This window comes from Pantherophis guttatus, chromosome 7 (genome assembly GCF_059756535.1).
Source record: "Pantherophis guttatus breed Tessera chromosome 7, ASM5975653v1, whole genome shotgun sequence".
NCBI classification, from domain to species: domain Eukaryota; kingdom Metazoa; phylum Chordata; class Lepidosauria; order Squamata; family Colubridae; genus Pantherophis; species Pantherophis guttatus.
The window spans coordinates 91,510,812-91,648,545 of NC_142069.1; the positions used below are offsets into that span (position 1 = coordinate 91,510,812).

A 137,734-nucleotide genomic window follows, 5' to 3' on the forward strand; every position below is an offset into this window, starting at 1 on the left:
TACTACCGTCAAGGTTTATTTCATGGTTATTTCCCTCTTCCTCCTCCTCCTCTAGCCCACTGAGTTTCCTAACATATCTCTCCGAAAGGCGCGCTGTAGAAGTTGCAACCCGCCAACCTCCCTTGCTGAGATAATGCAAGTTATTATGTTTTCTTTCTGCGTTCCGGGTTTTGTAATTATTATTTTCAACAAGCGGGAAGAGTTCAGAAGTGAAAGAATGCTGATTTATTTCAAAGGTGGGAGGGGGGGAATGACTCACCCAAGCTGCCATTCATAGACGATGATTTATATGCCAGTCTTTCTGGACTGCTGTGAGTTTTTGCTAAACCTTCCATTCTCTGCAGGGATACCACCTACCCTCACACCAGAAGCTGCTTCAGAAACCAAGCATTTGGGGTTGATGGGCGTGTGCATGCATTTAAATTTAAAACCACTGCAAGATTCAAGTCAGTTGAGAGTCCAGAAGTATCCGAGAGAAGAGTAATGGAACTTCATCCAAAACTAATCCAGTTTTTTTAAAAAAATCACTACTCTATAGTAGTGGCCAAAATTATGGGAACCTTTTGGGAAAAACATATTTTTGAGGTTTGATGACTAATAACACCACTTTTTTTTTGGAAATTCAAGATAATCCTATTCCACTGCTGGAATGGTCTGGGAATAGCCCAGACCTTCACCCAATTGGAAATCTACGGAGCCGACTAAAGAAACTGGTTAGTCAGAAGCCATCCAGCAATAAAACCCAGTTAATAGAAGCCATCATTCAATCTTGGTTTCATATTAGAACAACTGAAGAATTCAAAGACTTGGTTCGCTCCATGGGAAGACGTTGTAAGGCCATAATTCATGCTAAAGGTTACCCAATTAAGGATTAACTGACATGGGGATCATTTTTGTATATCTCATTTTTTCTATGGTGATCATTTTTGCATGTCTCGTTTTTTCTACGTGTTTCACTTTCCTTCTTTATACTGTAACTGCTATTCTAAGAGCAAATCCTTCCTAAAAGTTATTGCATTACATTCTTGATTAAATTATCTTTCCATTGATATATAATTTTATGTTAGTACTCCCCAAAAAGGGGTGTAATTAGCTAGTTTTAGAAAATACACTTTTAATAGAATAGAATAGAATAGAATAGAATAGAATAGAATAGAATAGAATAGAATAGAATAGAATAGAATAGAATAGAATAGACTTTGCAAACAACGTCAGCGGGGAAGCCAGATTCACCTAACAACACTTTGACAAATTGATTCATGATTTACTTAACACCTGTGACAAGAACGGTCGTAAAACGAGACAAACTAATTGAAGAAAGGTTTCACTTAGTAACGGAAATTTGGGGCTCAATTGTGGTCGTAGGTCGACTACAATTGTGTACATCAGACAATTGTGTTCGGAAAACTTTGGAGTTCTTCTCTATATGTGAAGAATAAATGCTCCATAGTTTTTGCCACAAGTTCATACTCTGGGATCCAATTAGGAACAATTTTATCCCCATTTCTCTTGGGCATTAGTTTACTATGATGGGGCTCATTTCCTGGAGAGTTTCCCCAACATTTTTTGGCTGCCGCATATCATGTTGTGATGATGATAAAAAATACGAGACCAAATTGCAGGTTTGAAAGCGAAGCAGTTGCTGGTTTTTCCAAGAAGCACTGATTCAGCAGAAAGACAAAATTACAGTAAAACTTCTTCTTTTTTTTTTTTGTGAGAAAATGTACCAAAAATGTAGTACAGTGGACTAAAACACTGTTATTAACATCTGCTGCTTGCAATTACTGCAAGTTCAAATCTCGCCAGGCTCAAGGTTGACTCAGCCTTCCATCCTTTCAAAGGTAGGTGAAATGAGGACCCAGATTGTGGGGGCAATAAGCTGACTTTGTATAAATACACAAAAGGATGAAGGCTACTGCTTAACGCATTGTAAGCTGCCCTGAGTCTCCGGAGAAGGGCGGCATATAAATTAAAGCAAAAAAAAAAATGTACTGAGATCTGCAGAAGTCTTTAGAAAATGGACTCATTCATTGAAAAAAAAATAGGCTCTTTCTTTCACGGGGGTTATTTGAGCACTTGGTAACCTTGAAGAGATGTAATTTCAGGGTGAGGGCAATTTACAATAAAGCTGAAAAACTCGTTCTGGAGAGCATTCCAGATCGCATGAGAAATGTTTTAAGGCCAAATCAGATCGTTGCGTATCTGTTCTGAGGCTTTTATTTATTCATCAGCTTTGCACATCTATTATTTTCTCCTGTTCAGAGCTGCTTCTAACATCCAGGATACCAATATAATACGAGCAGAATGAATAATGAAGCATCTACTATAATATAAAATAGCGGAATATTTTATATAGCCTTGCTTACATGTCCTCTTTTTAAAACAGAAATATCTGGGGAGGAAATGAGGACTATCCTAAGATGACATCAACCTTCAAGTGATGCCACTTGCAATCTTCCAGTTAATGAAGGAGAGAAATTACGGTCTTCCTATTCTATATAAATTCCTTATGGAAGAAAGTCAGATTTACTTCCGGCTAAAAACACATCCAATTAAATTAGAAGAATCACACAAAGGACTGAAAAAAACACCAGACTAATAGAATAACAGAGTTGGAAGGGATCTTGGAGGACTTCTAGTCCAACCTCTTGCTCAAGTAGGCAACCTTACACCATTTCAGACAAATGGTTGTCCACTCTCTTCTTAAAAACCTCCATTGATGGAGCATTCACAACTTCTGGAGGCAAGTTGTTCCACGGGTTAATTGTTCTCATTGTCATGAAATTCCTCCTTAGTTCTAGGTTGCTTCTCTCCTTGATTAGTTTCCATCCGTTGTCTCTTGTCCTGCCTTCAGGTATTTTGGAGAACAGATTGACTCCCTCTTTTTTGTGGCAATCCCTCAAATATTGGAACGCTGCTATCATGTCAGAACTGGATTGTAGCTTTCTAAAGATGTGTGCAGAAAATCTTCAACTAACGGTGTCTCTCCTCCTAAAGGAACTTACCACATTTATATACCTGCCAATTATGTGCCACAAACAACTACTACTTCTTCTTCTTCTTCTTCTTCTTCTTCTTCTTCTTCTTCTTCTTCTTCTTCTTCTTCTTCTTCTTCTTCTTCTTCTTCTTCCTCTTCTTCTTCTCCTCCTCCTCCTCCTCCTCTTCCTCCTCCTCCTCCTCCTTCTCCTTCTCCTTCTCCTTCATCTCCTTCTTTCTCTCCTTCTCCTTCTTCTTCTTCTCCTTCTTCCTCTTCCTCTTCCTCTTCCTCTCCTTCTCCTTCTCCTTCTCCTCCTCCTCCTCCTCCTGGATTTTAACCATCTAGAACAGCATATCTAAACACTGTATATATTTTAACCATCCTGAATAGCACCAGAAGGCAAGACAAGAAATTAGGGATGAAAACTAATCAAGGAGAGAACCAAGTAAGGAGAAATTTTCTGATAGTGGGAACAATTAACTAGAGGAATGACTTGCCTTCAGAACTTGTGGTTGCTCCATCACTGGAGGTATTCAAGAAGAGATTGGACAACCATTTGTCTGGAATAGTAGGGTGCTTTGATGGACTAGAAGACCTCCAAGGTCCCCTCCAACCCTATTATTCTATTCTGTTTGATGGAAAGGCAGAGCATAAATGGACTAAAGAAAGAAAGAAGAGACCTCAATCTCCACTCTAAACATACAGAAGTAATTCATTTCAATAGCTTCACTTCTAACTTGTTCTATCCTTCTGTTCTGGAGAAAAGAGTGAAAAAAGAGGGGAAAGGGAAAGAGAGAAAGGGAAAGGGAAGGAGAGAAAAGACAAGGGAAAGAAAAGACTGGACAACCATTTGTCTGAAATGGTTGTCCAGTCTTCCTTCCTTCCTTCCTTCCTTCCTTCCTTCCTTCCTTCCTTCCTTCCTTCCTTCCTTCCTTCCTTCCTTCTCCATCACTGGAGGTTTTCAAGAAGAGACTGGACAACCAGTTGTCAGAAATGGAATAGGATCTCCTGCTTGGGCTGGGGGTTGGACTAGAAGACTTCTGAGATCCCTTCCACCTCAGTTATTCTGTTAAAGTATTGGAATAACTTCCAGATGTGTGGCCTTCAATTCCCTGAACTGTCAAGAAGGCCAGGATGAAATTCTACCCGTCTGAAGTTCCCTGGAGATAAATGAAAATTTCCCACCAGTGCAAATACATTGTTAAACATTCAGCTGTCCAGGTACAAAGAATCGCCCGTATGGATTTTTATGTTTTTACCTCAATACTCCAGAGAGATAAGATTTGTGCAAAAAAACAACAACAACCCAACAACAACAAGCCAACAACCCTCACAACAGAAACAGCAAAACAATGCTATTTCATATAGCAAAATGATGTCCTCTAAAAGATGGGCTGTAAGATACAACTCTGGTTCTCGAAGACGCAACCCTGTTCAAGTGGTACCCAGCGCTAAACATTGTCGTACAGAACAAATTGTTGCCGTTCAGCTTTTTTTTCTACCACACCAAAGTTCAAAGGACTTTAATTATTGGGTTGTGGTCCTAGAGAAGCTATGAGCAACTGAAGCGTCCTTGTCTTGTTTTAGGTCATGGTAGATGTCTCTTGGCTGAGATCTTTAATCCTACGATTGCCTGGAGAACAGAAATTTATAGCGGGCATGGTCATTTAGGACTGTAAATCAAAACTTTGGAATACCTTTTTATTTAGATCGTGGCAAATGTATTTCCTCTTTGAAGCATTAGCTCCCAGCAGAGGAGAGCATGAGTGAATCTACTCATCTGGATGTGATTTCTGGTACCCGCCCCAGCAAGTAATATGAAACCCAAGGTTTAGTTCCCTATTTTACAAGTTTTATGGGTTGATTCTATTGTCCAGAAGCCAGAAGCAGCACTGGCAAGAGTGAGCCAATTTGCCTTTTATCTGGACCATATCTGGACTGATGATATTAACTAGATGGGTCATGAGATGTCTGCAAGAAAACCATCAAGATCAGAGAGCACCAAGGACCCCTCAGTCCTCCTCCTCCCCTTTCTAGCATTGATGACGTTACCTAGATGGGTCATAAAATGTCTGCAAGAAAACCACAAAGCTCAGAGAACACCAAGGACGCCCCCCAGTCGTCGTCCTCCTCCTCCTCCTCCTCTTTGCAAATCCCTCTCCCTTCTAGCACTGATTATGTTACCCAGTTGGGTAATGAAACGTCTGCAAGAAAACCAACAAGCTCAGAGAGCACCAAGGACCCCACAGTCCTCCTCCTCCCCTTTCTAGCATTGATGACGTTACCTAGATGGGTCATAAGATGTCTGCAAGAAAACCACAAAGCTCAGAGAGCACCAAGGACCCCACAGTTCAACTCCAAGTTACAAATATTCTCCTCTATCGATTTATCGTCTTTTCTCTTGACCAAACGTGATCATGTTTTAATTATAATTGCTTCAATTTTAGAACTTGTTTTGCAGATGCTTTGTTAAACATGTTGGGAGAATACTTAAGAGCAGGATTTTGGGTTGCTGGTGCTGTTTGCGGTGAGATCCTGCTCTTTTAACTGGGGGGAAAAAAAGGCAATTACTTAGTTTAGGATAAAAATCCATTGTTACTATAAGCACTCAGCTAGCTGGAGGAGTTTTGTTTATTCCTTGTTTTGTTTTGCTTTTAAACAATCCAGATTTTAGTTAAACTGCCAAAAAGAAGGAAGATAATAAAATCAGCTTAAAGTTGGTGGTACTTTTTTTTTTTTCCCCCAACAAAACAATTTGCATCTTTCAGGCTCTCTCAACTGTAACCTTGATCCAAACTGCCTTGGTTAAAAGCATCCCCATCTCCCAGAGCTGGCTTGCTATGTGCCTTACAGCAGACATGTCTTCCAACATGCCAAGTTGCCATGGGAATGCGCTATCACTCGAATGGGGGGGGGGGTGCTGCTTTCAAGCATTTGTGCATGTTTTGTTTTGTTTTTGCAATTGTCGGGTCTGGAAATTGGAAAGCAAAAAGGGAGAGAGATTTAACAGAAGTCCCAACACGCACTCTTCAAGAAGGGTTTATGCAATGCTTGGCTGAAGAAATAAAGACAGGGAAATCCATTATGGGATTTTTCAAGTGCTCCGGCGAAGCAAACTCTGGACGATTTAAAGAATAGGAGCCCTGCGTAATTTGGATTTCCTAATCCGACACAAGAATGAATCTATACGACATTCATAGCGATGAACAGGTTGGAGGAAGTTAGCACCCACCCCTCTCCTAGGAAAATGAGATATTTTAGGAAATATTAAAAGGGCAGAATATTTCCCCTAAAAGGGAGGCAGAAACTCAGCTCCCACCCCCACCTTTGTCAATGGGCCAGTCTATTCTACATAACAAAGATCTACCTCCTTCAAGCAGAGCCATAACAGGAATTGCCCAAAGCCCCTTCATTACATCATCACCCAGCAAGGCTCAACCAAGCCTGAGACACAGACAACCTGCAAAGTTACCCCCTGCATGACCCCTTGGGAGTCTGACAACCAATCAGAATACAAGCTCAAATTCAAAAGCCCAGAGAGCAGGGGTGAAATCCAGCAGTTTCTGACAGGTTCTGGAGAACCGGTAGTGAAAATTTTGAGTAGTCTGGAGAAATCGGCAAATACCACCTCTGGCTGGCCCCAGAATAGGGTGGGAATGGAGATTTTGCAGTATCCTTCCCCTGGAGTGGGGTGGGAATGGGGATTTTGCAGTATCCTTCCCCTGGAGTGGGGAGGGAATGGGGATTTTGTAATATCCTTCCCTGGAGTGGGGTGGGAATGGGGATTTTGCAGTATCCTTCCCCCAGGAGTGGGGTGGGAATGGGGATTTTGCAATATCCTTCCCCTGGAGTGGGGAGGGAATGGAGATTTTGCAGTATCCTTCCTCTGGAGTGGGGAGGGAATGGGGATTTTGTAATATCCTTCCCCCAGGAGTGGGGAGGGAATGGGGATTTTGCAATATCCTTCCTCTGGAGTGGAGTGGGAATGGAGATTTTGCAGTATCCTTCCCCTGGAGTGGGGTGGGAATGGAAATTTTGCACTGCCACGCCCACCAAGCCACGCCCACCGAGCCACACCACACCACGCCCACCAAGCCACACCCACAGAACCCGTAGTAAAAAAAAAATTGGATTTCACCACTGCCAGAGAGGGTATAAAACTCAGGCGCTCTCAGCATCTCTCCCCCTTTTTTTTCTCTTCACCCAAGATCTTCAAGGCATGTGATCCTGTTCCACCCTTAAAACCATCATTCCAAGCAGCCACCATGTTTCCAGTGTCTTTTCCTCTACTTGGAACTGAACCCAGGTGGACATTTCTTCCCACCAGGTAACAAACTCTTGAATGGAGCTCAGTTCCTTGGGTCTACCTAGATCAGAGGTCTTCAAACTCGGCAGCTTTAAGACTTGTGGACTTCAACTCCCATAGCTGGTTGGAGAATCCTGGGAGTTGAAGTCCGCAAGTCTTAAAGCTGCCAAGTTTGAAGACCTCTGATCTAGAACAAAACCTGTGTCTTCAACTCCCAGAATTCCCCAGCCAGGGAGTTGGAAATCCAGCTGTCAACTTGACAAAAACTGGATTAGATTAAGAATGCACACTAGCTCCAAGCACCGTTGTAACTTCAAACACTGAATGAATGAACTTTTGTAAGTCGAGAACTGTCGGTAGTAAATAAAACTGTGAAGCCTTGAAAAACAAACCTGGGAAAATCCAGTAATTCTGGATCTCCGCTTAGTTTAGGGACAAAAAGAGAATCTTCTCCATTGAGGGGAAAAAAATCCCTTTTACTTGGCCATAAATAAAATGAACATTTTTTTTAATTTGCACCCAGCAAACGCCAAATGATAGCTTTGATAAAGTCTCATTCAAAACCACAGCTTGCAATTGAGAATCCTCTTAACCTATTCTACAAAGATTAGGAGCATAATTACATTACACTTTATCTTACGAAGTAATTCAATAGTAAGCTCTGCTCTCCTACTATAATGTGTGCGCAGATGAATTGAGAGGGGGCGGAAATGGGGTTTTTATACTCGCTGAATTCAGCTCCAAAACGTCTAGCGTGAAAGCTCAAAAAGCATCAATTCTGACTTGTTGGTTTCATTTCATTCAAAGTGCATTAAATGTTCTCCAGGCAACACGTCCAAAGGAGATAAAAGAAACCCATTGTGGGAAGCCCCCCACTCCACCCTCTTAGACGAATGAAATGTTTTGGGAAATATTAAAAAAGGCAGAATATTATATTTCCCTAAAGGAGAAATGGAGAAACATGTTTTTTAGAGGCAGGAAGCAGCCCCCAATCTTTGTTAATAGCCCTCAGCAGATGCCGGCACTTAAGGAGATAAAGAGCTTATTGAAAGAGGAAGAGAACTATCTAGATGGCTCCATTCATAAGCAAAGCAAATACTGCGGGCAGAAATCCATTTGAGGCAGGATATTTCTCGAAACTCCTTGCAGCAATGTTTGACAGCTAACCAAAGCAGAGTGGTAGGATTAGAACAAGCAGCCTCTCGCCCAAGATCCAACACAGGACGAGAGCCAATTAGTCACAATAGGAATTGCCCCCAATACCCTTCAGAGTACAAATCCCTTCACTGCACAATCCCCAAAACAGTTCAAACTTCAAAGTCACAGAAACCTGATGTCAGCATTCTGATGCTGCCATAAAAAGGAGGAGACGAGGCTTGACTTTTCACCTACTTATTTTCTCTGTAGATAATATCCCCTAGGAGATGGGATGGGAGGGGGGACATTCCTGTGGGTTGAGGTCAGAAGCTGGGGAGACTGACTTGGAAGATGGCCAATGAGAAGATGAGAATTGGGGAAGGAAAAGGGAAGGGTATGGGGGTCAGAGGGTTAGTATCGGCTACGACAAAGTCGGGGCCAGATCTGTCGTACTCAAATAAATGGAATATTTCAGCAAAGATTAATTGTTTGGGAGTGCAATTTATTTGAGATGACATCGAAACCTGACACCTATAAAGATCCATCCGCTCGTTCAACCATTTTGTCAGCTGCTCCAGAACCACCAAGCTCCAGAACCACCAACCACCAAGGATGGGCTGGTTCTGTTTCATCGTTAAACTTTCTTTCCAATCAGCCTCCATGTCGTTTCCAGCGTCTTTTCTCCCAGCTTGGAGTTGAAGCAGATCAGAGCTCGAATTCAGCCGGTTCGTATCGGTTCGAATATTGGAAACCCACCGCTGAACCAGATGGATTTTCCTTCCAACACCATGACAATAACACAAATGAAACAGCAAGCAAAGCAGTGTCTTTATGGGTTGGGCAGATCATTTCTATGGAAGACACCTATTTTGAGAGATTAAGATGGACCCTCTGAGCTGAAGATGGTTTTTCAAGCAGCACGCAAGAGATTAAAGGGGAGCCATTCAGAAATCCATCTATCAACTTAGCCCTGCTGGAAATGAAAACGGTTATTGCGGATGCTAAAATCGGATAGCTAATCTCATTCTAGGCTTCAAACAGCCGATAATAAATTGAACGAAGTCAACCATTTAACCATCGCCTTGACTATACGCTATTCATTTCCTTAACAGCCGCTAAATATTTTGATATTTTCAAGGTATTTCAAACATCTTATTTTAAAGAACAGAATTAATTTATGGAGCGGCTCGCTTGTTTTACCAGTTGTGGTAAAATACCACGGACTTGAGAAGTTCTACAACTTTGCTAGTTAATTCAGGGTAAACATCATTCAGAGCCATTTTTGAAAAGAAACAGGAAAATTTGAATTTTTAGGACATTATCCCCCCAGAAACCCAAATACGCAACAACATATTTTGATTTCTTTAGCGTCTCTCTAGAAAATGGCTGAAAGGGGAAACGTGGTTTTAATTATGAAGCGCAGATAAATCTCTTGCTGCCCTCAAACATGGGATATAATTAGTGTCATCTTCCATTTCACCACAAAGTTGGTGGAAATGGGACGTTAGGAACTCTTTTTGTTTTCGAACGACTTGCTAGCAAGACATGTGGTTTGTTTGTTTTTTAATTCAGTCACAATTTCTGGTATGTGTTTAGAAAGCCAATAAAAGCACAATAAAATGCTGCCTTATGCTAAGTATAATTTTGTGGTGCCACCACAAAGTGGATCTTCTTCCAGACTGATAGAACTTGAAAAGTCTAACCAGTGAAGACTTGGTGGTGGGTTACCTTATCAACACTGCAAAGAGGTACAGTTACCTGGCAGAAAAAAACCCCCATCTATATATAAAAGTAGAATAGAATGGAGTGGAGTGGAGTGGAGTGGAGTGGAGTGGAGTGGAGTGGAGTGGAGTGGAGTGGAGTGGAGTAGAGTAGAGTAGAGTAGAGTAGAGTAGAGTAGAGTAGAGTAGAGTAGAGTAGAGTAGAGTAGAATAATAGAATAGAATAGAGTAGAGTAGAGTAGAGTAGAGTAGAGTAGAGTAGAGTAGAGTAGAGTAGAGTAGAGTAGAGTAGAGTAGAATAATAGACTAGACTAGTCTAGTCTAGTCTAGACTGGACTGGACTGGACTGGACTGGACTGGACTGGACTGGACTGGACTAGAATAGAATAGAATAGAATAGAATAGAATAGAATAGAATAGAATAGAATAGAATAACAGAGTTGGAAGGGACCTCGGAGGTCTTCTAGTCCAACCCCCTGCTCAGGCAGGAGACCCTATAGCATTTCAGACAAATGGTTATCCAATATCTTCTTAAAAACTTCCAGTGTTGGAGCATACACAACTTCTGGTGGCAAGCTGTTCCACTGATTAATTGTTCTCACTTTCAGGAAATTTCTCCTTAGTTCTAGGTTGCTTCTCTCCTTGATTTCAAAGTAAATGTGGAAGATCTCAATCAGACAAAAATCTAAAGGTATGTCCAGGAAGTGAAAGAAATCAAAACATTTAAGGAAGGTTTCAGGGGAAACCAAGAGATTTCTTGCTTCTATCATCAGAATTCCCCATTTCATACCTTCGGAAATGGAGTGTAAAACATTTAAGCTTCTGCCTTTCTCTTGCATTATTTAGTCTCTTCCTGTGGTTGTTGTTTTTAAGTAGAAAAATTAGATTGACGATCGTTAACAGTTGTTGCTAAGAAAGACAAAAGAAAAGTCTGGATAGTGGACATGGCAGTACCTGGAGACAGCAGAATAAAAGAGAAAGAACTGGAGAAGATAACACAATAGAAAGACCTGCAAATAGAAATAGAACGACTGTAGCAAAATAAAGCAAAGTTGGCACCAGTTTGTAGGTGTCTTGGGTGCAATCCCAAAACTTCTGGAGCATCACTTGGACACCATCGGCATTGACAAAATCACCGTCAGTCAAGGCAGCTTGACTTCCAATAGATGACATCCAGCAATGATACCCTTATGTTGGAATACATTTTGTGGGAAAGTATTTATACACAACAACTACAATAGTATTCAGCCAGTAGATGGCAGTGTTTACAAGTTTGGGTCTATGGTATACTCTATGCTATACTCTATGCTCTTTTGTACCAAGTAGAGTTTCCTGTTTCAGTTGAGCAGTTAAGCAGTAAAGCACATGGTGACTGTGCTCTTTCATTAAGTCGTGCAATGGTAGTTTTGTTGTAAGAAGCAACCAAGAACACTTCTTTACTTGTGTCATTTTGTATGTGTGTGTGTGTGTGTGTTAAATTAAGGGGCCTTAATTGCTAAGAAAAACAACGACATGTACAGTTACTCTGAATTCAGAGATACAAATTTCAAGTATCCAAATGTATACACACACACACACAGCTGAAGGGAAGAGGTGTTCTTGGCTCTGCAAAGGAGCCGGTGAATTTCTGGAGTGAAGTCGCAGGCTTCTCTCCGAGGTGGCACAAAAAAGATCCTTCAGAAATGGAGAAGAAAAAAAGAGATCCTGAGATCATGTCGACCTTGAATGAGAGAGATTAAAAGAAGGTGACATCATTGGTTGCCAGTTTTCCAGGAACTGTTGCCAAGCAATTGTCATAATTGTGACAAAGCAATTAGGGGTGTGAATGAGTTTGGTTGGTTAGAGAATGGAGCAACAACTCTGTTTCAAAGAATTAGAAGGCACATCCTTCTGTCTGCAATGCATGACCAGGTATGTTCCTCTAAAAGGAAATATTTGGGGATATTGCTGTTTTTCCAGTGTAAATACATATTTTCTGTTTCTTGTGGGCCTTTCATGGAACATCTGAAGTTTACAAGAACCTATAAGACATTTGTTGTTGTTAGTCATGAAGTCATGTCCGATCCATCGTGACCCCATGGACAACGTTCCTCCAGGCCTTCCTGTCCACAACCATCTCTGGAGTCCATTGAAGCTCACGCCGACTGCTTCTGTGACTCCATCCAGCCACCTCCTTCTCTGCCGTCCCCTTCCTCTTTTGCCCTCAATCTTTCCCAGCATTCAGCTCTTCTCCAGGGAGTCCTTCCTTCTCATTAGGTGGCCAAAGGATTTGAGTTTCATCTTCAGGATCTGGCCTTCTAATGAGCAGCCAGGGTTCATCTCCTCTAGGACTGACATACCATATAAGACATACCATCTATTAAAAATATAGATATATAGCCAGCTGCTGGTAAACAAGACTTGCAAATTTGTCTGGAACCTTATCGTTTTCTGAGGCTTAAGGGAAATATAATCTTTCAGCTAATGCCGCGTTTAATTCTGCTTTCTGTCTTTTGACGTTTAACAGGCGGGTTGGCGGTCCCACCTTGGCATCCACGGGACAGTTGCTAATGGAAGAGGCAGACGGGACCTCTTAAAAAAAACTGGACCGCACTTTGCTGGAGGACGTTTCCAAATTCACTCCAAATAATTGCCTTTTCCTGCTCCCTTCTCCGTAAGAGCAAGCTCCACGGCTTCCTGATTTTGGCTCCTTTTCTTGTTTTTCCCAATTCTCAGCAGGTTAAAAAGGCAAAGTAAATAGTGCCAAGAATACAATAAAGTCAAACAGATGCTGTATGGTAGCCGGGATTGTGAGTCTGGCAGAATCCCAAAGGTTTCCCCCCCACAGCTACACATCTGTAATGTAGGCGATGCCTGTTGCTGTTTTGACTCTTGCATCCATCTTTCTTTTCCAAGATGTCTGCTGTTACCCAGCAGCCCACTGAAAGAATAAACAAGTGTGTGTGTTCCTTTAAATAGAGGTATAAGAAGGTCTTCCTCTTAAGTAATGTTTGGGAAATCATGCAAGTAAAATGAAAACCAGGTTTGTACAGGTTTGGCTGAACCTAGGGTTGGATTGGAAACCTATGCAAGATCGGAAGATGTGGAGAGACCTGACCCATAGCATGGTCAAGAGTTGGGCATAACTTTCTTCTTCTTCTTCTTCTTCTTCTTCTTCTTCTTCTTCTTCTTCTTCTTCTTCTTCTTCTTCTTCTTCTTCTTCTCCTCCTCCTCCTCCTCCTCCTCCTCCTCGTCCTCGTCCTCCTCCTCCTCCTTCTCCTTCATCTCCTTCTCTTTCTTCCTCTCCTTCTCCTTCTTCTTCTCCTCTTCCTTCTTCCTCTCCTTCTCCTTCTCCTTCTCCTTCTCCTTCTCTTTCTCCTCCTCCTCCTCCTCCTCCTTCATTTTCATCATCACCATCATCGGATCTTCCATTTCCATAGCCTGGTGCTAAACTACTCTAAACTAGAGTAGACTAAACTAGTCTATTCAATATGGTCTCACTCAGGACCTGTTCCAACCTGCATAAAAGTTCATTCTGGAGTAGGTCTGTGATTAGCAGAACCACAAGTAGCATCTAGAACAGTGTTTCTTGACTGTGACATGTTTAAGATGAGTAGACGTCCACATGACTGATTGGGGAATTCTGGGAATTGAAGTCCACCCATCTTAAATTTACCAAGGTTGAGAAACTTTGATAGAACATTGACAGTGCAAAAGAGACAATCAACCAGCCCAAAAGATATTCCAGCACCTCTCCAGCAATAATCAGCACCCAGATCAGCATAGATTACCTCCAAGGTCAACTCCAGACCAACTATCAAGCAAAATATACCCCAATGAAGAAACTGCCAAAGATCCATCAGTAAACAGCCCAACCAAAGAATATCTGAGACCAGCCCCACCCACACAGATAGGCAAGATAGCAGAATATAAACTGACAGCAAACTGCACTCCTTCCTAGCACTGATGTTGTTACCTAGTTGGGTCATGAAAAGTCTGCAAGAAAACGAGCAAGCTCAGAGAGCACCAAGGACCCCTCAGAACCAATTCCTCTACTAGCTACTACCAGGAAGCTGTAACCATGAGACCAAGGAGTGTTTCAGACTTTCTAAAAGCACTTTCACACGAGGCAGTGTGATGTCTCCACCATGACACTGTGTTAGGGTTCCGGAGGTATGCCCTAACTAAATCATGAGCCTCGAGCCAAGCTTCAAATGAAATCCAGTTAATTATTAGGAGCTTCATGTCAGCACATTCCAAGTGAAGCCAACTTTGACCCCACGTAATTTATGCCCCAATCATGACCCTGTTTCCCCCCTTTCCCCCCCCCAGGTGTGTCATCAATCACATTTGCCAATGGAGCAATTTCGTGGGTTGTAGAGATCACTCCTCCAGCCTGCTGTGGATAACCCTGGGAGACAGCCTTGAGAGTGATATGTCTGGAATGTGCTTTTGTTTTTGGCTGCCGTGCCCCTTCATCAGTTTTTCGTGCTTCTAGGAGCAATGTGTGTGATTGCAGCTGTTTCTTCCTTTTAACTGCCAGTGGGGGTGTGAACTGATTGGGTGGAGGTGTGTTCTGATTGGTTGGGGGTTTGGCTGTGCTCTGATTGGATGGGGGGTTGGCTGTGCTCTGGTTGGCTGGGTGTGTGTTCTGTTTAGGTGGGGGCTTGGTTGTGCTTGGGTTAGTCTGAGTAGCAGGGGGATTTGAGCTGGTGAGCTGTGTTGCTGTTGTTTGGCTTCGTGTTCGTGGCCGTGCCACCTCTTCATGGTGGGTGTCAGTCTGCTTCATGTATGGATTGGAGGGGTTTAAAGTGGCTAATGATGCAGCTGTGGTCTGGCTTCTGGTCCATGGTCGTGCCTCATCATCAGTGTGGGTTTGAGTCTGCTTTCTGCGTGGATGTGTGGTGGTTACATCCTGTGTGGCTCTCGTGAGTGTGGGTCTGGTGTCATTCTTTGTGTTCACACCCCCACTGGCAGTTAAAAGGAAGAAACAGCTGCGATCACACACATTGCTCCTAGAAGCACGAAGTCGAAAACACCAGCCTGAAGATGACGAATGAGACTTCGTCGAAACGTCGCCAAGACACCTCCAATTTTACGCGGGAGAAAACCCGAATAACCAAAGACCTACATACAAGCACCCGCAAAAACCTCAGAAAACATAGTTTAATACGTAAATCCTCAAATAGTTTCAATCACTTACAGTATGTCTTGGATCTAAACAAGTATCGAATGTGCGGCGTTCGCCTGACGGGGAATCAATCATCCGTCTGGCCAGCCTGAGCATCCCCTGCTCGCCCACCGCGGGTTTTGAAAAGGAAACCTGCTGAGACTGAATGAAATCCATCCACAGTCACTTTTCTTTTCTGTGAAGATTAGATACAGCGCAGCAGGCCAGGAGATTGTCGGCAGTGCGTTTAGCACAACAGGATTAAAGGGGATAATTACCCACGGTCTGGAGCAATAAAACAGCAGTCACCGCTGGAGAAGGAGAGCATTTCCCATAAGCCCTTCCGTAGGCCAACTGGAGCTCACAGTGGCTGTAGGACTTAACCGTTCCTTGCTGGTTTGGTAGGCTGCAGACATTACAATACAGTCTACTGTTTTCTTTATTGGCCAGGTGGGATTGGACACAGAAGGAATTTTTCTCCGCTCTCAGCGTACGTGCAAAACAACGAAGTAATAATAATAATCATAGTAACAAAAAAGAAAAAGAAAATTAAGAATGGAACGGAATGGAACAAAACAGAACAGAATGCAGAATGGAGTGGAGTAGAACAGAACAGAACAGAACAGAACAGAACAGATTTTTTTATTGGCCTAATGTGATTGGACACACAAGGAATTTGTCTGCGGCACAGAACCTCTCAGCGTACACGCAAAACAACAAAGTAATGATAATTATAGTAACAAAAATTTAAGAATGGAACGGAATGGAACAGAATGGAGTGGAGTTGAGCGGAGTGGAGTGGAGAGGAGAGGAGAGGAGGAAGGAGAAAGAATAAAAGGAAGGAGAAAGAAAGAAAGAAAGAAAGAAAGAAAGAAAGAAAGAAAGAAAGAAAGAAAGAAAGAAAGAAAGAAGGAAGGAAGGAAGGAATTTAGGAAGCACCAACAGTCCCCATGCTAATGGTTGCTGCACATCATACTTAACATGCAAGTTGGGCTTCTCTTCGTGGACGCAAGCAGCTGTTGAGGTGAATTGTATCTCACCAAGCTAGAAGACGATCAGCAGGGTTAATGCCATCAGGGAAGGTAGGAGTGAAACAGGAAGCATGTTGGGGAAAACAGATGGTGCCTCCTCTCCTGCTCCTCCCTCTTTCTCTTCTTCCTCACCTCTTAATTTTCCTCCTCCTCCTCCTTTCCCTTCTTCTTCACCTCCTCTTAATTTTCCTCCTCTTCCTCCTCCTCCTCTTCCTCCTCTTTTCTTTTCTTCCTTTCCTCTTCTTAATTTTCCTCCTCCTCCTCCTTTTTCTTCCTCTCCTCCTATTTTCCTCCACCTTTCCTTTCTCTTCTTCCTCACCTCTTAATTTTCCTCCTCCTCCTCCTTTTTCTTCCTCTCCTATTTTCCTCCGCCTCTTCCTTTCTCTTCTTCCTCACCTCTCAATTTTCCTCCTCCTCCTCCTTTCCCTTCTTCTTCACCTCCTCTTAATTTTCCTCCTCTTCCTCCTCCTCCTCTTCCTCCTCTTTTCTTTTCTTCCTTTCCTCTTCTTAATTTTCCTCCTCCTCCTCCTTTTTCTTCCTCTCCTCCTATTTTCCTCCACCTTTCCTTTCTCTTCTTCCTCACCTGTTAATTTTCCTCCTCCTCCTTTCTTTTCCTCCTCACCTCCTCTTATTTTCTTCCTCCTCCTCTTCCCTCTTCCTCTTCTTCCTCTCAATTTTCCTCCTCCTCCTCCTCCTCCTCCTTTCTCTTCTTCTTCACCTCCTCTTAATTTTCCTCCTCTTCCACTTCCTCCTCCTTCTCTTTTCTTTTCTTCCTTTCCTCCTCTTAATTTTCCTCCTCCTCCTCCTTTTTCTTCCTCTCCTATTTTCCTCCACCTCTTCCTTTCTCTTCTTCCTCACCTCTTAATTTTCCTCCACCTTTCCTTTCTCTTCTTCCTCACGTCTTAATTTTCCTCCTCCTCCTCCTCCTTCCTCTTCTTCTTCACCTCCTCTTAATTTTCCTCCTCCTCCTCCTCAACATCATCCATGCCGGGGCAGTTTAAAAGAGAAAGCTCTGTGGATTTTAGCCACCAAATCTGCTCCATAGGATGTCTTGCTGATCTTTTGGAGATGGAAATGACTCACTTTAGATCTACCCCCTTCCTAGAGATCCCTGGAGGGGGAAGGGGAAAAAAAAACAGGGTACCAATTGAAGATCCCTAGAGGAGACGTAGAATAGAAAGCCTAAAGGTGTTTCTATTGCAAGCTGGCATCCCAAACTTTCCATTTCAATCAGGAGCTCGTGAAGCACTTCAAAAGCCGTGTTTTAAATACAAAATTGGCGCCTGCAGGAATACTCTGTGACTAGACTCAACCTTGGCAATCTCCATTTATTTTAATTATCTCTCCAGGAGCAGATGGAGCTAGAAAGAAACACTGCATCCATTAAAGGATTGCTGGAAGACCAATTTGTGTGTGTGTGTGTGTGTGTGTGTGTGTCTTATGAAGACTCCAAACTTCTACCAGAGGATGTGCTGTTCCCAATTTTAAAATGTAGGCGTATCTCAGAAACCTGGTTTAGTGGAATTATGGAAGAAAGAGCAAGTGGATCCTTGGTGCTTTTTGAGCTTGGCGGTTTTCTTGTAGACATTTCATGACCCAACTAGGTAACATCTTCAGTCTAGAAGGGAGGAGGGTTTGTAGAAAGGGAAGAGGAGGAGAAGGACTGTGGGGTCCTTGGTCAGTGGTGAAATTCAAAAAAAATTACTACTGGTTCTGTGGGCGTGGCTTGGTGGGCGTGGCGTGGCTTGGTGGGTGTGGCAGGGGAAGGATACTGCAAAATCTCCATTCCCTCCCCACTCCTGGGGGAAGGATATTGCAAAATCTCCATTCCCACCCCACTCTGGGACTAGGAAGAGGTGGTATTTGCCGGTTCTCCAGACTACTCAAAATTTCCGCTACCAGTTCTCCAGAATCTGCTGGATTTCACCCCTGTCCATGGTGCTCTCTGAGGTTGGTGGTTTTCTTACAGATGTTTCATGACCCAACTAGGTAACATCATCAATGCCAGTAGGGATTCCATCGTAGCCCTGATGATGTTCCCTAGTTGGGTCAAGAAACGTCTGCAAGAAAACCATCAAGCTCAGAGAACACCAAGGACCCCTTATTTCAACCCCGAGCTACAAATATTCTCCTTTACCGACAGGTGTATCGTGGTAGGACTCTCGTACTAGCGACTTTAAACTTCATAAAATACCAGTTTACTCATGGAACTCTATATCCTTCCATCCGGCAAACATATTCCATGTTGTTTATCATGTGCATGCACAAATAATCTTTATGGTCCTTAATGGGTTTACTTCTGAGTAAACACACGCAGAATCTTCTCGGTGTCTCATCCATCCAATTAAATGATAGATGACATGCAAACAGTCGCTTACAAGTAACATCTGGAGTTTGCAATTAACATCACAGGAAGATATTTTTAATCTCCCACGGAACAGACGCATTTTCGATAACACGGCAAATTTTAAGAAGAGCAAACTAGCAAAGTTTTGCTCACAGAGGTCCTCTGGTAGCTCATGTCAATTTTTTTTTTTTTTTGGCTCTTATTCCATGAATAATTTTTGGTCTTGATGATGAGGCAAGCTGAATGATCTAAACTCGTTTACTTTGGCGACAGCCGAAGACTTCCAAACATTTCTGGGTAAGGAATGTTTTGTTTTTCCAACTTTATCTGCGGTACATTTCACTGAGTTTCTTCAGACGACAGGAAAGGAACATCTGCTGAGTTCTTAATGAAACGACTTCAGGTCTTAGAATACTTTTAATTCAGTGTTACATGGGACGCAGTGGCTCAGTGACTAAGATGCTGAGCTTGTCGATCGAAAGGTCGGCAGTTCAGCGGTTCGAATCCCTAGTGCCGCGTAACAGGGTGAGTTCCCGTGACTTGTCCCAGTTTCTGCCAACCTAGCAGTTCGAAAGCAGGTAAAAAATGCAGGTAGAAAAATAGGGACCACCTTTGGTGGGAAGGGAACAGCGTTCCGTGTGCCTTTGGCGTTGAGTCATGCCGGCCACATGACCACGGAGACGTCTTCAGACAGCGCTGGCTCTTCGGCTTTGAAACAGAGATGAGCACTGCCCCCTAGAGTCAGGAACGACTAGCACTTATGTGTTAGGGGAACCTTTGCCTTACTTTTTTTTTATTATTTTTAATTTTTTTACAAACCTATCAATGCGTGAACAGTATGGCACTTGGATGTCATACATTCTAAAACAAATAAAACTAGTAGGATTAATCATAGTTATTACATTTAACCAATTTACAGGTTGGTTCAGGTCTTAGAATACTTTTAATTCAGGGGTGGGTTGCTACCGGTTCGCCCCAGTTCGAGCAAACCGGTAGCAGCAGCAGTGGGAGGCTCCGCCCACTCATCCGGACATCATCAAATATGATCTGCACATGCGAGCGAACTGGTAGCAAAGGTAAGTGAAACCCACCCCTGTTTTAACTGGAAGGTAGGGACAATACAAGTAGTCCTTAATTTACAACAGTTCATTTAGTGGCCATTCTACGTTACAACGGCACTGAAAACAGTGAATTTTGACCATTTTTTTCACACTTATGACTATTGCAGCATTCCCTCCCCCCCATGGTCACGTGATTTATATTCAGAAGCTTGACAACTGACTCACATTTATGACAGTCGCAGGTTCTAGGAAGGTTGGCGACCTTCTGACGAGCAAAGTCAATAGATTCACTTGAATGATTGTGTCACGTATTAATTTAAGAAATGCAGCGATTCAACTTAACAAACGTGGTGAGCAAGGTCGTAAAACGGGGCAAAACTCCACTCAATAAATTGATCACTTAACAACATAAATTTTGGGGCTCGGTTGTTGACGCAGGTTGAGAGCCACCTATAAACTGGGGAAAGCTGTATTTCCTAAATAGTGGAACTAAATTAACTGTTTTTCCTTTGCTAATAAAATATTAATAATTATAACCAGTGGTGGGATTCAGCCAGTTTGCACCTATTCGGGAGAACCAGTTGTTAACTTTCTAAGCAGTTCGGAGAACCGGTTGTTGGAAGAAATCTTATTTTGTTTTTTTCTACTTTACAGGGCTAATCCTGTAAGGAAGGCAGGAAGGAAACATTCTGGTGGTGTTTCTAGCCTAATCTTTATTGCCCTGCTTACAGAAACTGCCTCTCTGGTTAACCCTTGTTACATTGTAACAGCTAAGGCGAAGCGCCCATCGGCGTGAGTGATGTTGAGTTGGCCACGCCCACACGGTCACATGACCACCGAGCCATGCCTACCCAGCTGGTCATTAGGGCAGAGAACCAGTTGTTAAATTATTTGAATCCCGCCACTGATTATAACTGAACAGTATCAAGTTCTGTACTGCATAACTCCTAACCAAAGCCACATGGTTTTAAATGAATAGCGTATTTAGAACTCCAAGATAGGAGTTTTTTTAAAAGAACAGAAGCAACCCTTGCAAATTATTAGGAACATTTTTTCCCCATTTCTTCAGAAGTGTACAGCTTGCTATTTTGCTTTGTCCCCGGACTTCTCCCCCCCCCAAAAAATCCACTTTTTGGCAGAAATTCTAGGAACTGTTTTTCCCAACTAATCCTCCCTAAATCTTTAGACAACTAAAACAACACCGTTCTTTTATAAGGGAAGAAAAAAAATCAGAAGACTTAAGAAAAGCCCAGAGTTTGCCAACAGAGAAGAAAACAGGCAGAGGAACGGAATTAATGGAAGAAAAACAGGCCTTTGACTGACGCACGGCGTTATTTATCGAATTTGTACGTTGCCAGTTTGATTCATCTCATGGCAGTTTTTAATGAAGTCCCTGGCTGACTGTATGGAAAACACAATGAAGGGAATTTGTAATTGAACGAAATGCCCTGTTAATGAAGCTGGCTGGCTGTTATCCCACCGACATAAACCCCGGGTTTTCTAAATAGCCATTTTAGATCTTACTTGCTGAACATTTGAACTGAACAACTTGGGATGCCTGAATGCAGCATTTCTTAAACTTGGCAACTTTAAGATAGGTGGATTTCAATTGCCAGGATTTTCTACCCTAGTCATGTTATAGTTCCCATTTATTCCCAGGCTAAAGCCGCTTTCAAAAACATAACACAGAATTATTTTACCTATTTGTTTATGCATTTAATATGCGTGGCCACCCAGATGTATGAAACTTGGGAAGAACAGTTGCAGAAATTAGGAATGGCTAGTCTAGAGAAAAAGAAGGACGGCGGGAGACACGATAGCAGGGTGGCAATATTTGAGGGGCTGCCACAAAGAAGAGGGGGTCAACCCAGTTGTGAAATCCAATTTTTTTTACTTTTTGTGGGCGTGGCTTGGTGGGCATGGTGTGGCTTGGTGGGCGTGGTTTGGTGAGCATGGCAGGGGAAGGATACTGCAAAATCCCCATTCCCTCCCCACTCCTGGGGGAAGGATATTGCAAAATCACCCTTCCCTTCCCATACCAGGAGAAGGATACTGCAAAATCCCCATTCCCTCCCCACTCCTGGGGGAAGGATATTGCAAAATCTCCATTCCCACCCTACTCTGGGGCCAGCTAGAGGTGATATTTGCCGGTTCTCCGAACTACTCAAAATTTCCGCTACCAGTTCTCTGAACTGCTCAAAATTTCCACTACCAGTTCTCTGAACTGCTCAAAATTTCCACTACCAGTTCTCTGAACTGCTCAAAATTTCCACTACCAGTTCTCCAAACTACTCAAAATTTCCACTACCAGTTCTCTGAACTGCTCAAAATTTCCACTACCAGTTCTCCAAACTACTCAAAATTTCCACTACCAGTTCTCCAAACTACTCAAAATTTCCACTACCAGTTCTCCAAACTACTCAAAATTTCCGCTACCAGTTCTCTGAACTGCTCAAAATTTCCACTACCAGTTCTCTGAACTGCTCAAAATTTCCACTACCGGTTCTCCAAACTACTCAAAATTTCCACTACCAGTTCTCTGAACTGCTCAAAATTTCCACTACCGGTTCTCCAAACTACTCAAAATTTCCACTACCAGTTCTCTGAACTGCTCAAAATTTCCACTACCAGTTCTCCAAACTACTCAAAATTTCCACCACCAGTTCTCTGAACTGCTCAAAATTTCCACTACCGGTTCTCCAAACTACTCAAAATTTCCACTACCAGTTCTCCAAACTACTCAAAATTTCCACCACCAGTTCTCTGAACTGCTCAAAATTTCCACTACCGGTTCTCCAAACTACTCAAAATTTCCACTACCAGTTCTCCAAACTACTCAAAATTTCCACTACCAGTTCTCCAAACTACTCAAAATTTCCGCTACCAGTTCTCTGAACTGCTCAAAATTTCCACTACCGGTTCGCCAGAACCTGCTGGATTTCACCCCTGGGTCAACCTATTCTCCAAAGCACCTGAAGTCAGGACAAGAAGCAACGGATGGAAACCAATCAAGGAAAGAAGCAACTTAGAACTAAGAAGAAATTTCCTAAGTGAGAACAATAAACCAGTGGAAGAGTTTGCCTCCAGAAATTGTGGGTGCTCCACCACTGGGGGTTTTTAAGAAGAAATTGGACAACCATTTGTCTGAAATGGTACAGGGTCTCCTGATTGAGCAGGGGGTTGGACTAGAAGACCTTCAAGGTACCTTCCAGTTCTATTCTGATTCTGATTCTCATCAAGTAACTTGAGTGGCAACCACATTTTTTTAAAAAAAATAATAAAACCAATCAAAAGACTCTCCAAATTAAAATACAAGAGTAAATCACCCATCCGAACCGCCAGATCCACCGTGAATGAGTTAACTAGAATTCCTTAAGAAACAACTCTCAGAAAGCCTAGCTTGCAAAAAGGGCCTGCGATTGGGAAAAAAGATGCGACGAATGTTTGCATATTTTAAGGAAAGATGAGCCTGAGCTAGAAGACTTGCAAATAAGTGCCAGAAAGTTCTACTTAAATATAGATCCTTAGAACTGTTACTTTACACACAGGTGCAAAAGGCCGGAGGCCCAGGACAGCTGTTTCTTCGTCTGTAAGACATTTTACTTCTCAGTTTCCAATTGTAGCACTTTAATTTTGGACAACTGCTCTTTAAAACTCGCTGGAATAGTTAATGGCCTCGGCTCGAAGGAAGCCTAAGAAAGGATCTGGGATGGAAATGAAATCCTTGCCATGGATTCTCCCTTGGGAGAAGTTTCAACAATGTCAGAGTAGCCAAGAATAGTAAACTTTAGATAGACGATACTGTGATTCTTCTTACAAAGCCAGAGTAGATAGATATTTCTGCCCAAACAGTTCCCATCACAAAGAAGTCAAGGGAAGATTGTATCCCATTAAGATTATCTCAGTTCAGAGGGTTGAAAAGAGAATTGGAGATACAGGAAGATACTCTTGAAAGGGCGATAGGAAATTTTGGAAGCTAGGCAGCGAAAGAGGGTAGAGGTGGGAGAAATATCTGCAAGAAGTAGATGCAGATAGAGATAAAAATCCAAGAAAGGAATATGGGAGGCAAGTAAAAAAAAAACACCATAGCGATTAAAGTATTGAAGCGGGCAAGAGATGATGGATAGATGACTTCTCCTTTTTGTTGGTATTCTGATTTGCTTTTCTTTTTCTCTCTCTCTCTTTGCTTTTTTTAGGTAGGTGACATGACTAGAAGTTAGGTAGGATAGAAAGAAAATGTTTTTTAAACATGATTAAAAGTTAGAATAAGAGATAGAAATAAGAGAAGGGGGAATATTAGTGTATACACTTTTATATAATAAAATAAAAGCGATAAGGAGAAAACAAGGAACAATTGGATAATGAGAGACTGCAACTTAATGTAAATGTGTATTATTAATAGAAATATGTAAGTTGATTAAATGTAATAACTATGATTAATCCTACTAGTTTTATTTGTATTAGAATGTAGGATACCCAGGTGCCATATTGTTCACGCATTGATGTGTTTGTTAAAAAAATAAATAAATAAATAAAAAACTTGGGGGGAAGGGAAGAATATCCCAGTTCAAAAAGGAAAGTGAGAAATTTGGAGTGAGTGAATTCAGACGAAAGATATCAAGCCGTCTCAGAAATAGCGAAAAGGAAATTTGGCCATCAAGGTTCTCGATTCGAGACAGGTGCAATTTATCCATTTTTTAAAAGGATTTCCCCCCCATCCTAATAATAATAATAATAAAAAGACCACAAGCTATTTATAGCAAGGGTTCCACACTGTTTTTTTTTTTTTTACAAGAAGAGACCCTTATTTTCATGCAGTGTTTGATACATCGTTATGACATGATTAAATGAATATGGGATGTATTTGGGGTGATGTATGTTAATGTAGCATCTCAGGAAGACGGTTCGGTGTTCTAATTGCTGTTTGCTTTGGTGGTAGGATTTAATGATGAATTAATCTGTTTGGATAGTACTGTTTTTTGTTTAAAAATGATTAAAAATAGCTAAAGGCGCTGGCAATAATATGCTTAGCTTATCAAAAAGACAAGTTATAAATAGTTACAAATTAGAATAGAATAGAATAACAGAGTTGGAAGGGACCTGGGAGGTCTTCTAGTCCAACCCCCAGCTCAAACAGTGGTATTAAAAAGTAGAAGAAAATGGAAGAGAACAGAACAGGACAGGACAGGACAGGAATAGGAACAGGAACAGGAACAGGAACAGGAACAGGAACAGGAACAGGAACAGGAACAGGAACAGGAACGGAACGGAACGGAACAGAACAGAACAGAACAGAACAGAACAGAATAGAATAGAATTACAGGAGTTTGTGCAAATAATCTCTCTTTGGAAACGTGGATTAAAATTGGTTAGCAATTGACACCCTCAAAGTCATAATGGTGCCAGCATAACAGGAAGGAAACCATAAAACATACAATTATGAACCCAATGCTAGATCCTTCCTTCAAACAGACACTCTGGAGAATTTCTATGATTTTGTTTTTTCAAATATACAGCTAAAAATCCCAAAGGCGCTTTTTCAAAAGGCAACCGGACTTTGTTTTTCCTTGAAGGCATTTCACTTCTCCTCCAAGAAGCTTCCTCAGTTCCCCTTGCCTTCAACGGAACTGAAGAAGCTTCCTGGATGAGAAGTGAAACGTCTTACAAGGAAAAATAAATACTTGCCTTTTGAAAAAAAAAGAAATGCCCCTTTGGGACACAACCGTGACTTGGAGGACGGAGAATCTCATACAGCTGAAAAGTAACTTGCATCCAACCATCTTCCGTTTGGTTAACTGCTTCCTGGGAAGAACACATAAACCCAGAGAGATTTACCCGGTTGTCCTCTTGGGCCTCCCAATCGCTGGAGAACATGACAGCGTGGAGCCCTTGGCTGCAGTTGGAAAATTGGAAAAGGCTTGAAAATATCCGCCGGTTTTCCTGCGTATCCGGAAATATCGCATCCTGGAAATTGACCCCATGTGGAAGGAGATTGTAATTCTCATCCATTCTGTGAAAGGAGAGGAAGGATCGAGGGTTAAAGGTGCTGCAGATTAGACTGGGGGGAAAAAATAACAGATGCAACTAGGCAACATTATCAGTGCTAGAAGGGAATGGAGTTTATGGAGAGGAGGAGGAGGAGGAGGAGGAGGAGGAGGAGGAGGAGGAGGAGGAGGAGGAGGAGGAGGAGGAGGAGTGGGGGTCATCCTTGGTGTTCTCTGAGCTTGGTAGTTTTCTTGCAGACGTTTCATGACCCATCTAGGTAACATCATCAGTGCTAGAAGGAAGAAGGAGGAGGAGGAAGAGGAGGAGGAGAAGGAGGAAAGAGGAGGAGGAGGAGGAGGAAGAGGAAGGGAAGAAGGAGGAGAACTCTGAGGTCCTTGGTGTTCTCTGAGCTTGGTAGTTTTCTTGCAGACATTTCGTGACCCATCTAGGTAACATCATCAGTGCTAGAAGGAAGAAGGAGGAAGAGGAGGAGGAGAAGGAGGAAAGAGGAGGAGAAGAAGGAGGAGGAGGAGGAAGGGAAAAAGGAGGAGGAGAACTCTGAGGTCCTTGGTGTTCTCTGAGCTTGGTAGTTTTCTTGCAGACGCTTCATGACCCAACTAGGCAACATTATCAGTGCTAGAGGGGAATGGCGTTTGTGGAAAGGAGGAGGAGGGGAAGAGGAGGAGGACTGTATGGGATCCTTGGTGCTCTCTGAACTCGGTTGTTTTCTTTCAGACATTTCATTACCTGACTAGGTAACAACATCAGTGCTAGGACAACCAAGCTCAGAATGTTATTCGTTGCTGGATCCTGGACTTTTTATTCGGATAGTCAAGCTGGATTGTTGACATTATGTAAGGATCACATGACCGTCTTGACAGCCAAATCCTAAACTCAGAAATTGGCCTGACCCACCATTTTATTACCCAGGGCAGAGAAGACCATTCATCATTCTCGTGTCTTTCTATTTCCAGAACATCCATTTAAGAAAAAACAGAGCTCTCTTAAATCTCCTTCTCGAGCGAAGGAAATCACACCAATGTCTCATGGGGACTGATGACTTCTTTTCCATGAACATGGAAGAACCTCGTCATTCCCGGGATCCCCTGGTGGTCCCCCATCCAAATGGGAAGCCCACTTAAGCATTCCAATTCAGAATCTCTTCTGAAAAATCTCTTTCCAAAGAACAAGGAGAGTCTGGATAGAGGAAAAACAAAAGATCTGCCTCAAAGATTGTCCCAAGAGACTTGAGTCAAGTGCTTAGCTCAGCTTCTTTTCTAATCGTGTCTTTCGGGCAGCTGAAAAAACTTCAACTCGGGAGGGAATTAAATGGGAGGGGGGAAGATTTGCAACAGACTTTCCCAGCTGACTGTTGTCCTTCCGATATATCTGGTCCCAATGGGGGGACTGCATGCCCAGGACACAAAGAGGAGGAAGCAGCCTAATTCATACATGGTTGAAACGATAAAAAAGACTTCCAAATTTCAGCTTAGAATCAGAATAGAGCTGGAAGGGACCTCGGAGGTCATCTAGTCCAACCCCCTGCTCAAACAGGAGACCCTGTACCATTTCATACAAAGGGTTGTCCGGTCACTTCTTAAAAACTTCCAGTCAGTGTTGGAGAATTCAGAACTTCTGGTGGCAAGCAGTTCCGCTGGTTAATTGTTCTCACTGTTGGGAAATTCCTCCTACGTTCCAGGTTGCTTCTCTCCTTGATGAGTTTCCATCCGTTGCTTCTTCTCCTGCCTTCAGGGGCTTTGGAGAATAGCTGGACTCCCTCTTCTTTGGGGCAACTTCCGATTGCTGGCAGGTAATGTGCATCTGTGCATTCATCTATTTTTAAATTTTCCTTTAAGTTACATAAATATCTTTCTGCACGCCGTCAGGAAGATTTTGGCTATCTGCCTGATGTGTCCTTTTAACTTTATAACATCCAAAGGTCCGTCTGGATGAATGGAAGGATAAATCTAATGGTTCTATCTATCCTAATGGAAGGATAAACAGAAGGCTAAATCCATTCCGTTCCCTGCCGCTTTGTCAGAGCCGAAGAAGCTTCTGGGATGAGAAGCGAAAGTCCAGTTGCCTCTTGAGAAAAAAAGCAGCATTAGAACATCCAAAGGTCTGTTTGCTTTGGGGAACACTCAGGAACATAGCACTGATGAGGTTCCCTAGTTGGGCCATGAAACGTCTGCAAGAAGACCTCCAAGCTCAGAGAGCACCAAGGACCCCTCATCTCAAGCCTGAGATACAAATATTCTCCTTTCTTGGTATACAGAATAACGGAAGGGACCCTGGAAGTCTTCCATCTAGTCTGACCCCCTGCTCAAGGAGGAGACTCTATAGTATTCCAGACAAGTAGTTGTCCATTCTCTTCTTGAAAACCTCCAGAGATGGAGAAGGAAGGAAGGAAGGAAGGAAGGAAGGAAGGAAGGAAGGAAGGAAGGAAGGAAGGAAGGAAGGATGGAAGGATGGAAGGAAGGAAGGAAGGAAAACAGAACAACAAAATTGGGAGGGACCTTGGAGGTCTTCTAGTCCAACCCCGAGCTCAAGCAGGAGACCCTATGCCATTCCAGACAAGTGGTTGTCCAATCTCTTCTTGAAAACCTCCAGAGATGGAGAAGGAAGGAAGGAAGGAAGGAAGGAAGGAAGGAAGGAAGGAAGGAAGGAAGGAAGGAAGGAACCCCCTGCTCAAGCAGGAGATCCTATCCCATGTCAGATAAGTGGCTGTCCAGTCTCTTCTTAAAAGCCTCCAGTGATGGAGCATCCACAACTTCTGGAGGCAAGTTGTTCCACTGGTTAATTGTCCTCCTTGTTAGGAAGTTTCTCCTTAGTTCTAGGGACTCAAAAACAGACGCCAGGCCCTGAAGTCTGAAATAATACCCAGAGGGCAAAACTCCGCATTCCTCCTATTATGTCTGAGGGGTTTCTCTCCATCACCACCATCCCATCCTAAACTTCCTAAAGAGCCTTTAAGCCAAAGAGACGTTTTTTTCGAGCAACAGGGATGAGCTAAAATAACCTACACACACAACCAAAAATGTTTTTCAAAAAGGCAACTGGACTCCCAAGAAAGTGAGCAGCGGGTTGGACTGGATGACCTCCAAGGGCCCTTCCAACTCTGTTACTGTTACCTTTTTGAAAGCGCCTTCGGGACAACCAGGACCCGGACGATGGAGAATCTCTGCAGATGTTCTACACACAAACACACGCAAGAGACCTGGGCACGAAATCCGTGCCATGTTTTTTTTCTTTATTACGGCAGACCAGGTTGTCTCTCTCTAAAGTTGAGCAAAGGTGACTCACCTGAGGAAGAAGAAGTAGGAATAATCTTGCATGACCGTGTGGGAATGACAGGAGAAGTAGCCCAACCCGGTCAGGTTCAAGCGAGAACCCGCTGGCACCTCCAACATGCTCCCCCAAGCTTGGTCGCACAGCATCTCGATCTCGGCAGAGTAAAACAGCCCTCCGTCCAAGGCTTCGTACTGCCAGGGCAAATAGTTGTACATACTATACGTATCCTGGTGCAGCGCTAAGACTTTGGCGTAGACAATGGTGGCTGCCAGTTCTGCCCGGCACCCTTCGCTGAGCGGCCTCCAGTCGGAAGGCAGCTGACAAGCCAGGTTGGGACTCAGCTGCTCCCCAAGGAAGAGAAGACTTAGCAACAAGCTTATTTGCTCCATGACGGATGCGGTCTGAGCTCTGGGTACTCCAGGATCCCCAGAGCTGTTTTGCAAAGCACGCAGACCGAAAGGGAGGCTAGGTTTATGACACAGGATGCCTGGGACATGCAGGACCCGATTGGCAAGAAGCTGAGAGGTGGTCCCTGGCTCCGCTTTGGCCAATGGGGACCCTCTCTCTCCAAGGGAGGGAGGGGCAGTAACTGGAGAAGTTTTTTTAGTCAGTGTTTGGCAGTGGCTGCAAAAGAAAAAAAAGGGGGGGGGCTGTGCCATGTTTCTGCCTTGAGTTGAGGACTTCTGGAGCAGAAAAAAAGGGAAGAGGGAAGGACCGAACTGCAAAAAAAGGGGGGGAAAGCACCAGAGCTGAAAAAAAAATGGCTCCTGGCCTCTTGCTTCTCATCCTCCTTTGAGTTTTGCAGCAGATTAAAGCCACACGGACGTTGCAAAGATTCAGACGGATGCATGGGGAAACTTGGAGGGAAGAAATTAGAAGAGAAGGGGTGGGAAGGCTCCAGGATAGGATAGGATAGGATAAGAGAGTAGAGAATAGAGTAGAGTAGAGTAGAGTAGGATAGGATAGGATAGGACAGGACAGGACAGGACAGGACAGGACAGGACAGGACAGGACAGGACAGGATAGGACAGGACAGGACAGAATAGAATAGAATAGAAAATATGGTGTGGAGTGGAGTGGAGTGGAGTGGAGTGGAGTGGAATGGAATAGAATAGAATAGAATAGAATAGAGTAGAGTAGAGTAGAGTAGAGTAGAGTAGAGTAGAGTAGAGTAGAGTAGAGTAGAGTAGAGTAGAGTAGAGTAGAATAGTTGGAAGGAACCTTGGAGATCTTCTAGTCTAACCCCCATCTCAGGCAGGAAACCCTACACCACTTCAGACAAATGGTTATCCAACATCTTCTTAAAAACATCCGGTGTTGGAGCATTTACAACTTCTGGTGGCAAGTCGTTCCACTGGTTAATTGTTCTCACTGTCAGGAATTTACTCCTTAGTTCTAAGTTGCTTCTCTCCTTGATTCGTTTCCACCCATTGCTTCTTGTCCTGTCCTCAGGGGCTTTGGAGAATAGCTTGACTCCCTCTTCTTTGGGGCAGCCCCTGAGATATTGGAAGGCTGCTATCATGTCTCCCCTAGTCCTTCTTTTCATCAAACTAGACATACCCAGTTCCTGCAAGCGTTCTTCATATGTTCTTTATAAGAGACTTTAAGCATCTGAGAGTTTAATAAACTCTCTTTTAAGAAAGTCAGAAGTCTAGCAGCACCTTTACTAACTAACACCTTGCATTAAAAGGCAAAAGTTGCAGCTCAGGAAAGTTGACGGGGCTTTTGAATAAAATCAGTTGGAAAAGGGGGCAAGCAGATTCCTTCAGATTTTTTGCCACCCAGACAGCTCAGCTTCTGCCGGTGTTTTCAGAAAGGAAGACGAGGAGTTAAATGCAGAGGGAGAGAGAAGAAGAAAATGGGGCAATCATGCAACAATGCCAGAGGATTAACTTCCCAAAAACCCACCTTGGAAAAGCAAAAGAAAATCTAATCTTCTCTTTTGGTTAAAGAGATTTGTTCTTCTGCGGTCCATTTCTGTTTTCCTTTTTTTAAAAAAAATCCAATCCTCTTTCGTAACTGGGTTTTTGAAATAGAATTTGGTGACGTACATTAAGAAGTGAGTGTCTTGGAATAAATAAGATTGCAAGAGTGTTGGGTGTTGATTTTGAAGGCATGTGATCCAGTGGTGGAATTCAGCCAGTTCGCACCTATTCGGGAGAACCAGTTGTTAACTTTCTAAGTAGTTTGGAGAACCGGTTGTTGGAAGAAATCTTATTTTGTTTTTTTCCCACTTTGCAGGGCTAATCCTGTAAGGAAGGCAGGAAGGAAACATTCTGGCGGTGTTTCTAGCCTCATCTTTATTGCCCTGCTTACAGAAACTGCCTCTCTGGTTAACCCTTGTTACATTGTAACAGCTAAGGCGAAGCACCCACTGACGTGAGTGATGTTGAGTTGGTCATGCCCACACGGTCACATGACCACCGAGCCACGCCTACCCAGCTGGTCATTAGGACAGAGAACCAGTTGTTAAATTATTTGAATCCCACCACTGATCCAGTCCTAATATAAAATTGTCCCACGACTGGATAGGATAGGCCAGGAGTGAGCCCATAACTGAGAAGGAAAGATACTACAGGTGGCAGTCTCGACTTACGTCCACAATCGAGCCCAAAATTTCTGTTGCTAAGCAAGGAACATTTGTTAAGTGAACTTTGCCCCATTTTTACGACCTTTCTTGCCACCGTCATTAAGTGAATCACTGCAGTTGTTGAGTTAGTCACACGGTTGTTAAGCGAATCTGGCTTCCCCGTTGACTTAACTTGTCGGAAGGTTGCAAAAGGGAATCACGTGACCCCAGGACCATCATAAATACAAGTCAGTTTGCCGAGTGTCTGAGTTTTGATCACATGACCATGGGGAGGCTGCAATGGCCGTAAGTGTGAAAAATGGTCATAAGTTACTTTTTTCAGTGCCGCTGTAACTTCAAACGGTCACTAAATGTACAGTATTTGAAGCCGAAGGATCAGTGCAGAAGACAACAAATTGCCTTAAATTACACCCTTGGTAATTTAAGGGATGCGGTGGCTCAGTGGCTAAGATGCTGAGCTTGTCAATCAAAAGGTTGGCAATTCAGCGGTTCGAATCCCTAGTGCTGCGTAACGGAGTGAGCTCCCGTGACTTGTCCCAGCTTCTGCCAACCTAGCAGTTCGAGAGCACGTAAAAAATGCAAGTAGAAAAATAGGGACCATCTTTGGTGGGAAGGGAACAGCGTTCCGTGCACCTTTGGCATTTAGTCATGCCGGCCACATGACCACGGAGACGTCTTCGGACAGCGCTGGCTCTTCGGCTTTGAAACGGAGATGAGCACCGCCCCCTAGAGTCGGGAACGACTAGCACATATGTGCGAGGGGAACCTTTACCTTTACTACACCCTTGGTAATTTCCAATCTTGGTAACTGGAAGATGTGTGGACTTCAACTCCCAGAATTCCCCAGCCAGCATGGTTTTGCATCAAGTACAGGTTTATTGGGTCATCCTATTTTTCTTTTCTGCTCTTCAACCATGCACAATTCTCAGAGATTGTCTGGAGGAGTCCCTGTGGTTTTCTTGGCAGTTTTTTTTTAGAAGTGGTTTGCCCTTGTCTCCTTCCTAGGGCTGAGAGAGAGTGACTGGCCCAAGATCACTCAGCTAGCTTTGTGCCTAAGGTGGGACTAGAACTCCCGGTCTCCTGGTTTCTAGCCTGATGCCTTTAACCACTGTGCCAAACTGGCTCTCGTCATAAATCAATGAAAAAGTCCAGTGAAAAGCATTGAGATATAGCGAAAGGCTGTCTTATCCTCATGGCTTCTGTATATTTCAGAAAGGGGGCGGAGCTTAGAAGGACTTGTCAATCCAGTGGTATATATAAAACAATGAAACCCAAGATCTGTCCAAGGTCCTGAAACGTTCTTAATGGTGGGTTCCTTGGGGCTCTCTGAGCTTGGTTGTTTTCCTACAGACGTTTCATGACCCAACTAGGGAACATCATCCATGCTGGAAGGGAGGAGGGAATTTGTGGAGAGGAGGAGGAGGAGGAGGAGGAGGAGGAGGAGGAGGAGGAGGAGGAGGAGGAGGAGGAGGAGGAGGAGGAGGAGGAGGACTGTTGGGGTTGGGTCCTTGGTGCTCTCTGTGCTTGTTTTTTTTCCTTGTAGACATTTCATGACCCAACTAGGGAACCTCATCAGTGTTACAAGGGAGGAGGGAATTTGTGGAATGGAGGAAGAGGAGGAAGAGGAAGGATGACGACGACTGTTGGGAGGCTCCTTGATGCTCACAGAGCTTAGTTGTTTTCTTGCAGACGTTTCATGACTCAACTAAGTAACATCCTCAGTACTGATCAGAAGCACTGATGATGTTACCAAGTTGGGTCATGAAACGTCTGCAAGAAAACAACTAAGCTCAGAGAGCACCAAGGACCCCACAGTTCTCTTCCACCTTCTCCTCCTCTTCTTCCACCTCCTCTTCAAACTCCCCTCTCAAACTCCACCAAGGACCCCACAATTCAACCCTGAGTTACAAATATTCTCATAAATATGCTAAATAATCCATAAGCTTCACCCACAAATGGTTGCTTAAAAGTCCTCATTGTTAGATGGTACTCCGGTATTGTTTATTGATCGTTCTTTTCTTGGTCCATGACCGGAATAAAGTTTGGTCTTTTGTCTTGCCTTGGGTGGCTTTGCCAACGTGGTACATGATGAAATGAAAAGGTCCCCCCAGTGAATTTGTTGCCCCCTACCCACCCCTCGACAACAGTTGCCAAGTTAGAAGATATCAAAGGGCTGCCTACGTTCTTAAATTTGAGGTTGGATCCAATGATTTATTGCAGGAACCGGTATCTTCTTGGCTGTTTTGACAGGAACCATTAAACACCGTGAAACAGCAGCGGTTCCAGCTGTCTTAGCATCATCTTTTTTTCCTCCTATGAAACTCTACTCCGGTTTCACAAGCAGTCCCTTGCAGGATTGACATCTGTTCCCTTTTATGCTTATCATTCTGCTGAAATTAAAATTGCAGAAGGGGAGGGCTTCACGGTGGGAGTTTTCTGCGTGTTCCTATATTTGAGGGGCTGTCACGAAGAAGAGGAGGGGGTCAACCTAGTCTCCAAACCACCTGAGGGTAGGACAAGAAGCAACGGATGGGAATTTAATCAAGGAGAGAAGCAACCTGGAACTAAGGAGGAATTTTACAAACAGTGAGGACAATTCATCAGTGGAACGGAAGTTGCCTCCAGAAGTTGTGGTTGCTCCATCACTGGAGGTCTTTAAGAAGAGGTTGGGCAGCCATTTATCTGAAATGTTATAGGGTCTCCTGTTTGAGCAGGGGGTTGGACTAGAAGACCTCCGAGGTCCCTTCCAACCTTGTTATTTTGTTTTGTGACATGGCAGCTGTGTTCCCTTACCTGAAGGGCTGCCACAAAGAGGAGGGGGTCAGCCTATTCTCCAAAGCACCTGACAAGAAGCAGGACAAGAAACAACGGATGGAAACCGATCAAGGAGAAAAGCCACCTGGAATTCAGGAGAAATTTCCTAACGGTGAGAACAATTAACCAATGGAATGGAAGTTGTGGGGGCTCCATCCAGTGGTGGGATTCAGCCAGTTCGCACCTATTCGGGAGAACCGGTTGTTAACTTTCTAAGCAGTTCGGAGAACCAGTTGTTGGAAGAAATCTTATTTTGTTTTTTCCCACTTTACAGGACTAATCCTGTAAGGAACTGAAACATTCTGGTGTTGTTTCTAGCCTAATCTTTATTGCCCTGCTTACAGAAACTGCCTCTCTGGTTAACCTTTATTACATTGTAACAGCTAAGGCGAAGCGCCCATCGGCGTGAGTGACGTTGAGTTGGCTATGCCCACATGGTCACATGACCACCGAGCCATGCCTACCCAGCTGGTCATTAGGGCAGAGAACCTATTGTTAAATTATTTGAATCCCACCACTGGCTCCATCACTGGAGGTTTTCAAGAAGAGATAGGCCTACCATTTGTCTGAAATAGCATTGGGTCTCCTGCTTGAGCAAGGGGCTGGACTAGAAGACCTCCAAGGTCCCTTCCAACTCTGTTATTCTTTAAGTCAAGCACTGACCTATTTGTTAGAGCAATTTAGAGGATGTTAGTTTGATGCTGAAAACTCAGCATCAGCTAAGAGCTATCTTAACTCAGATTTGCATCAATGGCTGCATGCAGGCTTATTATCATATAAGTAGGTGGCGATATTTAAACGACCTTGGCAACCCCAGGGTTATAAAATAATGAAATTAGCAACTGCTTTCAAAGGGTTGTTAAGAAAGTTACATGGCCCTGCCTGGCTGCAGAAATTGATGGAGTTAGCAGAGATGACTAAACGGACAGTTCTGATTAAAAGACAAAAATACAACTACTTTTGTTTGTTTGTATTTGGAAACCATTTCTGGACTTTGTGCTCGAGCTGGGCGGGAAAAATGAAACTTTGATTTTGGGTTCTACTGATGAGATAGGTTTGTTGTTATAGAAATGGCTAGTTTATACTATTATGGAAAAGTAAAAAGTTGAGGTTCGACCAGCCATGGGTTTCCAATATTCTGTTGTGGCTCCATTGCCTGAGCCTGGGCTATCGACAGATGCAGACTCTGAGACTGAGGGAGAGGAGTTGGCAAGGCCTCCCTCTCCAGGACCCTCCTCTCTGTCAATGCCTCCGGAGGACACTGAAGGCCAAGAGATAGGCCCAGAGCCAAGCACGTCCCCGCAGCCACAGGTGGACAGCGACGAAGGAGATAAGCGCTGGCTGGACCCTCGGCAGAGGCGCAGGGAGAAGCGTGTGCAGCAGAGGGGAAGGTGTGCCAGAGATTAGCTGAGTCACTGGACCACACCCCACAGGTTATAAATGTGGGTGTGGTGGCCGGTTCAGTTTGTGACGAGCAAAAACTAGAAATAATCCATGATCTCTGCGTTACTGGACTTCTGCTTGCCTTGTCGGACTGCATTTGGACTAATCCTTGTATTGCGGAAACTTTGCCTGCTTTATCGGAATGCTTGCAGTCTAATCTTTATTTTGTGTGAGTAAAGTCTGAATTGGCAGCTAGCCACTGGGTTGCTGCCAGCTTTATCTTCAAAGACTTTATCGTGTGGCTTATTAACTCCGGGCCGTCTGCAGTGGTGCGTGTGTGGGACGGGGACAGAACATCTTCTTACCACCAGTTCGTTGCATGCACGCATGCTCGCTGTGTGTGTGCGTGCACCTTCCGTGCATGCGCCCGGCCTCGAAAATGTGCCTAAATAGGAAGTCATAGAGCCAGGACACTGAATACTACCTCTGGGTTCAACATTATTATTTTATTCCACTGGGGTTCTACTTACCTTTACTACCGGTTCACAATGGGACCACGAGCGCACTCTCGCTTCGCTTACCCGCACGCACGCACTTCTGCACATGCGCAGAAGCTTCCTGATGACGTCGAGGTTGGTGGGCGGAGCCTCCTGCCAGTTTTACTACCGGTTCTATAGAACCGGTCCAAACCGGGGGCAACCCATCACTGCACTGGACGAAAGGAAGTCGGAAGTCAATGCCTTTTTTTTTTCTTTTCCCCCCACACTTTTCCCTTCCCTTTTCCCTCCGCAATCTTTCCTATTGTTTTCTTTTGTTTTTCTGTAACTTTTAGTATTAACACATCAATAAATAAAACTTTGGTTAGGGGTAAAAAACCCCGAAAGTTACATGGCCCTCTCTTTGAGGTCAAGTAGGAGTTAAACTCAACCCAAAGATGACTTTACCATAAATAGGGATGTTGGAGAGCCGAGAAAAATTGCGTCCAGCTTCCAGAGAGATGTAAGGTCATTTCGAGGGAAAAGGATGCCAAGACATTGGTAGCGTTCCTGCCCTTTTGATTTAAAAAAAAAAAATTGCATGGCTCTTGGTCTGTTTTGAAAAGGCAGGCATGCATACTAATTCAATCAGTTCCCCCTTGCACAGGGATTTGCACAGTGGGCCTCGAGGGACACCAGCCCTGCTTGTTACTAATGTCATTGAAAGCGCCTTGTTCCATCGCAAGGGAATTTTGGGAGTTGTAGTCCACTCATCTTCAAGAGGTCAAGGATGAGAAATATGGCTGGCTGAGGAATTCTGGGAATTGTAGTCCACTCATCTTCAAGAGGTCAAGGATGAGAAATATGGCTGGCTGAGGAATTCTGGGAATTGTAGTCCACTTGTCTTCAAGCAACTAAGGTTGAGAAATATGGCTGGCTGAGGAATTCTGGGAGTTATAGTCCACTCATCTTCAAGAGGTCAAGGATGAGAAATATGGCTGGCTGAGGAATTCTGGGAGTTGTAGTCCACTCATCTTCAAGAGGTCAAGGGTGACAAACATGGCTGGCTAAGGAATTTTGGGAGTTATAGTCCACTCATCTTCAAGAGGTCAAGGATGAGAAATATGGCTGGCTGAGGAATTCTGGGAATTGTAGTCCACTTGTCTTCAAGCAACCAACGTTGAGGAACACGGCTGGCTAAGGAATTTTGGGAGTTATAGTCCACTCATCTTCAAGAGGTCAAGGGTGAGAAATATGGCTGGCTGAGGAATTCTGGGAATTGTAGTCCACCCATTTTCAAGCAACCAAGGTTGAGAAACACAGCTGGCTGAGGAATTCTGGGAGTTGTAGTCCACTCATCTTCAAGTGGTCAAATCTAAGGAACATGGCTGGCTAAGGAACTCTGGGAATTGTAGTCCACTCATCTTCAAGAGGTCAAGGGTGAGAAACACATCTGGCTAAGGAATTCTGGGAGTTTTAGTCCACTTGTCTTCAAGCAACCAACGTTGAGGAACACGGCTGACTAAGGAATTTTGGGAGTTATAGTCCACTCATCTTCAAGAGGTCAAGGATGAGAAATACAGCTAGCTAAGGAATTTTGGGAGTTATAGTCCACTCATCTTCAAGTGGTCAAGGGTGAGAAATATGGCTGGCTGAGGAATTCTGGGAATTGTAGTCCACTTGTCTTCAAGCAACTAAGGTTGAGAAACATGGCTGGCTGAGGAATTCTGGGAGTTGTAGTCCACTCATCTTCAAGAGGGCAAGGATGAGAAACATGGCTGGCTAAGGAATTTTGGGAGTTATAGTCCACTCATCTTCAAGAGGTCAAGGGTGAGAAATATGGCTGGCTGAGGAATTCTGGGAATTGTAGTCCACTCATCTTCAAGTGGTCAAGAGAGAGAAACAGTGCCCCAAAGCATCTAACTTCTGTGTATTTTTCCCCGCTGTCTATATCTCAAATGCTTAAAAGAAGCTTGGTGTTTAATCTCCTGGAAACAGTCACGCTGGAATAATTTTTAAGGAGAACTCATGTTTCAATCCTTCCCCCCCCACCCCCAATTAGAAAAGATGAAATAGGACTTCTGTGTGTATTTTTCCACTCTGCCTAATTGGGGCCAATTCATTGCTTTCTTTGAGTTGAGAGAAAACTCAACCGGGTGCCTTTGTGACTTGTTCTGGGTTGTCGCCAAATAGCGGTGACTTCGTTCCCAGAGTGTCCACCGAGTTAAGGAGAGAGATTGATGGATTCTCTAGCTTGGTTTCCATCTTCTCCCATGAAATGACAGCAGCTGTCAGAAGAGAAATGACATTAGAAGAAAGAGAGTTTTGATAAAAAGCTAGTCTGGGCGGTGAGTTTAGCTGTCCTTCAAAATCTAGGACCCTTGTCCAGTAGTTAGCTGCAAGTGGTTACGTCGGCTTTTTAATTGATGATGGGCTGCATTTAAATGAGCAGACTGATAAATTAGCTTTATTTAGTTTAAAAATAATAGTTTGCCTGCTGCCCAGGCGAATCAGTCCAACATAATTCATGCTTGTGTGGATTCTAGAAGTTCATAAAAATACAGAATAACCAAAAAAGACAGAGAGGTGGGATTCCATCATTGTTTCCTGGAAATTTAACCCAGAACTTCCAAGATGTAGGAGAAGCAGAGGCAGAGCTTGGAGGTGGAGTCAAGAGAGGAACCAGTCTGGAGTCATTACATTGCCACAAATGTTCTAAACTCAACCCCTCTTGAATTCCATTGACTCTTACATAATGCCCATTTAGTGCTGATGTTAGTTGACTAGATTTTGTGTAGTAATAAATCATCTTACCTAGAACTTAACTGTGATATCCTGATTCTTCATATCTGGTACAAGATCGTTCAAGGCTCCATCTGGAGGGAATTCCCCCAGGGGTGGGCTTCAAACATTTTAGCAAGGGATTCTCTGCCCGGTTCCTGGGTGGGCGTGGCCATGGTGGGCGTGGCCCAGTTGGTCTCCTGCACCATGGCAGAGGGATGGCGTTTTTGCCCTCCCCAGGCTCTAAAGGCTTTTCTTGAGCCTCCGGGAGGGCGAAAATGGCCTCCCCAGGCTCCGGAGGCCCTCTGGGGAGGCCCTTCCAGAACTTCCAATAGGCCCATTTTTCAGCCTCTTCCAGCCTCCATGTGCACCCTGCACTTACCTGCATCCAAAATGGGCCATGTGGGGACTCCTGGGAGGGGCAGGGCAGGCTGGGCGGGGCCAGCTAGGAGTGGGATTTGAGGGTTCGCTGAACTGCTTAGCTCAGAATCTTAGCTAGAGTTTTTCCTGAACCCCCAGCAGCCCACCCCTGAATTCCACCATGGTCAGTAAATTTACTGCAAATACCTTTTACTCGTAAGAAGGTTTGTTTCCCAGCTCAGCAATTTTCCTTTGAGCCTAAACCTTCAATAACCTGTAGATCAAAGTCAGTGCTTTGATTACGGATTTGAGACTGCTATGTTTCCAGATTTTTCTTTTGCAAGCAGTCCTGGTTACACATGCAATGGGCAAAATCACCTTGTCGACAGAATTAGGGAAGATTTCCTAACGTTATTGTTTTCCCTCTACAGGGAAATACCATTTTCCTGCTTCCTGAATTGAATTTATTTCCAAGGTACGTTGAGATGAATCAGGGAATAAAATATGAATCAGATGAGGGCTTAGCAAGGAGAAGCAAGGGGGTAATTTATTTATAAAATCAACTTTGCAGAGATGTGTTATCCCTGATTTTTTTAAAAAATATATTAAACTACGATATATTGGTTCGTCCATTTTAAAAAAGAAAAGAAAACATGCTACCTGGTCCTCTAATTTGAGTTTAGTTTGGGGATGTTGTGAATTTTATTTTTAAGTTTACTGAGAAATATATAGTTAGGTGAATTGCATCCGAGCCATTTGCGAAGGGGATCAGAATGGTGATTGCGCAATCAAATTTCCTCCCCTTTTGTACGTATCAATGCATGTGAAAGGGGGCGTGGCTTAGAACATGCCCTCGTGGCTGCCATCTTGCCTTTTTTGACCCCCTCTGTGGGCATCCCTTAGATCTAAAGACCCTCCATAATACAGTTCTCTGCATTGCTTAGGAAGAAACATTAAAATAAAATTTTGAATGCAACAGATATATTGCTTCAAAGTCCTTTATTAAGGAGAGGCCAAGAAACAAATGAATGTATTGAATTAATTCTCTTTTTAAGTGTGGACCCTGGAAGCAATTTTGGAATTGCTCACACCTTCCATCATATCCTGAATCGGATTGATGGAGCCAGCTTGGTTTCACCAAAAGCTACACCAAGCCCCCTAAACAAAAATAAGCAAGTAAGAAATAAGGCTTTTTTTTAAAGCAATTAACTTTTGCTATCGTTAACAAGGAACTAACAGCTGTTTTCTCATCTAAAAATAAGGCCTTGAATACCAACACGGATGGCAAATTGTCAGCAAAGGAGGGTCTTGCGGTAATTACCTGAAGCTCTGCTTCGTTCCAGAAGGCATCAGGTGAGTGGTACGGTTTCCAAGAGACTCTTAAGAATGATGACTGCAGCAATAAGCCAGCATCGGTTTACTGGCTTATAGGTTGGAGTTTTCTGGCTTCCTTCATACTGCCACCTACTGGAAAGATGGGGAGATAGTCAGAATAGAGCTGGAAGGGATTTTGGAGGTCTTCTAATCCAGCCCCCTGCTTAAGCAGGAGACCCAGGGGTGAAATCCAGCAGGTTCTGACAGATTCTGGAGAACCGGTAGCGGAAATTTTGAGCAGTTCGGAGAACTGGCAAATGCCATCTCTGGCTGGCCCCAGAGTGGGGAGGGAATGGGGATTTTGCAATATCCTTCCCCTGGAGTGGGGTGCGAATGGGGATTTTGCAGTATCCTTCCCCTGCCACGCCCACCAAGCCACACCCAACAGAACCGGTAGTAAAAAAAATTGGATTTCACCACTGAGGAGACCCTATGCCATTTCAGACAAATCAGTTCCTCAGAAGCTTCTTGGATAACAAGCGAAACGTTTTCAAGGAAAAACAAGAAACTCCAGTTGCTTTTTGAAAAAAGCATCTTTGGCTCTTACCAGCTTCTGATGTAGCTTCAGTCCATCGATGTCCTGTTTAACACCTTGCATTTTAACTCTACCATTTCTGCCATGCTATCTTGCTTTCCTTCAACCCAGATGCTCTGACCTACAACAAATTAAGATAAGAGTCTTTGGGTATTGAGCTGCGAGATTATATATGCTGAAGGTGGAGACAATTAGGAGGACCTTCAGTGGCTAAGACGCTGAGCTTGTCGATCGAAAGGTCGGCAGTTCAGCGGTTCGAATCCCTAGTGCCGCGTAATGGGGTGAGCTCCCGTGACTTGTCCCAGCTTCTGCCAACCTAGCAGTTCAAAAGCAGGTAAAAAAAAATGCAGGTAAAAAAAAAGAAAAAGAAAAATAGGGACCACCTTTGGTGGGGAGGTAACAGCGTTCCATGCACTTTTGGCGTTGAGTCATGCCGGCCACATGACCACGGAGACGGCTTCGGACAGCGCTGGCTCTTTGGCTTTGAAACGGAGATGAGCACCGCCCCCTAGAGTCGGGAACGACTAGCACATAGGTGCAAGGGGAACTTTTACCTTTAAACTTCAGTGAAAGTGAAGTGAAAGAATGGTGCCTGGGGGGAGTGAGGACCTTTGAAAACTATGTCATTAATTAATTAATTAATTATCCCTTAGAACAGTATTTCTCAATATATGGAATTCCCCAGTCAGTTCCTGGGGAATTCTGGGAGTTGAAGTCCCAGTGGCCAACGCTGCCTTCGAACGTTGCGAGAACACAACCTTAAATCATGGGAGTTCCGAAGCTAGGACCCAAAGAGGAAAAAAAAAAGAAAACGTATTTTCTCCAAAAACTCCCATTTTGTGGCAAAATGCAAACTCCGTCCGTTTTGTTTCATCCAAAGATGGGTGCAGCTTTGACCAACATGGAGAATAATTGGGCGCCAGCTCGGAGGTGTCATTGGGCATTCTCTGGCCTTAAAAACATTACGGATGTTCTTAAGCGAACGCTCCCTCGCCTGGCCTTGGCTGGAGAATGGTTGCATAAAGCCAAATCAGTGCATTCTTTTGTGTCAAAAGCTTTTACATCGGAGCATAATACCGCCCCTACATCTCCCAGGGGAATCTTGTTTCCACCCTTCCCTTCCCACCAAAACCATTAGAACTGTCACTGGTCACCTGCTGAGATACCTTTTATGACTCGCCGCGATCCCCATGCGCCAATGTACCTTCCAGGGACATGAATTCATTCCTGCTCACGAGCAATTACCTCTTTTCGCTCTAATCCGCCAAGCAAATCTACGTCGCTGGTTGAAAAGGGCAACCGTTGTTGGAGAAGTGAACGCCGGTTTCATTCCAATGCGGATTCCCACTCGCTTTTGCAAACAATACCAAGAAAAATATCTATGGAGATTCGCAGTCCTCCAGGTCAGGGTTGTCCCAAAGGAGCTTTTTTTTTCAAGAGACAACTGGACTTTCTGGTTTTTCTTTGAAGGCGTTTCGCTTCTCATCCAAGCAGCTTCTTCAGTTCTTCCATCCTCCACCATTCACCCTGAACGGAAGAAGCTGCTTGGATGAGAAGTGAAACGTCTTCATAGAAAAACCAGAAAGTCCTCTTGAAAAGTCACCTTTGGGAATGCCAAGAAAAGCACCATAACTGAACTGTCGAACTCGGGTTGGCCATTAGAGGGGGGCAAAGAGATTCAGAAACATCTAACTCTTTGCTGCCACCTAGAGGCAACCTGAGAGAAAACATTTCCCAAAGGTGCTTTTTTTCAAGAGGCAACTGGACTTACTTTCTTTTTTTTTCTTTGAAAGACGTTTCGCTTCTCATCTAAGAAACTTCTTGAAAAAGCACCTTTGGGAAAGTCCATTTCGTATTGTTAGCATTATGATTTAAGCTTAGTTTTATTTTATTTTTTCTCCATTTATAATGAGACTAATCCTCTTATCAATAACAAGCAAGAAGTAGTATTCAATTAGTCTTTTTTGCGGTGGTATTACTTACTGGCTGTTTAGAAAAACAACTCTCTTTTTTTCATCGAGAGAAAAACAAGAGAAACTGGCACAAAACAGAGAACAACGAACACCTCGTTAATTAAATCAAGCTCAATTCAGGATCGTTATATAATGCGGTGGGCCAACTGCAGCGATCTAGAAAAAAGCTGATCTTTAGAAAATATGCTTTACCCTCGCAGGGTAAAAGACTTCTAAAGATCAGCTATTTTTCCTACATTTTAGATCCCTGCAGTTGTGACCGATGCAATATAGGGTGGTTTCAAAAAAAATAAATAAATCAATAAAACGTTGAAGTGGGCATTAGAGATGCATTTCCAGTGCCCAGAACATTGGCACATGGTTAGGCCTAGGATACTGGCAATAGAAAAGCCTTGGTAGTACAGTGGTCTAAAGCACCCTGTTATTAAGAACAGCTGCCTGCAATTATTGCAGGTTCGAATCTCGCCAAGGCTCAAGGTTGACTCAGCCTTCCATCCTTTCTAAGGTAGGTAAATTGAGGACCCAGATTGTGGGGGCAATAAGCTGACTTTGTATAAATATACAAAAGGATGAAGGCTATTGCTTAGCGCATTGTAAGCCGCCCTGAATCTCCGGAGAAGGGCGGCATATAAATCAAATTAAAAAAAAAATAGGAGTATGTGGTTCATTATGGATGCTTTTGTAAGCAATTTGCAAATCCGGTTGTTGAATAAAGCACCAAAGTCAATAAAGTGACAGATAACAACCTAGAGGCAACCTTGGAAGCCCCCGCCCCCCAAAAAAACAAGTCTGTATGAGCCAATCTCTCCTGGCACCAATTCTCTTCTGCAAACTTCTCCCAGCCTCTCTCCCTTGCCAGGTGGACGTGATTCATCTCCCAGGTGTTTGGCACTGCCAACACGCTCGGAGCAATCCGTCGGATGCCTTCGCACCGTGTGCCAAGCTGAAAGCCACGCTGTCAGATCAAATCAATCGCTATTGTGATCAGAGAGCAGGAGAAGGGGATCTGGGTGCAGCTATTAGGAAGAAACGTAAAAAGCAGAACGGGGACAAAGCTAAAAGGGGTGGCGGGGAATGCAAACCCTGAGATTTGAAAAGCAATTGCACGTAAGGGCCACGTGAAGAAGGAAGGAAGGAAGGAGGGAAGGAGGGAGGAAAGGAAGAAAGGAGGAAGGATGATAGGTATGTAGATGATAGATGAGAAAGAGAGATGATAAGATGATGGATAGATAGGTAGATTCAAAGGAAGGAAGGTAGGTAGGAGGAATGTAAATGATAGATGAGAGAGAGATGATAGATGGATAGATAGAGAAAGAAACAAAGGAAGGAGGAAAGGAAGGAAGGAAGGAAGGAAGAATGTAGATGAGAGAGGGATAATAGATGATAGATGGATAGAGTTAGGAAGGAAGGAAGGAGGTATGTAGATGATAGATGAGAGAGGGATGGTGGATGATTGATGGATAGAGTAAGGAAGGAAGGAAGGAAGGAAGGAAGGAAGGAAGGAAGGAAGGATGTAGATGATAGATGAGAGAGGAATGGTGGATGATAGATGGATAGATAGAGGAAGGAAGGAAGGAAGTAGATATGTAGATGAGAGATGCTAGGTAGGTAGGTAGATGATAGATACATACATACATAGATAGATAGAAGTGACAAGTGAAAATATAAAAAGAAAATATAAAAAGAAGAGAAAAACACTTCCACTGCAACAAACCCAGTGATTGGCAGCCCCAAGTTTTCTTTCCACCTTATTTCTTCAACTATCAACTGATCTCGCACCCTTCCGTGTTTTCCCAAAGGCTCCCAGTGGGTTTATTTATGAATCCTTCAGAACCATTTAGGGACGGGCAAAGCCTCAGGCAGGTGCTCACCTTCAGCCGATCCGCACTCAAAAAGAGGATGGGAAACGGCAGCCCACCACTATACCCGGGCACCCCGCCCCCCCCCCATTCCCCCTGTGGGCTGCCTCGGGGAAGGGCCCTCCCTTGCCCAGCCAAGACTAAGGGAGGGTTGAACAATCTGCCATCTAGAACGGGGCAAAGTTTCAAAGCCGTGGACCTTAAAACGGATGCAAAGCTTATTATCTTGAACTCGCATTATGGATTGTGGTTTTCTTGTTGTGAGCCGCCCTGAGTCCGTTGGAGATAGGGCGGCATACAAGCCTAATAAAATAAATAAAAATAAATAAATTATCGGATATTATCCAGAGGGAGGTAGATGGTTTTTGTGACAAGGACAGGCGTTGTGTCCCACTGTGATTAACCGAGTTGGAAGGGACCTTGTAGGTCATCTAGTCCAACCCCCGTGTCCAAGCAGGAGACCCTACACCATTTCTGACAAATGGCAGTTTCTTCTTGAAAGCTTCCAAGTGATGAAACTCCCACAATTTCTGAAGGCAACTTCTATTCCATGGGTTGATTGCTCTAACTGTCAGGAAACTCCTCCTTATTTCCAGGTTGAATCTCTCCTTGTTCTCTTTCCATCCATTCTTCCTTGTCTGGCCTTTGGGTGCCTTGGAGAATAGTTTGACCCCCTTCCTCCTCTCTGGGGCAGCCCCTCAAATATTGGAAGATGCTATCGTGTCTCCCCTGGTCCTTCTCTTCACTAGACTAGCCAGGCCCAGTTCCTGCAACCGTTCATCGTATGTTTTAGCCTCTAGTCCCCTCATCATGCCAGTTATCTGAACTGGCCAGAACTGTGCCAGTTTTGTGTTTACAGGACAGAATAAAATAACTGTTTTTTGTTCTCTCTCTCTCTCTCTTTTCGCTTTCACGTCCCTCAACCTGGCTCTCGTTCCCGAAGATCAAAGGGATTTTCCTTATGAAAATAAAACAGAGATGGGAAGGGGGCACCGGATGCATTTCGGGGAGCCCCGTGTTGCCAGCGCATTGACTGAACTTCCTCTGCTTTGCACAGGGTTGATATTGGGCCCTCCCGGGACTCTTATCAGGCTTTTATTTCCGCCTCTGCCCCACCTCCCCCCAAGAAGATTAGAAGTTTCCAAACAGAAACCAAACTGGGTATCTTCTTTTCTCTCGTTAAAATGGTCAGTTTTGCCTTCTCTGTCGGCCCCAGCCCTTCTTCTGTGCGGTTCTTCTTTCCATATCTGTGCAGATAGAATTCTGGCTGCAAGCCACAGATAATTCCAAATCTTGTTTTTCCCAACTCCGTATCTAGTGATCCTAAAAGAGGGGGGAAAAAAACACCTTCAGGTTTCAATTTTAGGTTAGCTTTATGAATCTTCTGCTTTATAACATGAATCGGAGGCCAATTCTCTCCTTTCCCTTCCCTTCCCTTTCTCATTTTCCTTCTTTACTTCCTTTTCCTCCTCTCCCTTCCCTTCCTTTTTTCCTTCCTTCTTTCCTTCCTCCCCTCTTCCTCCTCCCTCCCTTCCCTTTTTTCCTTCCTTCCTCCTCCCTCCCTTCCTTCCTCGCTTCCCTTTTTTCCTTCCTCCCCTCCCTCCCCTCCTCTTCCCACTTTTTCCTTCCTTCCTCCTTCCTCCCTTCCTTCCCCCTCACTTTTTTCCTTCCTTCCTTCCCTCCCTTGACTTCCCTTCAATTACCTTTCCTTTTTCCTTCCTCCCCTCCCTCTTTTCCTTCCTTGCTTCCTCCTCTCCTCTCCTCTCCTCCCCTCCCTCTCCTTTCTTTTCTTCTTCCTTCCTCCCCTCCCTCCCCTCCTCTTCCCACTTTTTCCTTCCTTCCTCCTCCCTCCCTTCCTTCCCCCTCACTTCCCTTTTTTCCTTCCTTCCTTTCCTCCCCTCCCTTCCCTTCAATTACCTTTCCTTTTCCTTCCTCCTGTCCCTCCCCTTTCCTTCCTTGCTTCCTCCTCTCCTCTCCTTCCTCTCCTTCCTTTTCTTCTTCCTTCCTCCCCTCCCCTCCCCTCCCTTCAATTACCTTTCCTTTTTCCTTCCTCCCCTCCCTCCCTTCCTTCCCCCTTGCTTCCCTTTTTTCCTTCCTTCCTTTCCTCCCCTCCCCTCCCTTCAATTACCTTTCCTTTTTCCTTCCTCCCCTCCCTCCCTTTTCCTTCCTTGCTTCCTCTCCTCTCCTCCCCTTTCCTTCCCTCGTTCTCCTTCCTTCCACCCCTCCTCTTCCCTCTTTTCCTTCCTTCCTTCCTTCCTTCCTTCCTTCCTTCCTTCCTTCCTTTCCTTCCTTCCAAAGGCTTACAGGAACAACCCAATGTTACACCAGATGTCACACTACAAGTTGCATCATCTTCAGCCCCTCTGGTCAATGATCATTTTGGCTGGATGGCGATCACAGCTGTCACCCAGCATATCTGGAAGCAAAGACTTTGCTATTTCTGTAGGCTGACCTATCTAAGCGATCCAAAGTTCTCGAATTGGGGCTGTGTGATCCTTTAAAAAAAGTAATTATCGTAAGATGATTGTGGTATTTAAGTGCTGTTGTAGAGTTGTTTAGCACACAGTGAGGAAAGGATCCACTGCTTTTAAGTGCTGTAAAGGAGAAACCGGAGTCAACAGCTTCCATAAGGCTTCTGGTAACTCCACTTATCTTCTGCCTAATCTCATATTTATGGAAGCTATCAAATTAGCAGCTGGAGAAAACTCTTCCCCCCCAAAAAAACTGGTCCTAAAGCTGTCCATCTCTGACCAATTTTTTTTCTACTGAGACCAAAACATGAACAGTGAAAGAATTGAAGACAGCCGGACAACATGGACTGGGAGTTTTCTGATCACCCCATAGCAGTGGCGAAATCCAATTTTTTTTTACTTCCAGTTCTGTGGGCGTGGCTTGGTGGGCATGGCAGGGGAAGGATACTGCAAAATCCCCATTCCCACCCCACTCCTGGGGCCACCCAGAGATGGTATTTGCCGGTTCCCTGAACTGCTCAAAATTTCCACTACCGGTTCTCCAGAACCTGTCAGAACCTGCTGGATTTCACCCCCTGCCCCGTAGGTATGTATTTTTCAAAAATCACATGTAGATTTAGAAGTTTAATGTTTACAATCTGGTTTAGGACAGACTGAGAAATGTATTTAATTTTTTTAAAAATCTATTAAAAAAAATAAAAAAATAAATAGAATGACTGTGGCAGAAGAAAGCAAAGGTAGCGCCAATATCACAGGGGCCTTGGGTGCAATCCCAAAACATCTGGACCACCTTTGAAGGCCTTTGGCATTGACACATTCGCCATCAGTCAATTGCAAAAAGTGGCTTTACTTGAAACAGCTTACATCCTGCGTTGGTATCTTTAACACCGTCAAAGAAGAACTTCTGCCTATCCCAGGTCCTTGGGAAGGATTCGGTAGCTGGACCGAAATGCCAAATCCAATCTCAACATCTGGATGACGGTGCAACCAGCCACAATAACAATGTGCAGTATCAGCTTTCTCCATTTTCCCATCTAAGTTCCCTGGCAGCCAACCACCACAAAGGCGCTACTGCCATCTGCTGGAAACACACAAAAATGACATTAAGATATTTAATTGAGCCTGTAAAGCCGATTTAGTTTTTGTTTTGTTTTGAATTGTTCCTCCTTCGCGAGCATCACTTCCTTGGAGAGTTGCCTTTGAAGGCACAAAGAGGGGTCTTTCACAGCCCTTGGGCTCAATTGCAACCTTCAGTTGAAAGTCACCAAGGCGGAACTTGAAACATTCTGTCTGCAAAGTTATGAAAGGATCTCTGTTCTTCTTAAATTTTATTAGAATAGAATAGAATGGAATGGAATGGAATGGAATGGAATGGAATGGAATGGAATGGAATGGAATGGAAGAGGAAGAGGAAGAGGAAGAGATGGAATTGAATAAAATATAGAATATTGAATATAGGAATAGAATAGAATAGAGTAGCGTAGGGTAGGGTAGGGTAGGGTAGGGTAGGGTAGGGTAGGGGAGAAGAGAAGAGAAGAGAAGAGAAGAGAAGAGAAGAGAAGAGGAATGGAATGGAATGGAATGGAATGGAATGGAATGGAATGGAATGGAATAGAATAGAATAGAATAGAATAGAATAGAATAGAATAGAATAGGGAGGGGAGGGGAGGGGAGGGGAGGGGAGGGGAGGGGAGGGGAGAAGAGACAAAGAGAAGAGAGGAGAGGAGAGGAGAGGAGAGGAGAGGAGAGGAGAGGAGAGGAGAGGAGAGGAGAGGAGAGGAGAGGAGAGGAGAATCCCAACTGGCCAAGTATGATTGGACACACAAGGACTTCGTCCCCAGTGTATAAGTTCTCAGTGTGCATACAAGCAACAAATGGCAAATCATGATCATCATCATAAAATACAATCATCATAATCATAAGATACAACACTCAGTGATAGTCATAGGATACTAAATAAGCATAGAATCAAAGTTATGGACTTTGTTATAGAATCAAAGTCTAGAATCAAAGTTATTTTATCCCTGGAAAACAAAATAGCAGGATCACTTCAGGAACCGTGGCCAGACTGACTTCCAGGTATAGTAAGCCTGTCTAACCGTCTTCCAAAGCTGGCCTTCTCCCAGCATGTTGGTGTCAACCCTGAAGCTGAGTTGACCAACAGAGTTCTGTTTGCTATGGGTGTATTACTTGGAACCCTGACACTTGGACTACAACTCCCATTATCCCCACAGACTCCCTCCTCTTCTTCCTCCTCCACTTCGCACATCCCTCCTCCCTTCAAGCACTGATGACGTTACCTAGTTGGGTAATGAAATGTCTGCAAGAAAACAGCCAAGATCAGGGAGCACCAATGAGCCCACAGTCTTTTGGACTTTCCTCCATTGCTTGAGTACCTGAAGGACAGCTCCTTTTAAAATGTGCATTTGTTACACCGCTTCCTCGTGCAACGGGGGTGACATTTATGATGTAACTCTGCTAAGTGAGGTGGAAAAAAACCTCTCCATCGTTCAGAGCTAATCTCCTCCCGGAGTTAATCTTCTTAACTTTGAAAGTGGCAGATCTTTAGGGTACTTTAAAGTCACCTGCTGTTGGAAATATGACTGAAATCAGCAAAATCTGGCCAAGACTCAGGCATTTATCTTGGCTGCAAATCAAGGGATTTGAGCTCTATCCATCTTCCTGCTGGTTCGGAGTCCTGAAGAGAGGCACAGGGGAGGAAAATGCGTTTAAAATTCTGGAAATGAGGTTGCAATGTTCAACAGCACTTGCCTTGACTGACCGAGGTCACGGCGTTGGACCAAATGCAGGGAAAATCAGAAGGGGGAAAAAAAAATTAGGAGGAAAAGAGAGGTAAGACAAATGGCCTTCCATAATAAAACAGAGGACAACTTCCTAGCTCAGACCAAGAGTCACAACGCTACAAACTGGAAGTGGTTGGACAAACGGAATGACTTTCCATGTGCAAGGACCATCCATTTCCTAAGATTGGCCCTTTGAAGGAGAAAGTGAGAAATGGAACAGAAATAGAATTCTTTATTGGCCAAGTGTGATCAGACACACAAGGAATTTGTCTGTGGTGCATAAGCTCTCAGTGTACATAAAAGCTGTAAGTGATAAATCATGACCATAGTCATCATAAAAAATACATTCATCTAATTCCTAAGATACAACACTGAGTGATAGTCCTAGGATACTAAATAAGACATCAACATAAATCGTTTTATTTAGGAAACTAAATAAAACAATATTTATTTTTATTTATTTTATTACTCATATTTCTATGCTGCCCACTCTCCGAGGACTCTGGGCGGCTTACACCAAAGACAGTATACTAAATAGCATATTGCCCCCAACAATCTGGGTCCTCATTTTACCCATCTCGGAAGGATGGAAGGCTGAGTCAACCTTGAGCCGGTGAGATTTGATCCGCTGATCTGCTGAACTAGCGGTCAGCTGAAGTAGCTGCAGTACTGCACCCTAACCACTGCGCCACCTCGCATTATAAATCGTAAAGATACAAGCAACAAAATTATAATCATAAGTAGAATAGAATAGAATAGAATAGAATAGAATAGAATAGAATAGAATAGAATAGAATAGAATAGAATAGAATAGAATAGAATTCTTTATTGGCCAAGTGTGATTGGACACACAAGGAATTTGTCTTTGGTGCATAGACTCTTGGTGTGCATAAAAGAAAAGATATGTTCATCAAGAATCATAAGGTACAACGCTTAATGATAATCATAGGGAACAAATAAGCAATCAAAATCAGTGGTGAAATCCAATATTTTTTACTACCAGTTCTGTGGGTGTGGCTTGGTAGGCATGGCAAGGGAAGGATACTGCAAAATCCCCATTCCCTCCCCACTCCTGGGGGAAAGATATTGCAAAATCTCCATTCCCTCCCCACTCTGTGGCCAGCCAGAGGTGGTATTTGCCGGTTTTCTGAACTGCTCAAAATTTCCGCTACCGGTTCTCCAGAACCTGTCAGAACCTGCTGGATTTCACCCCTGAATCAAATCATATTAGGAAACAGTCAATATAAATCTTAAGGATACCAGCAACAAGGTTACAGTCGTACAGTCATAAGTGGGAAGAGATGGGTGATAGGAAGGATGAGAAGAGGAATAGTAATGCAGACTTAGTGGATAGTTTGACAGTGTTGTGGGAATTAGTTGTTTACAGAGTGATGGCATGCAGGAAAAAAACTGTCCTTGTGTCTAGTTGTTCTGGTGTGCAATGCTCTATAACAGGGGTGTCAAACTCAATGCGGGGTGCTTAGATCTGGCCCGCAGGGCTGTCCTAGAAACAGCAAAGGACTTGTCCGCGGTGCCTGTACCAGCGAAAACGGAGCTCAGGGGGAGCCTGAGCTCCGTTTTCAATGGCAGAGGGTTGCAGGAAGCCAACACAGCCGAAAACGGAGCAAGTGAGGACTACGGGTGGCCCTCCCGAGCTCCATTTTCACTGGTAGAGGGTTGCAGGACACCGTCGCAGCCAAAAATGGAGCTTGGGAGCCCGTTTTCGCTGGCATAGCACTCAGATTGCCACAGGCACTCCCGACACGAGTGATGTCGAGCTGGCCACAGCCGTGCCAAAGTAAATCAATGTACTTTGATTGTAAACACAGATGAAAAATACAAAAAAGGGAAAAATCAACAAGTGACATGAAAAAGAAAACAAAGACTGCAAAAATATGCCTTGCTTAGAACAAAACACATCATTTCTGAAAGGCAACATTAAGCTTGATTGAGCCTAATAATAATTAATAAACCTTTCTGCTTCGTTGCCAGTTCAAAAGTAAACAGCAAACGCAGACTGCAGGTGTCCAGTTTTTTTTTCTAAAAATTAATCCTTCTTAGTTCCTTTGATCAGTAAAGATTATACTTAATCTGCTACAAAACCTCTCTAAATTAGCTATTTTTTTCTCCAAAGTCTTTCCTCTCCAATTTTCAGCTTCTAGGAGTCAACAGGTGAAAAATCCGGAAGGGGAATCTTCATCGCTGGAAGTTGTCCAAGTTAGGAAGAACTCAGCTAGGTCTTGCAACCAATTTTGGTCTGTTCTGCTTGGCAACGTATATGACCGTCTTAAAAGTGATTATTCCCATAATGATGGGGGGAAAGACCAAAAGGAGGCTAGGAGGCCCTTAAGAACATCCATACATCCCATTAATTTACTTAACCTCAGTTTCCATTTGAGGAAATCACAGGGTACGAGCAGCAACTAACGGTTCAGTTACAAGGAAATGATGTTTATGGTTAGAATGGACTTTAGTCATGGATACCCAAAGATCATTTGGATAAGCAATGGTGGAAACTAATTAAGGAGAGAAGCAACCTAGAACTAAGGAGGAATTTCCTGACAGTGAGAACAATTAACCAGTGGAACAACCTGCCTCCAGAAGTTGTGAATGCTCCAACACTGGAAGTTTTCAAGATGACAGTGGACAGCCATTTGCCTGGAATGGTAGGATGTTTGGACAGGGGGTTGGACTAGAAGACCTCCAAGGTCCCTTCCCATCCTATTATTCTATTCTATTTGCAACCTTCCCAGTTGCCTCTTGATGGAAAGGCAGAGCATAAATGGACTAAAGAAAGAAAGAAAGAGGAGACCTCAATCTCCACGCTAAACATACAGAAGTAATTCATTTCAATAGCTTCACTTCTAACTAGTTCATCCTTCTGTTCTGGAGAAAAGAGGGGGGGGGAAAGAGCCTTGGTAGTACAGTGGTCTAAGGCACCCTGTTATTAAGCTGGTTATTAAGACCAGCTGCCTGCAATTACTGCATGTTCAAATCTCGCCAAGGCTCAAGGTTGACTCAGCCTCCCATCCTTTCTAAGGTAGGTAAATTGAGGACCCAGTTGTGGGGGCAATAAGCTGACTTTGTATAAATATACAAAAGTATGAAGGCTATTGCTGAGCACATTGTAAGCTGCCCTGAGTCTCCGGAGAAGGGCGGCATATAAATCAAATAAAAAAAAAAAAAGAGGGAAAAGGGAAAGAGGGAAAATGGAGGGAAAGAGAGAAAAGACAAGGGAAAGAGAAAGAGAGAAATTAAAAGAAAAAGAGAGAAAAGAAGGGAAGGGGAAAAAGAGGGAAAAGGGAAAGACAGAAAGGGGAGGAAGGAAAGGAAAAGAGAGAAAGGGGAAAATGGAAAGAGGAGGGAAAGAGAGAAAGGAAAAGAGAGAAAAGACAAGAGAAAGAGAGGAAGGGAAAGAGAGAAATTAAAAGGAAAAGAGAGAAAAGAAGGGAAGGGGAAAAAGAGGGGAAAGGGAAAGACAGAAAGGGGAAGAAAGAAAGGGAAAGAGAGAAAGGGGAAAACAGAAAGAGGAGGGAAAGAGAGAAAGGGATAGGGGAAGAAAGAAAAACAAGGGAAAGAAAATGAGGGGAAAGGGAAAGACAGAAAGGGAAGAGAGAAAGGGAAAGAAAGGAGGAAAAAAGAGAAAGGGAAAGGGAGAAAAGAAAAGGAGGAGAAAAGGAAAGACAAAAAGGGAAAGAAAGGAGAGAAAGCTAGAAAAGACAAGAGGAAGAGGAAGAGGGGGGAAAAAGGGGAAAGAGGGAAAGAAAGGAGGGAAAGGGAGAAAAGCCCAGGAGAAAAAGAGAGGGGAAGAGGGGAAAGGACCTGGCGGCTTCCCAAGGCGCGTCCTCGCTTCTTGCCGGGGCCGCGGAGCGAGTCAACTCCCCGGAAAAGCCGGGGCGGAGGCTCTTCCTTGCGTCAGCTGACCGGAGCCAGCAGAGAGCGGGGCGAGGATTCTCCGGCCGGCCGCTCCACCGCGCCCTCCTTTGCGCTCTCCTGTTTGCGCTTTTACGCACCAGCCGGGCCGCCTTGGCACCCAACAGCCGCTGCCCGGCCGGGCCCTGCAGCGGGGGCCCCTGAGCCACTGAGCCGGGGGAAGAGCCCGCTTGGAGCCGCCGCCCCGGGGAAGCCCGCCCCGGAGCTCCTGCCCGTCCGAATGGGCCACTAAGCGGGGTCTCCTTTCCTTTCCCTCTCCGGCCCTGGAAAGGCTTCCTCTGCGCCCCGTTTCTTGCAGCCGCTTTTGCAAAAGGTAAGGAAGGTTGGGGAAGGGCCTGGCCCGATCCAAGCAAGGAGCTACGCATCCGGAGACTGCGCTCAGCCCTTGGCCAGTGCTTGCAATGCTCCTGTCTCTTCTTTGCATGCAGGGGGTCCTCGACTTGCAACAGGCTTGCTTTGCGGAATCGGTTGGCCCACAAGATATATATATATAGGGGAGGAGCTTGGATTTCTCCAAAGTGAAGACAACACAGGTAAATTCTGGACTTCGTTTAGTGACTGTTTGCAATTACAGCGACCGGTTTTTTCCACACTTACGACCTTTGCAGCGTTCCCCACGGTCACGCCATCAAAATTCGGATGCAGCGGATTCATATTTATGACTTTTATTGTGTCCCCGGGGTCACGCACAGTCCCCTTTTGCGACCTGACAAAGCAAAGTCAGTGAAGAAGACAGGTTCGCTTAATAACCGGGTTACTAACTTATCAATGGCAGCGATTCGCTTAACAACGGTGGGCAGAAAAGTCATAAAACGGGGCAAAACTCACGTCATAACAGAAATGCTGGGCCCAATTGTGATTGTAAGTCAAGGATTATACCAAGATTCAGTTTCAGCGAGAGGCCTTTCCTGGCCCTGCCACCACAGAGATCAATAAACAGAATAACAAAGAGCGGGAAGGGACCTCGGAGGTCTTGTAGCCCAACCCCCTGCTTAAGCAAGAGGCCCTCTGCCATTTTGTCCAGTCTCTTCTTAAAAACCTCCAGTGATGGAGCATTCACAACTTCTGGAGTCAAGATTTGGAGCAGGGCCCTTCCTGAAATGAGAACAGGTTTTATCCAAGCAGGAAAAGGGGTCTCTTATTGCTTTGGGGGAAATTGCTGTTTCCCCCCACTCCATCACATACTGGCATCACCGATTTACATGCATGAATGCTCAGAGCTGGAGCACCCCAAATCATGGAAAGATCAACCACTTTCCTACAAGTAGCAACAGGTAAACTGTAGGAACTTTTTTCCAAGCCATCTTTCTGCTCATGTGATTTTTCAGTTTGCAATTCAAGGGGCCTTCAGATTAGGCTCAAGGATAGAGCGATTACCAAATACGATAAAACTCCAAAAGTCTTTTTATAATCTCAGGAGTTTCTTGTGCTTCGCCAGCCAGTGCAAAGCAGCGTTTTTTCAAACTTGGAAAACTTTTAAGAGGACGTGGACTTAAAACTCCCAGAATTCTTGAGGAAAGCTGGATAAGGTGTGTGTGGACTTCAGCATCCAGAATTGTCCTGCACGCTGGCCGAGGACTTCTGGGAGTTGAAATCCACGCCTCTTCAAACTGCCAAATTTTTTTGGTCGGGGGGAACTGTTTGTAGAGGAAGATGAAGACTTTAAAAGGGTAATCCGTCCTGGCCAAAACGGTTATTTTGCACAATAACTTTGCCAAAGCCTGAAATGCTGGGAAAGAGAAAAAATACCCAACATTTTGGTCCACTGAGAAATTTGTTTTAATAATGAGCGCAAGGTTTCTTATTCCTTAAAAATAGGAAGAAGGCATCTTAAGTTTCCATCCGCAGTTACATTAAATGTTATTTTCCTTTTGTTTGTGGTTAGTAAAACACTTGAGGGTGTTTATTACTAATTTGGTTACACATTTGAGCTTTTGTTACATTTCTTTTTTTTAAATTTGGATCCCTATTCTTAGTTAAGTTTTAGGCTGCTCTTTTCTGGATTGGCTTACTTGTTGGAAATAGCATAGAAGGGTCATATGATTTGAGGTTTTATCTTGAAGAAAAGTTGTGACTTCAGGTTTTTGAAAATAATTTGGGCCCTTTAGAATGAGAGGGGAAATGTTGAGTTAAAGACACACTGGCCTGTTTGTAATTTTGCTCCAGGAGTCATGTTTTACCAAATGAAAATATTTTTTTAGGAAACTATAAAGTGTACTGTATATTAATAGAAACCGTAAAAGGCTTAGAGGCTTTATTTTGTTCAATAGGCTTACTATAATGAACGTGGAATATGAGTGCTTTGATAATGACTAGTTGTAGTCACAGTGAACAAGAAAGTACTTCGTTTCTTGTTGGGATCCGTAAATTATAACATGTTTTAATCACGAAGAGCATTTAATGATTTTGATTGTTAATTCAGCTAATTCTACTATCATCCCGATTTATTTCTGAGTTTCTTCAAAGAACTGTCCTGAAATAGATGTTTTTTCTAAGCTTTTTAATTTGAATTACAACTAATGATTGCAGAAGAGTTTAATATTGTTAAGAACTTCCGGTTGAGCAGAAAGCTCCTTTTTTTAAACAAATCATATTTAGAAAATTGGAATACATTCAAAGCATATATTCTAGAACCTGATAGATATTTGATGTTAGACTGGGAAAAAAAAAAGAATAATAAAGACATGTTCCAGTATTCTGTCTGGAGCTTTAAAACCAACTAATTTTAGATGATTTTAGAATGCTTCATTAAAAAGTTATTTATAAGTACCCTGTGGTAAGATGGGTGGCCAATAAATTTGACGAATATATTAACAAAAGAAAAAACCTTTTTAATGCAAACTCCATTAAACTTTTAACTCTTTGGGACTCTTGCAAGATATATGTTTGCTACAGCTAGGAAGAAACCTATCAATTTTAGTTTTATACATTTGGAAAAAAAATAGTTAAATATCTATCGCTGTTTTATGTCAGAAATCATATGGAGGAATCTTATAGACTAGAGCATGTATGTAAAGCTAAGGGAAAATTGGGGCAATTATATTATGAATACTGTAAGTACTTTTTTAAATGCACAGAAGAAAAATACTGTCAATTGGGTGTGAAAACTGTTGACTGAAGCAATCAAAATATCTGAATCTTATCTCTGGAATTCAGGCCAGAAACAGTCATATATTGCCATTGTATTCAGAGACACAGTCTATTAGTCACCAGGTTTTTATTTTTATGTTTATTCTCAAGTACTGCATATCAATCAGATTGAACTGCAAAACTGAATAACAGGTTTTTGGGGACGGAAATTCTCAAGTGTAATACATAAAAGCAATTTGGCATAACCATAGCTAATAACAAAAAAATAACAGATTTATAAAATGAAGGAAAGTTCCTAAAATCCCCATTGAATGTAAAATCCTTATAGGTTTATTAGCAGAAGTCATTAATGAGTTATTTAATCGTACTAAAAAAATTCCTTTTTCATTCTGTGAGGCTCCTAGTACCAGACCAAAATCAGAGGAAGATTCAGAGAAAGAATTATAGACCGATATTGATTGCTTAATGTGGATGCATAGATTCTGGATTCTGATTACAAAACATATTGCTATTTATAGTTTATCTAACTTGTCTGAAACAGACAGATCTCTGATAATATTTTAATAGTCATATAATTATATGAATATGATTTTAATGATTTGCTGTTTTGAAAATTGAAAATAGCTGTGCATAACTTATATCACTCAGGGGAAACACTTGTATAATTTTGGTGACCTCAGAAGCTTAATGGATTAAACCATAGTTTGAATTTAGATAGCAAACTCCATAACTTAAGTTAGATGGGAAGTTGCAGAAAGCATACAAAAAGCATTTTTTTAAAAAGTGTACAAAGGTTAAAATTGGAGAGTCTAGATGAGTTTTTCAAACTTGGCAATTTTAAGACGTGTAAACTTCAACTCTCACAATTCCCCAGTGGAGAATTCTTAAAATTGCCAAGTTTGAAAAACTGGTTTATCCAATTTTAACCCTCCTTTAAAAAAAAAAAAAAATCCCAGTGGGGAATTCTGGAAGTTGTAGTCCACGCGTTTTAAAACCACCCTGTTCTAGATCAGGGTCTGGTATTAAGATTGTTTTTCTTTTCTTTCTCTCCATTCCTTTTTATTTAAAAAAAAAAAAACTGAAGCTACAGGAGCCATGTCGAAGAAGCCTTTAAACATCCCTCTGGAAAACGGAAAGTCGGAGAAGTCCGAAGTGGAGAATGGACACCCCAACCTGATGCCACCCACCCTCAGCACCTCCAGTGTGGAAGAGATGGTCCAACAGATGAAAGAACTCATCACGGAGAACAACGAGCTTAAAGGTGAACGTTCAGCATCGAACATTGGCGAGCAGGTCCTTCTCGGACCTCTTATGTTCCACAGAGGATACCGCCTCTAGGTCTCTTCACCCTGTAGTAAGAATTACTACTAAACACTTAGGCTTAAGATGCCCTGGACTTACACGAGTCTAGTCCCTTTGATCTTTGGGGATATAGGCAAGTGATTAAATTCTAATTGTTTTCTATTTTCTATATTTTAATGAAGAGAAGGATCGGGTGACTCGATAGCAGTGGTCCAATATCTGGGGGGTTGCCACAAGGAGGAGGGGATCAACTTATTCTCCAAAGCACCTGAAGGCAGGACAAGAAGCAATGGCTTTCGCATGGCAGGGGAAGGATACTGCAAAATCTCCATTCCCACCCCACTCCAGGGGAAGGATACTGCAAAATCCCCATTCCCACCCCACTCCAGGGGAAGGAAACTGCAAAATCCCCATTCCCATCCCACTCGGGGGCCAGCCAGAGGTGGTATTTTCCGTTTTTCTGAACTACTCAAAATTTCCGCTACCGGTTCTCCAGAACCTGCTGGATTTTACCCCTGGTGTAAGGCCCTCCTCAAAGTATTTCTTGCAATATTGGTAGATGGTTAGTGCCAGTGGTGGTATTCATCTGGTTCGGACCGATTCGGCCGAACCGGTAGCGGGAACCGTGAGTGGGCCTGCTCACCCGGCCTGGCGCTATGCTGTCTTATTTAGTCACGTTTTCGAGGCCGGCTGCCTGTGCGGAAGACACGCGCGGTGAACCAGTTGTAAAAATATGTAAAACCCACCACTTCCCGCCCTCCCCAAAATTTTTCCTTGAACCCACGTTCAGTGTTTTTAGGGAACGGGTCATGCGAACACCTAACTGAGTATTTCTTGGGGTCAACCAGAAGCCATGAGGCAACGGAACCAAGCCATGAAGGACCGTTTCGAGGAGCTTTCCGCCTGGAAGGAGAAATTGAAAGATGAACGGGAATTTTACGAATCGAAATTCAAGGAAGCCCGGCAGTGTTTGGCAGCCAAGTGTCTGGAGAATGAAAGCCTCCACCAGAAGCTCCAAAGCCTGGAAGAAAAAGAAGGAAGGAGCACCACGGTAAGTGAAAAACAAGATTTTTGACTTTGTCTGGGGCCGAGAAGGAAGAGGGAGGGCTCCCAAATTGAAAAACCAGCCAGAAAAAAAAAAAACGTTTACAGGTAGTCCTTGACTTACAACCACAACGGAGCCCAAAACTGATAACGCTGAGTGAAAAATTTGTTTAAGTGAGTTTTGCCCCGTTCTACGACTTTTCTTGCCACCGTTATTAAGTGAATCACTTGCCATCGATAAGTTAGCAACCTGGTTATTAAGTGAATCTGGCTTCCCCCCGTAGACTTCGCTTGTCAGAAGGTCGCAAAAGGGGGATCGCGTGACCCTGGGACGCTACGACCGTCATAAGTATGAATCGGTTGCTAAGTGCCTGAATTTTGATCACGGGAATGCTACAAGGTCGTAACTATGAAAAATGTTCCTAAGTCCCCCTTTTTTCAGTGCCGTTTTCATTTAGTGACCGTTGTAACTTTGCACGGTCACTAAATGAAGCGTTGTAAGTCGAGGACTTTCTGTATTTATTGCCTTATGACAGTCGGACGGTTGGAACCTTTCACGGTTTGGCCCATAACATCTCGGCCGCTCTGGAAGGCAAGTCACACCTGGGTTTCTTCTCCTAGGAGAGTCCCGTTTTGAGGAAGGAGATGACCCAAGAGGTGGAACAACTGAAGGCTCAGGTGGCCAAGCTGCAGGCCGAAAAGGCGGACCTGGTAGCCATCATCTCGGAGCTGCAGCTGAAGCTCAACGCGGCCGCGGCCGAAGACTCCTTCGTCGAGATCAGAATGCATGTAAGCGTCCTCCGATCCTCCCTCAAGAAGGATCCGGTCATTGGCGGGCAGTTTTCTCAATCTTATGTACAGATCTTCAAACCCAAAACCTGTTTAATGGGCATTATGAACTCAGACATCATCATCATTTAACGATCCCATAATCCTCTGCAGGGTGAAGTCTGGGCAACTGAAGGGAGCTGAGTGTTTACTGGCCGGATGCCTTTCCTGTCGCCAATGCGGAGTTTTGTTCAGCAGATATATTCTCTAAAATTTTAAAAGAATTAAAATTTTATTGTACTAAGACCCAACTGGAAAATAAGCCCTAGCATGATGCTCTTATTATAAGCCCTACCCCAAAAATAAGCCCCAGTTAAGATCGTCAGCCAGAACAAACACATTGAATACAATATTTCCCTGAAAATAAGACCTACCCGGAAAATAAGCCCTAATTGCATCTTTTGGAGCAAAAAATCAATATAAGACCTGGTCTTATTTTCGGGGAAACACGGTAATTATTAATGTAATAGTGTAATACACGAAGTACTAATGTAATTACTCATGTAATTAACAATTGCAAGGATTCGCTTAACAGCGGTGGCAAGAAAGGGTTGTAAAACAGGGCAAGACTCACTTAACAACTGTCACTCTTAGTGACATAAATTTTGGGCCGTAAGGCGAGGACTACCCATAGCCTCAGAGGTGGCAACCCCGATTATTTAATCTCCGGGATGGATTTGGAAGTGGGTGAGGAGGGGCAAAGGAAAAAGAAGGGAAACCTTAAAATTGTAGAGATCCAAGGTGGATGAGAACTTTAAAAGGATTCACTTCGCTTACAGTTTGCCAGCTTTCCTTCTCCCCGCCACCACACACACCCCTCCCCAAAATCAGCTTGGCTGGTTTGTTTGCCAGAAAAAAAACTCTCATTTACTCTGCTTCTTACAACCTGTTTTTAAACTGCTGTGTAGTTACATGTATGTATCTGTATGTAAATCCCCATCCAAAGCACTTTTTTTAAAAAAAGAAAATTTTATGGTAATATGCAACAAGTCTCTCTTAACAACTTTCTCGCTTAGCAACAGAAATGTTGGACTCAGTTCTGGACTACCTGTAATTTAGACTTGGGGTGGGAGGGGAAGGGTATTCATGTGTTAATTAGGAAATCCTGTGACTCCTCTTCATAAAATGGTAATAAAGGTTTTCTTCTATGAGATTACCGTAATTTTGAGCTGGTCCCACTTCGTTTCTTAAACCAGGAAATGCTTTTAGCAAACATGTTAAAATACACTTTTGTTTGTATTTGTATTTCCTAAAAAAGACTTCTATCTGCTAACGTTCCTTAAAAGTGTGGTCGTTTTTCTAGGCTTGTGACCACTGTAGGCCACTTAACAAAAATGCAAATTGTACAAGCTGAATGTAATGTTACCCGTGAGCAGCTGGCTCACTTTTTTTTTTTGCTTTAATTTATATGCCGCCCTTCTCCGGAGACTCAGGGCGGCTTACAGTGCGTTAAGCAATAGCCTTCATACTTTTTTGTATATTTATACAAAGTCAGCTTATTGCCCCCACAAACTGGGTCTTCAATTTACCTACCTTAGAAAGGATGGAAGGCTGAGTTCAACCTTGAGCCTGGTAAGGTTCGAACTTGCAGTAATTGCAAGCAGCAGTTGTTAATAACAGTGCTTTAGTCCACTGTACTACAGGCTACATTGCCAGTCCTACCCCAAAAATAAGCCCCAGTTAAGATCATCACACAGACAGATGCACTGCGTAACATATTTTCCCCGAAAATAAGACCTACCTGGAAATTAAGTCCTATCTGGCATCTTTTGGAGCCAAAAATTAATATAAGACCAGGTCTTATTTTCAGGCAAACACAGGTAATTCCTTCTTTTGACACACCCATAAAGTGTGCTTATTCGGAGACGGGAAACCAGTCGATCGAAGTGACAAAGCCATTCGTTGTTTTCTACAGGAAGGAGAAGCGGAGGGGTCTGTGAAAGGACATCAGGATGCAGACGTGAAAAGAATAAACGGGAACGCAGCTATGTACGTGTGAGTAGATTTTCTCAGCTCTTTCGAACATCTGCTTCTGTCCTGCCCTCCTTTTCCAGGTTGGTCGACAGCTGTTTGGACAGCTGCTGAAAAGGAGAATATTCTACATCCACAGGTAGTCCTGGACTTACGAGCGTCACTGAGCCCAACATTTCTGTTGCTAAGTGAGGCATTGGTTAAGTGAGTTTTACAACTTTCCTCGCCACCGTTGTTAAGCGAATCATTGCAGTTGATAAGTTAGTAACCCAGTTGTTAAGCGAATCGGGGTTCTCCCCCATCTTAGAAGGTCACAAAAAGGACTCCAGGGATTCTGCGGCCATCATAAATATGAACCCGTTGCCAAACATCTGAATTTTTATCATTGACCATGGGGAATCCTGTAATGATTGTAAGTGTGCAAGAAGTCACTTTTTTTGGGGTGCCGTTATTAACTTTGGACAGTCACTAAATGAACTGTTGTAAGTCGAGGACTCTCTGTATCTGGAAGGGGCTGAAGACAGACCCTTCCCTAATTCACATGAGTATAAGAAGTGAGGAGGTACAGTGCAAGCAACTTGCAAGATTCTATTATGATTATTATTACTATACTTAGTAAAAGTGGCCTTAGTAAAAGTGGCCTTAGCCTTGTGGTGGAGTTGATCTCCTGGTGTGGTCTACCTGGTGGGTAGACTTAGGTCGAAATCCAAATTCAGTCGTGAATTCACTTATTGGGTGAATTGCTTGTTGGTTGAGCTCCATAACTGAATCTGGATTTCAACCTTCCTTAACTTAAGAGGAGAGGTCTTCAAACTTGGCAGCTTTAAGTCTTGTGGACTTCAACTCCCAGAATTCAACCTTCCTTGACTTAAGAGGAGAGGTCTTCAAACTTGGCAGCTTTAAGTCTTGTGGACTTCAACTCCCAGAATTCAACCTTCCTTGACTTAAGAGGAGAGGTCTTCAAACTTGGCAGCTTTAAGTCTTGTGGACTTCAACTCCCAGAATTCAACCTTCCTTGACTTAAGAGGAGAGGTCTTCAAACTTGGCAGCTTTAAGACTTGTGGACTTCAACTCCCAGAATTCAACCTTCCTTGACTTAAGAGGAGAGGTCTTCAAACTTGGCAGCTTTAAGTCTTGTGGACTTCAACTCCCAGAATTCAACCTTCCTTGACTTAAGAGGAGAGGTCTTCAAACTTGGCAGCTTTAAGTCTTGTGGACTTCAACTCCCAGAATTCAACCTTCCTTGACTTAAGAGGAGAGGTCTTCAAACTTGGCAGCTTTAAGACTTGTGGACTTCAACTCCCAAAATTCAACCTTCCTTGACTTAAGAGGAGAGGTCTTCAAACTTGGCAGCTTTAAGACTTGTGGACTTCAACTCCTAGAATTAGCTGGCTGGAGAATTCTGGGAGTTTAAATCCACAAGTCTTAAAGCTGCCAAGTTTGGAGACCCCTGACTTAAGAGTAAGGGAGTGCTCATCATTTCATCCCAAATGTGTCTTTTCTATCTTATTAAAGCCGGAATAAATCTGTGGACGAAGCCAGGAAATACTTGGAAAAAGAAGAATTAACCGTCAGCCAGCTTCTGCATTCCCTCAGGACCGAAACTCAGAAGCGGGAAGCCCTGGAAAATAAGATGCAGGAACTGAAGGACAAGTGTCAACAGTCTGTATTCTTCTAGTTGTATCCGATATCTTTGCTTCAACCTTTGTGCTTCAGCCATTCTCTCGCTTCCGTGTGTAACTCTGTAGTATCTCCATCTCGGCGTCCTTGCCCCAAACAAGGTTTTGGTGTTCTCCAGCCAATCAACACCAAAAAGGTGGAGATGGAGTTGAACTTCATCTCACCTACTTCTAGGAGACCAGAAGTAGGGAGAGCAACCCAGCTGTGGTGGGACAGATGGGAAGAAGGCAACGCAAACAAGCGTGTTAGCTTGGAGGAAGTAGGTGGAAGGCCACCAATGGTTAGCCGTCCCATTGTGCATCTCCACAGGAAGTGCTGACAATGGTTGTTGTAGCCTTTCCTGTTGGATAGGAGCCAAGCCATAGAGTTGACTCATTTTCAGTGGCTAGAAAGGTCTTCAGCTTCATGGCACGTATCTCAGATAGTCCAGTTTTTAAAAACTTTGTAAAGAGGTGATAAGAGGCCTTATCAGTGCTCAGGTCATACCACTATGGCTCTTGAGCATCCAAAAAAGCTTCAAGCATGTTCTTGGGCATTTATATGACCTTAATATAAGACGTTTATGTTATGGCTCTCGGCAATTTGAGATGCAACTTGAGTTAAACAGCTCGTCCTTCAAATCTTTTTTTAAATCTTTTTTATTTTATTCGAAAGGTTAAAATGCAAAACGAGAATAAATTAAACAGCGATAAAACCAAACCAAACAAAAAAACATTGAAAAAAATGTGAATTTAAAAAAACAAAAAAGATATATAATTATCCCCCCCTTAAACGCCAATAAATCTATTGTAACAATAGCTTGTCCCCTTTGCAAAGCAGGTCCAAAATGTTTAAGCTTGTACATCTGTTTGCATGTGCATCCATTTGCAACATCCTTCAAATTCTGCAAAAAAAATATTCAAGCTAAATACGCTTTGATCAGACGTTCTAGATGAATGTTTCACCGGAAACCTTGCTTTCCGCAGGCTGTTGAGTTTGAAAAAGAAAACAAATGACAAAGGCACTCAAACGGAACCAGAAACCAACAAGAAAGAAGAGAGAAGTGAAAGTGTAAGTACTACCCATTTACCAATAGAAGAAAATATTTGTAGCTCAGGGTTGAGATGTGGGGGTCCTTGGTGCTCTCTGAGCTTGATGATTTTCTTGCAGACATTTCATGACCCAACTAGGGAACATCATCAGTGCTGAAAGAGGAAGAGGAGGAGGAGGACTGTGGGGTCCTTGGTACTCTCTGAACTTGGGGATTTTCTTGGTGTTTGGTAATGAAACATCTGCAAGAAAACCACCAAGTTCAGAAAGCATCAAAGACCTCCACAGTCGTCTTTCTACTCCTCCTCCTCCTCTTCCTCCTCCTCTTCCTCCTCCTCTTCCTCTCCACACCCACACACACCCTGTCGAAGCGTGACTCAGCCTCGTTCCCCCCCCCCACAGGGAAACTAATGAATTAGAAGTGAAACTGTAATTAATTAGAGGTGTATGGATCTTGTTTTCCATGCTGTATGCTTTCAAAGAAGGAAAACCCGAAGTATATAGTCTAAGAAACATTTTATTATAAAGAAATAAAACAAATTTACTACATCGTTACCGGACAAAGGAAAAAGATCAAGAAGCTAGAAAAGAAAGAATGTAGACATGCGCAGTAGTCCAATGTCTCACAAGACCAGTCTTATCTCTATTGCTATAGAGACGTGATAAGGTTCCCCGGCAGACTACCGTAAATCTCAGAATAGATGCTCAGCTGACAAATACTTAACGCAATGACACACCCCTCCCTTCTAATACTGATGGTGTCACACGCACCATTTAAAAATGGGGTGCGTTTTAAACTTGGTTGCAAGTACCCCCCTTCTTTGCTGTCCCCTACTTAAACAGAAAACTCTTCCAACAATGGTGCATTTTGCAGAATCAGCCAGGCGTACACACTGGTTTTGTAGGAGCATCGGGTGTGTGTGTGTGTTATTCTTGAACTGTGCCTCAAGGGCCACAACAAGGGTTTGTTTTAAATTCTGAGCGGGTGGTTTATTTTAGAGTCAGATACCTGTTTGACTTCTGCGTGTGCTGTTAGCTGCATTCTTTCGCGCCTTGTCATGTTTTCAGCAAGACCGGATCGGGGGTTTTTTCGGTTGACCAATTCGCTCTTTTAGGTGGGCAGCGAAGTGGAAGTGCTGAACCTGCAAGTCTCTGCCCTTTTCAGAGAGCTCCAGGAGACCCACGCCAAGTTAAAAGAAGCCGAATTAATTCAGAAAAAGCTGCACGAAAAGTAAGCATCTTATGCTGTCAAAAGCCTTTTTTTAAGTCGAACTCAACTCCGGGAGAAAACATTGAACAATCCAGTAGTATTTCTTGGCCATACAAGAAGTCCTTGACTTATGACGGTTGGTTAAACGATGGTTCAAAGTTACCTCAGCCTCAGCCCATCCTTAAAGACCATTGCACATCCTCAAAGTCATGTAAAGGTAGTCCTTGACTTATGACCACAATTGAGCCCAAAATTTCTGTTGTTCAATGAGACATTTGTTAAGTGAATATTGCCCCCTTTTACGACCTTTCTAGCCACCGTTGTTAAGTGAATCACTGCAGTTCTTAAATTAGTAACCCAGTTGTTAAGAGAATCTGGCTCCCCCCTTGGCTTTGCTCAGCAGGAGGTCGCAAAAATCACGTGAGCCCGGGGACACTGCAACGGTCATAAAGCTGAGTCAGTTGCCAAGCGTCCAAATATTGATCACATGAGCACGGGGATGCTGCAACAGTCGTAAGTGTGCAAAATGGTCATAAGTCACTTTTTTTCACTTTTGTAACTTCAAAGGGTCACTAAACGAACTGTTGTAAGTCGAGGACTATCTGTATGCCGCGCCCCATAATGCTTTACAGGCCTCTCTGGGTGATCTACAATGTGGAAGTATTATTTGCGTCTTGCCCCTAACAATCTGAATCCTTATATTACCAACCTCGGAAGGATGGACGACTGAATCAAGCTTGACCCAGTCAGGATCAAACTGCTGGCAGCCGGCAGAGTCAGCCTGCAATACTGCTTTCTGACCACTGTGCCATGAGAAAGGGAATAAGAGGGAGGAAGGGAAGGGAAGGGAAGGGAAGGGAAAGAAAGAAGGAAGGAGGAAGGAAGGAAGGAAGGAAGGCTGAGTCAACCTTGAGCCGGTCAGAATCAAACTGCTGGCAATCGGCAGAGTCAGCCTGCAATACTGCATTCTGACCACTGTGCCACCAGGAAGGAGGATGAGAAAGGGAATAGGAGGGAGGGAGGAAGGAAGGAAGGCTGAGCCAACCTTGAGCTGGTCAGGATCGAACTGCTGGCAATCGGCAGAGTCAGCCTGCAATACTGCATTCTGACCACTGCGCCACCATGGCGCTCTATCCGAAAAAATACTGGCGGTTCCTTCAGATTTTTAACCCCGTTTCTTCCCTTACGATGTCTCCATTCCCCAGGTGTCAGATTCTCGAAAAGGAACAGCCCGCCAGCGTTGGAGACTTGGATGAGAAGCAACAATTGTTGTACACCATTAAGAAGCTGGAGTTGCAGGTGGAGAGCATGCAGTCCGAAATCAAGCTCGAACAGGCAAAAAACAATGATGAGAAGTGAGTGTGGCCTTGGGAACAGAGAGCAGAGGACTGGACCCCCCCGTCCCAAAGGTGCTTTTCCAAGAGGCAATTGGGCTTCCTTTGTTCGTTTGTTTTCCTTGAAGATGTTTCACTTCTCCTGCAAGAAGCTTCTTCGGTTCTGACTGAACGGTGGAGAAAGGAAGGATTTATATTTATAGAAGCTTCTTGGAAGAAAAGCAAAAACAGTTCAAGGAAAAATACCAAGGAAGTCCAGTTGCCTTTTGGAGTTTAAAAAAAAAAGCATATTTGGGAGAGTCATAGCAAATGTTTTATTTCTTATTTCCTTATCCCCTGTGTATGTTGCCAAGCAGTGTTTCCGGATGGAAAACTGGTTAAAGCTGTGCACTGCAGATTTGGCATTAAAGGTAAAGGTTCCCCTCGCACATATGTGCTAATCGTTCCCGACTCTAGGGGGCAGTGCTCATCTCCGTTTCAAAGCCGAAGAGCCAGCGCTGTCCGAAGACGTCTCCGTGGTCATGTGGCCGGCATGACTCAATGCCAAAGGCGCACGGAGCGCTGTTCCCTTCCCACCAAAGGTGGTCCCTATTTTTCCACTTGCATTTTTTACCTGCTTTCGAACTGCTAGGTTGGCAGAAGCTGGGACAAGTCACGGGAGCTCACCCCGTTACGCGGCAATCGGGATTCGAACCGCCGAACTGCCGACCTTTCGATTGACAAGCTCAGTGTCTTAGCCGCTGAGCCACCGCGTCCCTCAATTTGGCATTAACCAGGGGGAAAGGGGGAGTAGGAGAGACCCTCTGTTGGCGCTTAAATTTTCTCTTCCTCCTCCTCCACCAGAGCCAAATTTCATAGCCTCCAGGACGCCTACGGCAAGCTGGCAAAGGAACTGAACGAGGCTTTGCAGACCGTTGAAGAATTAAAGGGCCAAGAGGTGAGCTTCTCTCTAGACCAGGAGGACCGTGGGAGAAAGGGATGGAGGGGCCTTGTGGGAGAATAGCCCGGGCTTCCCCACTTGCCCCCCGGGCAGAGATTAGAAAGCACTGATCTTGGGGCGGCTGTGAAATGGCTGTGAATATTGAGCCCCACTGAGGACAGCGGGGTTGGGCTAAGGATGGGAAGCCATCTTGGACGGCTACTCCTTAAACCTACACTGGGTTTCCTCCTCTTCTTCCTTCTATCTCCTCTGCCTTTTCCTCCTTTCTGTTTCCTCCTTCTTCTATCTCTTCCTTCACCTACTACTACTACTACCTCCTCTTTTTTCTCCTTCTATCTCCTCCTATCTTCTCTTCCTTCTCCATCTTCCATCTCCTCCTGCTCTTTTTTTATCTCCTCCATCTTCCTCCTCCTCCTTCCTCTTCCTACTCTTATCTCCTCCTTCCTTTTTTCTACCTCCTCCTTCTATCTCCACGTTCTTCTATCTCCTCCTCCTCCTGTCTCCTCCTCTTCCTTCTATCTTCTCTTCCTTCTCCTCCTCCATCTTCTATCTCCTTCTGCTCTTTTTTCATCTCCTCCATCTTCCTCCTCCACTTCCTCCTCCTCCTCCTTCCTCCTCCTCCTGCTCTTATCTCCTCCTTCCTTTTTTCTACCTCCTACTCCTCCTTCTATCTCCACCTTCTCCTGTCTCCTTCTCCTGTCTCCTTCTCCTCTTCCTTCTATCTTCTCTTCCTTCTCCTCCTCCATCTTCTATTTCCTCCTATTCTTTTTCTATCTCCTCCATCTTCCTCTTCCACCTCCCCTCCTCCTATCTCTTCCTTCTCCTCCTCCTGCTCCTCATATCTCCTCTTCCTTCTCCTTCCCTTTTTTCTACCTCCTTCTCCTATCTCCACCTTCTTCTATGTCCTTCTTCTTCTGTCTCCTTCTATCTTCTCTTCCTTCTCCACCTCCATCTTCTATCTCCTCCTGCTCTTTTTTCTATCTCCTCCTCTGCCTCCTCCTCCCTCCTCCTCCTCTTCCTTCCATATGGGATGGTTTTCAACTTCCCAGTTTACATTACATTTCCTGGTAGTCTCTCATCCAAGCAGGAACCGGGTCCAACCCTGCTTAGCCATTTTTTCCCCCAAGATCGACTTGGTGACTGGACCCCTGGAATCCAACAGGTGACATCCTACTGCAGGGGCAGGAATCCAACAGGTAACATCCTGATTCATCCTACTGCAGGGGCAAAGGGCCAACCAGGCGATGTTAGACGAATTAATTCACAAACTGGATCTTGCCGAAAAGGCTCTGGCTGCCAAGCAGTTGCAGATCGACAAAATGAAGCAAACGCTTATGAAGCAAGAAGAAGAGCTGGAGACGATGGCTGTCCTGCGAGCTCAGGTATAGTTGAACAGGGTGAAACTTCCCGGGTCTGGCCTGTAGCTTGAGATTCCTTCCTGGTGGTCTTCCATCCTGATTGGGGACTGGCCCTGCTTAGTTGCGAAGTCCAGTCAGGTCCTGTCGCCTGAAAAAAAGTAGAGGAGATCTTCCTCACTTGATCTCAACTCCTGATGACTTTGTGGATATGTCTACCTAGCTTTTTTGGGGGGCATGGATGTGGTTTGAAATACCTGGGACGTTTTTCAGTTTCCCAGCCAAGGCTAGATTTCGTGGTGGTCTCCCATCCAATCCACACTGGGCCTCGAACCATTTAACTTCTCAGCCCAAACCAAGTCAGCCAGAAGCTGCCAGCCTGGTTAGATAGCAATAGCCCATAGATTTATATACTGCTTCAACTGCTTTGCAGTCCTCTCTAAGCGGTTTACAGAGTCAGCCTCTGGCCCCCAACCATCTGGGTCCTCATTTTACCCACCTCGGAAGGACGGAAGGCGGAGTCAACCTTGAGCCAGTCAGGATCGAATTCCTGGCTGTGGGCAGAGTTAGCCTGCAATACTGCACTCTAACCACTGCACCACCAGGAAGAAGGTTGAGAAAGGAAATAGAAGAGGAAGGAAGGAAGGAAGGAAGGAAGGAAGAAAGGAAGGAAAGAGAAGGAAAGGAAAGGAAAGAAGGAAAGGAAAGGAAAGGAAAGGAAAGGAAAGGAAAGGAAAGAATAGCAATAACACTTAGACATATATACTGCTTCACAGTGCTTTTATAGCCCTCTCTAAGCAGTTGACAGTCAGCCTATTGCCCCCAACCATCTGGGTCCTCATTTTACCGACCTCGGAAGGACGGAAGGCTGAGTCAGCCTTGAGCCGGTCAGGATCAAACTGCTGGCAGTGGGCAGAGTTAGCCTGCAATACTGCACTCTAACCACTGCGCCACCAGGGTTCTTAAGGTGAGCAAGGGTTGAAGATTAGACTTCAGAATGAAAATGTTGGGGACTGTTTGAAGTGAGACCGTCGTTTTCCTGAGCAGATGGAGGTCTACTGCTCCGATTTCCACGCGGAAAGAGAGGCGAGAGAGAAGATCCACGAGGAAAAAGAACAACTAGCCACACAATTGGCGTACTTCTTGGCTGAAAACCAAGAACGTGGAGATCTTGGCAGGTGAGCAACCAATGAAGGACTTCTTTTCCCTCCCTGTCTAGCAAAGAAAGTCTCATCCTTCTCCATCAAGGTTCTTGTCACCTTCTTCAGTTAATTGGACTACTGCAACGCACTCTACATGGGCCTGCCCTTGAAGAGAGTTTGCAAACTTCAGTAGGTCCAGAAGGCAGTGACATGAGCAATGTTGGGTCCACCACATGATACCTTTGTTAATTTAACAGATTAACAGAGTTGGAAGGGACCTTATAGGTCATCTAGTCCAACTCCCCACCCAAGCAGGAGACCCTACACCATTTCTGACAGATGGCAGTCCAGTCTCTTCTTGAAAGCCTCCAGTGATGGAGCTCCCACAACTTCCGAAGGCAACTTCTGTTCCATCAATTGATTGTCCTCACTATCAGAAAATTCCTCCTTATTTCTAGGTTGAATCTCTCCTTGTTCGGTTTCCATCTATTATTCCTTTAGGTGCTTTGGAAAACAGGTTGACCCCCTCCTCTCTGTGGCAGCCTCTCAAATATTGGAAGATGCTCTCCTGTCTCCCCTGGTCCTTCTCTTCACTAGACTAGCCATGCCCAGTTCCTGCAACCGTTCATCGTTTGTTTTAGCCTCCAGTCCCCTAATCATCCTGGTTGCTCTTCTCTGCACTCTTTCTAGAGTCTCAACATCTCTTTTATAGTGTGGTGACCAAAACTGGATGCAATACTCTAGGTGTGGCCTTACTAAGGTTTTACAGAGTGGTATTAGCACCTCACTTGATCTTGATTGTATCCCTCTGTTAATGCAATTTAGGATTGTATTGGCTTTTTTAGCTGCTGCTGCCACTGCTTTGTATGGTATGTTTTCTCACAGTTGACTTCTGAGTTCAGTTCAACTTGCTGGTGGCCTCCCATAAAGTCCTTCCTGGAAGAGGGTAGGGTTACTTCCTTGACTGCTTATCTCCAAGTCTTTCTGACAATTCTAGAAGAGCAGGTATCCCTTCTGTGAAACGATGTCATCTAACAGGATCCAAGAACATGTTCTCTGTCACGGAAGGACATTTCTCCTGAGGTCCAGAGGACCTTCCATCAAGCGTTAATACTGGGGTCTCCAAACCTGGCAGCTAAGATTTACGGACTTCAACTCACGGCTGGTTGAGGAATTCTGGGAATTGAAGTCCCAGAAATCTTAAAATTGGCCAAGTTTGGAGATTCCTGCCTTAAAACGTTCCCCCAAATGTCAGCCACAATAGCCAGGTTTATTATGTTGGTTTGGTTGATAGATCAGAGGTAGGTTTCGAGTCAGATGTTAGCAGCATGGCATTTTATTATTGCTTGCCACAGTTCTTATTTGATTGATCAAGTTCTTGTTCTAAAATTGTCGTTAGTCCATCCATTGTGGCGCCCTCAGATCAGCAACCAAGGAAATCTTTTTAATAAATTTTTAAAAATGAATTCCTCTCGTGGAAGTGGAGAATTGGCCTTTAACATGCACCCCCTTTCTCCTCAGGTGCTCCTTGGCAGAAATGCAAACTCGGCACGGAAGCAGGCTGTCCTCAGATCAAGGTAATTCAACTGAGTCCGTGCAGGAAGGTAGGACAAAATTTGGACAGAATGTAGTCTTTGTTTAGATCACAAATCCAGAGTGGGTTGATGAGAACCTTCCGTTTTGAGAGAAGAAGTGGTTTTACCAATAGAAGTGGATATTCGTAGCTCAGGGTTGAGCTGTGGGGTCCTTTGAGGCCTCTGAGCTTGGGGGCTTTCTTGCAGACGTTTCAGGACCCAACTAGGGAACAACATCAGTGCTAGTAGGATTGTGGGGTTTGTGGATTGGGGTCCTTGGTGCTCTCTGAGCTTGGTGGTGTATCGCTTTGAAAGGAAATGATAGAACCAGGGGGGAAAAATAAAAGGAAAATTGAATTGAATTGTATACAGCTAGTCCTCGACATGCAATAGTTCATTTAGTGACCATTCAAAGTTACAACGGCACGGGGAAAAAAGTGATTTAGGACCATTTTTCACACTTAATAACCGTTGCAACATCCCCACGTGATTTACATTCGGATGCTTGGCAACTGACTCACCTTTATGACAGTTGCCATGATCACGTCGTCCCCTTTTTGTGACCTTCTGATGAGCCAAGTCAGCGGGGAGGACGGATTCACTTAACAACCGTGTGGCTAACTTAACCACTGCAGTGATTTGCTTAACAAGTGTGTCAAGAGAAAGTCGTAACATGGGACAAAATTCATTTAACAAGTGTCTCGCTTAACAACAGAAGCTTGGGGCTCAATTGTGGTCGTAAGTCGAGGACTATGTGTATAAAGAAATAAAGGGAGACTAGTATAGATCTATTCAAGCTATTTAGCTCTCATCAGCTAGCCCTGCCCTTACTCGGATTTGAACTTGGGCTGCCTGCATATTAGGCAGTTGTATTAACCTCTGAGCCACGAGTTCTCCTCCCTTTTATCAGCTTGAGCCAGGAGAGATATTATATAGAAATAGATCTATACTAGTCTCCCTTTATTACTTTATCAGCAAATATAAATTTGGTATAAAATGGTTTGTCGTGAATGCGACTGCTTGAGGGCTCCTGGATTGGAGCTGAAAGGTGAAAGGGAAGCAGGATGCTCCCTCCCACATATTGGGGTAGACCAGGTGCTTCTATAGAAAAACACTTAATATATATATTTATATTTATTTCTTTTTTCAAAAAATGTCTGTACCTGCAGGAGCTGAAGACCAGAATCAGCAACAGCAACCAAGAGATATTCCTATACATTCTTGTCCAAAATGTGGTATAATTCTTCCGGATATAGATACGCTTCAAATTCACGTTATGGACTGTATCATCTAAACACTTTTCTCAGAAATGCTCAGAAACCTGCACTTTGTAAAAAAAAATATATGTGTCCATATGCACCTTGGTTTAGGAAGCATTGGAGACCATAACAGCTTCTTCCTAAGGATTCCCTAGGGAGGTTTAGGATTTACCGTAGTTAGGCATTCAAAATTGACCTTACAAAAACTATAACGTACATCCGTGCAATCTCTTTTCCACCTAGCCGAAGCTAAAATATGTCAGCTGCGTAATCGCTAGGAACAACCACATTTTAAAAGACGACAATGTGGGGATTATTTAACGCAGCTTGTTCAGTAGGAAGAGTGCAGACTGGAAGTCTTACAGAGGCAGCTTCAAAGCTGCGTATTTATATTTAATCGCATATTTTAAAAGGGTTTAAGAAAGATTTTGGAGGTTAAACCCTTTCTGTAGCTGTTTTGACCGGAACGATTCATTTTATAGTCTGAAGGCATCCGTTAAAACTCAAACGATTCTGATGAAATGAGAAGAGGACTTTGGAGGATTTAAACTTTTCACCCTCAACATTTTTGTGTAGCCCTCCGTGTGGTACTGAATAACAGAGGTAAATCACATGGTGAAATACATTGACCAACAGGTAAAATAAAAGTATATTGATTGCCAATTGAGAAAACATTCACACTGGGATGTATGTGATTCTACTCTAAAATAGTCTGAAAGCCGTCGCTGCTATTTGTGGCGTATCTGTAAATGATAAAAGACAGCGAGAGCAATAATAAGAATGCTGATTTTTACTTTTGATTCATTCGATTCTTGCTTAAATTGTGATTATTTCAGCGTGGATCAAAACAGATCACGAATTACTTAACTGATGAAACAGTGCAGGAGTCACTTAGTGGTGTAATTAAATAATATATTTTAAATGTTTATTTTAAAGCTTAATTTTGTACCTCTGATTGTTCCATAAGTACCTTATTAATACAAAGTTTACAGCAAAGCTAGGAAACCATTGAAGGATAATATTTGTGTGGGTCACACTCGCTCACCTGAGTTTTTACAGTGAGTGGTCTTGTTTAAGCTAAATGAAGATTAAATTAATTAACTGCCCAATAAATACTTTGTTGGTCCTTACGTTTGAAATTTCTGTTTAAAGAATCGTCTGGATGTTATACTTGAAAAAAAAAAAAAGACTTAATGGCACAAGTGATAAACGAATTGTATGAATGAAAGAAAACAATAAAGCCATGTTCTGAAATATTTTGTTTTAAAGTTTACTGACGATCCTAGAGGACCTGAATAGCTTTTTAAAAACAGTGTTTTCAAGAGTTTTCGTTGGGTGCAACTGGACAAGATCTTTTAAACACTTCAGAAATTTCTTAATCTGATCTGTTGTCCCAGAAAGCTCCTCTTAGTTTATCCATCATGCGGGCCCAATAACCATACCAGATAGGTGGAAAGGATTAGAACTTTTATTTGCAAATGAAAGCTTGTCCAGAAGCAGCTTACAAAATGGGCACACCCTGGCTTGGAGAAAAACCCCTTTTTAAAATAATTTTGAACAGTGTACATTTGTGTACATCTATGAACCAACCATAAAAATAGGCATCATGGCAAACCAATTATAAAAGATAACCTCGTGCCTACAATTATTCTTCCATAGTCATAGTAACATAGTTCAAGATTCGACTAAACTTGAATTTAAACGAAAGAGTTTATTTTTATCGTTATCGTTCCTGAACAACTTGGTACCAGGGGAAAAGTCTTCACCTTAATGAGCAAGGATTCCTAAATGTAAGGGTTTTTTTACCTATTTCTGTCCTCTTACTTAGCAAGCAGTCAAGACCCTCGTAAAGATTACAGAACACCCTTGCTATTGCTGTGTGCTACACGGATTTAAACGGTTTACAATATTTGGGTAATAAAAATGTGGATTAACATGGGCTGTCTCCGTCAGATTCAGACTCCTACATAAAAAAAAAACTATCAACAAGGAAGAATAATAGGAAGTCCCCACTCTGCCAAGGAACTTTGCAGCCACATCACAAGGAAAGGGGGGCTTCCAACTACTTTCCCACCAGAAATGCAAACCAGCAAAGCACCTTTTTTCTGTAACAACCACCCTGTCAGGCAGGTTAGGCTGAGAGAAGGGAACTGCCCCAAATATATCCAGTGAGCCTCTATATTTAGATCCTGATCTGTTCAGTACCTTCATTGCTACATTATCTTGGTTTGAGGGGTCCTTGGTGCTCTCTGAGGATGCTTGTTTTCTTGCAGACATTTCATGACCCAACTAGGGAACATCAGTGCTAGTAGGGAGTGCAAACAGCACACCTTACTAGCACTGATGATGTTACCTATTCAGGGTAATGGTAACATAAGAAAACAAGCAAGCTCAGAGAGCACCAAGGACCCCTCAGTTCAACCCTGAGCTACAAATATTCTCCTTTATTGATATCTTGGTGTGGTTAATTGCAAAGAAATGTAGATTTAGATTTAAACAAATCTTAAGCAAATTTAGATTTGTTTGCTGCCCATCTCGCTTCGAGGTGATTTTTGGCAGCTTACAAACACTGGAATAAAACCTTAAAATATTAAAAGCCAATATATAGCTTCGGCGTCTTTATCCTGTTTTAACTGAAGCCTGGAGATATGCAGAATTAATTGCTTTTTCAGCAACAACCTGTCTCCTTATACAGCAGAGTCTTAACGGCGTACATCACTATTTTCCTAAATTTTAAGAATCGTGGCTTTTGCACAAAAGTACATATGCGTACACTACACTAATGCTGTAAATGCATTTTAAATGTTTATTGAAGAAGGATGCATCAGCTACATTCACACAACTTGCTTAACCTGGGTCTTGCATTAACCCAGTTTAACCCTTGGGTGAAGTATAAATCCAGTGGGTTACTAGCACAATGCATTAAGGTACTTGGGGGATTGAGGGAGGAAATTGCATTAAGGGAAGCAAAGCACGTGTAGATGCAAACTCCACGTCTTCACGTGTCTAAACTAAGCCTCTGCCCTGCTAGTTGCACTTGGGTGATAAACCCAGCTTTAAAAAATCCCTACATTCTCGCTTCTAGCAACTGCGCATGCGGATCACGGGAGCGACTCTTAATTTTCTTATCTCTTTGGCTCGCTGGGCCGCAGAGCACGCCAATCACATCCCGCCGCGCATGCGCAGTCATGAACGCCGGAACCGCTTCGGCCTCGCTCTTTGTATCCTTCCCAATGGAGTTCCATAGAGATACTAACAAAGAAATCCCTGGTTTAATGCCCGGAACTGCGTGCAGACGCGTCGGGGGCGGGTCGGAATTGAAACTTTTGGCGGGTTTTCAGCGCTGTTTCTTTTTGGGCGGAAGAGAAAAGTTTGCAATCTAGGTAAGAAAGTCGCAGCTTCGCCAAAACAGCGAGGAACGGGCTGCAAAAAGGGAATTGCAAGCCCATGCATTGGGCAGAGAGAGGTTTGGAAGGGTCCCCGGCGCTGCAAAAGAGGGCAGATAAGCAATTTATATTGCAAAGATTTTGCACCCAAATTCCAAGCAGCTGATCCGGAAAGTGGAGTTGCAATTGCAAAAAAGTGTGCTTTTTGCAACTTCCCTTGGAATGGGGTGCAATCTCAGCCTTTGCCCCTCAACAAACTTGGGGAAAGAGTAAATTTTTTTAAAAAAATGAGTTTCAATCCCAGGAATGGGAGTTGTGCAAGGAAAGGGGGGAAAATGGCAAATTAAAATTTTAAATCTTCGTTATTGGGGTTGGTTTTCAAGCAAGGGTGGAGTTTTGCACCCATAGAGTGGATATTTTGGCTGATTGCAATGATTCTCAACCTTAACTTTAAAGATGGAGGGGGATTTCAACTCCCAGAATTCCCCAGCCAGCTGTGCTGGCTGGGGAATTCTGGGAGTTGAAGTCTTCCCCTCCCATCTTTTGCCACCTCTGCATTTTCTCTTCTCTTCGTCTCTGGATTTAGTTACAAATCAAGAATGTATTTATTCATTTCTTAAATTTATATGTCAAGACATCTCACTATCCAAAATGACTACTGGGCATCTTACATGGTAGAAAAGCATAAATAAAAAAACATTTAATTATCTGTTATGTTTTGTTAATTACCAATTATGCCTTGTTAATTATCGGTTCTCATTTGACCAAGGAAATTCTCCAAGACTGTATCAAAAATATATATATATATATCCTCAGTGGCAATTTTCAATTCCTTGAGTTATTTATATATTGCAGTTTAAAATAAAAGTTCGGCTAAGCTTAACCTTCAGCTCTTTGGACTTCAAATTCTCCCCCGGCGCTTTTCCTACTTCAAAACGCTCAGTTTTATGCATGGTTTCTCGCAACAGCTTCGAATAAATTTTTATGTTCTTCTTCCTCGCCCTTTTACTTGTATGAGAGTCCCATATTTATTAGTTTTTCCTGTTGCTTTTATGTTCCCAGAAAACAAGAATTATTTTCTGCTGAAAGAATGGACGGTGAGTACTGAATTTTCGTGGGTTTTTTTTTTTTTAATTTATCATATCCCATTTAGCACTGGGCAGGATTCTGCCGGATCATGGACTTAACCTTGTTGCTGGTATCCTTGTGATTTATATTGATATTGTTTCCTGATTGCTTATTTGTTCCCGATGACTATCATTAAGTGTTGTACCTTATGATTCTTGATGAACGTATCTTTTCTTTTATGTACACTGAGAGCGTATGCACCAAAGACAAATTCCTTGTGTGTCCAATCACACTTGGCCAATAAAGAATTCTATTCTATTCCATTCGATTCGTTATCCACTGTAGCTGAAATGGTTCATAATTTATCCATATACAAGAGTACATGATTTAGCTGGTATAGGGTTTCCTGCCTAAACAGGGGGTAGGACTAGAAGATCTCAAGGATCCCTTCCATTTCTGTTATTCTATTCTGCTCTGCTCTGCTCTGCTCTATTCTATTCCTATTATTTTCTAGCTGCTACTTTTCATTGCTTTTGAAAAATCTCCTGAGTTTCCATGAGGGCCCTGATGATGTTACCTAGTTTGGTAATGAAATGTCTGTAAGAAAACCACCAAGCTCAGAGAGCACGAAGGAGCCCAAATATGTGTTTTCCTGAGCCTCTAGGTATACTGTGCAAACCCAGGAAATAATGCTGCTCATGTTTATTTATTTATGTATTTATTCCTATTTGTCCCAGCCCTGTCCATCTTGGAGTGTAGCTTTTGGCCAAGTATATATAGATGCATGTATACAAGATAGTCTTCAACCTACAACCACGACTGAGCCCAAAATAGCTGTTGGCTATTATGTAGGCTGAGGAAAACACACATTTGGGGTCCTTGGTGCTCCCTGAGCTTGATCTTTTTCTTGCAGACATTTCATTACCAAACTAGGTAACGTCATCAGTTCCCCCATGGAAACTCAGGAGATTTTTCAAGAGCACTGAAAAGGAGCAGCTAAATCATGTAACTCTTGTAAATGGAGAATCCTGTACAGTGGTTGCTTTAATCATACGTCTGGGCATATTTCATACAAGGAGTTAATCGTTCCAACCCTAAATTGCATTAACAGAGGGGTACAATTAAGATGACGTGAGGTACTACTACCACTCTATAAAGCCTTAGTAAAACCACACCTAGAGTACTGCATCCAGTTTTGGTCACCACACTATAAAAAGGATGTTGAGACTCTAGAAAAAGTGCAGAGAAGAGCAACCAAGAGGATTAGGGGACTGGAGGCTAAAACATACGATGAACGGTTGCAGGAACTGGGCCTGGCTAGTCTAGTGAAGAGAAGGACCAGGGGAGACAGGATAGCATCTTTCAATATTTGAGAGGCTGCCACAGAGAGGAGGAAGGGGGTCAAGCTATTTTCCAAAGCACCTAAAGGAATAATAGATGGAAACCGAACAAGGAGAGATTCAACCTAGAAATAAGGAGGAATTTTCTGATAGTGAGGACAATCAATTGATGGAACAGAAGTTGCCTTCGGAAGCTGTGGGAGCTTCATCCCTGGAAGCTTTCAAGAAGAGATTGGACTGCCCTCTGTCAGAAATGGTGGAGGGTCTCTTGCTTGGTTGGACTAGATGACCTACAAGGTCCCTTCCAACTCTTTTAATCTGTTAAATCTGTTCCAAGACAGCTTTAAATTGAGCTGGCATCCCTCTGTTGATATTTAAAGAGAAAATTGGCATTGCTTTTGAACAAGAGAGGAAAACAGGAAACTTTCTCAGGGATGCAATTATACGTTAAATTATACTTACGTTTCACTTGGTTTGAATAGCTGGAGGTGGAAGTGTTTGTAAAGGCTGCTCCCTTGGATCATTGCTAACTGGGCCGTTATCCATTTCCTTCCAGGGGCTGATGACTTAGACCTGTTAGCTTCCCTCTTAGAGGAGAATGAAGCAGAAGAAGATTCGGCAGAGAAGGAAAGAGCAGCTGACCATCAGGATGAGTATGATTTACTCTTTGAGGCAGAAGACGACGAGTCTTACACCGAGGAGGTGGAAGAGGGAGAGGAGGGCTCCACTGCTAGCCAAGAAAACATGGCTGAGCTGTTTGGGGATGTGACTGACCTGTTGGAGGAAGAGAAGAAAGAAGGAAACGTTCAGAAGATGTCCCGTCCTGTAGTTCCTGATCAAGTGAAAGAACCTTCCAAGGAAGATCTTCAAGGTCTCTTGAAACCTTCTTAAATTCTGATGGTTAAAAGTGATCTAATCTGGGGGTTTTGTCTCAAAAATCTTTAGCACGTTGTGGCCTGTTGGCTGCCCAAATCAGATGAGGAGGTGTGGGAGTCAAGGTCAGCATCAAGGCAACCTGAGAGCTCTGAGGGGGAAGAGGGAATGGAGCTGTCAGAGAGAGAGAGAGAGGAGGAGTCTGGGTTGTTCATCAGTCCTCAGATGGAGAGTCAATAACCCCCAGATCTAGAGGTGGCTGAAGAGGAAGAGGAGGAACAGCTGGGTCCAGTGCCTGATGCGTGGATGCACAGAAGGCAGAGGAGAGGAGAGCAGTTGAAATCTATGGGCCGGTCCTTGAGACGGAAGAGCCACCACTGCTAGCGAAGCCTTACCCTAACTGGGGAGAAAAGGCAGGAGATGAATAGATGTGGCAGACAATTATTCATCTTCCGGCCGGCTGGACTTGTTAGCCTGCGGTGAGAGAGAAACTTTTTGCCGGGGCTGCTGGCGCTCCTAATAAAGGAATCATTGATTTCACTTCAGAGGGTTTGTCGTGTTTGGGGAGCTGGGTCAGAACAGAACAGTTTAAAGAAATGGCGTCAAAACTGCAAACTCAAAACAGTTCAGATGTTCCTGGTGCATTAAATATTGGTTTATCGGGGGACGGGAGGTGTCCCTAATTTTTAATTTACCTAACCTTGGGCTTCCAATGATATTTGTCTGTCTTCTTCTTCTCGCCTCGCAGGTGAGTTGAGAAAGCTGCAAGAGCAGATGAAAAAATTGCAGGAGCAGTTGGGAAGGACGGCGATAGGAAAGCCAGCTGATTCTGATCCCTGCAAGAAAACATCTGGTAATTGCGTTTTTTCCCTTTTTGACAATTCTCCAACGTGCGATCCCGCATTTTATCCTGTGGACATTTCATTGTAACCCCGAGCAATTTCCTAAAATTATACGAACGCCGGCATTCAATAGAATAGTTAAAATGCTTGTGATATTTTGACGTCGTGTATACATTTCAGATTCAATACAAGTGATCACATTATGGGTGCTTGCAACTGTGGGTGCTTGCAGCTGTACTTACAGCTGCTTGGAGCATCCCACGCAGTGGTGGGTTTTAATTTTTTTTACTGCAGGTTCTATGGGCGTGGTGTGGCTTTGTGGGCGTGGCAGGGGAAGGATACTGTAAAATCTCCATTCCCACCCCACTCCAGGGGAAGGTTACTGGCTGTAAAATATCTCAATTCCCTATTGTATATTTTAATAAATTCTTTTGATTTCTTTGATCAGGGAAATCAACCGCTGGTGTCATTAAGGAAAGGACTCCTTCCAAGGTTCAAAAATGCCCGTCTTTTTCAGCCCAGCTGAACAGTCCTGCTTTAGCCCTGCCAAAAAGCCAGTTCCAGAAATCAAAATCTATGATTGCAGGTATATTAAGCCATTCCTTCTGCTTGATTTCTGGCAGAGTGTTGTAAAAAGAACGGTTGCAGGAATTGGGTATGTCTAGTTGAATGAAAAGAAGGACTAGGGGTGACATGGTAGCAGTGTTCCAATATTTGAGGGGCTGCCACAAAAAAGAGGGGGTCCATATTTTCTCCGAAGGCAGGACAAGAAGGATGGAAACGATTTAATCAAGGAGAGAAGCAACCTGGAATTAAGGAGAAACTTCCTGACAGTGAGGACAATTGACCAGTGGAACAGCTTCCCACCAGAAATTGTGGGTGTTCCATCACTAGAAGCTGTAAAGAAGAGGCTGAACAGCCATTTGTCTGGGTCTCCTGCCTAAGCAGGGGGTTGGACTAGAAGACCTCCAAGGTCCCATCCTCCTCTGTTACTCTGTTATAAAATCTGCTTCTTTCATATCTTTGAAAGGGTGAAGACATGTTGTTTTAAGGCAGTGCCTTCACGGCTCGGGAGTTGATCTAGTAAAATGCAAATAGGCTCGTGCAGATTACATTCTGCATCTGGAATATAAAATGTTACCATAAATTGGAGAAGGACACAGTTTTTTTCCAGCATGATCTCTTGCTGAAAAGAGCAAAGTAAATCAGAATGACTTATGCATGCGGGGGGCGGGGGGGATATTTATCTGTGTTTTGGGGCTGCCAGCATCTTCTGTTATTTTATTTTTTAAAAAAATATTTTCTGGAAGAAAAAAATACACCTGCAGGCAGAATTGATTGTGGCTGATTTGCAATTTTATTCCCCTGGGAAAAATTACTTATTGTTAAACGGAGAAGTTTGAGAAAAAAGCTTCCATTTTTAAGTCTTTTTTTCCTCCATGTTGTTTTTTCAGTTTTCTTCTGGGATAATGGGGTATTCTTTGTCTTCTGTTTCTTAGTGAATAAGAACCACACTTCAAAAGCTATGCCTAGTCTGCTCTCTCAGCCACTTAAATCTGTGGTTGGAAACAGACCCGCTGCGGATTCCAGTAAGAAAATTCCAGTGACAAAAAATTCCGAGATCAAGAATCAAAATGTGTCTGTGGAAATCTACTCTGGCTTGAAATTAAGGTGAGCAAACTATCCGGAATAACTTAATAATTAATTATTTTTAAATGGTATGTGGACCACAAAGGGTAATTATATACATTTCTTGTTAAGAACAATTCTGTCATCGACACCAAGGGCATAGTTTTATTCTGGATGTATTACAGGCAGTCCTCGATTTACGGCCACAATTGAGTGCCCAAAATATCTGTTGCTAAGCGAGGTAGTTGTTAGGTGAATTCTGCCTCATTTTACGACCTTTCTTGCCATCGTTGTTAAGTGAATCACTTCTGTTGTTAAGTTAGTAACCCGGTTGTTAAGTGAATCTGGCTTCCCCATTGACTTTGCTTGTCAGAAGGTCGCAAAAAGGAGATTACGTGACTCCGGGACACCACGACCGTCATAAATATAAGTCAGTTCCCAAGCATCTGAATTTCGATTATTGGATTATTACAGGGATGCTGCAACCGTTGTTAAGTATGAAAAACGATCATAACTCAGTATTTTTCAGTGCCATTGTAACTTGGAACCGTCACTAAACAAATGGTTGTAAGCCAAGGACTAACTACTCACGAGAAGCATTTGAAAACCTCTCTAATACTTTTCCAGGCATGATGTTTTCAATCTTAAGGACTTGTCTGGGCTTTTTTAAAAAATTCTTCTTCAATTCCTTAAAAAAAATATTTAAGGAGTTCTTAAGGAGCCGAATTTGTTAGGCAAGACTTTTTTGGCTGAGTATTTTTGATAAATAGCAATAGCACTTAAACTTATATACCGCTTTACAGCCCTCTCTAAGCGGTTTACAGAGTCAGCCTATGGCTCTGGGGTCCTCATTTTACCAACCTCAGAAGGACGGAAGGCTGAGTCAACCTGGAGCCCGGTGAGATTCGAACCGCCAAATTGCAGGCAGCCTGCAGTCAGCAGAAGTAGCCTGCAGTACTGCGCTCTCACCACTGCGCCACCGTGAATGTTGGAAACTCCTGAGCCGAGGTGGCGCAGTGGTTAGAGTGCAGTACTGCAGATTATTTCAGCTGACTGCTAGCTGCAGTTCAGCAGATCGAATCTCACCAGCTCAAGGTTGACTCAGCCTTCCATCCTTCCGAGGTGGGTCAAATGAGGACCCAGATTGTTGGGGGCAAGAGGTTGACTCTCTAAACCGCTTAGAGAGGGCTGTAAAAGCATTATGAAGTGGTATATAAATCTAAGTGCTATTGCTATTGTCACTCAGCCTCCTGGTTGTGTCAAGCGATGGGCGGTTAAGGCAGGATGAGGATTTCTGATTTCTTTGCAGAAAACCTCGTGTCTCTTCGACCGAGATGGAGAGGAAAATGACCGGGCGGAAGCTGATTAGGCTGTCTCAGGTACAAGACAAACTCCGATCGTCAAATCTTGAAGAAATGGATTGGGTCACCTTTGGTGTCATAATAAAGAAAATGACTCCTCAAAGCATCAACAATGTAAGTGCTTGAATGTTTGCTCGGGTCTCTTCGGCCTTCTGCTGACCGTCTCCATCCCTGGCTGGCCAGAGAAAAAAGCCATATATTCCTATGAATTTCTCACTTGCTGTATTTTGTTGTGGCCTGTCAGCCGCCAGCCCCTCCAGCACCCGAATCAAAGGAGGAGGAGGCGTGGGAGTGAGGGTCAGCATCACGGCATAAGCTCCAAGGGGGAAGAGGGAATGGACCTGTCAGAGGCGGAGTCTAGGTCGTCCGTCAGCCCTCAGATGGAGAGACAACAGCCTCCAGGTCTGGAGGTGGCTGATGAGGAAGAGGAGGAACAGATGGGTCCAATGCCTGATGCCCAAATGCGCAGAAGGCAGAGGAGAGGAGAGCAGTGGAAATCTATGGGCCGGTCCTTGGGACGGAAGAGCAGCCTCTGCTAGCGAAGCCCCACCCTAGCTCTGGGGATAAAAGGCAGGGGGCGGAGATGAATAGGTGTGGCAGACAACTATTCATCTTCCGGACGGATTGTTATGCCCCCGTCGGAGTCTGAATCTGAGGGGAAAGACGAACAGCTGATAGAGAGCGGGAGAGTGGCTCCGTTGGCTGTGGAGGAAACTGGGGAAGTGCAAAGTCAGGCTGGGCAGAGCAGGGGAGAGGTAGAACAAGGTTCAGATGAAAACCAAGGCCCACTCCCTCCTCATCCTATGGCACACAGGGAAGAACGGAGAAGAGAGCAACATGGGTTGCGTGGCTTACAAGGGAGGAAAGGGCCCCAATTCCCTTCACAAGGCACACCTGGGGATGGAGTTTAAAGGAGAGGCAAACAGGAGGATCGGTTGTCGGGAACAAACACTGAGTTCATTTTGTGTTAACTGCTTTATCTGAATTCCTGGCATCCTCCAACTGGTTTGATTTACTGCCGTGCTACTTCACTCCTGGAACTCCTTATCTTGCTTGCCCTGCTGGATTGATTACTTTAGCTTGCCTTGTTGGATTTATATTTGGAAGTTTTCTGCTTATAACGCTTGGACGGGAGTATTTTCAGCCAACGGCTGTTCCAGTTTTGTGGGAGAGTTTTTCTCCAGACCGGAGAGTAAAAGGGACGTTGGAGACAAAGTTGGAGCTAATAAAAGGACTCATACTTATTCTCTGGCTGTGTTGCCTTTGTGACACGCCCCTGGTCATCACACGGATAGAGTTGTTAGCCTGTGAGAAAGAGATTTTTTGCCAGGGCTGCTGGTGCTCCTAATTAAAGGAATCTTTGCGTTCACTTCAGAGGGTTTGTCGTGCTTGGGGAGCTGCATCAGAACATATTTTTCTAGGACTGTAACAGAGGTGTTATCAAAGGTAGTGTAAACAAGACTCTTCTTTGATAAGATATTTGGGCAGAAGAAATTTTAAAAAACGATCCTTTTGTTTTCTTTTGGCCTCCTGTTGATCTTGCATGATTCTCAGAGAGGTCGCCGGAATGAAAGACATCAATCGTCCATTTTGCTTAAAACGACCGAACAATTCTGCATTAGTTGGACATCGCTCTAGTCTCTATCTGCCCTTCATTAAATGCCTCGCTTATTGTCTCCCTAAACGGGAGACAAGTATCGTACTTGAGTTACGGTCATAATCGAGCCCAAAATTTCTCGTGCTGAGAGAATCATTTTGTCAAATGAGTTTTGTCCCATTTTACGACCGTTCTCGCCACATTTGTCAAGGGGATCACTGCAGTTGGTTAAGTTAGCAACACGTCTGGCTTCCCCATTGACTTTGCTCCTCAGAAGGTCGCAAAGGGGGATCATGTGACCCCGGGATACTGAGACCGTCATAAATATGAACCAGTTGTCCAGCATCCGAATGTAAATTACCATGGGGATGATGCAATTGTCATAAGTCTGAAAAATGCCCATCACTCACTTTTTTTCAGTGCCGTTGTAACTTCAGTCACTAAATGACTGAACGGTCACTGTTGTAAGTCAAAGACATGCACAGTCTTCTATCCATATATAGAAGGTGAATGGTCCAAGGTTTAGCAATTAACCAAATATCTAACGATATCAATAACTTAGCAATAGCAATAACACTTAGACTTATAAACTGCTTCATCGTGTTTTTACGGCCCTCTCTAAGCGGTTTACAGAGTCAGCATATTTGCCCCCAACAATCTGGGTCCTCATTTTACCCACCTCGGAGGGACGGAAGGCTGAGTTAACCTTGAGCCGGTCAGGATCGAACCGCTGGCAGTGGGCAGAGTTTAGCCTGCAATCCTGCATTCTCACCACTGTGCTCAGAGGAAAGGGAAAAGGAAGGAAGGAAGGAAGGAAGGAAGGAAGGAAGGAAGGAAGGAAGGAAGGAAGGAAGGAAGGAAGGAAGAAAGGAAGGAAGGAAAATATTGCAATAGCACTTATATACCGCTTCACAGTGCTTTACAGCCCTCTCTAAGCAGTTTACAGAGTCGGCCTTTTGCCCCCAACAATCTGGGTCCTCATTTTACTGACCTTAGAAGGACGGTAGGCTGAGTCAACCTTGAACCGGTCAAGATCGAACTACTGACAGTGGGCAGAGTCAGCCTGCAATACTTCATTCTAACCACTGCGCCACCAATTCACCACGTAAACCTATTATTGCAAATTAATGTAGGAAGGCGCTTTTTTCTCTTCGTCTCTTCCAGGGCAAAACGTTCAGCATCTGGCACCTGAACGACCTGCGTGACTTCAGCAGGTCCGTCTCCCTCTTCTTGTTTGGCGACGTACACAAAGAGCACTGGAAGACAAATCAAGGCATGGTTGTAGGCCTCCTCAACGCTAACCAGATGAAACCCAAGGAAGGATCAGAGGAGGTATGGATAAAGGTTGCGGCAGAAGGCCTCTTGATCTTTACCTCAACAAACACCTCACAACCATTTTCTGTAATGTAAGGTGTGGATGGATTTTCATGGTGGGAGAAGAAAAGGAGAAATCTGTGTGAACTTCTCTTAGGTTTCTGAGGGGTTCTCAACTCGGGAACCAGTCTTGAAGTGAAATAGGAGAACTTGCTCTCCTGTTGGCTATCATCCTTGGGCTGAAGGCCAGAAGAAAGTTCTCTGAATAGTGTTGAGGAGCAATTGGGCTGTCTCTTGGGAGAGGACCTTCTTGAGAGGGCCCTTCCACTCACAAACTCTTCCATGCCCAGAACAGATTGTGATCCGGACACAATTTGAGTGTTTGGAGTTGTCTGCAGAACAAAAATAAAGTTGAATGAAGGGAAATCTATGTGTCCCAGGAAAATGCTGCAGGATCCAATCTGGGTCGAGAGGTTTTGTCTTACGGACTTCTGGAGCCCATCTTCAAGGAACTTCTCTCTAGCGGAGTGTTTGCTGTTCTGTGTGTGGTATTTATATGATGCTTTTTAGTTGTTGATTGGGGTGTTGATGGCCAACTATTAAGTTGTTGATTTAATGTTGCCAAACTCTCACCTTCTAAGTACTTGATAAGCTGGTGGTAAATCAGCACTCCTGTTGACTGACAGGGGGCCTGTTTCCATCATTTCCCTGGCTGTTTTTGTCCCTGCCCGTCCAACAATCTTACTTAGCTGCAAAATTGAATGTGTGTCCTTGTCCATTGTGCTTTGCTGAAGATGAGCTCCAACACAAATCCCAAAGCTCGGAAGATAAAACCTCTGGTCCCGGTGACCAACCCAGCTCGGATCCTGAAAAACAAAGCTGGTTTGTTCCAGATAAAGATTGAAACATGGTTGTTCTTGCACCGGCGTTTGTGGGAGAAGTGAAGAGTAGGAGAAACATCTCAGTAGCTGCTGAACATCAGAATCATTTTAGCGGAATTAAATCTTCCCCATCGGGCTGCCACGAAGCCTTTTGTGTAGGAAAATCAAAGCTCCTTTTCCCAAGAAACTAAGCCACAATATTTGCATTCCTCCCGCCACGAAAAATGTGATTAAAATGGCTGAGAAAATATCTGCTTGATAAGGGCCCTTAATCTGTAACAACGTTGGATATAAATCCGTTCAGCTTCTTGAAAGCAAAAGCTGCCTCCCTCTTTCTCCTCAGGTGTCTCTATCCGTCGATCATCCTCAAAAGATCCTGATTTTGGGGGAAGCCATGGACTTGGGGACTTGTAAAGCGAGGAAGAAAAATGGAGAGCCCTGTACTCAGATAGTTAATCAGGTAAAAAGGGTGTTTGGGCTCCCAGGTTTTCATACAGGTAGATATTAATTACCTGCAAATTACAGTTGGGGGGGGGATCATGAAATCATTTAAAAATAAATGATAACCACAGATAGCCAAGTACTGAGTTCTCTCTCACTACAAATTTCATTTATTAAAATAATCCAGGGACTCCTCGACTTAACGACCACACATTGAGCCCAGTCTTTCTGTTGCTAAGGGAGACAGTTGTTAAGTGACTTTTGCCCCATTTTATGACCTTTCTTTCCACGGTCGTTAAATGAATCGCTGCAACTGACAAGTTAGTCACCCGGTTGTTGAGCGAATCTGGCTTCCCCGTCGACTTTGCTTGTCAAAAGGTCGCAAAGGGGGATCACGTGACACCCCCCTTTTCCCCTCCCCCGGGAGACCCTACAACCGTCATAAATACGAGTCAGTGGCCAAACTTCTGAATCACGTGACTGCAGGTATGCGGTCATAAGTGTGAAAAACGGTCTTAAGTCCCTGTTTTCAGCGCTGTCGGAACTTCAAACGGTCACTGAACAAATGGTTGTAAGTTGAGAACCGCCTGTAAAAACGGGATATAAATTAATACTGAATAAATAACTTTCCTCTGCCCACTTTAAAGGGCATGTTCAACCTCTAAGGGGAATCCTGGCTAGCTGCAAATGGAGTTTATCTATTTATTTACTATTTATATTATTATATAATTAATTTATATTATATTATTTTTATACCTTACGATTCTTGAGGAATGTGTCTTTTCTTTTACAGTATGTACACTGAGAGCGCATGCACCAAAGACAAATTCCTTGTGTGTCCAATCACACTTGGCCAATAAAGAATTCTATTCATTCCATTCCATTCCATTCCATTCTCATTTTCTATATTCTACTAATCTATTCTATTCTACTCTACTCTACTCTACTCTATTTTCTATTATATTCTGTTCTATTCTGTTCTATTCTATTCTATGACTATCATTAAGTGTTGTACCTTACGATTCTTGACAAACGTATCTTTTCTTTTATGTACACTGAGAGCGTATGCACCAAAGACAAATTCCTTGTGTGTCCAATCACACTTGGCCAATAAAAAATTCTATTCTATTCTATTCTATTCCATTCCATTCCATTCTCATTTTCTATATTCTACTATTCTATTCTACTCTACTCTACTCTATTTTCTATTCTATTCTGTTCTATTCTATTCTATTCTATTCTGAGAGCGTAGGCACCAAAGACAAATTTCTTGTGTGTCCAATCACACTTGGCCAATAAAGAATTCTATTCTATTCCATTCCATTCTCATTTTCTATATTCTACTACTCTACTCTACTCTATTCTATTCTATTCTATTCTATTCTATTCTATTCTATTCTGAAAGCGTAGGCATCAAAGACAAATTCCTTGTGTGTCCAATCACACTTGGCCAATAAAGAATTCTATTCGATTCTATTCCATTCCATTCCATTCTCATTTTCTATATTCTACTATTCGATTCTATTCTATTCTATTCTATTCTATTCTATTCTATTCTATTCTATTCTATTCTGAAAGCGTAGGCACCAAAGACAAATTCCTTGTGTGTCCAATCACACTTGGCCAATAAAGAATTCCCATTCAATTCTATTTTTTTAAAAAAATATTATTTTTGATCAGCGTCTCAGTTTCACGGACTTAATTGGTGTCTCCTGTTCCAGAGCGAGTGTGAGTATTGTCAGTATCACATACAATCCGAGTATCGAAAACGGAGCTCGAAGAGGGCAGACCTGCAGTCTACTTTCTCCACCACCCGGGCACCGAAACGGTCGGCCAAGCGGAACCTCGGCTTGAAAGAGAAGCTCTGCCAAGACGGTTTTTACTACGGAGGAGTTTCCTCTGCGGCTTACGCTGCCTCCGTGTAAGAAAATGCTCCTCTGTCCTTTTTAAGGGTGATCTGATCCCCAGAGTTTGCTCATCCAGATCTTGGTTTAATTAGATTAACAGAGTCGGAAGGGACCTTGGAGGTCTTCTAGTCCAACATTTCAGACAAGTGTCTATCTAGTCTCTTTTTAAAAGCCTCCAGTGATGGAGCATCCATAACTTCTGGTGGCAAGCTGTTCCACTGGTTAATTGTCCTCACCGTTAGGGCGTTTCTTCTTAGTTCCAGGTTGCTTCTCTCCTTGATATGTTTCCATCCATTGGTTCTTGTCCTCTGGTGCTTTGGATAATAATTTGACCCCCTCTTCTTTATGGCACCCCTTCGAATACTGAAAGACAGCTATCATGTCAGAATACAAAATTACAGTGTTGGAAGGGACCTTGGAGGTCTTCTAGTCCAACCCCTTGCTCAGGCAGGAGACCTTGTACCATTTCAGTCAAATGGTTGTCCACTCTCTTCTTAAAGAACTCCAGTGATGGAGCAACCACAACTTCTGGAGGGAAGCTGTTCCACTGGTTAATTGTTCTCACTATCGGGAAATTTCTCCTTAGTTCTAGGTTGCTTCTCTCCTTGATTAGTTTCCATCCGTTGCTTCTTGTCCTGCCTTTCAGGTGCTTTGGAGAATAGGCGGACCCCTTCTTCTTGGGGCAGCTCCTCAAATATTGCAACTCTGCTACCATGTCACTCCTGGTCTTTCTTTTCATTAGATTAGACATGAAAAGAAGGACGAGGGGTAACATGTCAATATCTAAGGGACTGCCATAAAGATTAGAGTAGCTGGATGGAAACCGATCAAGGAGAGACTCAAGCTAGAACTTTTCCTTCCATAAAATCAGAATTAATTGTAATGTTTTAAACAGAGACGTGTGGGTTTGATTTCCAGGCCTTGAGTTGTGTTCTTGTGTCCCCCACTTCAGGGCCGCAGCTGCCATTCCCAAAAAGAAAGTCCAAACGACGTTGACAAATTTAGTTGTGAGAGGAGTGGATGCGATTCTGCAGGAAACCAAAGAAAAATTGGGTAACTTCTCCTTCTGTTTCCTGTCTTGGATAGGCCAGGTTCTTTCAGCCTGGTTCTTTCCCAAAGAGGTAGTCCTCGGTTTATACGACCACAGTTGAGGCCAAAATTTCCGTTGCTAAGCAGGGTGGATAAAAATCAATGATTTTTTTTTAAAAAAATCAAAAAAATCAGATTTTTTTTATTTAAATCGGATTTTTTTGATTTAAATCGGATTTTTTTTATTTTTATCGAATTTATTTTAATAAAAAACTTTTGGGGTAAAAATCTATCGTAAGATAGTTTTCTATTTAAGATACATAAACAATTTAGTTTGTTCAGCATGAAATGGAGCTTAGTTATGTAGCAGGAGGCCGTATATTCTGCAACACTGGGACTATCGGTGAGTCAACAGCGGGTCAAAGGAGTAGCAGAGATGACAGTTGCTCTTTAAAAATTATGATTTAAATCAAGTTGATTTAAATCAAGCCTTTTTACTAGCGATTTAAATCATGATTTAAATTGTGATTTAAATCAACTCGATTTAAATCAAATCCACCCTATTGCTAAGCAAGACAATTGTTAACGGAGCTTTGCCCCATTTTACAACCTTCCTTGCTGGAGTTGTTAATGAAATCTGGCGTCTCCGTAGACTTTGCTCACAAAAGGAGATCACCTGACCCAGGGACACTGCAACTGTCATAAGTACATGCCAGTGGCCAAGTCTCCATATTTGGATCACGTGGCTACGGGGGATGCTGCAACGGAAGTTTTGAAATTTCGCATTTTACAGTGCCATTGTAACTTCGGACGGTCTCTAAATGAAGTGTGGTAAGTCGAGGACTACCTGAAATTGAAGTTGAAGAGCTTCCTCCATCTCATCTGTGGTTCCGTTTTAGGTCTCGGAAAGCCACCCTGTTCAGAAGAATTCAAGGAACTCTTGGCGATGCCCTCGTCTGGAGCCCGGAACCTCAATAAACACTTCACCCAAGGTGGGGCATCAGGTACGTCGGAAAGGAACATGGGATACATGCTGGCTTGTTGGTTTGAGAAGAGCTGTCACAGATTCTCGGTTATCCAGGTCATGGTTGTCCCAAAGGGGCTTTTCTAAAAAGGACACCGTTCTTTCTTGGTTTTCTTTGAAGATATTTCACTTCTCATCCAAGAAGAAGCTGCTCCTTCTTCTTCTTCTTCTTCTTCTCCTCCTCTCCCTCCCACTTCTACCCTCCTCTCCTCTAAATCTTCTTGGATGAGAAACAAAACGTCTTCAAGGAAAATCAAAGACTAGTTGATTAGGAATAGCAACTTTCGGATGTCACATCTTCAGTTTTCTCTCTCCTTTCTTTCTTTCTATCTTCTCTCTTCTTTCTTCCTTCTTTTTCTCTCTCCTTTCTCTCTTTTCTTTCTTTCTTCCTTCCTTCTCTTTCTTCTCTCTTTCTCTCTTTTCTTTCTTTCTTTTCTTTCTTTCTTCTCTCTCTTTTTTCTTTCTATCTTCTCTCTCTTTCTTCCTTCTCTTTCTCTCTCCTTTCTCTTTCTTTTCTTTCTTCCTTCCTTCTCTCTCTCTCTCTTCTCTTTCTTTCTTCTCTTTCTCTTTCTTTCTTTCTATCTTCTCTCTCCTTTCTTCCTTTTCTTTCTCTCTCCTTTCTCTCTTTCCTTCCTTCTTTCCTTCCCTCCCTCTCTCTCTTTCTTTCTTTCTTTCATTTTCAGGATCTACAGGGAAGCCAACCTCAGTTATCCACTCCATCTCTCCTTCAGCTTTGCTGAAGCTACAGAAACAACAAATGTTGGCGGCCCGGAAACGAAGATCTGATGAAATCCAAAGAAGGTAACAACACTTTTTCCATTTTGTTCTGTAGGAACACATGGCTTAATGGTCCTATTTTTATTTTATTTTTTTAGTCCTTGACTTACAACCATTTGTTTAGTGGCGACTATTCGATGTTGCAACAGCACTGAGAAATGTGCAGCATCCCCATGATCGCTTGATCAGAATTCAGTTTTGAACAACTTTATGAAATGTTAAAGATTCCCCTCGCACATGTGTGCTAGTCATTCCTGACTCTAGGGGGGGCGATGCTCATCTCCATTTCAAAGCCGAAGAGCCGGCGCTGTCCGAAGATGTCTCCGTGGTCGAGTGGCCGGCATGACTCAACGCCAAAGTCGCACGGAACGCTGTTCCCTTCCCACCAATGGTGGTCCCATTTTTCTACTTGTATTTTTCTACGTGCTTTCGAACTGCTAGGTTGGCAGAAGCTGGGACAAGTCATGGGAGCTCCCCCCGTTATGCGGCACTAGGGATTCGAACTGCTGAACTGCCGACCTTTCGATCGACAAGCTCAGCGTCCTAGCCACTGAGCCACTGCGTCTCTAACTTTTTTATGAAATGTTAAGTCAACCTCTTTTGGGGAGATCATCAGCTATCTCTGATGGAGCCCAAAAAACATTTGGACAATATATGCCATTCTCCCCAAGGTCGTGATAATAAAACATGTTGTTTCTGTGCCAGAATGGTCTGCCTCAGGAGCATTGTGTTTTTTCCAGAAGGAGAAGTTGTGGCACATTCCAGAAAAAGAACACAATATTCCAGAATGTACCGGAATGTTCTTTCTTTCAGACTTTATATATACACAGCTAAGAAGCTTTACTGAACAAGCCCTCAGCCATTGTTTTCACAGGGGCCACATCAATGATTCTGACGTAAATTTTAAAATGTTTTGTTTTCTCTCCGGCTCGTTGAGATCAAAGTGATTTCATCAGCTCCATTAATTCGCATGTTTTATGCAGGATTTGTTTTTATTTGAGGAAAGATCTGCTGATTTTTAATTTCTAATTCGTTCCTAAATGGAGTTTTAGTTCTCCCATTTTTGCCACCACTTGAGCTGATCTTCCTTTTCTATTTTATTTTATTTTATTTTATTTTATTTTATTTTTTATTTTATTTTATTTATTTTATTGAAAAGACTGTCAGGATAACAATGCAAATAAGGCAGAGCCAGAGAGAAATCAATGGCAAATCTTAACATACAAGCTAATAACTATAACTGTGCTATGTTAAGAGTACAGTATTAATTACAGTAATACAACTAAAAAAAGAGAGAAAATAAAAGAAAACTTCAACTAAATTTCTATTTACATCAGCTTATTTACAAATGTTTCCATATTATATCCATAGTTTTATACATTTTTGTTGTACAGACATTCATAAACTTCCCTCTCATTTCTACTTCTTGTCTTTATCCATTCATAAAATTTATTCCATGTCCTTTAATATTTCAAGTCTTCTTTATCTTTAATTTTTACAGATCTGTCCATTTCAGCCCAATCCCAAATTTTCCTAATTATGTCATCCTCTGATGATCTCGGATATTGATCCATTTTCTTTGTGTTGATAGGTTTCGTTTCAAGGCTGCCTTACCTAACTAGGGGGGGAAATGCAATGTGGATTTTGTTAACAGAGGCTGGTTGCATCAGCCATTCTCAACCATGCAAACCAGAAGGGTTTATTATGTGGAGTTGCTTAGAAAATGACATCTGTGGGAAGCTTGCCAGATTCTTCTATCAAACTTAATTGTCTTTAAAATAAAATATGTACAGGCAGTTCTTGTCTTACGACCATAAGGGAACCTGCTGTCCTGGTCGTAAGCCACAACGATCATAAAATGGGTCACACATGAAATTTTACGAACCTGATTTTACAATCTTTTTTTGGCAGCCGTTGTTAAGTGAACGCCATGGTCGTTAATCAAACCAATAGTATATAAGCGCTGGTTTTCAGCAAAACCAGTGTAAAATGCAGCCACATGTTTGATAAACAGGCATCCATGCAACCCTCTACAAATGTGGAACCCTATACAAACCCCGTGCAAACGTGGTTGCTGAGTGACCCACGTTTGATCATGTGACCCCTGGGGGGGGGCAACGGTCGGATCTCTGAATCCGAGCGGTAAATAGCCTCCCTATAGGTCTGTCGTAACTTTGAACAGTTGTTAAGCAGCCAGTCATAAGTCGAGGACCCCCTGCATAGAAAACTATGTTAATGATGAAATTTGAAAAAGCTGGCTGGGTGTTGTATTTTCGTTTTGTTAAAATAATTTGCAAAAAAACAAAACAAAAAAGACTCGGAGAATAAGAAATTAATTGAAGCAGAAAATGAGGACCCTGTTTCCCCCAAAATAAGACATTCCCCTGATAATAAGCCCAATCAGGCTTTTGAGCGCATGGCAATAAGGCCAAGCGCTTATTTCAGGGTTCAAAAAAATATAAGGCAGGGGTCTTATTTTCCGGGAAACACTGTAGAATAGAATAGAATAAATATTGGAATGAAGAATAGAGTAAGAATAGGATAGGATAGGATAGAATATAGAATAGAATAGATTAGAATATAGAATATAGAAATAGAATAGAACAGAACAGAATAATACTTTGGCCAAGTGTGATTAGACAAACAAGAAATTTGTCTCCAGTGCTTACCCTCTCTGTACATACAAGTGATAAATCATGTTCATTGTCATCATAAAAATACATTCGTCATAAATCATAAGATACAATGCTTAGTGTTATAGGATGCTAAATAAGCAATCAACATAAATTGTACTGGGATACTAAATAAAACAATATAAATCTTAAGCAACAAAGTTCTAGCCATAAGAAGAAAAGGAGATAGGAAAGATGGGAAGGAGAATAGTAACAGCCTTACTACATAGTTGGACAGCATTGTGGGAATGAGTTGTTTGGGGGAGGGGGACGACGACTAAGGGTCTGATCCAGGATTTGGCAACTGTCATCAACAAACAAACCACCATCACTTCCCGAGAAATGCTCAAAACAGACATTGGAGCAGATGCTTCCTGGAGTTTATCTCCTTCACTCAAAACTATAATTTTTATTTTCACCACTTTGTTGCAGATTTCTTCAGGACCCTGCTGTTAAAAAGACCCCAGTCTCTTCTGTGGGGCAGGCTGTGCTGCAGTCCCCAACTCCAGCGTCCGAGTTTCCTAAAGCTGGACAACTGTCCAGCCCCCAGACCCCCAGACTTGGTTCGGGTCTCTCTGAAGGGGACGACGTTCTCTTCTTTGACGATTGCCCCACTCCGGCCCCCAAACTGAGCCGCTTGGCAGAAGCCAAAAAGGTAACGGAGACCCCCAACTCGTAATTCCTTTATGTGCAAAAAGGCAGGATATAAAATGAAGCCGTTTCTTTATATCTATATATCTATATATATAAACGTGAAAACCACTCACGCCGTAATCACGAAATCTCTAGAACCGTAAAGCCTACAAACTTAAAATTTGGCACATATGTTCCTCTTGGCTTCTAGGTGCTCGCTAAGAAAGGATTTTTCGAAATGACCATCAGATCATTAGTATTTCTTATATTATTATTATTATTATTATTATTATTATTATTATTATTATTATTATTAACATGCTCTGAGGGAGAGAAAGGGATAAAATAGGAGAGGCTTCTGTGGGGAAAGCCTGAGGGAAAGAAGGGGAGAGGAGAATTTTCAAGCTGTAAGTGTCGATTTATCAAGCTTGATCACATAGTTTCGTGCTCGGGTATCCAGCTAGTATGTGTCTGTGTGTGTGTTTTCTGAGGTTTTCGCGGGTGTTTGTATATAGGTCTTTGGTTATTCGGGTTTTCTCCCGCGTAAAATTGGACATTGCCAAGACACTTCCAATTTTACGTGGGAGAAGACCCGAATAACCAAAGACCTACACACACACACACACACACACACACACACACACACACACACACATATATATATATGTCTTTATTCAGTTTTGAAAACAAACATTAAAGTACAAGTTAGCATAAAGAGGAAACGGAGGAGGAGAATAACAGCTGCCAACGGCAACCAAATAATCCATCAAATATATAACAAAAGTAACCTCCAATTTATTTCAAGTAGACAAGGGGAAATACAATATATATAACAATCTTTCTTTAATTTACATAAATAATATTTAAAACCTCTGAAAATCATAAATAGTCTTTAAAAAATCAATACTTATATTCTTTGCTTAATTTTAATTATTAGAGTGAAGGATGAATTGGTTGATAGGTTAGTCCTTTTAAGATCTTGATTCCCAGCACTGCCTGCTAACCTTTTTTTTTTTTAGCCATTTTGATAAACTTTCTGCCAATTCTCCAAATTCATTTTGAATGACGTATTGGTACATATTAATTGGGGTTCCTTCTAGAATCCCCCCCAAATTTCTACTTGAAAAACGGATGGAGAATTGGATGCTAAATGGTATAAAACCTTTTTCCTCGTTTTTCTTTTTTCTTTTGTTCAGAGGGAAAAAACTTAAGATGCGTGGCACGCTTTGGGTGGTTTAAATTTCTTGTTATAACCTATGATCTCGCAGATTTAACTTGTGGGGGGAAATCTGTGAGTGTTGGACGTGTATAACATTTTAGAAATTATGGTTTCTGAAAGGCCTTGTTCCATCGGTGTTCGGGATGTAACTTCCTTTTGTCGTGCTGGCTTTTCGCACGAGATTTGACTGTGTTTCTAATGGCTTTCTTTCAGATGGCAGCGATAAAGAAACTGCGCGCAAAAGGCCAGATCCTTTCCAAAGTAGATCCCAACAGCGTCAAACGGAAACGATCAGATTTTGACGTTCCAGGGATTTTTGAAAGAGTGGAGCAAAATATCGCCGATTCAGAAGGTGCGGAAAACCCTAGATCCGATGACGGTTATCCTTTTGTTTGTCTATTTACAAGGGGGTCCTTGACTTACAGCTACAACTGTAATTCCTGTTGCTAAACGAGACATTTGTTAAGTGAGATTGATAGATAAATAGATTGATAGATAAATAGATTGATAGATAAATTGATAGATAGATAGATAGATAGATAGATAGATAGATAGATGAGAGAGAGAGAGATAAAATATGTCATAGTTTAACAAGTTAAACAGATCCTCGAAACAATTAAGACTGGCTAATTAAAGGAATCTTCTTGCCCAGCTACACTACTTGAATTTGTGTTGTGTATTTCTGCAGAGGGGGGAATATTAGAGCCCGTCGAAAAGAAACGGCGCCAGCAGCTTGAATACCTGGAATCGGAGGAGTTTCAGGAGATCCTGAATGCTCGCTCAAAACACAACGGTGTCCTTAAGGAGGTGAGCCCGTCCTACGTAAAACCGTTTGGAGAGCGGCCAAGAATCCGTCAAGGAACTGACGAAGCCAAACTGTGGCTGTGCTTACGGTCTTGGCATCCGTTTTCCTTTTGTGTTTACGGACTGACTTGCAAAAGCCATAAACGATCATCAAAGCACTTTTAAATTTGGAAGATTGGATCGTAAAGGTATTTTTTTTTTCGTCACCTTCGTAACTGGAATGGCTGTGAAAAGTTGCTAAACGAGGATGGACTCTATTGGGCAATTTGGAAGGGTACAACTCTAACTTTAAAAAAAAAAAAAACCTGGTGATCCAATTTGAATGAATTTTACAGTAGAACTTGGGGTGCTGGTTATAAAGCTATCCTTAAACCCTGGGTTGCGGGTAAAGTAGGAAGTAAGAGTCCTACCTATCAATGGGTGGAAAAAAACCATTAAAGTGATTTTAAGTATGTTAAGCTAGAAATTTTCCCAGTTTTCTTTTTGACAGACAGGACTTTCCATCCAAACTTGGCATATCTCAAGGAAATTTGCACACTGGTTTGTGTGTTTATGACCCGGTTTTGAGACAGTGATTGTACTCCAGGGTTTAAATACAGGTCCTCGTTTAGCGACTGCCTCAGCAATGCCATAATGCTGAAGCAAAAGTAACTTTCCAATGGCTTTTTACATCCAAGCAGTCCTCAAATTAAAAATCTTCCCAGGTCCGTAAAACAAAGAAAAGCTGAAAGATTTCCTGCTACATGCATCTTAAACGTTTAGGCAAAGATTTTAATAATCATGGTTTCTAAATATACTTTCTTATTCAGGTTCTTAAGCAACTCCTTGTTTGGAAAAAATAATAAAAATAACTTTCTCCCCAAGGCATTTGAGCTAGGATGTTTGGAGTCTGATGCTGGCATTTTGTTTGGGGAGTTTCCTGTTTTAACTAAGGGGTTCCGATGATGTGGGGTGGTTTTAATTTTTGTATCCTAAACAGTATCAGTGAAATGGGGAGGGAAGGAAGGAAGGAAGGAAGGAAGGAAGGAAGGAAGGAAGGAAGGAAGGAAGGAAGGGTGGGTGGGTTAAGGTAATGATGATTTAACAGGTGACCAGCTGCTGTAAGGCTGGGTTGTCTCAAACTAGCAATCACACTGTAAACACTCTGACAGGAAAGATGGAAGGAAGGAAGGAAATTTGTCTTCAGCATAACTCATGTTATTTATACCAGTTATTTTACATGGCAAGATTAAAACTTTATCATCTCCAGTTCAATCTCTCTCTCTCATTCCCATATCACAGTTTGAGGCTGAGATGCAGGAAAGGTACTTCGAGCCCTTGGTGAAAAAAGAACAAATGGAAGACAAGATGAGGAGCATCCGAGAAATGAAATGCCGTGTGGCAACTTGCAAAACGGTAGGCCAACTGGAGAGGGAAGGAGGAAAGAAGGAAAGAAAGAGAGAGAGAGAGAGAGAGAGAGAGAGAGAGAGAGAGAAAGAAAAAGGAGGAAGGGAAAAAAGAGGAAGGATTATGACTTCCACCTTTCTTCTATTGAGTAATTATCCTTTTATTCTTCCCACTTCTTCTTTGACCCTTTTTAATCCCCAGACTCATAAATAATCAGTCCCTTTTCAACAAAAAGTCCCTATATAATTGTTCCAGTCTTCTAGAAGAGTCTTTATTATTTTTTCCTTCACCAAACTGGTTAGCTTGCCTGTTTCTTCAACCCCCATACATTTTTTTCTAATCCAATCCTCTATTCTAGGTATTTCATTATTCTTCCATCTTGGCGCATACAATAATCTCGCCACAGTTGTCACATGCATCTATTTTTTTTTCCTCAAACTGCGTCTCTTCTTTTTCTCTTTTTCACCCGTGAAGTGCAACTACACCTATTTCAAACTGCTGGATTCGTGCGTGGCGGAAGGTCACGCTTACCACTGGCACAACGGGATGAAGAGATTTTTCAAGTGTGCCTGCGGGAACAGAGCCATTTCCTTGGACAAGCTCCCCAAAAAACACTGCAGGTATGCAAAGTGGGGGCGGGGGGTGTCTTCCTTTTTGTTGTGGCCCGCTGGCAGCCCGGAGAGCTGGCAGCAGAGTTGGACAATGAGGAGGTTGGAGAGGAACTTGGGCCAGCTCTGGGGGCTGGGGAAAGCTCGGACGAGGGCTCTGCATCAGAGGCAGAGAGGGAGATAGACAGTAGCGAGACAGATGAACAGCTTGAGCCCGTTCCCAGTGTGTGCATGCGCAGAGCTGCCAGAAGACAAGAACAATTAAGAAAGCAGGGTCGACTCGGGAATAAGGCCACACATAATTGGCCCCTCCCACAGGACATAAAAGAGGAGCGAACGGGACGTGGGCTTTTGCAGGAAGCGATTAGTTCATTTGGTTGATTCAAGGTTGGAAAGTTCTGTTCGTGACTCTAAGAGACTCTGTGCCAAGTTTGGCCTTGCCCTGCGTTTGGAGATTGGTTCTCTGGCAGCGTTCCAAGGGAGATGCGGTGGGTGTTGATAAGCATTCCTCTGGAAGACTGTTTGCCAAAGCCTTGTTGACTGTGAATGACCGTAATTCATAGTCGTTTAAATAAAAGAAGTTTGGGCGGAATTAAGACTTCGCTTCATGCTTCCTAAGGAAGACTAGATCAGAACAACTTCTGTTTGCAACCCCTGAAAAATAACTTATTCTGTATGGAATATTTTCCGTCAAGATAGAGGTTATCCTTGATGGAAGATTGGGGTGCCCCTTGTCCAGTCTCTTAAACTAAAACGCGATGGGGGGGAAAAAACACACCAGGGCATCGTTTTTAACACCAGACTTTCTATCAACGATCTTGGCTTTGTCCTCTTATTATTATTATTAAGACACGAAATGAATCTTGATGATCATTATTTTTTCTGCCTTCTTCCTCTTTCAGTAATTGTGGCCTCTTTAAATGGGAACGTGATGGAATGCTCAAGGTAAGAGTCAGCCAAAGGTTTGCTACCAAAATTGGATTAGAAAGGAAGTCCTGTGTAGGGTCTTCAGTATTCTCTATGAGCTTGGTGATTGTCTTGCAGGCGTTTCATTACCAAACTAGGTAGTATTGTCAGGGCTAGAACGGGTGGGATTCTAGCACTGATGATGTAGTTGGGCAATAAAATGTCTAAAAGAAAACCACCAAATTCAGAGAGCACAAGGACCCACATAGTCCTCCTCCTCTTCCTCCCCCTCCTCTTCCTCCTGTCCACACCCCTCTCCCTTCTAGCACTGATGATATTAGCTAGTTGGGTCATGAAATGTCTGCAAGAAAACCATCAAACTCAGAGAGCACCAAGGATCCCCCAGTCCTCCTTCTCCTTGCAAACTCCACCCCTTTATAGCACTGATGAAGTTACCTACTTGGGTCATGAAATGTCTGCAAGGAAACCTCCAAGCTCAGGGAGCACCAGGGACCCCACAGTCGTTGTCATCATCCTTCTCCCCCTATCTACCCCTCTCCCTTCTAGCACTGATGATGTTACCTAGTTTGGTAATAAAACATCTGCAAGAAAACCACCAAGTTCAGAGAGCACCAAGGACCCCCACAGTTCATCCCTGGGCCACAAATAGTCTCTTGTATAAGAAGCCTTAGCTTTGAAGATTATTTTATGCGCTCAGAAAAATCCAGACATTAAAAGTCTAAAGTTCGTGGCCTGAAAATTCCAAGGAAGTAACTTCAGGGAGATTTCATAAAAAAATATTTTGAATTGGAATTGCATTTGGGTGGGATTGTTGTTAGAAGCTAACTTGTCCTGAGAAGACCTGTGTGACACCATCCCTGTATCTACAGTTAATTATGGGCTAATGGATTGAATTATCCATTAAGAATAATGGATTTGAATTAAGAGCCTATAGTACAGTGGACTAAAGCACTGTTATTAACATCTTATTAACATCTGCTGCTTGCAATTACTGCAAGTTCAAATCCCACCAGGCTCAAGGTTGACTCAGCCTTCCATCCTTTCAAAGGTAGGTTAAATGAGGACCCAGATTGTGGGGGCAATAAGATGACTTTGTATAAATATACAAAAAGGATGAAGGCTATTGCTTAACGCAGTGTAAGCCACCCTGAGTCTCCGGAGAAGGGCGGCATATAAATTAAAGCCAAAAAAATAAATAAAAATTATGGGTTAATGGATTGATACTGGGACGCGGTGGCTCAGTGGCTAAGACACTGAGTTTGTCGATCGAAAGGTCGGCAGTTCAGCGGTTCGAATCCCGATTGCCGCGTAACGGGGTGAGCTCCCGTGACTTGTCCCAGCTTCTGCCAACCTAGCAGTTCGAAAGCAGGTAAAAAATGCAAGTAGAAAAATAGGGACCACCTTTGGTGGGAAGGTAACAGCGCTCCGTGCGCCTTTGGCGTTGAGTCATGCCGGCCGCATGACCACGGAGACGTCTTCGGACAGTGCCGGCTCTTCGGCTTTGAAACGGAGATGAGCACCGCCCCCTAGAGTCGGGAACGACTAGCACATATGTGCGAGGGGAACCTTTACCTTTAATGGATTGAAGCTTATTTTGATGGGAAGGATTGTGAAGCTTATTTTGATGGACAGCAATGGCAGCTAACGGGACATTTCCTTTCCTAGGAGAAGAAAGGCCCCAAAATCGGGGCAGAAACTCTCCTGCCAAGAGGAGAAGAACACGCCCAGTTTCTCAACAGCATGAAATAATGGCGGATGGATCCTGCCTTTGGCTATTGAATTTCCCCTCTGGAGAACTTCAGAACTCCGTGAAGCGTTTTCACACAGCCATCTTCCTTCTACGAACGACAGTCCGATCCGAATAACTTTTTCTGTTCCTTTGAAACGTGATAGGGATGTGGCTAATGCTCGTCCTTCATTGGATTTGGGAAGAAATGTCTTCTCGGATAGTTTGTGGCGTATTTAGAATGGAACCGTGAAGTCCATTTCTTTGGAACTTTCTCTGAGATTTTGGCAGTTCAGGATGAGGCTGAAAAAATATTGGCACTCTTGTTTTCTGAGGTTCAGTTGTAGCTGAAGAAATCCTCCGGATAGGTCTTCGCCTAAAGCAGTGTTTCTCAACCTTGGAAGCTTGAAGATGGGTGGACTTCAACTCCCAGAATCCCCCAGCCAGCAGCGCTGGCTGGGGGAATTCTGGGAATTGAAGTCCACCCATCTTCAAGCTTCCAAGGTTGAGAAACACTACCCAAAATCATTTCAGACAAACAGAAGGCATTTGATTGAGTAGACCACTCAACGAGATAGAACAATGTAGGATAGACAACACCACCAACTGATGGACAACTGATGATTCTGGGAGTTGAAGTCCACCCATCTTCAAGCTTCCAAGGTTGAGAAACACTGGCCTTGGCAATTTTAAGACTTGTAGACTTTTAACTTCCCAGAATTCATGGCTGGCTGAGGAAATTCTGGGAGTTGAAGACTTAAAAGTTGTCAAGGTTGGACACTCCTGTGGTTACGGCTTCATCATCCCTTGAAATAGGATGTTTTAAAAATCCTCCTTGCTTTAATGTTGGATCATTAACAGCACACCTGTGTGACTGTTGGATTTTAACCTTAGCAACCTTGATATATGTACCCAAGTGTTTGAAAGAAGACCCTTGTGATTTTAATAAAAGCAAGAGAGCCTGTGTTTTACGAGCTTCGCTTTTTAAATTCTGTTTTAATCCAGGAAGCTAACATCTGTTTGCTGATGATGTTTCAGAAAACACACACTACAAGTTCCAGCATCCACTGCCACTATCCGCCATACTAGTAAGGGCAGCTGAATGTTGTATTTTAACATAGTTTACAAAGTTGAATCTTCAAACCCTGAAAGAGTGCGTGGAGAGTTATGAAGGGCAAACAGGAAGGATTTTTTCTGGAAATAATGTTTCCAGAGGCACCCTGGGATGGGCAAAAAAGTCAACATGGTGCCTCTTTAAAAAAAAAGGAGACAAGGTTTTGATTATGCTGCTGAAGTTGCCCTCTTGGCTTTTTTCAACCTCTCCCTGAATGTGATAAAAGTGTGTCAAGAAATCGTGAGCTCTTCCAAATTAAGAAGAGTTGACGTATAGGAATTGGTACTGAAACTTTGCTAGTGTTTTCTATATATTGAGACTAATTCCATTGTGGAATCATTTACGTTGATCATTTGAATAGTTTGTTGGCCGTGTGTCTTTCTTTTTTTTCCAATCTGTATTTCTCCGATTAATCCCTTCACTTCCGATAAATAAAATTGCCATCGATCGGCAGATCTTAGCATATGTCTACCGGAATGTTGAAATGGGCTGCAGTGGTTGAATTTTTTTTTTTAAAAAAAATTGTAATTTTATTAGAACACATATTAGACATTTACACAACATACAACATATAAATAACTTATCATATTTAAGCATTGTTTCATAGTGGTCTTCCAGTTATTACTTTATTCTTCTTCCCCTTTATCTTAATCTATTACTCCATCTTCTTCCCCTCCTTTTCCTTTTTTTCCCCCCTCTTTTTTTTTTCCTTTTTCCCCTATAGAGAACTATCCGTTTTAGTTATCTCTTTACTATTATACATTTCTACTTTCATATTATATACATTTTTATTCCACTCCGCACATTTGATACATCTCTATTTTGTACTTCTATTTTTCTCAGTGGTTGAATTTTTAACCTGTTGTTCTTAACTATAAATGTATAAAAGTTTAAAAGGTTGGATTGGTTATCCATACCAAGACTTATTTTGCCCAATTCATTACCTGTAGCTATCAATCTTTAGAAATATATATATATATATGGACTTCAGAGCAGAGATGGGTTTCAGCAAGTTCTGACCAGTTCTGGAGAACCAGTAGTGGAAATTTTGAGTAGTTCGGAGAACTGGTAGTAAAAATTCTAACTGGCCCCGCCCCCATCTATTCTCTGCCTCCCTAGTCCCTAGCTGATTGGGAGGAAATGGGGATTTTGCAGTATCCTTCCCCTGCCATGCCACTCCCACCAAGTCATGCCACACCCACTAATCCACGCCCACAGAACTAGTAGCAAAAATTTTGAAACCCACCACAGCTTCAGAGGTGGGTTTCAGCAGGTTCTGACCAGTTCTGGAGAACCGGTAGCGGAAATTTTGAGTAGTTCGGAGAACCGGCAAATACCACCTCTGACTGGTCCCACCCCCATCTATTCTCTGCCTCCCGAGTCCCAGCTGATCGGGAGGAAATGGGGATTTTGCAGTAACCTTCCCCTGGAGTGAGGAGGGAATGGAGATTTTACAGTATCCTTCCCCTGGAGTGAGGAGGGAATGGAGATTTTACAGTATCCTTCCCCTGGAGTGAGGAGGGAATGTGGATTTTGCAGTATCCTTCCCCTGGAGTGAGGAAGGAATGGGGATTTTACAATAACCTTCCCCTGCAGTGGGGAGGGAATGGAGATTTTACAGTATCCTTCCCCTGGAGTGAGGAGGGAATGGGGATTTTGCAGTATCCTTCCCCTGGAGTGAGAAAGGAATGGAGATTTTACAGTATCCTTCCCCTGGAGTGGGGAGGGAATGGAGATTTTACAGTATCCTTCCCCTGGAGTGAGGAGGGAATGGGGATTTTACAGTATCCTTCCCCTGGAGTGGGGAGGGAATGGAGATTTTGCAGTATCCTTCCCCTGCCGCACCCACAGAACCAGTAGTAAAAAAAATTTGAATCCCACCACTGATGGACTTCCAGAATTGTTAATAAGGAGAGTTCCTGATTTCCACAAAGGCCAAACATTAAACCGACTTGCTCAACTTGATCTTATGGTGGACTCATGGTACCATCAACCATGGTCTTCTTCTAGACTGGCCTTCAAGGGTGGTGGTGTATTGTGTTAGGGCTCCTTCATAGTTCCAGTGACCAAGACAGAGGTCCTGCCCTCAGCCCAACCCTGGGGGTGCCATGGAGTTTGATGTTTTCTCCGTTCCTCTGTAACCTCTAGATGAATCTGTTGGGTAAGGCCATAGGTTGGTCACTAGGCAAGGGATGAGGTATCATCAGCATGCTGAAGATATCTTTGCTTTGTGTATCTCCTGTAGTGAAGGGATCAATGCTGTTGATATCCTGCCTTGTTTCTTGGAGGCGGTGGGGCAGAGAGGAAACAAGGACTCAATCCTGACAAGGCTGAGAAACTCTGGGTGTTGGAGCCACCCAGGATCTGGGAGTTTACCGTCTTTAAGTTATGAATTGTGTGGCACTGCCCCAAACTCAGTGTGCAACCTGGGGACCTTCAAGACTCATGACTCCTGCTCAAGGAATAAGCAGTAGTTGTGGCAAGGAGGATCTTAGTCCTTTGAGGCATGGGGCCGGGATACAGAGGGACTGCCACACCCCAAATCACACCTGCTCACCCCAGAACATCCAACAGAAAGGACATGTGAGTCCTATCTATGAAGGAATGAAAGTGGGGGGAGAGGGAAAGGAAGGAAATAAGGGAAAGCCGAAAGGGAAGGAAGGGAAAGAGGGAAGGGAGGGAAAGGAAGGAAATAGGAGAAAGGGAAGGAAGGGAAAGGAGAAAGAGGGAAGGGAGGTAGGGGAAAGTGAAAGGAAGGAAATAAGGGAAAAGAAATGGAAGGGAGGGGAAGGGAAGGAAATAGGAAGGGAAGCGAGGTAGGGGGAAGGAAGGAAATAAGGGAAAAGAGAAAGGTGGGAGGGAAAGGAGAAAGAGGGAAGGAAAGGAGGAAGGGAGAGAAAGGGAAAGGAAGGAAATAGAAAGGGAAGGGAGAGAAAGGAGAAAGAGGGAAGGGAGGGGAGGGGAAGGAAAGGAAAGGAAAGGAGGAAGTGAGGGAAAGGGAAAGGAAGGAAATAAGGAAGGGAAAGGAAAGGAGAAAGAGGGAAGGGGGGGAAAGGAAAGGTTTTGGAGCCTTCATCCTCATTTCTTTTTCATTACATAAAGCAAATAACTCAAGACAACTTGAATCTAGAGTTTTTTAAACTACCATTTTATTTTTCAAAATATTCATCTAACTTTGGCCACACAATGTCAGCTGCAAAACTACAGGAGCATTTTCAAAATGTTGCTATTTTTCAATATTAACACCTGCTAGAAAGAGAATGCCAGAAGCTAAAATACATTTCATAAACAGAGAAATGGTTACAGGCTAATAAACGATATCTTTTAGCGATATCCTAAGATTCATTTGATCAGAGATCAGAATATGATGGTTTTTCAAGCATCCCTAGCAAAACGCTAATGATTATTTGGGCATTATACCTTAACGGGTCTTCTGTGAATGGAAACATGCATATTGGCAGTCTGCAGAAATTAAAGAAACAATTTGGAAAAGGTAACTTTTGAACCACCTGGCAACATGACGTCAGCTGCATTTTGTAACTCTTTAAAGCAGCCACTTCTTTATCCACTAAGGACAAAGGCAGTTCCACCATCCTGGGCAAAGATGCAGCTGCTTTCAAGAGCTGTAGATAGATGGTGCGTTTGTGATCCTTCCAATGGAAGCATTTTTTGGCAGCTGAATCCGTAGTATCGTACAGCCTTAATCAGAGGTGGTATTGAGATGGTTCAGACCGGTTCACCTGAACCGGTAGCAGAAATTATGGGTGGACCCACCCACCACCCCGGCTCTATGCTATCCTATTTAGGCACGTTTTTGAGGCCAGGTGCATACGCGGAAGGTGCGTGCACGAGCAAAGCGCATGCACGAAAGGCTGGGTGCATGTGTGGAAAGCAGGTGCACGCACCAAGCGAGCATTCTCGCGCAGCAAACCGGTAGTAACATAATGTGAAACACACCGCTTGTCAACTTGCAAAGCTTTCAAGTTGCCAGGAACAGGAGGGAGGGAGAACTGATGGAGCTGATTGATTTCCCTAACTGAAACTACATTCCACAGATGCCTTTCTACCCCGGTCAGTCGGAGGGTGTTGGGTTTCACAGTCAGCCAAAGTGGTTAATTGGAGAATGTGATTTATGACATGGCCAAGGAGGAGGGGAGAGACAGGGTCATAGGGGAACGTAAATCTACGTGGGATTAGTTCTAACTGCATCCGAATATTGCCGAAATGGTGCTCCTAATAAATGACTGTATTTCTTTTGAAGTTTGGCTCGTGGCTCATGAATTAATTAGGGCATCTTTCGGAAACTTCACACCGCTGCTTAATATGCATGGTGGTAGATAGATAGGTACACACAAACAGACACACACACACACACACCTCTTAAAGAGGTGTGATCCTTCCCGAAGATAAGACTTGATCAGTGTTCAGGATTTTCTACATATTTGTGTTAGACAGTAAGAGGCAACTATAAGTAAAATCACGGATAATATGAAATGCATAATTGACGTCGGCGCATTAGAGAATGGCAAATAATTCTAGGCTTGCAGATAGTTGGCCGATTCAACAGGTTTGGATTCCTTTCTGCCGGCAATTCTTCCACCACATGCTAATAATATTCATCAAAATATTCATACATGGGCCCACGCCTTTCAGAACTCTCGTGCCGTCCTGTAGAATGGAAAAAAACCATAAGCGTTCAATCGTAAATATCGATACGAATATCCAGCGGGCAACCCAGTCACCTGTTTCTACCTCCTCTGCTGTGTAAACACAGCGACAAATAGGTTGCAATTAGAATACGTGATTTAATTGAAATAGCTTGAATTTGCATTTTGTTTCTCCCCCCCCTCCCCCAAGTTTGAAAGGACCTATTTGGATGATCCCGTTTTAAGCTCGGAAAAGAGCGGCTTTATCTTTCCAAAGTTTCAGAATCAGAATAGAGCTGGAAGGGACCTTGGAGGTCTTCTAGTCCACCCCACCGCTCAAACAGGAGACCCTAGACTCGTGATGGCAAACCTATGGCACGCGTGCCACAGCTACTACGCAGAGCCCTCTCTGTGGGCGTATGAGCTGTCGCCCAGCTCAGCTCTACTAAGCATGCCTCCCGCCGGCCAGCTGATTTTTGGGATGTGCGGGGGGGCAGGGCACATATGGGAGACGTGTGCATGTGCAGGGGGGGTCACACCCATGCGTGGGGGGGTCACACACACATACACAGGGGGCGGGGTGGAGCATGGGTGGGCGCCATGCCCCCCCATAGCCCCTTTTTGGCCCCAGGAGGCTGCAGGGAGGCCTGCTAGGCCCAAAACGGGGGTGGGGGAGTCGTACACGCATGTGCGGGAGGCGGGGGAGCGTGGGCGGTCTTGTGCTCATGCAGGGGGAGCGGGGGGGCATGCGGGCATGCGCAGGGGGGCGCATTGCATTATGGGTGCCGGCAGATGATAAGAAAAAGATTAGACTATTTCAGACAAATGGCTGTCCAGTTTCTTCTTAAAAACTTCCAGTGATGAAGCACCTATAAATTTTGGAGGCAAGACCTTCCGCTGGGTAATTGTTCTCCCTGTCAGGAAATTTTTATGTGTGTGGGTTTTTCTTTTGTTTTTTGCAAAGAATCCATTGTGATACGGGTTTAAAAGAATTTGTTTCCCTTCGTCTTTTTCAAACACAAACAGAAGGACCTGTTTTCCTAGTGAGGAATGTACTGATTTTATCAGTAAAGCCTCATTATTTTCAAACACCGAAAGAATGGATTGCAAAAGTAAAAAGAAAAAAAGAAAAAAGAAATAGGAAATTATCCAGTAATCATTGCTTTTTGGAATTCCTATCCATGTCCTGATATTGTTATGACGTACAGCTAGTCCTCGATATACGACAGTTTGCTTAATGAGCTTTCAAAGTTACAACGGCACTGAAAAAAGGGACTTAGGGCCGTTTTAGCCACGGATTCGCATTTATGACGGTCGTAGCATCCCTGGGGGTCATGTGATCCCCTTTTGTGACCTTCTAACGAGCCAAGTCCATGGGGAAGCCAGATTTGCTTAACGCCTGGCTGATTCACTGAACAACTGCAAGGTTTTATGCAAACAGTTGTTGAATTTTGTCTATCAAGACTCAGTGGATCCAGGAGAAATAAAAGAAGCTGATTTTGGGGAAACACTGGGAATTAAAAAAAAAAAAACACTTGTTGAATTTAATCTTATTTTGGAGCGATGATTCCACTTCAACAGGGCCAAATTAAAAGTGGCATCATCCTAATTAGCCCGTATTTAATAGGTGTCTCAAGATAGTCCCTCCGTTTCCTTTCTACAAGAAGAAGAAAAGAAGAGGAGGAGGAGGAGAAGAGGAGGAAGGAAGAAGAAGGAGAAGAAGAAGAGGAGGAGCAGAAAAGGAGGAGAAGGAGGAGGAGGAGGAGAAGAAGAGGTAGAGAGGAGGAAAGAAGGAGAAGAAGAAGAAAGAGAAAAGAAGAAGAAAGAAGGAAGGAAGGAAGGAAGGAAGGAAGGAAGGAAGGAAGGAAGGAAGGAAGGAAAGAAAGAAGAAAGAAAGAGAATTCTTTATTGGCCAAGTATGATAGGACACACAAAGGATTTGTCCTCGGTGCATAAGCTCTCAGTGTACATAAAAAATACATTAATGAAAAATCCTAAGATACAACACTTAGTGATAGTCCTAGGATACTAAATAAGCAATCAAATCATACTAAGAAACTAAATAAAACAATATAATCGTAAAGATACAAGCAACATGGTTATAGTCATAAGTAGAAAAGGAGAGAGGTAATAGGGAGGATGAGAAGAATAATAGTAACACAGCCTTACTAAATAGTTTCACAGTGTTGTGGGAATGAGTTGTTTAGCCTGCGGGGGGGGGGGGGGGACTGTATAAGTCTGTAAAACCTTTTCCAAGTTTTTGGATGAAATTCAAGGCTCAGTCGTGTTCTTTTCACAGGCGGAAAATTGTCAGCCTGAGACAAGAAGGTGCTTGTTGTGTCTCTTGTGTGCAGGCTCACATTTTAAGGACCGTACAGAAATTAGGACAGAGAACTCTTTCGCCTGAAATGGAGACTTTTAACATTTCTAGCCAAAAAGAAAAGAAAGAAAGAAAGAAAGAAAGATTTCTTTCTCGTCATCCCTTCACAAAAGTCTTTCATTCCCATTCTCCGATCACACACACAACACACACACACACACACCAGATTAGAATTTAGACTTCAGCAATCCTCGATTTACAATGATTCATTTAGTGACCGGAATTCCAACAGCACTGAAAAATGTGACTTACGACCGTTTTTCACACTGAACGACCGTCGCAGCATCCCTAGGGTGACGTGATCCAAATTCAAATGCTTAACCTCTGACTCATATTTATGACGGCTGCCGTATACTGGAATCATGTAATCCGCTTTGGCGACCTTCTGATAAGGAAAGTCAATGGAGAATCCAGATTCACTTAATAACCATGTGAGTAACTTAACATCAGCAGTGATTCGCTTAACAACCGTGGCAAGAAAAGTCACTGAATGGGACAAAATTCACTTAACAGAGTCAAGGGAGAAACCAGATTCACTTAACAACCATGTTACTAATTGAACTGCAGTGATTCATTTAACAACTGTGGCAAGAAAGGTCATACAATGGAGGAGAATTCACTTAATGAATGTCTCACTTAGCAACAGAAAGGTTGGGCTCAATTTGTGGTCGTAAGTCTTTGTCAGACATTAACTTCTCATCACCTGATACCCTCCCATCATCCCCAGCCAGTGCAGTCCCTGAAAACTGTATGTGGAAACCCGAGAAGATGGATTAGAAGATGAAAAAAAAAATGTAATGGGTCTCCTTTACAGATAGGCCTTGACTTACGACCAAAATTGGCACCGGAAATTTTGCTACTAAGAGATATGGTTGTTAAATGAGTCACACCCAATTTTAGGATTTTTTTTGCCACGGTCGTAAAGTGAATCATGTAGTCATTAAGTGAATCCCACTCACCCCCCCTTTGACTTCGCTTGTTGGAAACCACCTGGGGAGGTCAACAAACGATGATCACGTGACCCCAGGACTCTGCAACCATTCTAAGTACAAGCGGGTCCAAATTTGGTTCACACGAATGTGGGGATGCTGTTGACCATCATAACACAAGGACTGCTCACAAGCCCCTTTTTTTTCAGCGCCATCACAACTTATGATCATTTTAATCGAACGGTTGGTCAGTCACTGAACGGTGCGTCTCAAAATCTTGCAGTTCTAGAGGCAAGATGGGAAACCGCTCCAAAATGCGTGGCTTGTTCTGCATCTGTCTGTCCTTACCTTCACGGTTGTCCTCGGTGGTGTTGTCGTATTCGCGTTCCAGGTTCTCAGAGCTGTTCCTCTCTGTTGGGAAAGGGGCTTAAAGTTAGTGGGTGGGAGTCAGGAGGCGCCTCTTGTTTCTTCCTCCATTAACCATTTGCGCTTCATTGCTACGCGCTGCGTGTCTCTCTCTCTCTCTCTCTCTCTCTCTCTCTCTCTCTCCCTCTCTCTCTCTCTCTCTCTTTCTTTTTTTTTTTTCCTGAACCCAGAATGGGTCACTTCCCATTCTGTACCTATTAGCTGAGGCAACCCTAATAATAGAGTCTTCCCAGAAAAAAATGGTAGAAGGAATACCTCAGTGCAAGGAACCTTCAGGATAAAGTAAAGTAAAGTAAAGTAAAGGGAAGGGAAGGGAAGGGAAGAGGAGAAGAGAAGAGAAGAGAAGAGAAGGAGAGAAGAGAAGAGAAGAAAGAGAAGAGAAGAGAAGAGAAGAGAAGAGAAGGAGAGAAGAGAAGAGAAGAAAGAGAAGAGAAGAGAAGAGAAGGAGAGAAGAGAAGAGAAGAAAGAGAAGAGAAGAGAAGAGAAGAGAAGAGAAGGAGAGAAGAGAAGAAAGAGAAGAGAAGAGAAGAGAAGAGAAGAGAAGAGAAGAAAAAAAAGAAAAAAGGAAAGGAAAGGAAAGAAAAGAAAAAATATCTGAAGGTATTAAAAGTTGCTAGTTCAAAAACCAGCCACGTCCTCTTTTTTTAAATGTGTGTGTGTGTATGAAAGGAGGGAGAGAAGGAAGGAAATAGGGAGGGAGGAAAGGAAATTAGGAGAGGGAAGGAAAGAAGGAAGAAGGAAATGAGGGAGGGAGGGAGGAACGGAGGAAGGAAATGAGGGAGGAGCAGAGGAAAGGAAGGAAGGAAGGAAATGGAGGGAATTAGCGAGCAAGGGAGAAAGGAAGGAGAGGGAGGGAAGGAAGGAAGGAAAATAAAAAATATTTGAAGGTATTAAAAGTTTCTAGTTCAAAAAACAGCTACGTCCTCTTTTTTTAATATATATGTGTGTGTGTATGAAAGAAGAGAGAGAAGGAAGGAAATAGGGAGGAAAGGAAATGAGAGGGAAGGAAGGAAGGAGGAAATGAGGGAGGGAGGAATGGAGGAAGGAAGGAAATGAGGGAGGGGGGAACAGAGGAAAGGAAGGAAGGAAATGGAGGGAATTAGCAAGCAAAGGAGAAAGGAAGGAGAGGGAAGGAAGGAAGGAAGGAAATGAGGGAGGGAGGGAAGGAGGAAGGAAGGAAGGAAGGAAGGAAGGAAGGTAGAATTATTTGATCTGCAGTAATTTCTTTCATCTTTCAATCTCCCAACCCAACCAGGCTGGTGAGTGAACAGGCTCACTTTATGCCCTGAGAACTACAGCTAATTTAGTAAGCAAAAATAAATGACCCGGGTTTGAACTTTGGGTTCAAAGGTTGAGAAAAACCCTGTTTTAAGGGGCTTGGAGCTGCTGCCCCCAAAATAGAAAGTGAAGCATTTGGGACTCCTGAGCTTGGAATGAAAAACGGTGAGAAGGATCCTAGAAGTTCGGGGGCTCAGGGCCCACCACTACTCCTTCCCACCGTCATTAAGCGAATCCGGCTTCCCATTGACATTGCACGTCAGAAGGTCGCCAAACCTGGGACACTGCAACCGTCACAATACGAGTCAGTTGCCGAGTGAACATGTGACCTTGGAGATGGTGCAATGGTCCGTGTTAAAAAAAATGTCCCTAATTCGCCTTTTTTCAGGACCGTTGTAACTCGAAACCATGACTAAACAAACTGTTGTAAGTTGAGGTGTATCCGTAGCTCAGTGTACGCAGCAAAACAAGTGCCATAACTATCATCCCTGTATCCAAGGTTTCCCTAATATCCAAGTTAGTCAAAAGAAGAGTCGATTAAACTCTGGAATCCCTCAACATCACTGAACAACAGAGAACCATTTTTCAGAATCAATCGTACAATTTAACAATGCACCAGAGATCGATTTATCTATAGATAGATAGATAGATAGATAGATCTTCTACTGTATCGATCATCTATCTATCTATCTTATTTATCATCTATCTATCTATCTATCTATCTATCTATCTATCTATCTGTCTTCTCCTGTATCTATCTATCTATCAATTTATCATCTATCTATTTATCATCTATCTATCTATTTATCATTTATCTAATCTATCTATTTATCAATCTATCTATTTATCTAATCTACCTATTTATCTATCTATCTATCCATCCCTCCATCCATCTATCTCCCTCCCTCTCTATCATATCTCTCTCTATCATATATCTACCTCCCTTCCTCTTATCTATCTATCTATCTATCTATCTATCTATCTATCTATCTATATCTACTACTGTATCAATCATCTATCTATCTTATTTATCATCTATCTAATCTATCTATTTTATTTATCACCTATCTATCATCTATCTAATCTATCTATTTATCAATCTATCTATCCATCATATATCTAATTTATTTATGATCTATCTATCCATCTATCCATCCATCCATCCATCCATCTAGCCATCTATCTAACCATCTATCTATCTATCTATCTCCCTCTCTATCATATCTCTCTCTATCATATATCTACCTCCCTTCCTCTTATCTCTCTCTCTCTATCTATCTATCTATCTCTATCTATCTATCTATCTCTATCTATCTCTATCTATCTATCTATATCTATCTATCTATCTATCTATCTATCTATCTATCTATCTATCTATCTATTTCAGTGGTGAAATGCTCCAATGTCTGCTACTGGTTCGCTGTGCGTGTATGCACGGTGCACAGCAAACATGTACTGTGTTCACACATGCGCAATGTGCACCAAACGTGCACCAAACGTGCATGTGCACCACAGGCGCTACTGCGCAGTGCTTAAAAAGCAAGTTTAAGAAGCCTTTTCCAAGGTAAGTAGAACAGTGAGGGGGGGGTGGAGGAACAGCTGTGCCGTGCGATTTAGATTCGCTAGAAAGCAGGATTTCTTTTCACAGCTGATCATTGGAAATACCAGTTCGTCTGAACAGGTAGCATTTTTTTACCGTGTTTCCCCGAAAATAAGACATGTCCCGATAATAAGCCCAATTGGGCTTTCGAGCGCATGTCCCAAAAATAACCCCCCCCAAAGAAAACGTATACTCGTGCAGCTGCTGTGCAAACAGCATGAGGTGAGGAGGCGAGGTGAGGGGGCGAACAGTGGGGGAACATGCCCCACACGCACCTGCCATCCACCCGGAATGGCCTCATGGAGGCTGCCTCTTCTCTTAGTGGCAGCCACAAAGAGCGATCGCAAACAAACTCTTGCCAGTCCTAGCTCTGTCGACCTGGGGAGAGGGGTACTGGCGCCGGAGCTCCGAGCAGTGGCCGGTGTGGGCTGTCTGCGCAGCCATGAAGCAGGATCTGCGTGGCCGGTTCTTGCCTGCAGCATTGCCAGCGAGGATCAGGTCAGAGCTGCTGCCGCTGCCGTCCGAGATCAGCAGGTGAGCCGACGCATCGCTGCCACTCGGGAGAAGAGAGCCCATTTCTGATGCTCTTCTCTTGAGTGGCAGCAGCATGTTCAGCTCCCCAAATCAGGCTTGGTGATCTCAGCCTGGGAGGGGGAATGGCAGATGGGGAGGGGTGGGGAGGCGGAGAAGCGAGAATTCTGCCACCCACCCAAACCCCAGATCTCCTGTTTGCCGTGCAGACTCTGCAAGAGGAAGGTGATCGAGTTTTTGCAATCCAAGCCAGCGCTGCTTCTTCTGCTCCCCTTTCCTACCTCCTGGAGCCGAAGCAGAGAACAAAAGGATGGCTGGGAAGAGTTTAAAAGAGAGAATACAAGGTGCTGGTTCTCAAGTTACACACCACTGGGGGGGGCTGGGGCTTCTTCTCCTGCTCCCCTTTCCTCCCTCTCCCTCGGCTGGCAAGAGTTTGTTTGCGGCCGCCACTAAGAGAAGGGGCGCGCAAGCTACGATTTGTGGGAGCGGCCTCCGCGAGGCCATTCCAGGTGGATGGCAAGTGCGTGTGGGGCATGTTCCCCCACCGTTGCCCCCTCCCGGTCTCACCTGACCTCGTGCTGTTTGCACGGGAAGCAAATTAAAAGCTGCCACAATTGCTGGAGGCAGCGGCCTGAGCGGAACTGGCAAAGTAGCTGGTAGGCGCTCCAGCACCAGTCCCCCTGCAGTGGGCCTATGTTTAGGGGCCTCCTGCACCTAAAAAATAATAAGACCCCCTGATAATAAGGCCAAGGCCATATTTTGGAGGTCAAAATAAAATAAGACCCTGTCTTATTTTCAGGGAAACACGGTACTACCAGTTCGGGCGAACCGGTCCAAACCGGTAGCATTTCACCCCTGATCTATCTCTATCTATCTATCTATCTATCATCTATCTAGCTAGCTAGCTAGCTAGCTAGCTAGCTAGCTAGCTAGCTATCTATCTCAATCATCTAGCTAGCTCTACAGTGTCTATCTATGTCTCTATCTATATATCCATATCCATATCTCTCTATCTCTCTAACTCTCTCTAACTCTCTCTATCTCTCTATCAGATAGATGATAGATATATGAGATAGATAGATAGATAGATAATCTATCTATCATCTATCTAGCTATCTATCTACAATATCTATCATTATCTCTATCTATATATCCATATCTATCATCTCTATCTCTCTATCTATCTCCCTATCTCTCTCTATCTATCTATCAGTTAGATGATAGATGATATAGATAGAGAGATAGATAATCTATCTATCATCTATCTATCATCTATCTAGCTATCTATCTATATATCCATATCCATATCTATCTCTCTCTATCTCTCTCTATCTCTCTATCTATCAGATAGATGATAGATATATATAGATATATGATAGAGATAGATAGATAGATCTATCTATGTATCATCTATCTATCATCTATCTATATCTATCATCTATAATATATCTATCCCCCGCGCGGGTGATCACGGGAGCGACATGGCGCTCCCATATAACACCTCTCCTGCATGAGCTGCACTGGCTCCCGGTGGTCTTCCGGGTGCGCTTCAAGGTGTTGGTTCTCACCTTTAAAGGGCTCCATGGCTTAGGGCCAGGGTATTTACGAGACCGCCTGCTGCTACCGATAACCTCCCACCGGCCAATACGCTCTCACAGAGAGGGCATCCTCAGGGTGCCGGCGGTCAAGCAATGTTGGCTGGCGGCCCCCAGGGGGAGAGCCTTCTCTGTGGGAGCACCCGCCCTCTGGAACGAGCTACCTCCCGGAATACGGCTGATTCCAGATCTCCGCACTTTCCGTAAGGCCCTGAAGACGTTTTTATTTCAGCAAGCCGGCCTGGCTTGAATAGGTTTTAGGGGTTTTTAATTGTATTGCTAGGGGTTTTAAATTGGGGCGGCCGTTTAATTTAATTTATTTTTAATTATTTTAACTTTTATATTGCATGTTATTTTAATTCTCGGCTGTTCACTGCCCTGAGTCCCTTCAGGGAGAAGGGCGGGATATAAATTTAATAAATAATAATAATAATAATCTATGTATCTATCTATCTATCTATCTATCTATCTATCTATCTATCTATCTATCTATCTATCATCTATATCATCTATCTATCTACCTACCCACCTACCTACATCTATCTATCTATCTATCTATCTATCTATCTATCTATCTATCTATCTATCTATCTATCATCTATATCATCTATCTATCTACCTACCCACCTACCTACATCTATCTATCTATCTATCTATCTATCTATCTATCTATCTATCTATCTATTTTTTTTAAAAAACTGCATCCGGTCATTTTTCCATTATGATCCCGCCGAACGTCTCACCGTCAGATTCCTCACTGGAACGTGCAAATCTTTTCTTGTGCTTCTTTAAAAAGTTTGAAGCAGCCAATCTCTGCATAAAGAGTTTTTTCTTCAGATCTGGAACTAGAGGAACACGTGAATCTGACCACTCGTAAGAAAGTAGAACTGGACCTAACACTCAAAAAGGTTACATCCTTCCTCTTTTCTTTCTTTCTTTCTTTTTTTTTCTCCTATCTTTTTCTCTTTTCCTTTCCTCCCCTCCAAAAGAGAATTCACTTACTTTCTTCGCTGGAACCTCCTGTGGTGGCCTTCACAATGCTACGCTTGCCATCTAGAACTAGGCAAATAAAAAAGAAGGGAGCGTAAACTGTTTGTTGTTGTGAAAAGAAGTAGGATCCTAGGTTGATGTTTAAAATCAGGACCTCTTCCAGTTTCATCAAGGAGAGAAGCAACGTAGAACTAAGGAGAAATTTCCTGACAGTTAGAACAATTAACGGGTGGAAGAACTTGCCTCCAGAAGTTGTGAATGCTCCAATACTGGAAGTTTTTAAGAAGAGGTTGGATAACCATTTGTCTGAAGTGGTGTAGGGTTTCCTGCCTAAGCAGGGGGTTGGACTAGAAGACCTCCAAGGTCCCTTCCGACTCTGTGATTCTATTCCATTCTATTCTGTATCTTCTGCAGCGTTATCAGATGGAAGGAGCCTTCGATCTTGAACTTTACAAAAGAGTTGAAAAGAAATAGCGTCCCTCAGGAAAACGGATGGTAAATATTAACAGAATTAACAGAATAAGCGAGCTGGAAGGGGCCTCGGAGGCCTTCTTCTCCAACCTCCTGCTCAGGCAGCAGGAGACTCTGGACCATGACAGACAAAGAGTTGATTAATCTCCTCTGATGAAAAGAACAAGGGCCTTGCTTTGGCTCTTTGTTGTGTCGTGTCGTTGGAGCATTTGATAGGTTTGTTCAGGTAGAAGAGGCTGGGACGCTCAATTGATTTCAAATTTTGTCCACTGGAATATAGTCGACCAGAAATGAAATATCCCTAAGCCCTCTGGAATCTTAACACTATAAGGAAGAATACAATTATCTATCTATCTATCTATCTATCTATCTATCTATCTATCTAACTATCTATCTTCTCTCTGTCTCTCTCTATCATATATCTCCCTCCCTCCCTCCCTCCTATCTATCTATCTATCTATCTATCTATCTATCTATCTATCTATCTAACTATCTATCATCTTATCTATCTATCGTCTATCTCTAGCATCTAGCATTTAGCATCTGTTTATCTATATCATCTATCTATCTGTCTGTCTAATTAACTAACTCTCTCTTTATCTCTCTCTCTTCTTGTCTCTATCATCTCTCTTTCTTTCTCTCTCTCTTTCTCTCTCTTTCTATATCTATCTATTTCTAGCATCTAGCATTTAGCATCTCTTTATATCATCTGTCTATCTATATCATCTATCTGTCTGTCTGTCTAATTAACTCACTCTTTCTCTCTCTCTCTTTTTCTCCCTCTTTCTCTTTCTCTCACCTTCTCTCTATCATCTCTCTCTCTCTTTCTCTCTCTCTTTCTCTATCTATCTCTAGCATCTAGCATTTAGCATCTGTTTATATGTCTATCTATATCATCTATCTATCCGTCTGTCTGTCTGTCTGTCTAATTAACTAACTCTTTCTCTCGTTCTTTCTCTTTCTCTCTCCTCTCTCTCTGTCTTTTTCTCTCCTCTCTCTCTCTATCATCTCTCTATCTATCTATCTATCTCTATCTGCCTGCCTTTCTATCTATCATCTATGATTATATATATTTATTTTATTTATAAATTATATAAATATAATATATACTATATATATTCAGTGGTTGCAGTCTGATGGAATCCAAATTCTATAAGCTTTTTGCAATGACACAGGCAGTCGCCTAAGTTTGAATAAATCTCGGGGTCTTTTTTCTTAAGTCTGGGTGCCGGGCCGGCCGTACATACCAATCAGAAGCAAAAAAACCGTGATGCCCGAGAGAAACAACATGTGTCTCCAGTTCATATTTCTCCGTTTCTCAGCCACACGATAAGGAAGGTCACCGCGACTTTGAGAGCGAGACTGAGCCCAGAAACAGGAGATCTTCCCTTTAAAACAGGCGGCTGGAAAAAGTTGGCAACTCCTGACCACACTGGGCAGGACCAAGAAGGAAGGCACGAAGTGTCAACACAGACTCCGTGTGTTGTGCAAATATTCTCGGTTGTTCAGTGCGAGCTGTCGAGGTTGGGAGAAGAATTGGAAGGGGGTCACAGCCCAAAGAGAAGGGGTGGAGATGCTTTTGCAGCAGGTGTGATGATCTCTGCAGAAAACCTGTCGAAGCCTCCTTAGATGGATGGTGCCGAATAGCTTGTTGACACGTTCAGGTCCAAGAGAAGCCAATATTTGTTCAGGGAGAATGCAGTCTTCATTCAGAGCTGCTCAAAGAACGTCAGGTAAGCCATCCCAGGACTTCCTGCATCAGAGATCTTATTATTAGCTAATCGCAGGATCGTTTTTCGTCGTTTGGGACAGCAATTGGTTTACCCAGCCTTGAAAACCCAGCTACGTTCTCATCACCTCTTCCAAATTTCCCCTCCAGCTGTACACCTGAGCCCGAAAAGTAAGGAGATAGGTAGATTTCCTGAATGCATTGCCACTGGGAAATGCAGAAGTAACTTTGTAAACGGATAAGCCTACGAGGCACAAATAGACGAGATTAAGCCAGATAGCAGAATAAACAGAACTACAGAGTCGGAAGGGACCTTGGAGGACTTCAGGTCCAACCCATTGTTCAGGCAGGAGACCCCAGCCTGGAGAAACAGCTGTCCGATCCCTTCTTGAAAGCCTCCAGTGATGGAGCACGGTCTACGTCTCACAGTCAAAAGCTAGACATGGTAACACAACATTTTCTTCTTTCCCACACACGGTGTTTCCAAGCACAGATTCATAAAAGAATTCCAGACCTTATTTCCCCCAAACTTTTCTTCTTTAATGTATTTTTTTTTAAGGGTGAGAAAACAATGGATAAAAGAAATTAAAGATGTGTGACTTCCTAGCCAGGACATTTGAGATCAACTGAATCCGATTACAGTCCTAAAAATGTATCACGTCTTCCAAGCTATTCAGGTTTTTGGATTTATTTATTTTTTTTAAAAAGCCTGCATAATTAAAACTGCATTTATCTTGGGTTTTGCAGCCTGAGTGGTTTTCTGGTCCACCTTCAATCGTCTCTTCCTTTCCTGACCAATTTATCACTTAGGAGATTGAAATTTCCAAGGGCTGAGAGAAAACCCATTGTCCAATTTGATCCAAAAATAATAAATGTCGCTGATGGTTTCTGTTGTGTTCAGCCAGGGGTGAAATCTAAAATTTGTTACTACCGGTTCTGTGGATGTGGCTTGGTGGGAAGGGGGGGGGTAATGTGACTGGGTGGGCGTGGCCAACTTTTTTTTTTTTACTTTTAAAAGCATTTTTTCTACAACCTTAAGAGGTTGCAGAAAAAAATGCTTTTAGAAGCCTCTGATGAACAGGCAAGTCAGCTGGGATCGCCAGAGGCTTTTAAAGGCATTTTTTTTTCCTACAACCTCTTCGGCCGAAGAGGTTGTAGAAAAAATGCTTTTAAAAGTAAAAAAAAAAAGCCTCTGATGATTGCGTGGCTCAGCTGGGCATGGGGGAGGGGGCTCAGGGATTTTTGCTACCGGTTCTCCTAACCACCTGCCGCCATTGCTACCGGATCGGGAGATCCGGTCCGAACCGGGAGCATTCCACCTCTGTATTCAGCGCATAAAATATACAGAACAGCTGCTTTGATGTCCGTGCTGTATTCTTTTCCAGACCCCTATCCAAGGATGGTCAAAAAAGTCAACACGATAAAAGAAAACGGCTTCGTTTGAATAGAGACTGCTATCAGGACTTTCATCCTTGACTTACAACAGTTCGCTTAGTGACTGTGCAAAGTTACAACAGGAGTGAAAGAAGCGACTTATGACCGTTTCTCACAGTTACGACCTTCGCAACATCCCCACGGTTATACGATCCAAATTCAGATTTTTGGCGACTGGTTCTTATAGATGACTGTCATGGTGCCCTGGGGATCCCCTTCTCACAAGCAAAGTCAGAAGGGGGCAAACCAGATTCACTTAACAACTGTGTGCCCGTCTTAACGTCTGCGGTAAATCACTTAACAGCCGTAGCAAGAAAGTTGGTAAAATGGGGGTCAAAACTCACTTAACAAACCTCTCGCTGAAGAACAGAAACTTGGGTTTCCATTGTGCTCATCGGTTGAAGATAACCATCCTCCCATTCCAGATGGGAGCAATTGTTGTGGCCTGCCAGCACAGCTGGCGACAGACTCAGACAGTGAGGAGGTTGGGGAGGAACATGGTCCAGTCCTGGAGTCTGGGGAAGGCTCTGACGAGCGCTCTGCGTCGGTGGCAGAGAGGGAGCCAGGGCCGTCTGACAGTTGTCATCTGCCTTCGGAGTCGGACATCAGTGAGGCAGACGAACAGCTGGAGCCTGTTCCCACTGTGCACATGCACAGAGCTGCCAGGAGAAGGGAACAGCTAAGGAACAAGGGTCGACTCAGGAGTAAAGCCACAGGTGGACGATGAATGGCCCCTCCCAGGGGGAATAAAAGAGGAGCGAAGGGGGGGTGGAGTTTGCAGGAGACAATTAGTTCAATTCATTAGGGTGAAGATCTGTTCCTGACTTCTGGCCAAGTAATTGCTGCTGCTCCAGCGTGGCGTTTGGAAGATATCGGACTGGCGGCTCTCCAAGCCTGATAAAGGTCTGTAGTTGTGAAATCTCACGAAAGACGGTTTGCCGGGATTTTGCTGGAGAGGAATTTCCCTTTATCCTAAATAAAAGAGGTTTTATCGGGATGAGGCGTCGGCTTCATGTTCTTGGGAAGCCTAGGACAGAACATCAAGGGAGAAGTGTCTCAAGAAGAAATAAGGTTAGAAAAAAGAGATTTTCGGCTCACAGGTGAGTTAAAATGACGGTGACGCTTCAACAATCCCCTGTCCCCGGTTGACCAGTGATGGAATTCGGAGATAGCACGGAAAACAAGGAGCCACTGTGTTCCTGACTACAGAATGATTAGAGGGAGGGAATGGTGAGTTTCTGGTTTATATATACCTTTGTTCTTTCTGTGCTGCTGTGACAAAATGTCCCTGGGGTTTCTCAGGGAGGAACACTCGATGTTCTGCACTCACTAAAAGGGATTTAAAGCAGTGGTGGGTTCCTCCCGTTTGATCCGGTTCGGCCGAGCCGGTAGCGGTGACGATATGATGTCAAAATCTACCCCTCACCCTGGTTAGCTTAACTTCGAAAGATGTTCAAAATTCAATTTCATTGTACACATGTTGTGCATTGACCATAAAGGTTTGATTTGGTTTGAAATCCGGTGGCTATCCAATTCATTTCACTCAATGATACCTTTTGCTTATTTCTTGTAAGAAAAGTAAGATTATTCAAAACAGGGAAACCATATTTGTCCTTTATTGTTTTATTTTGGCATCACAATTATATCTCTTCATTGCTTAGGACGAGATTTTCCTTGCTCCTCCTCTTCAAAGTGTCCTTTGGAAGAAATATTTCAGAAACTTTAACTGAAGAGGAACAAGAAAAAAAAGAGAGGAAAAAACAAATCCATTTTTCATGTCGTCTTCTAATGTAAGAAAAAGCTCACATGCAGAAACTGGAAATCTGCTTTCAATCATTGCTTGATTCTTCTTCTACCTTTTCCAGTCCATGATATTCTTCTCAGCTCCTTCCAACTTTTGAAAACCGGAAAAACCGGGTTAACTATCTAAAACTCTGCACTCTGGTGAAAAAACTATGAGAAGAAATGCTTGCCATTAAAAGAAAAGATTTTCCTTCGAAGAAAAATCTAAAATCAATCTAGCTCTGAGAAATGAGGCAATTTAATTTACTTAAATTATTTAAATACATCAGTTACAATTGTTAAATTAAATATATAATTCTATGCATGTATAGTTAAAAGTCCATCTGAGCTCAGCTTGATAAGGTTTCTTATTTGTTAAACAAGACTAGGACAGCAGTTTGAGGAAGCTGACGTCGCTATGGAATGGTCGGAGTGGTGCTCGAGGATCACCACTGATAGTCCCACTGCTGGACAGTCCTTTTCGGACCTCAGTCTTGTTTTGACTGTGATAGTGGAGGGCACATCCTGACGATCCCAGGGATATTGCAAAGTCCCTGGTTGATCCAGTAGAAGCCCTTTTTCTCACAGCGGGGTGGCAGCCATTGTGGTTGCTGAAGTTGTGACAGCTCCGGAAGAGAAATAGAAGGGCAGTGAGCCAATGCGGTGAGAGAGCTTAATTTTAACTAATATAAAGAACACCCTGATGTGAAATGATAAGAGAATTGAAGACTAAAGAAATTAAGCGGCGAATCTAAGCACCTCGAAATCTGGGTGGCAGGTTTCGAGGTCGTCTCAAATAAATTGCATTTCAAATAAAGTCTTTGATGAAAAACTTCCATTTATTAAGCATGATATTCTAACTCCGACTCCATCGTAGCCAACACTGACTTCCTGACCCAAAACCCTCCTTTTCCTTTCCCCACTCCTCTGCACTCATTGGCCATCTTCCAAGTCACTCTGCTGTTATCTACTACTTCAGCTCAAAGGAATTTCCCCCCTCCCAACCCATCTCCTAGGGGATAGTATCTCCAGGGAAATTAAGTACGTGAAAAGTCTAACGTCCCTTTCCAGACTCCTCCGCTTCTCCTTCTTATGTCAGCACTAGAGTAAATGCAGCTTGAAGTGCTGACATTGGGACTTTTTTTTTTTAACCCAAACTATTTAATTTGGCAGACTTTAAAACTCTGTTTTACTATGGACCGGAACTGGATTAAAAGAGATTGATAAATTAAGAGGCTAAAATTGGTAAGCCTTTGTGCCTTTTCTTTCTAAAATAATTTTTCTTTGAGACTGAATTTTTTCTTCTTTTTTTATTTTTTTGGAATAATGTTTAAACTTTAAAATTATTATTTTACTGACAAGGAAGTTTTGGATTACAAACTGCAGAAAAGACATGAGAGTGTGTAATACTGCCATCTGCTGGAAAAGAAACTTTTTTATTTGTCTTGATATAAGTAACAAGCTGAGAATTACATTGTTATTTTAACCCAAGGACTCTGAACCTTTTGGTTAATAAGATTGTTGTGAGAGCATCTGAGGAAGTTGGAACTATCTGTATTGTTTACGCAGGTGCTCCTTGTGGATCTATAAGAAGTAGGAGTCCAGAAACATTGTAAAAGAAACTGGAACCTCTTTTGATTTTTATTATTCTTTCCAGCCTTGGTTAAGTGATAACTCTATGCTTTTTCTGCATAAATATGTTCAATTGACTTTCTTTTTCTTTTGTTAATTCTACATAATTGAATTGGATTAAGGCGCCCAAGAGCTTGAAGATTGATTTTTGATTTTTTGGCTTTTCTTTTTTTTATTCTTCTCCTTTCTTCCTTTTAATTTATTTTACTTTTTTATTTTTTTGCTTGTTAAAGTGGATTAGGGTTTCGAACAACCTGAAGAACTGTTCAATTTTTCTTTTTCTGTCATTTCTTTGGCCCAGCCTTGGTCTTTGCTGACTACTGGACAGAATGAGTAGAAAAGTAGCAACAGTGGGATCTTCTTCTACCACGCCTTCTTCGTCACCATCTGGAGGACAGCGATCAATTCAGACCATGCTTCAGCAGGAGAAAGAGAAAGAAAAGGAGAAAGACATGACGATGCAGATGATTCTTCAAACAGTCCAAAGGATGGAACAACAACTACTTTAGACAGATGAACAACTACATAAAACAGATGAAAAAGTGGCAAGCATTCAGCAAGGGATGCTGAAATATGAAGAGCAAAAGCTTGAGAAAAAGGAAGAGCAAAAGGAGGAAAAAATCAAAGACATGGATAATAGATTGGGAGAAGTTGAATGAGACAGGAGTGGACTGATTGAATGGGAGATGGACAGATCAGAATTTTATCTCAGATTTCAAAATGTGGAAGAAGAAAAGGGTGAGAACTTGGCAGGAATTATGATAGGAATATTAGCTGAAGCGCTAGAAATTACTAAGGAGAAGATGATGGATGATGTGGACGAGATATATTGAGTGTATACCAGATACGCAATGCATAACAAGTTACCACAAGAAGTACACATAAGATTTACTAAGAAATCAATTAAAGCACAGATACGTCAGATAGCTAGAGAGAAAACTAAAGTATAGTATAAGTAAAGTATAAGGAGAAAGAAATTGTGGTCTTGAGAAATGTTGGAAGTGTCATCAGACTCCAGGATCATATTACCATATGTGGTGGACATGCGTAGAAACCAAGAGATATTGGACTAAGATACACCTGTGGGTGGAAAAAATGATAAAGAAACACATTGACGTTAAACCAGAGATATTTTTATTAGGGATTTTACAGGAAACATACAATAGAGAATTGCAATATTTAATTGTGAATGTTTTAACAGCGGCTAGAATTGTATTTGCTAAAAACTGGAAAGGAGAGAAGTTACCTACAGATGATGAGGTTATTAAGAAAATTATGGAATGTGCTGAAATGAGTAAATTGACATTTGAAATTAGAGAACAGGAAGATAAACAATACTATTTGATATGGGATTTGTTTTATCAATAGATAGATAATAAATCATGGAGTTGAAGATGAAATATGGTGTTGATGTAAAGATAAAATGTGTGAAGTTTTTTTTATAAGAGATATAAGTTCCTGTTATAAATTGGTATTTTAGAAATTGAATTATGCACAAGAGAATATTAATCGTTCGACATACTGTCTGTAATTGTTGGGAATGATGATGGTTTTATATTTTGTTTTTGTTTTAAAATAAAAAATATTTTCAAAAGAAAAAGACTAGGACAGCAGTTTAAAATTCTTAGACTCTAAGTAAAATTTGTATAGAATTGCAGCTTAAATTCTAACCATTTATTTTTTTACTCAGAAAGAAATTTCACCGTAGTCATTGTAATTCACAATTTATGTGCCTAGAATTGCAGCCTTGAATTGAGTTCCAGATGCAGATAGCGCTTCAAAGTCCTATCGAGATTATTACTAACCGCATAGCCCTTCCCCCAAAAAGTAAGAAAAAATAAATGCTGAATTTTCCGAGGCTTCTTCGCTGATTGGAGAATGGATCCAAACAGAGTTTTAAATATTTTTTTTCTCCCCTTTAACCAGTCGACACCGTATTATAGCAGCGTCCTGAGAAACAAAACAGAAATAATGAGATTTATCCTGATTCACACGGGAAGACATAAAGAGGTTGAGTTTAGTTAATGCCTTGAACGTCCATTTAAAAAGATTTTTCCACGTTCGGAACACAACACAGGTAGTCCTCCACTTATGACAGTTCATTTAGTGACCTTGGAAGTGACAATGGCGTGAAAAAAAACGACTTAGGATCGGTTTTTTTCACACTTACGACCGTTGTAAGCCTCCCCGTGCTTACATGATCAAAACTCAGACAGCTTGGCAACTGACTTGGATTTATGATGAGTGTGTGTGTGTGTGTGTGTGACGTGATCCCCTTTTGTGACCTTCTGCCAAGATTCACTTAACAACGGCAAGTGATCTGCTTATCAGCTGTGGCCAGAAGGGTCATAAAATCGGGCACACTTAACGACTTCCTCATTTAGCAATGGAAATCCTAGTCCCGACTGTGGTCATAAATTGAGGACTGCCTGAACTACTAGCCTCCAAACGAATATGTATATTTGTTGGTTTTAACAGTCGCTTGGTCGATTGTCGTTGTCAGCCACCCTGAGTCCTCGGAGATAGGGCGGCATACAAATTTTATAAAATAAATAAATAAATAAATTCACTATTTATTCCAGTCTCGTGGAGAATCTTAGCCTCATCCAATCTCAGAGAAGAAATACTGATAAGCAGACAAGCGCAGCATCCAAAGATATTCTGATATAAATTCTGCAGAAATGGTGTTTTTTTTACATACTTCTTCATTAGGGAGAAGGATTTAATGCTTTATAAGAGAAGCAGAGGGCCGAACGCTTTTGAACATGGTGTTGTTGTTTTTTAACAAAAAAGAAAAAAAAAGGAAAGAAAATACTTACTTTCAAATCCACCGATGAACCAACATTAAACTTCCGCCTTGCAAACTCTTCCACTTCCTTCTCTATAGTTTCCTGGATAGTCCCTTTGACGTCAATATAGTAGCAGTCACTACTGGCATAATGGCAAGAAATAGCCTGTATTAAAAGAGAGGGAGAGAGAGGGAGGGAGAGCGAGAAAGAGGGAGGGAGAAAGGGAGGGAGTGGGAAGGAGGAGAGAGGGAGAAGGAGGGAGAGAGAGGGGGAGAAAGAGGAGAAGGAGAGAGAAGGGAGTGGGAGAGGAGGAGGGGAGGGAGGGAGGGAGAGGAGGAGAGGGAGGGAGATAGAGGGAGAGGAAGAAGGAAAGAGGGAGAAGGCGGGAAAGAGGGAGAGAGGGAGGGAGAGCAAGAAAGAGGGAGGGAGTGGGAAGGAGGGGAGAGGGAGAAGGAGGGAGAGAGGGGGAGAAGGAGGAGAGGGAGAGAGAAGGGAGTGGGAGAGGAGGAGGGGAGGGAGGGAGGAAGGAAGCAAGAGAGGGAGAGAGAAAGGAGGAGAGAGGGAGAGAGGGAGAAGGATGGAGAGAGAAGGAGAGAGAGAAAGGGAGGGAGGAAGAGAGAGGGAGGAGTGGGAGAGGGGGGGAGGGAAGGAAAGAGACAGAGAGAAGTTACACCATTTTTTATTTTCACGATTAAATGCAAATTGGCCACGTTCCAAGCCTTATTAACCAAAACCATTAAGAAAGAGGCCCAAATAAATGTTCAGGTAAGACACAGAAAGTCCTTGCTTTGAACCCCGCAGGTGAGGTCTCGGGGGATCTTCAGACACCCAGAATTATGGGTGTCTGGATTACCTTCCGAAATCCTTCCGTCCTGTTTCTTCCGGAGCCATGAATGATCAAGGGGTGGAAGAAGACGATGTCTCCTTTCTCCATGGGGAGGTAGACTCTGGGAAGACTCTTGTCGTAGTCATGGATCCCATGGTACAGCTTGTTCACACCACCCTGGGGAAAAAAAACAAGGTAGAACTGACCTTCTAAGCTTCCCGAGAGACGCAAACAGGCCAAATGAAGGAGAATCTTTGTAACTCAGGGGCTCCTTGGTGCTCTCTGAGCTTGGTGGTTTTCTTGCAGACGTTTCATGACCCAACTAGGTAACATTATCAGTGCTAGAAGCTTGCACTGTTTTCTTGCAGTTTCATCACTAGCACTGATGATGTTACCTAATTTGGGTCATGAAACATCTGCGAGAAGACACCCAGGGAGCACCGAGGACCCCTCAGAGACCAAATTTTAGATATCCATCCATTGACCAGGATTCTCCTTCCAACAATGGCCGGATGGATTGTTTATCCCTGATACAAGGTAAGACACTCAACATCTTTGGCAAATCTTTTTTCCTGGTTGTGTAACCTGAGAGCCACCTCCACATTGTCAATCAGAAATGTCGGCAGTTCGGCAGTTCGAATCCTTAGTACGGGTCTCCATCCTGAACAGGGGGTTGCACTAGATGACCTCCAGGGTCCCTTCCAACATTGGCAGCTGTGAAATCCTACTGGAGGAAGGACCTCCAGACACCATGTCTTGACTCAGTCTTCCTGTTCTGTCCCCCGTCCCCACACAGGCAAACACACAACCAGGCACGCCTGCCAAGTTTTTATTAAGCAATCAGACTAGAAACCCTTGCAGATAAGAGTTTTGGCAGTAAACTGCGAAATGCCTGCCAAGCCAGTTTTCACTCACAGTAAGCAAGAGAGAGTTTATCCTTAGTCTGGTTCAGTAGCAAAAAGTAATCCACGAAGCAAGAGTTCGCCAAGGTCCAATCCAAATATGCACAAGCCAGATTTCAGGTAACACGATGTGACTCTCAGGTTTTTAACTTTGACCGTCACAAAGCCTGAAGAGCAATCACACCCACTTTTATTCCTTGTGGGGTGTGGCTCAGTGACTCAGCTCAACCTCGGGCCCTCCCACGCCTCTTTCGTTGCTGCGCACGCTTCTCCCTCCGACGCTGTCTGGGATCAAGCCAGGATTCATCATCCTCGCTCCCTATCTGATATGCTTTCCTCCTGGCATTTTTGGGCTCAATTGTGGTCGTACATCGAGGACTGCCTGCGTTAGTCCTTGAGTTACAACCGTAATGAAGCCTGCCCATGATGGTCATAAGACGGGTCATTCAACTGACATTGTTTGCAGTGGTCATTAAGCAAACACCCCGGTCGTAAGTGCAAAGCCACTATTCCCTCTGAGTGCAGTTTTGCCCAAAACCTGGAATTTGCTTTCTGGCAAAACCGTCATAAAACATGATCGTGTGACTGTAAATGTGGCCCTGTGGCCAAGCATCTGGAGTGCAGTCACATGACAGCAGGGGGCGGGGTCACTGTCAGAACTTTGAATCCGGGTTGCAAGTTCCTCTTTTTCAGGTCGGTCGCTAAGTGATTTCATTGGTCGCAAGTCGAGGACTACCCGTACCCTAGCTTTTTGATGCCAATCATGCCTCTCCCTCTCCGTCGTTTACCTCCCAATCCGGGTATTTGTGCTCCTTCAGGCAGCCCTTGTGAGTCCCTGGCAACACAACCAGACATCCGTTTGTCCGGTCCACCTTTTGCATTGCGGTCCAGGCACAAACAACTCGGTCGGCAGGCCGGAAGGGGAAGTAATAAAGATCCTGATGCAAAGGATGACGAGAGGTTTTCTTGCCTGGAAAGGAGGAGAAATTCCTTGGACTCAGAAAGAGGGAGTAACGCTAGCAACAAAGGAGAATTATTTCTCGCGCAGGGTTGACAGGAGGGGTCCCTGGTGCTCCCTGAGCTTCTTCTCACCTGTTAATTCACCTGGGTCTCACCTGTATCGGGTGGTTTATTGTTCAGCATGGTGTGCATAGCCATGATGTCTGGCCCCGTGAAGCATTCGACGTATTTTAAGATCTAAAGGAAACAAAACCAGCTCAGAAAAGAAAGAGATATTTAAAGCTGCCACAAATCCTTACGATGGAATGATTAAAAACCAAAAAGTGATACAGAAAATAGCTGGCGGTAACTGTGGCTTTGGCTCTGCTTCGCTTGGATGGCAGCCTGACATAAAGGGTGGGGCAGGGGCATACATACACGGTTAGGAAAAAATGACAGAGCAGCACGTAAGACCTAAAACCAGAAATATTTTTGTTCGGTACAATGCCAGAAATATAATAAAGGGATGATGTGTTTAATATGACACGTGCTTACTTGATTGATTGATTGACTGATTAGCCCTTGGCCCATATCAAAGTGCAGAGTTCCAGAAACAAATTATTATTAAAATAATTTATTACTAAAATTTGATAAAAGCAATTTAAAGTGGAATTGGATAAACTACGATTTAAAATGACATTGGAATAAAATAACAATAATTTAAGATACAGATAAAATATGATAAAATTATATTGCAATCTACCCCAATCAGTCCCACGTATGCCGATCTCAACCGAAGCATTTTGCTTAAGTACCCGGCTGTGTTAAATGTCATTTTCAGATTCTGGCCGCGCATAAGGTAAGTTCTTTTGAGATGGGAAGATGTTTATGCAAATTTTTAGGATTTCGGAACAGTCCCGCTTTCACCTGAGGTAAGGTGCAGTATTGAAAGAGCTCCTCGCTATTCATGAAATCCTGCAATCTGAAAACCTTATTCTCGTTGGCTTCAGACTTGGCAATCGTGATGTCTTTCAAGATAGTTATTCCAAGCACCTTCACTTCCTTTCTGCATATCTTTACAAACTCCTCTCTGAAAACAGGGTTAAAAAAGAAAAGGGGAAAGCATTTTAAATTGTCATCCAGAACTCCTCTAAAGGCATCTACTTTTGCATTCATTCCGTGTAAGGCTTTCCATTGGGAATCAAAAAGGAATTATTCCAGAGTACTGGAGGCTAAATCGTACGAGGAACCGTCGAGGGAGCTAGGTATGTCTGTTGTGGCTCGGCGGCGGCCTGCAGAGCTGGCAGCAGAGTCAGACAGTGAGGAGGCTGGGGTGGAACATGGGCCAGTCCTGGAGTCTGGGGAAGGCTCGGACGAGGGCTCTGCGTCGGAGATAGAGAGGGGGCCAGGGCCATCTGGGAGTGATGCGCGGACTCCGAAGCCCCCAGAGTCGGACAGCAGAGAGGCAGAGGAACAGGAGGAGCCTGTTCCCAGTATGCACATGCGCAGAGCTGCCAGAAGGCAAGAACGATTAAAAAAAGGGGGGCCACTCAGGAGTAAGGTTTGGAGATGATTGGCCCCTCCCATAAGTCATAAAAGAGGAGCAAACGGACGTGAGCCTTTGCAGGAAGCAATTAGTTCATAGAGTCAATTCAAGCTCTGAGAAGTCCGTTTTGACTCTGTGCTCCGTTTGGCCTTGCAAAACTAATGGACAATTAGGTCTCTGGCAACATTTCAAGGGAGATAAAGGTGGGTGCTTATCAACATTACCCTGAAAGACTGTGTCCACTCGAGCAGACATCGGTCAGAATCTGCACAGGCTGTTTGTGAACCATTACGGGCTGTGAATGACCGTAATTCACAGCCGTCTCAATAAAAGAGGGTTTTTTGGGGACTAAGATTGTGATTTATGCTTTCCCAGGAAGCCTAGGTCAGAACAATGTCTAGCTATCAAAGAGGAGGACTAGAGGTGACATGACAGATGTCTTCCAGTATTTGAGGGGCTGTCACAAGGAAGAGGGGGTTGACTTATTCTCCAAAGCACATGAGGATAGGACTAGAAGCAGAATTACAAGAGTTGGAAGGGACATCAGAGATCTTCTAGTCCTACCCCCTGCTCAGGCAGGAAACTTATATCATTTCAGACAAACTGCTGTCCAATCTCTTCTTGAAGACCTCCAGGGATGGAGCACCCACAGCTTCTAGAGACAAGTTGTTCCACTGACTAATTGTTCTCACTGCCAGGAAATCCCTCCCTGGTTCTAGATTGGATCTCTCCATGGTTAGTTTCCATCCCGTTGTTTCTTGTTCTGCCTTCTGGTGTCTTGGAGAATAGGTTGTCCACCTTCTTCTTTGTGGGTGGAAAGAGGGATGCAACCTTGAAGTAAGGAGAAACTTCCTGACAACAATGAATCAATGGAATAGTTTTCAAAAACCATATTGGAAAACCTTTTGAGCAGTACGGTATAAGATCTTCTGCCTTGGGCTAGAACCAGGGGTGCAATGCTACCGGTTCAGGCCGGTTCGATCCGAACCGGTAGTAACAAATGTGAGTGGTTCGCCGAACCAGTAGTAAAAAGTAAAAGTAAAAAAGGAGTTCCGATGATGGCACAGCACAGGCAGGCAATAGGTAGTTTAAAAATGCTTTTAAAAAGTAAAGAAAAGGTTCAATCACCTGTGACAATCAGCCGTGAGATCCTTGGAACTTTTTTTTTTAACTCTTTAAAGCATTTTTTACTACCTATTGGGGGAAGTCCCTTTTTTGCTCCCAGGAGGCTTCCCTGAGGTCTGCTAGGCCAAAAACAGGTGGTGTTGATGGGTGCTGCGAAAGAAAGAAAGAAAGAAAGAAAGAAAGAAAGAAAGAAAGAAAGAAAGAAAGAAAGAAAGAAAGAAAGAAAGAAAGAAAGAAAGAGGGAGGGAGGGAGGGAGGAAGGAAAGAAAGAAAGAAAGAAAGAAAGAAAGAAAGAAAGAAAGAAAGAAAGAAAGAAAGGAAAGAAAGAAAGAAAGAAAGAAAGAAAGAAAGAAAGAAAGAAAGAAAGAAAGAAAAAGGGAGGGAGGGAGGGAGGGAGGGAAAAAGAAGAGGAAGGAAGGACCACAAACCTGGCACCAGACGCAGCTTCAGAGGATACCTTGAAAGAGCACAGCAATCAATCCAGGGCTAGAAGGGACCTGGAAGTCATCTAGTCCAACCCCCTGCTCCAGCAGGACATTGTTAAAGTGAGTTTCTGTCTTTTGATCCTCCCAGTCACATGATCCCCCAGTCATATAGCCACGCCCACCCAGTCACATGACCCCCACCAAGCCAGCCAACGAAGCCACGTCCACAGAACCGGTAGGAAACGTTTTTAGATTTCCCCACTGGCTAGAAGCCCTCCGAGGTTCCTTCCCAGTCCTATGATTGTATGTCCTAAGAGATCCGTTTTTTGAAAATTCACAGGATCTAAGCGAAGGGTTCTCCAAGTGTAGATTGCAAGCTGCCACCTACACTTATGTCCTTGCTTGCTTATTTATTGTCCACGCCGCTGGACGTTCCCATGCCACAATTATAATAATAAAAAAAGCACAGTAAACAACAATTAAAACTTCCCTGTTGTAATTACAAAAATTATGCACAATTTTGCACAACTCCAGACGATCCAGTTACAACCACCTTCTGGAGTTACAGAAACTCTGACTGCAGTGACATAGTTCATTAAGAGCAATTCCTAGTTTGCTCAAATGACATGGTTTGCAATTGACTTCTTAGAGCGGGAGTCGCCAAACCTGGCAAATTTAAAACTTGTGGACTTCAACTCCCATAATTCTTGGAGTTGTGGGCTTCAATTTCCAGAATTCTTGGAGTTGTGGGCTTCAACCACCAGAATTCTTGGAGTTGTGGGCTTCAACCACCAGAATTCTTGGACTTGTGGGCTTCCACTCCCAGAATTCTTGGATTTGTGGACTTCCACTCCCAGAATTCTTGGATTTGTGGACTTCCATTCCCAGAATTCTTGGATTTGTGGACTTCAACCACCAGAATTCTTGGATTTGTGGGCTTCCACTCCCAGAATTCTTGGATTTGTGGACTTCAACCACCAGAATTCTTGGATTTGTGGGCTTCCACTCCCAGAATTCTTGGAGTTGTGGGCTTCCATTCCCAGAATTCTTGGATTTGTGGACTTCAACCACCAGAATTCTTGGATTTGTGGGCTTCCACTTCCAGAATTCTTGGATTTGTGGGCTTCCACTCCCAGAATTCTTGGATTTGTGGGCTTCCACTCCCAGAATTCTTGGAGTTGTGGGCTTCCACTCCCAGAATTCTTGGAGTTGTGGGCTTCCATTCCCAGAATTCTTGGATTTGTGGACTTCAACCACCAGAATTCTTGGATTTGTGGGCTTCCACTTCCAGAATTCTTGGATTTGTGGGCTTCCACTCCCAGAATTCTTGGATTTGTGGGCTTCCACTCCCAGAATTCTTGGAGTTGTGGACTTCAACCACCAGAATTCTTGGATTTGTGGGCTTCCACTTCCAGAATTCTTGGATTTGTGGACTTCCAGAATTCTTGGATTTGTGGGCTAACACTCCCAGAATTCTTGGACTTGTGGGCTTCCACTCCCAGAATTCCCTAGACAGCATGGCCAGCAGAGGAATTCTGGGAGTTGAAGTCCAGGTGTGCCAAGTTTGGAGAGCCCTGTCTTAGAGCAATTCAAGGTGTTGGGTTGAATGATACTTGACATGGGTCAAGGATACCTGTCTTTGTTTTACCTGAAGCGCTCAATATCTTCATCAGCCACCAGATTTTTGATGACGAGATATCCATTGTCCTCATAGAAACGTCTCTGCTCTGGAGTTAAGACGTCATTATCCAAGGTGTAACTGTAGAGACATGAAATATTGATTCTTTTTGTATTGAAGTGGAATTGAAACTTGCAGCCTTGGGATACTTTAGAGCAGGGGTCTCCAACCTTGGCAACTTTAAGACTTGTGGACTTCAACTCCCAGAAGTTGGCTGAGGAATTCTGGGAGTTGAAGGTTACAAGACTTAAAAGGATATTGCAAAATCTCCATTCCCTCCCCACTCCGGGGGAAAGATATTGCAAAATCTCCATTCCCACCCCACTCCGGGGGAAGGATATTTTGCCCACTCCGGGGGAAAGATATTGCAAAATCTCCATTCCCACCCCACTCCGGGGGAAGGATATTGCAAAATCTCCATTCCCTCCCTACTCCGGGGGAAGGATATTGCAAAATCTCCATTCCCACCCCACTCCAGGGGAAGGATATTGCAAAATCTCCATTCCCTCCCTACTCCGGGGGAAGGATATTGCAAAATCTCCATTCCCTCCCTACTCCGGGGGAAGGATATTGCAAAATCTCCATTCCCTCCCCACTCCGGGGGAAGGATATTGCAAAATCCCCATTCCCACCCCACTCCGGGGGAAGGATATTGCAAAATCTCCATTCCCTCCCCACTCCGGGGGAAGGATATTGCAATATCTCCATTCCCTCCCCATTCTGGGGCCAGCTAGAGGTGGTATTTGCCTCTGAACTACTCAAAATTTCCGCTACCGGTTCTCCAGAACCTGTCAGAACCTGCTGGATTTCACCCCTGATATACTCTTTTGTATACAGTAGAACCTCTGGTCACGACCATAATTTGTTCCATAACTTTGGTCTGAACCCGATTTGGTCGTCACCCGAACCTAACCAAAATTAATGCAGCGGCCACACGTGGGTCGCTGTTGTTTGTAAACAAACAACAGGAAATTTGGCACTTACAAAACACCCTGATATGGTCGTGGTCAGAAGCGTCCGTGACCAGAGGTTCTATTGTGCTTGGTATTGTGTTGCACATGCCTTCTAGATGTCTGTAGCGGGGGGGGTTCCTACTTATCTTTACTACTGGTTTGCATTATGCTCGTGTGCGCGCGCTCTCTTCTGCGTATGCGCAGATCACTTATGATGACGTCCGGGTCAGTGGGCGGAGCCTCCCGCCGGTTTTTCTCCCGGTTCTTGCAAACCGGTGTGAACTGAGGGCAACCCACCACTGGTCTGTAGAGGTTCTCCGTCCTCTAGGTCATGGTTGTCCCAAAGGTGCTTTTTTCAGAAGGCAACTGGACTTCCTTGGGTTTTTTTTCTTTTGAAGACGTTTCGCTTCTCATCTAAGAAGCTTCTTCAGCTCTGACAAGATTCCATTCCTCA

General features: G+C 43.3%; 5 protein-coding genes and 1 long non-coding RNA gene across 26 annotated transcripts in view; 3 read left to right on the forward strand and 3 right to left on the reverse strand.

Annotated features, from left to right (window-relative positions):
* The window catches only part of CCDC3 (coiled-coil domain containing 3), a 31,507-nt gene extending 1,995 nt beyond the window's left edge, over positions 1-29,512 (reverse strand). Inside the window, exons 1-2 of the mRNA XM_060694925.2 lie at positions 29,018-29,512; positions 25,565-25,739 (exon numbers count right to left, since the gene is read on the reverse strand). Of these exons, the coding sequence (XP_060550908.2) occupies positions 25,565-25,739; positions 29,018-29,394 (552 nt within the window). The 5' untranslated portion in view covers positions 29,395-29,512. The remainder of the gene's footprint in view (positions 1-25,564; positions 25,740-29,017) is intronic.
* Positions 11,472-12,913, forward strand: LOC117668304 (uncharacterized). The gene is made up of 2 exons (XR_004592238.3): positions 11,472-12,052; positions 12,648-12,913. It is a non-coding gene; the product is annotated as an uncharacterized LOC117668304 (long non-coding RNA).
* Positions 29,513-54,201: 24,689 nt separating the features above from the next.
* On the forward strand, positions 54,202-75,372 carry OPTN (optineurin). 17 transcript variants are annotated; one of them, XM_034422097.3, is made up of 15 exons: positions 54,202-54,671; positions 54,787-54,891; positions 58,533-58,709; positions 59,602-59,801; positions 60,416-60,583; positions 62,538-62,617; positions 64,109-64,255; positions 65,239-65,323; positions 66,418-66,533; positions 67,718-67,867; positions 68,690-68,783; positions 70,010-70,168; positions 71,189-71,319; positions 72,805-72,860; positions 74,027-75,372. In XM_034422097.3, exons 3-15 carry the CDS (start codon positions 58,544-58,546, stop codon positions 74,149-74,151), a joined length of 1,677 nt encoding a protein of 558 aa, XP_034277988.3. In that variant the 5' UTR covers positions 54,202-54,671; positions 54,787-54,891; positions 58,533-58,543; the 3' UTR covers positions 74,152-75,372. The 17 variants fall into 17 exon arrangements, with proteins under 17 accessions (XP_034277988.3, XP_034277989.3, XP_034277990.3 ...); XM_034422098.3 differs by having other exon boundaries at positions 54,274-54,671; positions 59,599-59,801; positions 62,538-62,611; XM_034422092.3 differs by having other exon boundaries at positions 54,310-54,671; positions 59,599-59,801.
* Positions 75,373-77,313: 1,941 nt separating this feature from the next.
* Positions 77,314-105,134, forward strand: MCM10 (minichromosome maintenance 10 replication initiation factor). 2 transcript variants are annotated; one of them, XM_087874348.1, is made up of 20 exons: positions 77,314-77,499; positions 78,565-78,599; positions 80,467-80,781; positions 81,532-81,636; positions 82,074-82,211; positions 83,125-83,296; positions 84,564-84,729; positions 87,377-87,544; positions 88,751-88,867; positions 90,570-90,769; positions 91,708-91,808; positions 92,684-92,788; positions 93,492-93,609; positions 96,690-96,912; positions 98,323-98,461; positions 98,798-98,916; positions 100,195-100,308; positions 100,774-100,919; positions 101,810-101,852; positions 103,500-105,134. In XM_087874348.1, exons 2-20 carry the CDS (start codon positions 78,593-78,595, stop codon positions 103,581-103,583), a joined length of 2,580 nt encoding a protein of 859 aa, XP_087730474.1. In that variant the 5' UTR covers positions 77,314-77,499; positions 78,565-78,592; the 3' UTR covers positions 103,584-105,134. The 2 variants fall into 2 exon arrangements, with proteins under 2 accessions (XP_087730474.1, XP_034277982.3); XM_034422091.3 differs by having other exon boundaries at positions 77,338-77,499; positions 92,684-92,776.
* A 2,667-nt stretch (positions 105,135-107,801) lies between these two features.
* On the reverse strand, positions 107,802-120,846 carry UCMA (upper zone of growth plate and cartilage matrix associated). 4 transcript variants are annotated; one of them, XM_087873486.1, is made up of 5 exons: positions 120,768-120,846; positions 119,062-119,118; positions 118,803-118,904; positions 112,978-113,040; positions 107,802-109,342 (listed from the first exon to the last, which is right to left on the reverse strand). In XM_087873486.1, exons 1-5 carry the CDS (start codon positions 120,823-120,825, stop codon positions 109,281-109,283), a joined length of 342 nt encoding a protein of 113 aa, XP_087729612.1. In that variant the 5' UTR covers positions 120,826-120,846; the 3' UTR covers positions 107,802-109,280. The 4 variants fall into 4 exon arrangements, with proteins under 4 accessions (XP_087729612.1, XP_087729610.1, XP_087729613.1 ...); XM_087873484.1 differs by lacking the exon at positions 120,768-120,846 and having other exon boundaries at positions 119,062-119,463; XM_087873485.1 differs by lacking the exons at positions 107,802-109,342; positions 120,768-120,846 and adding an exon at positions 111,897-112,085 and having other exon boundaries at positions 119,062-119,463.
* Positions 120,847-127,208: 6,362 nt separating this feature from the next.
* Positions 127,209-137,734, reverse strand: part of LOC117659233 (phytanoyl-CoA dioxygenase, peroxisomal) — an 18,337-nt gene continuing 7,811 nt past the window's right edge. Inside the window, exons 3-9 of the mRNA XM_060694929.2 lie at positions 136,298-136,408; positions 132,481-132,643; positions 131,730-131,811; positions 131,403-131,584; positions 129,740-129,889; positions 128,917-129,051; positions 127,209-128,047 (exon numbers count right to left, since the gene is read on the reverse strand). Coding sequence (XP_060550912.2) covers positions 127,994-128,047; positions 128,917-129,051; positions 129,740-129,889; positions 131,403-131,584; positions 131,730-131,811; positions 132,481-132,643; positions 136,298-136,408 — 877 coding nt within the window. The 3' untranslated portion in view covers positions 127,209-127,993. The remainder of the gene's footprint in view (positions 128,048-128,916; positions 129,052-129,739; positions 129,890-131,402; positions 131,585-131,729; positions 131,812-132,480; positions 132,644-136,297; positions 136,409-137,734) is intronic.

Coding starts and splice junctions, on each gene's coding strand:
- OPTN (XM_034422092.3), top strand. CDS start 58,544: ATGTCGAAGAAGCCTTTAAACATCCCTCTGGAAAACGGAAAGTCGGAG. Junction 58,710..59,598: donor GGAGAACAACGAGCTTAAAG/GTGAACGTTCAG, acceptor GGGGTCAACCAG/AAGCCATGAGGCAACGGAAC. Junction 66,534..67,717: donor CAGAAAAAGCTGCACGAAAA/GTAAGCATCTTA, acceptor TCCATTCCCCAG/GTGTCAGATTCTCGAAAAGG.
- MCM10 (XM_087874348.1), top strand. Junction 90,770..91,707: donor GCGGCTTACGCTGCCTCCGT/GTAAGAAAATGC, acceptor CCCCCACTTCAG/GGCCGCAGCTGCCATTCCCA. Junction 92,789..93,491: donor CACCCAAGGTGGGGCATCAG/GTACGTCGGAAA, acceptor TTTCATTTTCAG/GATCTACAGGGAAGCCAACC.
- UCMA (XM_087873484.1), bottom strand. CDS start 119,218: ATGAAACTGGAAGAGGTCCTGATTTTAAACATCAACCTAGGATCCTAC. Junction 113,041..118,802: donor TTCCAGTGAGGAATCTGACG/GTGAGACGTTCG, acceptor CTTTCCCAACAG/AGAGGAACAGCTCTGAGAAC. Junction 109,343..112,977: donor CACCGAGGACAACCGTGAAG/GTAAGGACAGAC, acceptor TCCATTCTACAG/GACGGCACGAGAGTTCTGAA.